At 46.9% G+C, this 119786-nt stretch overlaps 4 protein-coding genes, 2 long non-coding RNA genes and 1 pseudogene across 10 annotated transcripts; 5 read left to right on the forward strand and 2 right to left on the reverse strand.

Annotated features, from left to right (window-relative positions):
* Positions 1 to 8169: 8169 nt before the first annotated feature.
* SERPING1 (serpin family G member 1) lies at positions 8170 to 24168 on the forward strand. Of its 2 annotated transcripts, none has more exons than XM_003920115.4 (8): positions 8170 to 8257; positions 8808 to 8880; positions 10633 to 11104; positions 12442 to 12576; positions 15948 to 16151; positions 16347 to 16486; positions 21087 to 21306; positions 23648 to 24168. In XM_003920115.4, exons 2-8 carry the CDS (start codon positions 8830 to 8832, stop codon positions 23899 to 23901), a joined length of 1476 nt encoding a protein of 491 aa, XP_003920164.3. In that variant the 5' UTR covers positions 8170 to 8257; positions 8808 to 8829; the 3' UTR covers positions 23902 to 24168. The 2 variants fall into 2 exon arrangements, with proteins under 2 accessions (XP_003920164.3, XP_010333030.3); XM_010334728.3 differs by lacking the exon at positions 8170 to 8257 and adding an exon at positions 8261 to 8279.
* Positions 24169 to 30475: 6307 nt separating this feature from the next.
* LOC141584760 (uncharacterized) lies at positions 30476 to 46411 on the reverse strand. Its single transcript, XR_012517964.1, has 3 exons — positions 45846 to 46411; positions 40644 to 40708; positions 30476 to 30986 (listed from the first exon to the last, which is right to left on the reverse strand). It is a non-coding gene; the product is annotated as an uncharacterized LOC141584760 (long non-coding RNA).
* On the forward strand, positions 40173 to 40263 carry LOC120364889 (small nucleolar RNA U3; annotated as a pseudogene).
* Positions 46412 to 53966: 7555 nt separating the features above from the next.
* Positions 53967 to 68781, forward strand: LOC141584891 (uncharacterized). Of its 3 annotated transcripts, none has more exons than XR_012518171.1 (2): positions 53967 to 54057; positions 66639 to 68781. It is a non-coding gene; the product is annotated as an uncharacterized LOC141584891 (long non-coding RNA). The 3 variants fall into 3 exon arrangements; XR_012518169.1 differs by lacking the exon at positions 53967 to 54057 and adding an exon at positions 63619 to 65580; XR_012518170.1 differs by lacking the exon at positions 53967 to 54057 and adding an exon at positions 63619 to 65160.
* Positions 61422 to 63435, reverse strand: YPEL4 (yippee like 4). The gene is made up of 4 exons (XM_003920118.3): positions 63295 to 63435; positions 63079 to 63122; positions 62633 to 62741; positions 61422 to 62411 (listed from the first exon to the last, which is right to left on the reverse strand). Exons 1-4 carry the CDS (start codon positions 63433 to 63435, stop codon positions 62322 to 62324), a joined length of 384 nt encoding a protein of 127 aa, XP_003920167.1. The 3' UTR covers positions 61422 to 62321.
* A 4162-nt stretch (positions 68782 to 72943) lies between the features above and the next one.
* CLP1 (cleavage factor polyribonucleotide kinase subunit 1) lies at positions 72944 to 76924 on the forward strand. Its single transcript, XM_010334746.3, has 3 exons — positions 72944 to 73057; positions 74500 to 75127; positions 75822 to 76924. Exons 2-3 carry the CDS (start codon positions 74522 to 74524, stop codon positions 76491 to 76493), a joined length of 1278 nt encoding a protein of 425 aa, XP_010333048.1. The 5' UTR covers positions 72944 to 73057; positions 74500 to 74521; the 3' UTR covers positions 76494 to 76924.
* Positions 76925 to 82556: 5632 nt separating this feature from the next.
* On the forward strand, positions 82557 to 117900 carry ZDHHC5 (zDHHC palmitoyltransferase 5). Of its 2 annotated transcripts, XM_074401487.1 has the most exons (13): positions 82557 to 82905; positions 85753 to 85870; positions 88305 to 89483; positions 99397 to 99518; positions 106172 to 106329; positions 107841 to 108013; positions 108145 to 108247; positions 109220 to 109311; positions 110702 to 110834; positions 113295 to 113418; positions 114450 to 114562; positions 115317 to 116176; positions 116581 to 117900. In XM_074401487.1, exons 3-13 carry the CDS (start codon positions 89380 to 89382, stop codon positions 116744 to 116746), a joined length of 2148 nt encoding a protein of 715 aa, XP_074257588.1. In that variant the 5' UTR covers positions 82557 to 82905; positions 85753 to 85870; positions 88305 to 89379; the 3' UTR covers positions 116747 to 117900. The 2 variants fall into 2 exon arrangements, with proteins under 2 accessions (XP_074257588.1, XP_003920183.1); XM_003920134.4 differs by lacking the exon at positions 85753 to 85870.
* Positions 117901 to 119786: the final 1886 nt, after the last annotated feature.

Consider the following 119786-nt stretch of genomic DNA (forward strand, 5'->3'; position numbering starts at 1 on the left):
TCTAATTCCAACACTTTGGGAGGCCAAGGCAGGAGGAAAGTTTGAGCTCCAGAGTTTGGGCAACATAGTGAGATCTCATCTCTACAAAAAAATTTTTTAAAACATTGTCAGACATGACAGTGTGCACCTGTAGTCTCAGCTACTTGAGTCCTGAGGCAGAAGAGTGGCTTGAGCCCAGGACTTCAAGGTTGCAGTGAGCTATGATCACATCACTGTACTCCAGCCTGGGCAACAGAGTGATATGCTCTGAAGGAAAGAAAAAGGAGGAAAGGAAAGAGAAAAGGAAAACGAGGAGGGTCATATGGTTTGGCTGTGTCCCCACCCAAAAATCACCTTGAGTTGTAATAATCCCTATGTCTCAAGGGTGGGGCCAGGTGAAGATAATTGAATCATGGGGGCAATTTCCCCCACGCTGTTCTTGTGATAGCGAGTAAGTCTCATGAGATCTGATGGTTCCCCCGCACAAGCTCTCTTGCCTGCCACTATGTGAGACATGACTTTGCTTCTCATTTGCCTTCCACCATGATTGTGAGACATCACAGCCATATGGAGCTATGAGTCAATTAAACCTCTTTCCTTTATAAATTACCCAGTCTTGTGAATCACCTGAGGTCTGGATTGCAAGACCAATCTGGCCAATATGGTGAAACTCCATCTTTACCAAAAATACAAAAGTTAGACAGGCGTAGTGGCACACACCTGTAGTTCCAGTTACTAGGGAGGCTGAGGCAGAAGAATCGCTTGAACCCAGGAGACAGAGGTTATAGTGAGGCAGTGAGCCGTGATCATGCCACTGCACTTAAGCCTAGGTGACAGAACAAGATTCAATCTCAAAAAAAAAAAAAAAAAAAAAAAAATTACCCAGTCTCAGATACACAGTAGCAGCACAATAATGAACTAATACAAGGGGGGAGGGAGGAGGAAAAGAAGGAGGGAAAGAGAGAGGAGGACAAGAATTCCTAAATCAGCTGGGTGCAGTGGCTCACGCCTGTAATCCCAGCACTTTGGGAGGCCAAAGAAGGCAGATCATTTAAAGTCAGGACTATGAGACCAACATGGTGAAACCCCATTGCTACTAAAAATACAAAAAAAATTAGCTGGGCGTGGTGGCAGGCACCTGTGATCCCACCTATTTGGGAGGCTGAGGCAGGAGAATCACTTGAGCCTGGGAGGCAGAGATGGCAGTGAGTCAAAACTGTGTCACTGCACTCCAGCCTGGGCGACAGCGTGAGACTCTGTCTCAAAAAATAAAAATAAATAAAACAAAAATAAAAAGACACACACCCTTTCCCCTTTTTGCACTGCATCTAATCACATATAATGCTACGGGTGGAGACGGGGAATACAGCCACTCTTCTGTCTGAAAATGTTACCATTTGAGGCACAGAAATATTTAGATAATGTGGTACATACATAGTTTGTAAGGCAAGGGTGGTTGCATTTTATAGGTTGAAGCAAAGAAATGTCTGTAACTGGAGAAGTGACCATGGGTGCTTCATGTTTAAATTGAGCAGAGCAAGGAGGGTGCTCCCTGTTCCCCGGTAGGCACTGAGGAGTGCAGGGTGAATTTTGGCCTTCCTGGAAGGGGGGCAGGCATTTTCACCCTCAGAAGAGGGGCATGGAAGCAGAAGCCGCAGGTCAAAGCAAGAGACCACAATCCGAAAGGAGCCAAATTCACAGCTGAGTAAATAGTCCAATCCTGACGTTTCTATCTACAGAGGTGGCAATGGAGAATCGGAAACAAAGGTCAGAAACAGAAAGAGGGCAGAGAAAGCAGGTAAGCTGCTGCGCAAAAAAGTGGAAAAGGTAGTAAGCGAGTGGGAAACTTCTGGAACCAGCATGCAGTTAAGGGGGTTGGTTTGGGAGTCAATCCAAATGTCTCTCTCAGGCTGAGATCAAAGAAATAGTTTATAATACATCCACACAGTGGAATACTGTGCAGCTGTGAGAAAGAAGGATCTAGAGCTGGCTGTAATGACATAAAACAATGCTCATGCTACTTTAATAAGAAATTGTGGAAGAGTAACTATTACGTGTATGGGGAGACGTGAAGTATATATGATTTATAAATAGAGAGGCAAATCTGGAAGCAAACACTCAGAATTATTAACAGCAGTTTGTCTGTGGTAACTTTTAATTTTATAAGTGTCCAAATTGATAGGAAAGTTTTCTTTGTTTTGTTTTGTTTTTTGAGATGGAGTTTTGCTCTTGTTGCCCAGGCTAGAATGCAATGGCACCATCTAAGCTCACTGCAACCTTCGCCTCCTGGGTTCAAGTGATTCTCCTGCCTCAGTCTCCTCCTCAGCTGGGATTACAGGGGCTCACCACCACGCCCAGCTAACTTTTGTATTTTTATTAAAGACAGGGTTTCACCATGTTGGCCAGGCTAGTCTCGAACTCCTGACCTCAGTGACCTTCACCACACGGAGGAAAAGAATAATTTTCAAAATATCCTTAGAAAAATGATTAAATGAGAGCTGGGTGTAGTGGCTCACACCTGTAATCCCAGCACTTTGGGAGGCCGAGGTGGGCAGATCACCTAAGGTCGGGAGTTGGAGACCAGCCTGACCAACATGGAGAAACCTCATCTCTGCTAAAAATACAGAATTAGCCAGGTGCGGTGGCGCAAGCCTGTGATCCCAGCTACTTGGGAGACGGAGGCAGGGGGAGGTTGCAGTGTAACCAAGATTGCACCATTGCACTCCAGCCTAGGCAACAAAAGCAAAACTCTCTCACAAAAAAGAAAAAAAAAAAGAAAAATGATTAAATGAACCAAATTAGAACATCTGTTAGGACTCATCACACGTTTCTGCTCTACTCTGAAAAGCTTTTTATTCCTAGGCCCTCCAGGGTCTGCAAATAGGGTGTATAAGTCTGGGGTTTGGGGTGTTTGTATCTCAACACTTATTTCTATCTCAGCCCTGTCTTCATCTCTAATCCCCATCCACCTCCTCATACCAGTTAAAGACTGAAGGGAAGAGGAAGAGAAGAGAGTCGCTAGCAGAAGGGTACTGTGCGTGAGGACTCTCTAGTGAGGTTCCCAGGAAGGTCCAGTCCCTGGAGAGTTGGGCAGGCAACAGCTCAGGTGAATGAGTCAGGGCTGGCGAGAAAGGGAATCGGTGGAGAGGTTGGGGATACAGTGGGAGCAGGAACTCACTTGTGGCTGCGAAACCTGTGCCCTTCCCCAGAGAGGACTACGGTATTTGTAGGAAATAAGGGACAAACTTCAGTCTTGGGTCCGTTGTTACTTACAAAGCATCAATAGCCCCACGAAAGGGTGTGCCGCAACGTAATTCCCGAAATGCTAGAAACGTCATTCTCTCACCAATACACAGTGAGAACCTTCACAAGATCACCAGCAGGAAGACAAAGTTGCCTCAAAGAATGATTGGAGAAACTGGTGTGTGCGTGTGTGTGCGTCTGTGTGTGTGTGTGTGTGTGTGTGTGTGTGTGTTCAGTGAAAAAGAGAATGCTGGAATAACACAGATAACTTAGCTACAAAACTGGCAGTTGCCCTGTAGGACAACAAGACTGAGATAGGAGGTAGGACTCGACTTGAGGGGTGCGGCTCAGATACCGACCGAATTGAGGACTAGCCAAAACAAGGCCGGGGCGGAAGCAGTTTTCCGTAAGATTTGTCGGCCCGTGTGCCAAGTCAGTTTACCATTGTCATGGAAGCACCTGGGAGTCACTGCCCCTTTCCACTGCAAAGACCTCATGACCCGAAATTTCCTTTCCCTGCCCTAGAAATTTCTGCATAAACTGCTTCTTTTTTTTGAGATGGAGTTTCACTCTTGTCGCCCTGGCTGGAGTGCAATGCAATGGCACCATCGCACTCACTGCAACCTCCGCCTCACTGCTTCAGCCTCCTGATTAGCTGGGTTTACAGACACCCGCCACCACGCCTGGCTAACTTTTTGTATTTTTAGTAGAGACGGGGTTTCACCATGTTGGCCAGGCCAGTCTGGAGCTCCGGACCTCAGGTGATTCACTCGCCTAAGCTTCCCAAAGTGCTGGGATTACAGGCGTGAGCCACCGCGCCAGACCCCAAACTGCTTTTTAATCTGCATATAGTGAAAAGTGGGTATAAATACGGCTGCAGAAGTGCCCTGAGCTGCTGCTATCTCTGCCTACAGAGTAGCCTTGCTTTGCAGGAGCAGTTACAGAGTTATGACACTGCCTCTTCAATAAAACTGTTTTCTTCTACCTCGGGCTTGCCCTTGAATTCTTTCCTGCGCAAAGCTAAGAACCCTCACCAGCTAATCCTCACTCTGGGGCTTACCTGTCCGGCATCAAGACCATTACCTTTGGGGTTATCATTATCATCTCATTCACATCTCTACCAGACAAAAACCATTTGCGTCTTACCCATTTGTGATAGGTCAGCATCTGACATTACAGACTCTTGGCCCTAATCTAGAAAAATAAGAAATGAGAGAAAATTCTATTCCTCTAGAATGGCATTTCTCAACGAAGAAACCAAAGAACAGACTAAGCCCTAATGCCCAGTGCATTCTTTGTTGATAATCAACTTCTCTCCTCTGCAACTAGAGTGGGGCAAGTTGTGTAGTATCTGTGGGAGAATTGAGAAAATACTCCCTCCAACCATTTTCTGTGTTCCAAGAATCAAGTGACCCTGATTTTTCAGAAGTGTTTTGCCCTGTTTCCAAGTTTTGAATAATTTTCTTTTCTTTCTTTTCTTTCTTTCTTTTTTTCTTTTCTTTTTTTTTTTTTTGAGACAGTCTCACACCTTGGCCCAGGCTGGAGTGCAGTGGCACGATCTCAGCTCACCACAACCTCTGCCTCCTGAGTTCAAGCAATCCTCCCACTTCAGCCTCCCAAGTAGCTGGAATCATAGGCATGTGGCACCACGCCTGGCTCATTTTTGTATTTTTAGTAGAGACTGGGTTTTGCTATATTGGCTAGGCTGGTCTTGAACTCCTGACCTCATGTGATCCACCCACCTCCCAAAGTGCTGGAATTACAAGCATGAGCCACAGTGCCCACCGAAAAATTTTCTTAAGAAGAAATACTAACCAGCACTTTGGGAGGCTGAGGCAGGCAGCTCACAAGGTCAGGATATCAAGACCAGCCTGGCCAACCTGATGAAACCCCATCTCTACTAAAAATACAAAAATTAGCCAGGCGTGGTGGCATACCCAGCTACTCGGGAGGCTGAGGGCAGAGAATCACTTGAACTCGGGAGGCATAGGTTGCAGTGAGCCACTGCACTCCAGCCCAGGTGACAGAGTAAGACTCTGTCTAAAAAAAAAAAAAAGAAAGAAAGAAAAGAAAAACTAAAGGTGTTTAGTTTTTCACACTCTAAAATGTGAGAAAGAGTTCAGCCACAGCAACTTGTACTTTCAGTATTAGAGGTCTCACCTGGTAGAAAAACCTGATAAAAATGCTCTGAGTACAGGAAGAGCTTTAGTGAGAATTTGAACCTCATCCAATATCAGGAAATTCACGGTGGGGAGAAGCCATGTGCACCTACAACATGCGGGAAGAGGGTTTCTGTGGGCTCAACACTCCTCAGTCACTAGAAGGAAAGGTCCTTGTTGCAGAGAAATCCTAGACCTGCTCCCAGTGGTAAGAAGACTGAATTCACAACCTTACACTGATTGAATATCTCAACACCCACACTAGGAAGAAATTCTGCAAACATCCTGATTAAGTCAGTTTCAGCTCCAGTTTCAGCAGTCAGGGGACACTTCACAAAGCAGACATCCTTTAAATGTCCAGAAGGCAGGGATGGCGCTGGCCAGAGGGCTACTATAGATGGCTGAAGGAGGTAGACCCACAAGCCGGGAAAATCTCTCCATTGGGACGTTTTCATCCTGGAACTTTGGCCCTCAAAGCATCAGATTCTTACAGCTGGACCCAGATTATTCCCTTTGCTGTCTGCTTCAGGTTAGCCCCTGGTGTGTGTCAATTATCTGTAAGGTTTAATAAAGAATTTCAGGGTCAAACAGACTTGGTTGGCATCCTGGCTCTGTTGCCTACTGGGTTTGTGATATTAGGTGGAGCAATTAATTTTCCTGAGCCTCATTTTGTTAACTTGCTTAAGATGGAATTCATATAGCACCCACTTCATAGGTGATGAGAATTAATGAGCTGATGAATGCAAGCACATGGTGAGCATTCAGTGAATGAGGTTGCTTTCCGACCTTCTTTTCCTTTGGCTGACCCATTTCCCAGAATCCACAAGCTCATGGTCCCTTTGAGGCCACCAGCGTGCGCACTACAGATGGAGAAGTGTTGTTTTGTGTGCAGCTGTTCAAACGGTGGCTCTCATATTATATAACTTTCCCATGGTTTCAGAGGCTACAGAGAATAAAGCACAAAGGTGGGGAAGACTCTTTCTGGGTCTTGTCCAAGGACCCCCGAGAAGACACACAAATATTCTCCTGTTTCTGTCCTTGGTCAGTCCCTTTGAGTAGTAGTTCTCATGCTAGCAGTTCTGGTGCTAGCCTGAAGTGAGACAGTGATGGAACATTATAGCCATATTAGGTCATCAGAGACAACTCCTTTGTTTCACAGAGGAGGCAGGGTTATCAGGTTTAACAAAAATACAGAATGCCAATTATATTTGAATTTCGAATACACAACAACAACAAAACGTTTTTACCATAAGTGTATCCCAATGTGAGCTTTTTTTTTTTTTTTTTTTAGAGACAGCAAGCATCTCACTCTGTTGCCGAGGCTGGAGTGCAGTGGCGTGATCAACGCTAACTGCAGCCTCAAACTTGTAGGCTCAAGCGATCCTCCGGCCTCAGCCTCCCAAAGGACTCGTAACATGGCTAGCCTAAAAGTTAGAACCTGAGAAATGCCATTTTGTAAAAGACAAAACTGTTCTTAAAATAAGTTGTAATGGCTTCCCCATTCTCTTTGCAATAACTGCTGACCTTGGCTTCTATGAAAAGTGCTTGCTTCTGCTTATCAATAAGTGCTGAAAATTTGCTTGCCCTGCGTCCCCCCACCCTGAAACCTGGATGTGTTTTTCAGCTTAAAAACCCCGCTCCCCCTGAACTTGGGACCACGGGTTGGAGAGACGCGAGTCCTCCGTGGTCGCCGGCAATAAATGACCCTGCAATTTGACATACTTTTGTCTTGGTGTTGACTTTTTATGCTCGGTCCAATACAACAGTATTACAGGTATGAACCACCAAGCCTGCCTACTTCCTGATTTTATCTGACAGCCCTGAGAGGACAACTAGATGTCAAGCGGGAAAGTAACTTGCTCGCTCACACGGCCAGCTAGGTCTACTGTGGTGCCCTAGTCACAAACACATACACCCCAGCTTTTAGGTTTTTAAATATTTATTTGTTTTTTGAGACATCTTGCCCTGTCACCCAGGCTGGAGTGCAGTGGCGCAATCTCAGCTCACTGCAACCTCTGCCTCTCGAGTAGCTGGGACTGCATGTGTGTGCCAGCACTGCCCAGCTAATTTTTGCATTTTTAGTAGAGACAGGGTTTCCCCATGTTGGCCAGGCTGGTCTCAACCTCCTGGCCTCAAGTGATCCCCCGACCTTGGCCTCCCAAAGTGCTGGGATTACAGGCATAAGCCACCACAACCGGCCAGTTTTTAATTTTTAATTAAGGTGAATGCTTTCTGAGCCGGGTGCCTCTCATCCCTTGTCTATTATACAAGGCAGAACTACAGATTGTGGGTCTCTTAAGAGCAAAGACTGGCAGAACACCTGCAGCGCACAGAAGAGATGGAAGCAGGGATTCAGCTTCGGGATGCTTCTCCAAATGAGGGTGACCAGGGCGGGACATTTCACTGCTCTAAGGCTCAGTTTCTGAACTATCAAATGGGCACAACGGGGCCTATTTCCAAAGGGTCACTTTGAGGATCAACGGAGATGAGCAATTTCCAAAATGCTCATTCCCTAAAAAATTGCGGAGCACATTTTGTGTACGTGCTGTTTTTACTGTTACCCATGAAGACCCCGGGGAAGCTTTGGATGCGGAGAGCTGAGAGCTGCACCAAGCTTTCCCATTAACCCCACCCACCAGGGGATTTCGGCTAAATTCCTGGCCTGAGGCACAAAGAGGACCAACCACTCAGCCCCATCCCGTCCCATCCTGATTTACAGGAAATCACACCAGCGATCAATCATCCTTAATTTGTAACTGGGCAGTGTCCTGGGCCAGCCAATAGCTAAGACTGCCCCCCCATACCCCACCCTCCTTGACCCTGCTGGGCTCTTTAGTCAGTCTGCACTGGAGCTGCCTGGTGACCAGGAGTTTGGAGTAGGTTTGGTGCTGGGCAAAGGTGGGGAGTAGGGTGGAAAGCGTGGGGTGAAGAGGTCCAGGAGGGGGTCTCCTCACCCCCGCCTTCCTGTCCCTTTGGATCTTGGTGGTCTCTATAGGTTTGCTTCCACTTGGGACTTCTGCCTCCTCCTCCTCCCCCAACCCCTCCCGCCTCAGGCCTGCTGTGCTCAGCCCCTCTGGACTTCCCCTCCCCCACGCCTCTGGCCTCATTGTTTGGTTAAAGCAGGACCCCCCGCCCCTCCGCCCCGCCAAACCTCCCCTCCGACTGAACAGATGGACGGAGACCCGGGCCCGCGGGGAGAGGAAGGGCCAGCCGGTGCCGGGAAAGGGAAGCGGTTTGGGGAAAACAAAACAGAGGGAGGAGCCAGGGAGGAGGTGGCCCCGAGAGGGAGGAGGAGGGAATTCGCTGAGAGGGGCTGGGGCTTGGGATGGAATGGGGGCGGGCCTCGGTGGGGTCGGAGTGGGGGCCCCTCCGGGCTCCCTGGGCTCCCCGGCTCGGAGCCGGCTCCGATGCTGGCTGGCTCCGCAGGTCCGCTGACGTCGCCGCCCAGATGGCCTCCAGGCTGACCCTGCTGACCCTCCTGCTGCTGCTGCTGGCTGGGGTATGTGGTCCCTTGTGGGATAGGGGATGGGGGTGGAGACAGGGTGGGGGGGGGCGGTGGCTGAGGATTAACCCTTCAGGCTCCGGAGAATGAGGAGCCCTCCTCTTGGGATCAGCGAGTGTGATCCTTGCACCCGCACTCGTAGATGGTGGAAAGAGCTCAGGACTCAGACAGATGCAGGTTCTAATCTTGGCGGTCCACGCAGGAGCTGCGCTGCGTGGTCTTGAGCAAGTCACTTTTCCCAGCCTGCTCCTCCTGATTTGTAAAATGTTGAATAAACAGATCCCACTCTGATCCACTCTGATCCCAAGCGGGCTTGGCAGGAGGATCACACAGGGCAAAGAGATGGGGAGCATTTTGTGATATCAAAGCAAGAGTTTGCTGTAGAAAAGAGCTGTGGGAGGTTTCGCTGTTGTGACACAGGCTGAGGTCCCAGGCCAGGGCCTGTGAAGACAGGGAGAAATGGTAGCAAAGGTACCTCGGTCTGGGTGGGCGTCAATAGCAGTGAGAGGTCCCAGTGGTCTGGGAGGTCGTGGACTAGAAATAAGGCTAAGAAGTACGGGACGTGTGCAAGCTGGCATCACATACTCAGCAGATGATGTAGCTATGAGCAGAGAGTTTGAAATCAGACACCTCATTTTGACCCCTAGCTGTTTCTCCCATTTCTGTGAGACCCTGGACTAGTTAGTGACTCACACCTGTAATCCCAGCACTTTGGGAGGCCGAGGTGGGCAGATCACAAGGTCAGAGTTCGAGAGCATCCTGGCCAACATGGTGAAACCCCGTCTCTACTAAAAATACAAAAATTGGCTGGGCGCAGTGGCATGTACCTGTAGTCCCAGCTACTTGGGAGGCTGAGGCAGGACAATCGCTTGAACCCGGGAGGCGAAGGTTGCAGAGAGCTGAGATCGCACCACTGCATTCCAGCCTGGGCAACAGAGCAAAACTCTGTCTCAAAAAAAAAAAAAAAAAAAAAAAAAAAAAAAAAAAGTGTCAGCATCGGTTTCTCTGCCTCTGAAATGGGGCTAATGCATGGTTTCTGAGCTGAGGATCTGTTGACATTGGGGACGGATAATTCACTGCTGATGGGCTACCCTTTGCATCTTAGGATATTTTGTAGTATGCTAGATTCTGGTAGCATTTTCCCTACTGTCTCCCTATGACAATCAAGAATGCCTCCAGACATTGCTAAATACCCCTGGGAGTCAAAATTGTTTCAGAGCCGCTGGCCTATGCTACTTCTCTCTCCCTCCCTTCCTTCTTTCCCTTTCTAATGTGTATTGTTTTTCCACACCCACCAGTGGGTTACAACCCACAATTCGAAAATTTACTGTTCTAAAGCAAGGGCTGCAAGTTCTAATGTCTGTATTAGCCAAGCAAGTGAGTCGAACAGGTAGATATTTACAGGAAATTGCAAGAACATAGATAAATGGCAACTGACACTCAGCTTCACTGCCTTGGAAAACAACTTCCTACAGGTCAGTAATTGGTCAGAGATTACAGAGTCCCTGACTGTCCCTCCTCTTCTACAGAGCACATTCCTGTGCACCCCCCACTGTCACCACGGATTGCCCCTTCTCTGAGGAATTAGTGGTGGTGGTTCTAAGATAGGCTCCTCACCCACCACACTGTCTCAGAAATTACTCTCTGGTACAGGATATTTTCCACATCCCCTTCTCTTCTTGCTTTGAGTATTTTAGGGGACTGTGGCTCATAGAAAGAAAAAATGAAACTCAGTTTCTTGAACCACAGGATACAGCCTCCTCAAATCAAACTGCTGCCAGCTCCAGCTCCAGGGATCCAGAGAGTTCACAAGAGAGAAGGGAAGGGAAGAAAACAATGGCAGATATCTCCGAGGGTCTATTAATTGAACCCATCCTGGCGACTTCCAGCCCGTCAACAACCAACTCAACAACCAATTCAGCCACCAACATAACAGCTAATACCACTGATGAACCCACCACCACAACCCAACCCCCCACCCTATCAACTACCCAGCTTCCCACAGATTCTCCTATCCAGCCCACTACTGGGCCCCTCTGCCCAGGACCTGTTACTCTCTGCTCTGATGTGGAGAGTCATTCAGCAGAGGCCATGTTGGGGGATGCTTTGATAGATTTCTCCCTGAAGCTCTACCACGCCTTCTCAGCAATGAAGAAGGCAGAGACCAACATGGTTTTCTCCCCATTCAGCATCGCCAGCCTCCTCACCCAGGTCCTGCTCGGTAAGACCCTGACTGAATTCTTTCCACGTCATTTGTTCGATACTCCCAAGATGGTCACCAACCCAGACACTTATAAAACCATGCCTCTGGGAAGAGCTGTAAAAATGGGTTATATATAGTGGTGGGGTAGAGGGATGTATCCTTTGATTCTTGAACATTCCATCATTTAACAAAGATTTAATAGGCACGATTGCTTGTAAAACCCTATGACTGTACAAGAACATATAAAATAAGGTCCCAGCGACTAACCATGTTTCACAGCAAGGAGAGGTGATAAGAAAGATGAAATCGGGTGCTGTAGCTCATGCCTGTAATCTCAGCACTGGGAGGCCAAGGTGGGTGGATCACCTGAGGTCAAGAGTTTGAGACCAGCCTGGTCAACATGGTGAAACCCCATCTCTACTAAAAATACAAAAATCAGTGGGGTGTGCTGGTGCATACCTGTAATCCCAGCTACTTGGGCAGCTGAGGCAGGAGAATTGTTTGAACCCAGGAGGTGGAGGTTGCCATGAGCTGAGATCACATCACTGCAATCCAGCCTGGGCAACAGAGTGAGACTGTCTCAAAAAAAAAGAAAAAAAAATACAAAGATGAAATAATCAGCGATAGACCTAGAATAGATTGTGGTACTACGGCTTTCTAGCTCTGTGACCTTAGGCAGATCACTGTAAGCACGCTGAGCCTTGACTCCTCTTGTGTGAAATAGTGATGATGCTATCTACCTCAAAAGATTAAGAAGCAGATAGCCTAGTGCCTGACTTAGTGGGAGGTCAAAAAAATGTGGATCCTCTGCCATCCTGAGGGATTACTGTCAAGTCCCATTGGGTAATTACCCTAGGAATGGCACAAACAAATTACTACAAGCAGTGGAGAGTGAGCTATGACTCCCCAGGGGGAATCCTAAGAAAGCTACAGAATCTTTCTTGGCCAGGCACGGTGACTCACACCTGTAATGCTGGCACTTTGGGAGGCCAAGGCAGGAGTTTAAGACCAGCCTGGCCAACGCGTTGAAACCCTGTCTCTACTAAAAATACAAAAATTAGCCAGGCATGGTGGTGTATGCCTGTAGTCTCAGCTACTTGGGAGGCAGAGGTGGGAGGATCCTTTGAACCTGGAAGATAGAGGTTGCAGTGAGCTGAGATTGCACCACTGCACTCCAGCCTGGGCAACAGAGCAAGACTGTCTAAAAAAAAAAGAAACCCTTCCAGCTCAGATGATCTGTGATTCCCTCTAAAGCATGGAACACCCTCCATTCCAGCCTGGTCCCCAAACCTCATTCCCAAGAAACGTCCCCAACTCATCCTGCAGTTCCCCTTAATCTCTGCCCTTTATTACAGGGGCTGGGGACAACACCAGAACAAACCTGGAGAACGTCCTCTCCTACCCCAAGGACTTCACCTGTGTCCACCAGGCCCTGAAGGCCTTTACAACCAAAGGAGTCACCTCAGTCTCTCAGATCTTCCACAGCCCAGGTGAGTGCCCAGGAAGGGGCAGTGTCTGCAGAGAAAGGTCCTGAGAGGACTCTGAAGGGGGTCCCAGCACTGGGGAAAGGACAGAGGGAATGTTAGAGCTCGAGTATCAGGGATGGACTGCAGAGCAGGTGAAGACCTTGGCAGGAGCATCAGGTGACTCCAGGAACTGGATTGTTCTTCTAGTGAGACCTTGGGCAAGTCCCTTGCATTCATCAACTCCTTTCGAATAAAAATAACTGGGCAGGTGCGGTGGTTCACGTCTGTAATGCTAAGCACTTTGGGAGACCAAGGCCTTCAAGATCAGCCTGGGCAACATGGCAAAACCCAGTCTCTATTTAAAAATAAAAAAAGTTGGGTACAGGGTGGGGCTGGGCATGGTGGCACTTTGGGAGGCTGAGGTGAGCAGATTACTTGAGGTCAGGAGTTTGAGACCACTCTGGCCAACACAAGGAAAACCTGTCTCTGCTAAAAATACACAAATTAGCCAAGTGTGATGGCATGTGCCTATAGTCCCAGCTATTTAGGAAGCTGAGGCAGGAGAATTGCTTGAACCTGGCAGAGGTTGCAGTGAGCCAAGATTGCACCACTGCACTCCGGCCTGGGTGACAGACTGAGACTATGTCTCAAAAAAAAAAAATAAAAAGATTACCCATATGCATTCATTAATAGATAGGGCTAAAGGGCTAGAGAGCTATAGACATAAACAAAAAATTTTTTTGCTAATTTTTGGGTCAAAGGAGTCTTGGGACTCTATTTTTGTGTTATGTGAACTTGTTATCATTTACATGTATTATGTTATTAAGTAGGTAAGAGTGGTAATAAATAGTAATAATAAACTTACAAAACCATCTAGTGTAGTTGTGTTCAGACGTGGTTCCTTAGAGCCCTAGGGCTCTGCAGAGCTGTTTCTGGAGTCATGGTGGAAGTGGAGTGTGGGGAGCCTAAGTGGTGGGGAGGGGTGCACCACTTCTGTGAGAGGGAGACGGACCAGCTGGGCTCTGAGCTCCCACTCAGCCTCAGCCAGAGCCCATTTTATAGTATGGCCCTCGGACATGCCCTTGTTTAAACACTGTTCTGGCCAGGTGTGGTGGCTCAAGCCTGTAATCCCAGCACTTTGGGAGTCAGAAGCGGGCAGATCACCTAAGGTCAGGAGTTCGAGACCAGCATGGCCAACATAATGAAACCCTGTCTCTACTAAAAATACAAAAATTAGCCAGCTGTGGTAGCATGTGCCTGTAATCCTAGCTACCCAGGAGGCTAAGGCAGAAGAATTGCTTGAACCTGGGAGACCAAGGCTGCAGTGAGCTGAGATCTCACCACTGCACTCCAGCCCAGGTGACAGAGCAAGACTCCATCTCAAAAAAAAAAACCAAAACCAAAACAAAACAAAAAATCCCCCACACATCTCCTACTTTAAAATGTTTGATAACCATTGAACTAATCTACCTACCTCCCTTTTTAAATAAAGGAAAACATCTTTTAATATGCGGCTTTTGTTGTTTTTTAAAGCTACAAAAGCCATACTCAGGTCTGGTGCAGTGGCTCGTGCCTGTAATTCCAACACTGAGAGGCTGCAGTAGGAGGATTGCTTGAGGCTAGAATTTTGAGACTAGCCTCTGGGCAACATAGAGAGACCTCATGTCTGCAAAAAATGTTCAAAATTACCTGGATGTGGTGGTGGTGCATGCCTGTAGTTCCAGCTACTAAGGACTGAGGCAGAAGGATTGCTTGAGCCAAGGAATTCGAAGTTAGAGTGAGCTATGTTTATGCCACTGTACTCCAGCCTGGGTGACAGAGTAAGACCCTGTCTCTTAAAAAATAAAAATAAATAACAAAAATAAAATTTAAAAATTCACCTCTCACTCCATCATCTAAAAAATACCCTCTTCTAGATGTGGGAAAAATATGACTCAGAGGTGTTCAAGCAATGGCACACTTATTATTACTTACAAAGCTATAAGTCAGCTTTATCTGCTGTCTGGCTAGGTTGGTGAAAAAGGTAACAGCATTCAATATGTTATGGCATCTATCCCCGTCTAGCTGCACCCTGGAGCTGTGCCAAGGAGGGCTCTTGGTCTTATGTTGAACTTAGGCATCAGCAAAGCCTGAGAAAATATCTTTTTTGTTTGTTTGTTTGAGACGGAAACTCTCTCTGTCACCCAGGGTTGGAATGCGGTGGCACAATCTCAGCTCACTGCAACCTCAGCCTCCCAGGTTCAAGTGATTCTCCTGCCTCAGCCTCCCAAATAGCTGGGATTACAAGTGCTGGGATTATTATAGCTGGGATTACCTGCCAGCACACCCAGCCAATTTCTCTGTTTTTAGAAGAGATGGGGTTTCACTATGTTGGCCAGGCTGGTCTTGAACTCCTGGCCTCAAATGATCCCCCACCATGGCCTCCCAAAATGCTGAGATTACAGGTGTGAGCCACCATGCCCAGCTGGGAATATATCTTTAATCTATTTAGTCCTGGAAAAATTATCTTTTGAATGCTTTTTTTTTTTAAAGATGGGGTTTCGCCATGTTGGTCAGGCTGGTCTTGAACTCCCAACCTCAGGTGATTTGCCCACCTTGGCCTCCAAAGTGCTGAGTTTATAGGCGTGAGCCACCTCGCCCGGCCGAATGCTTTTTTTTTTTCAGTGGACCAAAGGTTTTTGGAGAGCAAAAGTCAGGAAGTTTTGTCACAAATTTCTACGAAGGTCAGGAAACAGAGTCTATCCCATGCTGAATTAAGGACAAAAAGAGGGAACAGTGAGGCAAATGGAAGTTAATATCGCTCTCTCTCTCTCTTTTTTTTTTTTTTTGAGATGGTCTCTTGCTCTTCTTGCCCAGGCTAGAACTGCAATGGCACAATCTGGCTTACTGCAACCTCTGTCTCCCAGATTCAAGCGATTCTCCTGCCTCAGTCTCCCAAGTAGCTGGGTTTACTGGCATGCACCACTATGCCTGGCTAATTTTTGTATTTCTAGTAGAGATGGGGTTTCATTACGTTGGTCAGGCTGGTCTGGAACTCCTGACCTCATGATCTGCCTACCTTGGCCTCCCAAAGTGTTGGGATTACAGGCGTGAGCCACCGTGCCCAGCCAGAAGTTAATATCTCAAAAAGATTATCTTGCTGAGCCATAGTCACATAGCAAGCAGAGGCAGCAGGGGCCTAGGGCTACTTCTCCTGTTCTTGATTCCGGGTTTGCCTTCTTTGGGCTTCATTGCCACATCTGTAAGAGGAGTGGACAGGACCCTGCTCCGCCATGCTGTGTTCACTAGTGTGAGCAGACAGAACCATGGGGGGCACGCTCACTCTCAAATCTTGCTCCTGGGAGGGAACGACATGTTCAGGAGACTCATGCCTCCCTTTCTTAACATACCCCCAGACCTGGCCATAAGGGACACCTTTGTGAATGCCTCTCAGAGCCTGTACAGCAGCAGCCCCAGAGTCCTGGGCAACAACAGTGATGCCAACTTGGAGCTCATCAACACCTGGGTGGCCCAGAATACCAACAACAAGATCAGCCAGCTGCTAGACAGCCTGCCCGTCGACACCCGCCTTGTCCTCCTCAATGCTGTCTACCTGAGTGGTAAGGGGGCCCTTGGCCAGTTGGTCTTCCCATTTTGGGTCCTTCTTCCCTCCTGGCTTCAAAGCCCCGCCTAACCCCAAGTTCTACAATCTGATCGCAATGTCCCTGCCCCACACTTTGCTAACAAGGCTTTTAGCTCCTCTTCATCCTTCTCCTACCTGCATTAGAGCAACCCTCCCCACCTCTTCCCTCTAGCCAAGTGGAAGACAACATTTGATCCCACCAAAACCAGGATGGAACCCTTTCACTTCAAAAACTCAATTATAAAAGTGCTCACGATGAACAGCAAGAAGTACCCTGTGGCCCATTTCATTGACCAAACTTTGAAGGCCAACGTAAGTTCTTAACCTTTCCTTCTCCTGTGTGAAACCCACTTGAGTCTCCTGACTTTTTTTTTTTTTTTTGCTGTGGACCCATCATTTTGGGGCACACGCTTACAAAATCATCATTTCTACCCCTTCCATCTGTATTTTCACTCTATCTTTTCTCCTTCTCCTTTCTCTAGCCTTGGCCAAGGCAGGCATTGTATATTTTAGGCTGGAAACAGGATTCTCAAGTTTCTTCATGTACCTCTCCTACATTAAATGGCAAAATGTGAGTCGTGTTCCTATTCTACACATCTGTTTCTTTTTCCAGTCAACTCTTCAGAAGACCCTGATGGTTTAACAAGTCCTGTGTGTATGCGTGTACCTTGTATAGCACAATATACATATGTACACATGTATAAGTATATCCTTGTACACGCATATATGTGGTAAGTGCGTGTGGGCACATGTGTTAAATGGCTTAAGTGCCTTAGCAGAAATAGAACAATAGAAATTGATGAGTGGGGAGGGAGAGAAGATGGAATATGGAACCCAGCGGATTCCAATTAGTAGTTTACCTCATGCCCAGTTTCCAGCTGTTTCCACCTTGTTAGGATGACAAAACACAGACCTATGAGGTAGAAAACAATGAGAGACAATGTCTCAGGACCTGGCCAAGAAACAAGGGATCTGTTCTTGGAACGTGCCAGGTTGGTTCCACGCTGGGAGCTTTCCTTAGCTTTCCTCTCTGCCTGGATCCCTCTTGACTCAGATCTTCACGTAGCTTGTTCCTTGTGATCATTTTGGTGTCAGCTCAGAGGTCACCTTCGTGGAAAAGTCTTTTCACCTTTAAAGTAGCCTCCTCCTCACCCTGTGATATCAGTGCTGTTTTATTATATTCATGATACCCATCACCATCTGAAATTATATCATTTATTTTCTTATTTGCTTAGGATATTGTGTGTCTCACTAAGATATTATCTCTCTACTTGAATACAGGGACCTGTCTTGTTTCTTTCTGTATCTGGAGTGCCTAGAACAATGCCACCTGTAATAGGTGCTCATTCAGTGTTTGCTGAATCAATGAATGGATGAAATAGAGGGTGCCAAAGGGAGCTACTCACTTAGTAAAAGTGGCTGGAAGACTTCATAGAGGGTTTTTTTTTTCGAGACAGGGTCTCTAACTCAGGCTGGAGTGCAGTGGCACGATCTCAGCTTACTGCAACCTCTGCCTCCCAGGTTTAAACAATTCTCATGTCTCAGCTTCCCAAGTAGCTGGGACTACAGGCACCTGCCACCACACTTAGCTAATTTTTGTATTTTTAGTAGAGATGGGGTTTCACCATGTTAGCCAAGCTGGTCTCTAACTCCTGACATCAAGTGATCCACACCCTCGGCCTACCAAAGTGCTGGGATTACAGGCGTGAACCACAGTGCCCGGCCAAGGAGTTTATTTTTGACCATTCTTTGCTCACTTATTTATTCACTCATGTATTTATCTACCCATCCATCTATCCCTATCTAATGTATTTGTTCATTCATGACTCATTTAGCAGAACCAGAATAGCGTGAATAAGGCACAGAAGAGTGAATATATGTGACAGGTCCAGAGCATTGTTCAAATTCGAGATATGTGGGGGTAGGTATAAATAGGAGTTTTAAAAATCAATTGGAGGGCCAGGCGCAGTGGCTCAAGCCTGTAATCCTAGCACTTTGGGAGGCCGAGGCGGGTGGATCACGAGGTCAAGGGATCAAGACCATCCTGGTCAACAAGGTGAAACCCCGTCTCTACTAAAAATACAAAAAATTAGCTGGGTGTGGTGGCGCATGCCTGTAATCCCAGCTACTCAGGAGGCTGAGGCAGGAGAATTGCCTGAACCCAGGAGGCGGAGGTTACGGTGAGCCGAGATCGCGCCATTGCACTCCAGCCTGGGTAACAAGAGCAAAACTCCATCTCAAAAAAAAAAAAAAAAAATCAATTGGAATAGTTAGTTAATTAAAGCCATATATGTTAGGTAGAAAGTAGGAATCTTAAGTGGACTGGGCGAGGTGGCTCACGCCTATAATCTCAGTACTTTGGGAGGCTAAGGCGGGTGGATCACCTGAGGTTGGAAGTTCAAGACCAGCCTGACCAACATGGAGAAACCCCATCTCTGCTATAAAAATAAAATAAAATAAAAAGATAATTAAAAAATTTAAAAAAGAATTTAACAAGTTAGGTTTAAATGTAACTATTTGAATTTATAAGAACAAGTGTTTCCCCTCTAAAAATATGTTTAAAGTCTCACACAAAACTCTAAACCAAAAATCATTGTAAAAGTTCCTTGGGAATAGATTGTCGTAGCCATTGAGGTGAGGTAACAGGTTGAGGTGAGCATTCTGGACATATAATATAGATAATAAATATTCAAAGCACAAAGGAGGTATCATATTAAGAGTAATTTCCATCTCCCTAAGCCAATTTTGAGTTTTGTTTGTTTTTCTTTTGAAACAGAGTCTCATTCTGTCACCCAGGCTGTAGTGCAGTGGCACAATCCCAGCTCACTGCAGCCTCTGTCTCACAGGTTCATGTGATTCTCCTGCCTTAGCCTCCCAGGTAGCTGGGATTACAGGCGCCCGCCATCACGCTCAGCTAATTTTTGTATTTTTAGTGGAGACAGGGTTTAGCCATGTTGGCCAGGCAGGTCTCGAACTCCTGACCTCAAATGATCCACCCACCTCGGCCTCCCAAAGTGCTGGGATTACAGGCATGAGTCACTGTGCCCAGCTTGAGGTTGTTTTTTTTTAAAGCCGAAGTAAGAAGAGTAGTTTTGTGCACAAAAGCTACTATTTAGAGTTCCTTGAGGTTTAAACAGATAATTAATTTAATGTGCTGACATGCAAAATTAAAAATTTACTTATGCCTTTTAATTTTTTTTGACTTCTAGCCAACATTCCAATGTCATTCTCATACTTATTGAAATTATCCTACAACTTTGCTTAAAAGCATAAAACTAGTATATTAGATTCTCTTAAAAATTACAGTCACTATTTTAAATAACAAACATATAAGTTACCCTGAACTTAACACCTGGTTTTAACATGATGAAGTTGGTTTCCTTTGTCATTCTCATACTAAATTCTAAATCTTCCTGGTACTTAAGAATATTTACCCAAGAAAGGGGGTGAGGTTTACCAGCTCAGGTACCCTGAGGTTACTGGCTTGCAAATCAAGACCACAGCATGGTACATTTTTGGTCAGAGATTCAATGTTCATACATAGGACTTGAAAGGCATATGCTACTCAAATGAGTAAATCCAACTTGAGTCCTATGTCAACAGGGAGCCCATGTCCATCCTCTTCAGTCAAAACTGGCTTACAACTTACTTCTTCTGGGCCATTTTTCAGGTTCCAACAATTGATTGCTTTCAGTTAATTTCTTTCTCTCTTTTTTTTTTTTTTTTTTTTTTTGAGATGGAGTCTCTCTGTCACCCAGGCTGGAGTGTAGCGGTGCAATCTCAGCTCACTGCAGCCTCGGCCTCCCAGGTCAAGTGACTATTCTGCCTCAGCCTCCCAAGTTCCTGGTATTACAGGCGCCTGCCGTAACCGTGCCTGGCTAATTTTTATAGTTTTTAGTAGAGGTGGGGTTTCACCATGTTGGCCAGGCTGGTCTTGAACTCCTGACCTCGTGATTCACCCACCTCAGCCTCCCAAAGTGGCTAGTATTGTAGGCGTGAGCCACCGTGCCTGGCCTCAGTTAATTTCTTTATTGCCCAGTTGAATTCTACATTCTTCTAGGTTCGTTTTGTTCTTTCAGCCTTAATTATAATACCATTTCATGACAGTCTCCTATCCTATTAGACTAGGGTTTCTGAGCCTTGGCACTATTGATGTATTGGGTCAGATAATTCTTTCTTGTAGGGGGCTGCCTCATGTGTTGTAGAATTTAGCACCATCCTTAGTTCTACCTACTAGAAGCCAGTAGCACTGGCTTTGTGCACATCCTCCCTGCCCCCTGCCAGCTGTGACAACCAAAATGTCTCCGGACATTACCAAATGTCTACTGAGAGGCAAATTCACTCTGAGTTGACAATCCCTGTATTAAACCCATGGGTCCTGTACTTCTTACATACTTTTGTCTGGCCACCAGTTGAAAGTCTTTCTAATGGCAAAGCAGAAAGGTAGACTAAGATCATCCTGTGAATTATCTTGAATGCCATGCTAAGATTTGTACTTAATATCATAGGCCGTGAAGAGCCACGGATAGTTTTTAAAGGGGCTGACCTGCTAACTCTGGCAGTTCATTATGCATGCTCTATACTACGTGCACAACGCATTTGGGAGGAAGGGAACAGGGCTCAGAGAAGTCACATCACTTGCCCATATTACATAGCTTATCAGTGGTAGAGTCAGGGTATGATCAGAAACTCATGCTCCTTCTTCTGCTTCTCCCCAGCACAGAGTTAGAGCAGCACTGTTCACCCAGCTGGCATCCCCATTTCGTGGCAAAGCCTGGAAGCCTCGGTCTGACTGCTGCTTGTTGAAATACAGACTGTGGCAGCAGACTGCAGGATGGCTTTGTAACACAGAGGGTGGAGGCCGAAAGAGCTGCAGTAGGAAGACTGTTAAGGTGCATCTCTTATTTTCTAGGTGGGGCAACTGCAGCTCTCCCACAATATGAGTTTGGTGATCCTGGTACCCCAGAACCTGAAACATCGTCTTGAAGATGTGGAACAGGCTCTCAGCCCCTCTGTTTTCAAGGCCATCATGAAGAAGCTGGAGATGTCCAAGTTCCAGCCAACTCTCCTATCTCTGCCCCGCATCAAAGTGACGACCAGCCAGGATATGCTGTCAATCATGGAGAAATTGGGTGAGCTCTGGTAGCTTAGGATTATACCCAGGCAATCAGAGGAGAAAGCAGGGATCCCTCAGATGCAGTTAGCATTCTCTAGAGTATTTTTTACATTCATAATCTCAGTTTGTCCTGAAATCCTGCAAGTTAGAGGGGTAGGTACTATTATCCCATTGGATCATCGTGGAAATGGAGGCTCAAAAGCTTTATGTGACTTACTCAAAGATTCCATGATTTATCCTTGAGCTAGTCAGAGGCAAACCAGAACACCGGTGCAGGTCTCCAGCTCTCCTGAGTATTTTCTTTTTTTTTTTTTTTTACACTCTGTTGCCCAGGCTGGAGTGCAGGGGCGTGATCACTGCAACCTCCACCTCCCGGGTTCAAGTGATTCTCCTGCCCCAGCCTCCCGAGTAGCTGGGATTACAGGTGCCTGTACCACACCCAGCAAATTTCTGTATTTTTAGTAGAGACAGGGTTTCATTGTGTTGGTCAGGCCGGTCTCGAACTCCTGACTCATGATCCGCCCACCTCGGCCTCCCAAAGTGCTGGGATTATAAGTGTAAACCACCATGCTCAGCCTCTCCTGAGTTTTTTCAGTGGTTCCTTGTGACATAAGCAGTGGGACAGTGGGACAGGTAACCAAGGTGAATCATGGATACTCTTTCCCCAGAGACGTTTCATGACAGTCAACTACGCCATGGCATATGCAAGAAGCTGTTAGGAAGTACAGGTCTGGAGGCTTCTGAGTTTACGAGAGGCAAGAGAGACTCCATTTTCTAAACTTTGTTTTTGTTTTTTTGGCTTTTTTCTTTGTTTTTGAGACAGAGTCTCACTCTGTCACCCAGGCAGGTGTCCAATGGCATGATCTTGGCTCACTGCAGCCTCCACCTCCCAGGTTCAAGCAATCCTCCTGCCTCAGCCTCCCAAGTAACAGGGATTACAGGCACCCACCACCATGCCCAGCTAATTTTTTTGTTTTTTTAGTAGAGACAGGGTTTCACTAATTGGCCAGGCTGGTCTTGAACTCCTGGCCTCAAGTGATCTGCCCACCTCACCTTCCCAAATTGCTGGGATTACAGGCATGAGCTACCGTGCCCAGCCTCATTTTTTAACCTTTTATCTCATGTTCAGCCCTGTCACTTCACTTCCTGTTAGAGATGTCATTTCCTTGTATATGCCATCTGTATAGGAAAAAAAAACCCTCTTTTTTATTTTCATTCAACACTTCTGGCCACCAAATAGGTGTGGGAGTGTTTTCCAAGCAATTCTGTAGTTCTCGGGGGACGCAAACTGCGTGTCCTACAATTGAATCCAATTCTAACGTTCTCTACCTGGAAATAACATCAGATCCCACAGTTTAAGGGCTCAAGCCCGCCAGATTTCCTCCCATTTTCGATGTCAGTTACAAGACAGGGTTGTCACTTGTGCGTCAGACCAACCATTTATAATTTGGAGATTCCCACTCCCTGCTAGGGTTTCATCATTTGCTAGAATAGCTGACAAAACTCAGGAGACCCTTATGTTTACCAGTTTATTATATAAAGGATTAAGTAAAGGATACAGATGAACAGCCAGGTGAAGAGATACATAGGGCAAAATCTGGAAGGGTCCTAGGCGCAGGAGCATCTATCCTGTGGAGTTTGGTTTGCTGCCTTCCTGGTGCAAGTACGTGTTCACCAACTGGAAACTCTCAGAACCCTGTACTTTAGGAGGCTCATCATGTAGGCTTGATTGATTATTACTCAGTCTCCAGCTCCTCTCCTATCCCCAGAGGATGGAGAGTGGGTCTGAAAGTCTGAAGCTTCTAATCCTGGCTTGGTCTTCCTGGTGACCAGTCCCCATCTGGAAGCCAGCAGGAGTAGCCTCATTAGCACAAAAGGCATTCTTATGACCCAAGAAATTCCAGGGGATCTAGTAGCTCTGTATCAGGAACTGGGATCCAAGACCAAATATTAAATGGTCTAATATTTGGAGCTAAAGATGCTCCTGGCGTATTTTCCCATTTTTCACAGCATCATAGCATTGCATATAATCTCATTTTTTAACATATGACCTATCTCTGATACATTACTTCACTTCCAAGGTCCTGGGAGACAAGGAAGCAATGGCATCATTTTTCAGGGTTGTTTTGAGGCGGGGGGACAAGGCCCCTCACCTCTTGAGACAGAGTGGCAGTGTAGGACCCACTAATAGAGGATCCCACGAACTGGGCAGAGGGTACAGTATGTAATCTGGCAAACAAGGGAGGAGGAGGAAGAGAGCATCGGGATTCAGGATGAACCCAGAGAATTCAGGACCCTCCATCCGCTGAGGGTTTCATGCTGGCCTCTGATTCTGTTTTTCTCTGGTTTTGCCCTAGAATTCTTCGACTTTTCTTATGACCTCAACCTGTGTGGGCTGACAGAGGACCCAGATCTTCAGGTTTCTGCGATGCAGCACCAGACAGTGCTGGAACTGACGGAGACTGGGGTGGAGGCGGCTGCAGCCTCTGCCATCTCTGTGGCCCGCACCTTGCTGATCTTTGAAGTGCAGCAGCCCTTCCTCTTTGTGCTCTGGGACCAGCAGCACAAATTCCCCATCTTCATGGGACGAGTTTATGATCCCAGGGCCTGAAATCTGCAGGGTCAGGTTAGGGCGAGCGCTACCTCTCCAGCCTCAGCTCTCAGTTGCAGCCCTGCTGCTGTCTTCCTGGACTTGGCCCCAGCCACCTCCTGCCTCAGGTGTCCGCTCTCCACCAAAAGGGCTCCCTCAGGGTCTGGCCGACGGACCTACTTCTGTTAGCTCTTCTCCATGGCCCTGCCATGCTCTCCAAGCCACTTTTTGCAGCTTTCTCTAGTTCAAGTTCACCAGACTCTACAAATAAAACCTGGCAGACCACGACTTTCTCTGCTTTGCCTTTGTTGTTGGTTTTTATTTTTTTTTAGGCAGGGTCTCACTCTGTCACCCAGACTGGAGTACAGTGTTGAGATCAAGGCTCACTGCAGCCTTAACCTCCTGAGCTCAAGCGATCCTCCCACCCCAGCCTCCTAAGTAGGTGGGACTGCATGTGCTTGGCACCATGCCCAGCTAATTTTTAAATTTTTTATAGAGACAATCTTACTATGTTGCCTAGACTGGTCTCTAACTCCTGGGCTCAAGCAGTCCTCCTAACACAGCCTCCCAAAGTGCTGGGATTGTAGACATGAGCCACCATACCAAACTTTTCCTTTGCTTTTGAATATCAGCTGCTTCATTATTAAAGGACAGGAACTCCGTGGCTCCTGTATCAGCCAACTATTGCTGTATAACAGGTCACATTAAACTCAGCAGCTTCAAAAGCAACCCTTTGTTATTTCATGTAAAGTTTCAGAGTTGGCTAGGTGGATTTGCTGATCTGGGCTGGACCTGGCTGATCTTCTCCTGGGTGCATTCATACCTCTGTAAGGTATAGTTGGGTTGGTTAGGGGATGACTGGTCTTTTGTGGCCTCAGCCAGGACACCAAGACAACTTGGTTCTTCTACATGTCTTGTATGTCCATCTAGCAGGCTAACCTGTAATGGAAAAGGGTCAAACGGGCAGTCTCTTTCTCACACCTCTGCTTGCATCAAGTTTACCATTGTCCTAGCAGCCAAAGCAAATCACAGGACCAAACCTAGAGTTAGACTGGAAAAGCACTACAAAGTTATAGGGCAAAGAGCCATTAACTGGGGACTATTCGTGCAATCCATGTATCACCCAGCGAACCCTGAAACTTACATGAAATAACAAAGGGTTGCTGTTTGAAGCTGCTAAGTTTAACGTCACTTATACAGCAATAGCTGGCTGATACAGGAGCCATGGGAGCTCTTGTCCCTTAATATTGAAGCAACTGGTATTCAAAGCCTCTATCTTGCTTTTTTGTCTGCAACAACTCTGACAACAATAATGACAGTAGCTAACATAATTGGGAACATAGGCAGTCTGCTAAGAGTTTTGCAGGCATTTAATTCTCACAGTAACTGTATATGGTAAACTCAGGCTAAGTCTTGTTCAAAGGCAATGTAGTTAGGTAATGATGAAACTGAGATTTAATAGCACCTCTTATGACTCTTGAGACTATGGTTGGCCAGGCATGGTGGCTCATGCCTGTAATCCCAGCACTTTGGGAGGCTAAGGCAGGCAGATCATGAGGTCAGGAGTTTGAGACCAGCCTGGCCAATATGGTGAAACCCTGTCTCTACTAAAAGTACAAAAATTAGCTGGGTGTGGTCGTACAAATCTGTAGTCCCAGCTACTCGGGAGCCTGAGGCAGAAGAATGGCTTAAACCCAGGAGGTGGAGGTTGCAGTGAGCCAAGATCACACCATTGCACTTCAGCCTGGTGGACAAGAGCAAGACTGAGTCTTAAAAAAAAAAAAAAAAGACTGAGCATGGTGGCTCATGCCTGTAATCCCAGCACTTTGGGTGGCTAAGGCAGGCAAATTGCCTGAGATCGGGAGTTCGAGACCAGCCCGATCAACATGGAGAAACCCCATCTTTACTAAAAATACAAAATTAGTTGGGTATGGTGGCACATGCCTATAATCCCAGCTACTCATGAGGCTGAGGCAGGAGAATCACTTGAAGCCGGGAGGTGGAGGTTGTGATAAGCCAAGATCGTGCCATTGCACTTCAGCTTGGGCAACGAGAGCGAAACTCTATCTCAAAAAAAAAAAAAAAAAAAAAAAGACTATGCTCATAGCCACTATCTTCTGTGTTTTTGACCTTCTGTCTTAAAAGTCTGCCTGTCTTAATATATTATTTGTTTGAAAATCGTTTATTGAGGCCGGGTGCGGTGGCTCAAGCCTGTAATCCCAGCACTTTGGGAGGCCGAGGCGGGTGGATCACGAGGTCAAGAGATCGAGACCATCCTGGTCAACATGGTGAAACCCCGTCTCTACTAAAAAATGCAAAAAACTAGCTGGGCGTGGTGGCGCGTGCCTGTAATCCCAGCTACTTAGGAGGCTGAGGCAGGAGAATTGCCTGAGCCCAGGAGGCAGAGGTTGCAGTGAGCTGAGATCGCGCCATTGCACTCCAGCCTGGGTAACAAGAGTGAAACTCCGTCTCAAAAAAAAAAAAAAAAGAAAGAAAGAAAATCGTTTATTGAATGTCTAGCATTTAGACACTATGCTAAGCTCTGAGAATGTAAACGTGACTTATACCTAGTGCCTGCCTTCAAAATCTACAGTCTGATGAGAGAGACAGATAGAAGACAGACTCTAACCAAAGAATTCATTTCATCTCTGAAGATGTCTCTGCATTTCTCTCATTTCTAGGTTAGACTCACTGATACTCTAGCTCTTACATCTTCCTTAACTCTCCCTTTCTTCCTTTCTCTTTCCTTCCCATCCCATGTCTTTGTCTCTGTCCCCCTCCCCTGTTTCTCTGCCTCTGTGTCTCTCCATCTCCCCTCCCTTCCTTTCCTTCTCTCCTCGTCACAGCATTGTCCACCCAAACACACTGACTGTGGTTTCTGGCCTTAGCCCCTTGGCTTCTCAGGCTGATAAGGAAACAGATCCAGACCCTCCAGCCTGTCATCCTCACCCCCTCTCCAGCTCTTTCATCCACATTTCTTTCTTTCTTTTTTTTCTTTTTTTTTTTTTATTGCATTTTAGGTTTTGGGGTACATGTGATGAACATGCAAGATTGTTGCATAGGTACACACTTGGCAGTGTGGTTTGCTGCCTTCCGTCCCCTCACCTGTATCTGTCATTTCTCCCCATGCTATCTCTTCCCACCTCCCCACCGCCCCGCCCCTCCCCCATTTCCCCCCAACGGACCCCAGTGTGTAGTGCTCCCCTCCCTGTGTCCATGTGTTCTCATTGTTCAACACCCGCCTATGAGTGAGAATATACGGTGTTTGATTTTCTGCTCTTGTGTCAGTTTGCTGAGAATGATGGTTTCCAGGTTCATCCATGTCCCTACAAAGGACGTGAACTCATCGTTTTTGATGGCTGCGTAATATTCCATTTCTGACATTCAGGTTCCCAACCCCAAACAGCCCAGAGATGTGTGCTTTCCCACAGCTACACGTGGAGATTCAGCTGTCGGTCCACAGACATTTATCAAGTGTCTGCCTGATCTGGTGAAGATTTTATTTTCACATAGGATCTCAGGTCAAGCTAGTCTTTCCTCAGGTATTTCTGTAGGGTGAGTGTCTTCCTTAAGGCCGTGAAAGCCACCAGCATGTATGCTCACATCACTGCTGCCCCATACTCTGGGAACTTCTGCCGCGGGCAAAATCTAGCTTCCTCATCTCTCTCTCACAGAATAGCCTGATGATAAGGAGAAACAGGGATGGGAGGCAGTGTGGTAACTGGCTGAACTGGGTACCACAGCCAGGCTTGCAACTCTCAGCCCTTTGAGCTGGTTCTCTTCTCAGTGGCCCTCGGCTAGGGGTGCCAAACTCAGGGCTGAATGCAAGATGTGAGGCCACCCAGGCTTCCAGTAAGACTTGGTAAGGCAAGTGCATCATAGACACTGATTACCAAGGACGTTCATTCCCCAAAGTCTAAACTTGGGTCCTTACGCTCTTCCTGTTTCATGCATGTTCTCTTTGGGGTCGAGGGTTCTGAGGGAGGAAGAAAGATGACATGGTGGATGTTTATGGTTCATCCCTTGTCATGCAATGACTGTTGCTTATTTCTGATTTTCAGACTGTACTTCAGCCCATGTCTTGCTGTGTGAACTGTTTCTGGCGCAGGCTAGCTAGGCCAAACCTCAGGATGCTACAACCTCTGCCTCCCAGGTTCAAGCAGTTCTGCCTCAGCCTCCTGAGTAGCTGGGACTATAAGCACGTGCCACTATGCCCGGCTAATGTTTTGTATTTTTAGTAGAGACGGGGTTTCACCATGTTGGCCAGGCTGATCTCGAACTTCTGACTTCACGTGATCTGCCCACCTCGGCCTCCCAAAGTGCTGGGATTACAGGTGTGAGCCACTGCACCTGGCCTAGTGAGAACAATCTTCTTTACTCAGGCCACCAACTCAAATGCCAGTCTTTTCAGGAAACAATCTCACTGAGAACACCCAGAAATGATATTTTATTAGTTTTCTGGGTATCCCTTATCCCAATAAAGTTCACACATACATTCAACCACACCATATCTTCCTTTCTCAGTTTCCCAAAGTCAATCTCTTAGGATGCTGGGAAGACCCCGCATTCCTGTCTGGGTGAGTCATGCTTTGATTCTTATGTGAGGAGCTGTTAAAAGCAAAGGCACCAGGGCCGGGCACGGTGGCTCAAGCCTGTAATCCCAGCACTTTGGGGGGGCCGAGGCGGGTGGATCACGAGGTCAAGAGATCGAGACCATCCTGGTCACCATGGTGAAACCCCGTCTCTACTAAAAATACAAAGAATTAGCTGGGCATGGTGGCGCGTGCCTGTAATCCCAGCTACTCAGGAGGCTGAGGCAGGAGAATTGCTTGAGCCCAGGAGGCGGAGGTTGTGGTGAGCCAAGATCGTGCCATTGCACTCCAGCCTGGGTAACAAGAGTGAAACTCCGTCTCAAAAAAAAAAAAAAAAAAAACAAAGACACCGCCCAAATACAGGAACACTCCCCTCTTCTTGGGGAGATCCTGACGTGATGAAGGTGGTGCTTAGTACCAATCTGAAATGTGAACCCACAAAGTCAGGAAGTGGAAGATGATTCTGGGGGCACAGGACCTTGCAAATTCCTTTGACCCTTCCAATCATGCTGAGCCAAGTAATCTTCCCATTTGTGAAATTAAGAAGCCAAAACTCAGAGAGGTTAAGTAACTATCCAAAGGTCAGACTGCTGCAAATCGATCCCACATTGTCCAAATTCAAGTGTGGTAGGTTACTTATTTAGGCAGTCTTATTTCCTTTTTGCCCAAACTCGACTGTAACTTAAATCTCTATCTTCTTACTCCCTGCACCATGTGACCCCACAGTGCCCATCAAAGTATCTTGCACTAAAAAGAAAAGCAAAAACAAAAAAACTGTGGAGGCCCGGGTGTGATGGCTCATGCCTGTAATGCCAGCACTTTGGGAGGCCAAGGTGGGTGGATCACTTGAGGCCAGGGGTTCGAGACCAGCCTGGGCAACATGGCAAAATCCTGTCTCTACTAAAAAATACAAAAATGAGCCGGGCATTGTGGCATATGCCTGTAATCCCAGCTACTGAGGAGACTGAGGCATGAAAATCACTTGAACCCAGGAGGCAGAGGTTGTAGTGAGCCAAGATTGTGCCACTATACTCCTGGGTGACAGTGAGATTCTGTCTCAAAAAAAAAAAAAAAAAATCTATGTAATGAATGATTAAATGAATGAGTCATCATATCCAGAGCAGGAAAGAGGAGATTCTTACTCATCTGGAAAGCACAGAAAAATCTGGAAATGAAGAAAATTTATTTATTTATTTTATTTTATTTTATTTTTTGAGACAGGGTCTTGCTCTATCGCCCAGGCGGGAGTGAAGCAGCTCGAACATGGCTCACGGCAGCCTTCACTCCTGGGCTCAGGTGATCCTTTCACTTCAGCCTTCTGAGTAGCGGGAAGCAGAATCCGTCAGCTGATTGATCCTGCTTTTTAAAAAGACAGGGTCTTGGCTGGGCACGGTGGCTCATGCCTGTAATCCCAACACTTTGGGGTAAGGAGTTGGAGACCAACCTAGACAACATAGTGAAACCCCGTCTCTATTAAAAATACAAAAATTAACAAGGCATGGTGGCAGACACCTGTAATTCCAGCTACTTGCAGGCTGAGGAAAGAGAATTGTTTGAACCTGAGAGACGGAGATTTCAGTGAGCTGAGATTACACCACTGAATGCCAACCTAGAGGATAGAGCAAGACTCTGTCTCAAATAAAAAAAAAAAAAAAAAAAAAAAAAAAAGGGACTCACCCTCACCATGTTGCCAAGCTGGTCTGGAACTCCTGGGCTCAAGCAATCCTCTAGCCTTGGCCTCCCGAAATGTTGGGATTACTGGTATGAGCCACCACACCCAAGATAATTGAAATATTTTCTTTTCTGAGGCTTTTCTTATAAGAGGGGATGTGTCACTTTTTTTGTTTAAAACAATGAACATTTATTTTGGTTTGTTTTTGTTTTGTTTTGTTTTTGTTTTTGTTTTTGTTTTTTCGAGATGGAGTTTCTCTCTGTCTTGCCCAGGCTGGAGTGCAGTGGCATGATCTTGGCTCACTGCAGTCTCTGTCTCCTGGGTTCAAGCGATTCTCCTGTCTCAGCTTCCTGAGTAGCTGGGACTACAAGTGTGTGCCACCGTGCCTGGCTAATTTTTGTATCTTTAGTAGAGATGGAGTTTCACTATGTTGGCCAGGCTGATCTCGAACTCCTGACCTCAGGTGATCCACTCACCTCAGCCTCCCAAAATGCTGGGATGATAGACATGAGCCACTGCGCCTGGCCTGAACATTTATTTTGCTAATGAGTCATTGAGTCAGTGTGGGGTTGGCAGATCAGATCTAGGGTAGCCTCGGCTATGGTTACATACCTGCTGCAGTCAGCTGGGGGTTAACTGAAGGTTTGATGAGGTTTGATTTCTCTGAGCTTGCATAGTCTCTTTCACATGTTTTGGACTTTGGCTGGGATCAATTAGCTGACCGCCCGATTCTGGTCCAAGTGATCTCTGGTCTTCCAGGAGGGTAGTCTGGCGTATTCATATGGAGGTTGCAAAAGTCCAAGAAAGCAAGCAGATGCATGCAAGGCCTCTTGAATCTGAAACTATGAAGTAATAGAACATCACTTATGTCTCATTCTAACAGCCAAAGCAAGTCACCAGATCAGTTCAGATTCAAAGTAAGGAAAGAATCGCTACCTGTTAAAGAAAAGACCTGGAAAGTCGTTCTGCTAAGGGCATTAATATAAGGAAATGTGAATAATTCTGGCCACTTTTCCAGTATACCATACGTGGTCTTACAGACAACTATTAGTTGCAGACAACTATTAGCAACTTTCCCCAGCAACCTGCTGCTCTGTTTTTCCCTAAAGAATCCAGAACTTTGGGCCGGGCGCGGTGGCTCAAGCCTGTAATCCCAGCACTTTGGGAGGCCGAGGTGGGTGGATCACGAGGTCGAGAGATCGAGACCAACCTGGTCAACATGGTGAAACCCCGTCTCTACTAAAAATACAAAACATTAGCTGGGCATGGTGGCGCCTGCCTGTAATCCCAGCTACTCAGGAGGCTGAGGCAGGAGAATTGCCCGAACCCAGGAGGCGGAGGTTGCGGTGAGCCGAGATCGCGCCATTGCACTCCAGCCTGGGTAACAAGAGCGAAACTCCATCTCAAAAAAAAAAAAAAAAAAAAGGAATCCAGAGCTTGGGCCGGACGCGGTGGCTCACGCCTGTAATCCCAGCACTTTGGGAGGCCGAGGGGGGTGGATCACGAGGTCAAGAGATCGAGACCATCTTGGCCAACATGGTGAAACCCCGTCTCTACTAAAAATGCAAAAAATTAGCCAGACGTGGTGGCACATGCCTGTAATCCCAGCTACTTGGGAGGCTGATACAGGAGAATTGCTTGAACCCAGGAGGCGGAGGTTGCGGTGAGCCGAGATCGTGCCATTGCACTCCAGCCTGGGCAACAAGATTGAAACTCTTGTTTCAATTGAAATAAAATAAAAAATATTGAAATAAAAATATTGAATAAAATAAAATAAAATAAAATATTGAAAAAATATTGAATAAAAAATATTGAAATAAAAATAAAAAATAAAAAGAATCAAGAGCTTTTGTCGAGATCATTATAATATTAGAAGTTTATAATATTATAATATTATCATAATATTATCATTATAATATTATGAAGTTTCAAGTTGCTTGCACATAAATTGAATCTTCTGTTGCTATGCCTTAATATATAATACATTATTATAAATACACAGCTGTGCTGGGCATGGTATCTTGCGCCTGTAATCCCAGCACTTTGGAAGGCCAAGGCAGGCGGATCAAGGAGTTTGAGACCAGCCTGGCCAACATGGTAAAACCCCATCTCCACTAAAAACACAAAAATTAGCTGGGCGTGCTGGTGTGCACCTGTAGTCCCAGATACACTCGGGAGGCTGAGGGAGGAGAAATGCTTGAACCTGGGAGGCAGAGGTTGCAGTGAGGCAAGTTTGTGCCATTGTATGCCAGCCTAGCGACAGAGTGAGACTGTTTCAAAAAATAAAAAGTAAATAAATAAATAAATAAATAAATAAAAATATACAGCTACCTGTGTATTCATAATAATAAATAAATATATTATCTTCATTTCCATTTCCCTTGAGAAAAATGGACAAAGGGCTATGCACTCATAGACACACACACACACACACACACACCCCTACAACTGCTACCTTTCTGCCCTGCCCTGCAATTGTACTCTGGGATAGACAAAGGCCTGTCTGTCCGCAGATTCATTTTCAGTGATTTGTTTCCCATCCCCAACTGTAGACTCCTCCACACGTGGATAGGCTTGGGGCAGTTCTAGGAAGCACCTTGACATGGGATTAGGGTTCCATTGCAATGAGTCCTTGCCGCCACTCGATGTCACTGTTGAAGCCTTGTCCTGCATAGCTCCATGGACACTGCCTTTTCAGGGAGGTGTTTTTGCTGTTACAGATTCTTTTTTTTTATTTTGAGACAGAATCTCTCTCTGTTGCCCAGGCTGGAGTGCAATGGTATGATCTTGGCTCACTGCAGCCTCCGTTTCCAGAGTTCAAGGGATTCTCCTGCCTCAGCTTCCTGAGTGGCAGGGATTATAGGCACCTACCACCCATCCAGTTACTATTTGTATTTTTAGTACAGATGGGGTTTCACCATGTTGGCCAGGCTGGTCTCAAACTCCTGACCTCAAGTGATCCCCTCTCCTTAGCCTCCTAAAGTGTTTGGGATTACAGGCATGAGCCACTGCACCTGGCCAATTCCAGATTTCTTAAACAGCTGATGTGGGGATTTAAACTTTGATTCCAAAGTTTACAGTTAATACTTGTTCAGCCACCTTTCCTCAAAGATCAATACCTGCAGGTTCTGTCTGGATTCTGGAAGGCTTCTGACATGAGCTATATGTCAGAATCAGCCTCATCCCTATTATCCCTTAGGACATTGTTTTGACCCATGGTTGACAACTACATCAGCTGCATGTCTACCTTACACGCATTAACCATTTGCCATGCTGTCAGGCACTGCGCTAAGAATTTTACATAGATGACGTTATTTCATTTACGAGAGATCACACCTTAGGAAAAGGACGTGTTATTGAATATGTTAGATAGTTCAAAATTTAGGTAATTTGACACTCAGTTTTCCAGAAAAATGACTGTAAAAGGTAGGGAGAAAATATTCAACCATATGTAGAATGTCTTGTCTTCATACTATTGTTTATTTTCTAAATACGAAATCTCTAATATTTTTCAGAGTGGGCACTCTTAAATTAACTGCTTGGCATGTCATGACAGCTATTTGGGCTTTTTTGAGTGTTTTATCATATCTAACTTCCATTACAAAGTTATTGATTTTGGAGAGTGTTTTTAGCACTAATGCCATCACTTAATAAATGAACTCTGAGATAACATCACTGTAGAATACAGGAAATATTTTAAATGATAATGCTGAATGTTAAAATAACAGCACATTAGTCATAAATGTCACTCTCAGAATTTACGATGTACATAAGCAACAACTGATTCACACAACATGAGCGTGGATGCCTGTTATTTACTTTTGCCAGCTCAAGTGTCGCTATCATGCCAATAGTTATGAGTACAGTTGACAATCCACTCAGCCCACCAATTGTGAAATTATACAACCCTTGATTTTTTTTTTAATTTAGGGAGATTTTCAGTTTTTCAAGCTTGTGTAATTCAAATTTATATAACACATAGTAGCACCACATCATTATTATCCCCTTTTATAGATTAAATAATTAAACCTTAGAGTGCAATTGATCTACTCATTCAAGATCTCAGAAGGCCAGGAGAGGTGGCTCACACTTGTAATCTCAGCACTTTGGGAGGCTGAGGTGCGCAGATCGCTTGAGTTCAGGAGTGTGACACCAGCCTGGCCAACATGGTGAAACCACTTCTCTACCAAAGATGAAAATTAGCCGGGCGTGGTGGTGGGCACCTGTAATCCCAGTTACTTGGGAGGCTGAGGCAAGAGAATCGCTAAAACCCAGGAGGCAAAGGTTGCAGTGAACTGAGAAGCACCACTGCACTCCAGCCTGGGTGATGGAGTGAGATTCTGTCTCAAAAAAAAGATCTCAGAGGCCACGCGCAGTGGCTCATGCCTGTAATCCCAGCACTTTGAGAGGCTGAGGCAGGCAGATCACGAGGTCAGGAGATCAAGACTATCCTGGCTAACACAGTGAAATCCCATCTCTACTAAAAATACAAAAAATTAGCCAGGCGTGGTGGTGGGTGTCTGTAGTCCCAGCCACCTGGGAGGTTAAGGCAGGAGAATTGCTTGAACCCAGGAAGCAGAGGTTGCAGTGAGCCAAGATCGCGCCACTGCACTCCAGCCTGGGTGACAAAGCGAGACTCTGTCTCAAAAAAAAAAAAAAAAAATCTCAAAAATGATAAATACTGGAAGTAGGAGTAGACCCCAGTGTCTGACTCTAGAACTTATGCTCGGTAACCAAGCTTTCATTGCTCAAAAGATGATTTCATGTTAGAGAATTCAGTGATGTTCCTTTTCCTAAGCTTTTGTTGACATTGTATCTATCCAACCCAAATGCTCTCCACAATTTTGAATCTTAGGAAGAAATGTTGGTGAAATATGGATTCCCCGTTATAAAAACAAACAAAAAAACAAAACAAAACCTTTTGCAAATTGGGACACCTCCTCTCCCCTGACCTGCTTTGGCTACCAGGGATAGTGGCAAGTGGCAGCTTCCAGAGAAGCACAGAAGCTTCTATTATTTCCTCCACTGGAACAGGGTCTGCCTACCATTTGCGTATTGACACGGGCTAGTCATAGCCAAGTAACTTCTCTGAAACTGAGAGTCTCCTTCACGTGACCCAGACAAAAGTGTAGATTTTAAGCATTCTTCTCATTTCTGACTCTATTTAATGTTTCTCTTGGGCCAGGCAGGGTGGCTCATGCCTGTAATCCCAGCACTTTGGGAGGCCAAGGTGGGTGGATCACTTGATGTCAGGAGTTTGAGACCAGCCTGGCTAACATAGCGAAACCCTGTCTCTACTTAAAATACAAAAATTAGCCAAGTGTGGTGGTGGGTGCCTGTAATCCCACCTACTCAGGAGGCTGAGGTAGGAGAATCACTTGAACCTGGGAGGTGGAGGCTACAGTGAGCCTAGATCATGTCACTGCACTCCAGCCTGGGCAACAGAGTGAGAGTCCATCTCAAAAAAAAAAACAAAACCTAAAAACTTTATCTTGACCAGCAATTTAGCACATATGTGCACTCACGTACATGTAAATACATACTACACACAACACACATGTACATACATGTACACATACACTGATAGAAGTATCAAAAATATACATGTACTTGTATTCATGCACATGTACAAAAGCACCATCCTCTGGAAGTCTGTGCCAGAGTTTGGGGGCAAACTTTATACCCCAGTCCCAGACCCAATCCCTGAGGAGGGCCTCCTGGGCACAGAGGAGCAAGGAATACGTCTTCATGGGAAGGATCTTAGAGCTAGTCATCACTAATTACAAGCCTTGAAATGGGCCCATCCATCATCCTGGAGCAACAGTCTGGCCATGCAGCCTGCCTCTTGGCCCCCAGCCCCCTCCCCATTCCAACCCATTTCTCCTTGAGTGGCCGCAGATCTGAAAAGCATTTTGGCCAAGTATTCAATCCACTCCAAAAACATAAATATAGGCTTGCCCAGGCTCAGCTGGATGTCTTCTGCTCATCGCTCTACACACCCTGAGAGCCCCTGTGAAGCTCCCCAGTATCCCCCACCTGCGCGTGAGCCCACTTTCAGTTGGCTTTTTTTTTATTGCATTTTAGGTTTGGGGGTACATGTGAAGAACATGCAAGATTGTTGCATAGGTACACACATGGCAGTGTGATTTCCTGCCTTTCTCCCCTTCACCTATATCTGGCATTTCTCCCCATGCTATGCTTTTATGTGTGCCCCACACTAGCCTTTATTTTCAGTATTTTGCTGAAACTTTTCAATAATCCCATTATTGGTATTGTTTTGCCAGATTTGTAAATGAAGAAAAGGAGCGTGTAAGAAATAATTTGGGCTGGGCACAGTGGCTCATGCCTGTAATCCCAGCATTTTGAGAGGCCAAGGCAGAAGGATCACTTGAGCCCAGGAGTTTGAGATCAGCCTGGGCAACATGGCAAAATCCTGCCTCTACCAAAATAATACAAAAATTAGCTGGGTGTGGTGGCACACACTTGTGGTCCCAAGTACTAAGGAGGCTCAGTTGGGAGGGTCACCAGAGCCTGGGAGGTCAAGGCTGCAGTGAGCTGTGTTCACACTACTGCACTCTATCTAACCTGGGTGACAAAGAAAGATCCTGTCTCAAAAAAAGAAGGAAGGAAGGAAGGAAGAAAAAGAAGAGAGGGAGGGAGGGAAGGAGGAAGGAAGGAAGGAAGAAAAAGAAGGGAGGGAGCCAGGGAGGGAAGGAGGAAGGAAAGAAGGAAACAAAGGGAGGGAGGAAGGAAGGGAGGAAGAAAAAAGAAAGAAATGAAGAAAGAGAAAGGAAGAAACTAAGAAAGAAAGAAAGAAAGAAAGAGAAAAAGAAAGAAAGGGAAAGAAATTGCCCAGGGTGTCCCAGCTGGGAAGGGCAGAGGCAACATTCAAACCAAGGTCTGCTATTTGCATACTCCACCCCTGGGTCTTCTCCAGTCCTTCTCCTACCCCAGGACACCCCAATTCACTGTCTTAGGGATTCACTGTTTCAGGTTTAAAGGGCCTGCTCTGCAACTGGGCATTTCCTCTTGGAAGTCCCATAGGTACTCTTTCTCATCTTCTCTCCTAAGTCAACTTAAAAGTCAAAGTCTTTCAAAACCTTCTCGCTGATCAGTCGGAGGATTGTGCCTATGAATAGCTACTGCCCTCCAGCGTGGGCAACAAAGGCAGAATGTGTCTCTTATAATAATAATTTTTTTAAAAGTCAAAGTTAGCCAGGTGTGGTGGCTCACACGTATAATCCCAGCACTTTAAGAGGCTGAGGTGGGCAGATTGCTTGAGCCTAGGAGTTTGAGGCCAGCCTGGGCCACATGGCAAAAACCCATCTCTACAAAAAGTATAAAAATTAGATGGGTGTGGTGGTGCACACCTGTGGTCCCAGGTACTCAGGAGGCTGAGGTGGGAAGATCACCTGAGCCTCAAGGGGTGGAGATTGCAGTGAGCCGAGATCACACCACTGCACTCCAGCCTGGATAACAGAGTGAGATCTTGTCTCAAAACATAAATAAATAAAGAGAACCAATCTATATTAGTCCCAGGGTAGACTAATATAGTAGATCAAATACCATTCCCAAGGGCTATGGTTCAGGGACTGAGCAGAAAATGCATGGCAACAGGACCACCAGGGCGAGGATGATTCCTACCCATGAACCACAATGGTGTGGTCATGGTCCAAGGGCGCTGTCTGCCGGCCGGCTCTGGGGTGCAGCATCAGAGCCAATTCCTACTCTGCGGCTACAGCCAGATTGTCCAGCCTGGAGCCCCCGTCCCTGGCCATCTAGCTCTGCTTCATCAGAACTGAGTTTCCTGGAGATTCCTCTGGGGCCCAGAGTGAACCTCACTAGAAAACTTGCCCTCATGCTGAAATAATTTTGAAAATCTCCTGGAAGGCAGGGACCATATCTTTGTGTCATTGTCCTCCACTCTGAGGATGGAGCCTGGAACCTACAGAGTTGGCACTCAGTATGCATTGGCTAAAACAAAACAAAACAAAAATGCATTTTCAGATCCTATTTATTATTATTATTATTTGAGATGGAGTTTTGCTCTGTTGCCCAAGCTGGAGTGCAGCGGCACGATCTTAGCGCCGGGCGCGGTGGCTCACACCTGCAATCCCATCACTTTGGGAGGCCGAGGCAGGCGGATCACGAGGTCAAGAGATCAAGACCATCCTGGTCAACATGGTGAAACCCCGTCTCTACTAAAAATACAAAAAATTAGCTGGGCATGGTAGCGGGTGCCTGTAATCCCAGCTACTCAGGAGGCTGAGGCAGGAGAATTGCCTGAACCCGGGAGGTGGAGGTTGCAGTGAGCCAAGATCGCGCCATTGCACTCCAGCCTGGGCAACAGGAGCGGAACTCCATCTCAAAAAAAAAAAAAAACGATCTTAGCTCACTACAACCTCTGCCTCCTGGGTTCAAGTAATTCTAACTCAGCCTCCCAAATAGCTGGTATTAGAGACACACACCACCTTGCCCGGCTAATTTTTGCATTTTTAGTGGAGGTGGGGTTTCACCACATTGGCCAGGCTGGTCTCAAACTCCTGACATCAAGTGATCTGCCTGCCTTGGTCTCCCAAAATGCTGGGATTACAGGCGTGAGCCACCAGCTGGGTCTGTATAGATTCTGTTCATTTAAATGCTGCCATTCTTCCAAGTCCAGTGCAAATTCCTATTTTCCAATAGTGTTTTCTGTTTTTCCCAGCCAAGAGCACCTCCTCCATCTTTAGACACAGTGCTGAACTTAAACCACCATATAAAATCAGTAGCATATACACGAATATTTGGCTTTTCACTCCAACCACTAGGGAACTCCTTGTGAATCTGATTCAGGACACGCTTCTCTGGTCCCACCTATGCCTAGAAATGGTCACACTTTTGATTCAAAGAGTGCAATGTCTATATTTGAGCAAAGTTTTGTTTTGTTTTGAGACACAGTCTTTTTCCCAGGCTGGAATTGGCACCATCTCAGCTCACGGCAACCTCCGCCTCCCGGGTTTAAGCAATTCTCCTGCCTTAGTCTCCTGAGTAGCTGGGATTACAGGAGCACGCCACCACGCTCAGCTAGTTTTTGTATTTTTAGTAGAGACGGATTTTCACCATATTGGCCAGGCTGGTCTTGAACTCCTGACCTCAGGTGATCCACCCACCTCAGCCTCCCAAAGTATTGGGATTATGGGCGTGAGCCTCCATGCCTGACTTCATCAATGTTGTTCTTCTTTCGTGTATTTTGTCCAGAGAAGGGTAAAGGACAGAATATGAAAGCACAGCTTCTCATAGTCATTATCAGCTAGGGTTTTGCCTTACCAGTTATCTTTCAACTAGAGGAAGTATATCTCTGGGTCTGGATGGTCTTTCCTCCTCCCTGCTGCCCCATATCTTTGATTCTTCGGATCAGGAGTTAGGACTCCATGGCTTTAGTCAGAAGAGATGAAGATGATTCTTACCTTTTAAGTAAGTAAGCACCTGGAGTCTAGAATTGCTGTAGGATTAAACAATGCCACAGCCGGCTGGGCACAGTGGCTCATGCCTGTAATCCCAGCACTTGATCCACAAGATAGGCGGATCACAAAGTCAGGAGATCGAAACCATCCTGGCTAACATAGTGAAACCCTGTCCCTACTAAAAATACAAAAAATCAGCCAGGCGTGGTGGCACACGCCTGTAGTCCCAGCTACTCGGGAGGGTGAGGAAGGAGAATCGCCTGAACGTAGGAGTGGAGGTTGCAGTGAGCTGAGATCATGCCACTGCACTCCAGGCTGGGTGACAAGAATGAGACTCCATCTCAAAAAAAAAAATTGGTAGTAAAAAGAAGAGGATTTTCCTATCACAGCTGAAGTGTTTTTGTTTGATTTAGTTCTAGGAAGTCCTTAGGTTCTCTGCCTCCAGGTCCTATTATCCTACCTCAATCACAGATCGCTGCAGCCTTGAGGTCCTGGGCTCAAGCTCAGGTCCCACCTCAGCTTCCTGAGTAGCTGGGATCATAGGCCCACACCACCATGCCCAGCTATTTTTTAAAAAATCTTTTGAAGACTGTACTTTCAGGGATAATTTCTATAGTTTGTTACTAGAGACATTTCTCTGAACGTGTAGAGCACCGAGCCAAAATAGACAAATGGGATCTAATTAAACTCCAGAGCTTCTGCACAGCAAAAGAAACAATTATTAGAGTGAACCAGCAACCAACGGAATGGGAAAAAATTTTTGCAAGCTACCCATCTGACAAAAGGCTAATATCCAGAATCTACAAAGAACTAAAACAGATTTACAAGAAAAAAACAACCCCATCAAAAAGCGGTTGAAGGATATGAACAGGCACTTTTCAAAAGAAGACATTTATGTGGCCAACATATGAAAAAATGCTCATCATCACTGGTCATTAGAGAAATGCAAATTAAAACTACATTGAGATACCATCTCACGCCAATTAGAATGGTGATTATTAAAAAATCTGGAGACAACAGATGCTGGAGAAGATGTGGAGAAATAGGAACACTTACATTGTTGGTGGGAGTGTAAATTAATCCAACCATCGTGAAAGACAGTGTGGCAATTCCTCAAGGATCTAGAAATAGAAATTCCATTTGACTTAGCAATCCTGTTACTGAGTATATATCCAAAGGATTATAAATAATTCTATTATAAAGACATGCACACGTATTTTCATTGTGACACTGTTTACAATAGCAAAGACTTGGAACCAACCCAAATGCCCATCAAGGATAGACTGGATAAAGAAAATGTGGCACATATATATCATGCAATACTATGCAGTCATAAAAAAGGATGAGTTCATGTCCTTTGCAGGGACATGGATGAAGCTGGAAACTATCATTCTCAGCAAACTGACACAACAACAGAAAATCAAACACCACATGTTCTTACTCGTAAGTGAGTGTTGAACAATGAGAACACATGAACACAGGGAGGGGAACATCACACACTGGGGTCTGCTGGTGAGTGGGGGGTTGGGGAGTGATAGCAGGGGGTGGGGAGGTTGGGGAGGGATAACATTAGGAGAATTATCTAACGCAGGTGAAGGGAGGATGGAGGCAGCAAACCATTGTGGCATGTGTATACCTATGTAACAATCCTACAAGATCTGCACATGTACCCCAGAACTTAAAGTATAATTTTTTTTTTTTTTTTTTGAGACGGAGTTTTGCTCTTGTTACCCAGGCTGGAGTGCAATGGCGCGATCTCGGCTCACCGCAACCTCCGCTTCCTGGGTTCAGGCAATTCTCCTGCCTCAGCCTCCTGAGTAGCTGGGATTACAGGCACATGCCACCATGCCCAGCTAATTTTTTGTATTTTTAGTAGAGACGGGGTTTCACCATGTTGACCAGGATGGTCTCGATTTCTTGACCTCGTGATCCACCCACCTCGGCCTCCTAAAGTGCTGGGATTACAGGCATGAGCCACTGCACCCGGTCTATAATTTTAAAAAATTATTTTTTTGGCCAGGTGTGGTGGCTCACACCTGTAATCCTAGCACTTTTTGAGGCTGAGGTGGGCGGATCACGAGGTCAGGAGATAGAGACCATCCTGGCCAACATCCTGGCCAACATGGTGAAACCTCATCTCTACTAAAAATATAAAACTCAGCTGTGTGTGCTGGCGCATGCCTGTAATTCCAGCTATTCGGGAGGCTGAGGCTGGAGAATCGCTTGAACCAGGGAATCAGAGGTTGCAGTGAGCCAAGATCGTGCCACTGCACTCCAGCCTGGTGAGAGAGCGAGACTCTGTCTCAGAAAAAAAAATTTTTTTTTTTTTAGAGGCCAGGCGCAGTGGCTCAGGCCTGTAATCCCAGCACTCTGGGAGGTCGAGGCAGGTGGATCACCTGAAGTCAGGACTTCTCCCATTTTCCCATTCATTTATTCAAGTTTTTTTTTTTTTGTTTTTTGTTTTTTGTTTTTTGTTTTTGAGACGGAGTTTCGCTCTTGTTATCCAGGCTGGAGTACAATGGCGCGATCTCGGCTCACCACAACCTCCGCCTCCTGGGTTCAGGCAATTCTCCTGCCTCAGCCTCCTGAGGAGCTGGGATTACAGGCAGGCGCCACCATGCCCAGCTAATTTTTTGTATTTTTTTTAGTAGAGACGGGGTTTCACCATGTTGACCAGGTTGGTCTCGATCTCTTGACCTCGTGATCCACCCGCCTCGGCCTCCCAAAGTGCTGGGATTACAGGCTTGAGCCACCGCACCCGGCCCATTTATTCAAGTTTTTTTTGTTTTTTTGTTTGTTTGTTTGTTTGTTTGTTTGTTTGTTTTTGAGACGGAGTTTCGCTCTTGTTACCCAGGCTGGAGTGCAATGGCGCGATCTCGGCTCACCGCAACCTCCGCCTCCCGGGTTCAGGCAATTCTCCTGCCTCAGCCTCCTGAGTAGCTGGGATTACAGGCACGCGCCACCACGCCCAGCTATTTTTTTTGTATTCTTAGTAGAGACGGGGTTTCACCATGTTGACCAGGGTGGTCTCGATCTCTTGACCTCGTGATCCACCCGCCTCGGCCTCCCAAAGTGCTGGGATTACAGGCTTGAGCCACCGTGCCCGGCTTATTCAAGTTTTAATTGAGTACTTACTTGTGCTAGGCACTGTTGTGACAGTGGACAAGTTCAACAAGACAGGCGGAGCTCTTGCTCTCCAAACCGTAATGGACTGGTAATGTCTTCCTTCCCTTCTCTCCATGTGATATGAAGTGTCCCAGTGTGTGTGGGGGATGTGGAAAAAACACTGAAATGTGGAGAAATGTGTGAAATGTGGCCATGGAAGAATGATTTTCTCTTGCCTAAGATTTCCCTAGGACCTCCATTTGGGAGTAATGTGGGAGACAGTCCTGCCCTGGCTTGTCTTGGGGTTTGGGGTTAAGTCAGGGCTACGTTATGAAATCAGTAAACTCTCCTAAGAATCCACCAACCAGACTAGATCTTTCGGTTTCTCCAGGGTCCAAAGAGCCTTAGCCACCAAAAAGATTCCTAGCACTAATTAACTGGCAAATGTGGTAAGTTCACCACTGAGGACCTGTATTTTCTAAACAAAAATCATGGCACAAGGTCTGAGAAGTCCCCATATTTATGGAATCCACTGAAACTGAGAAGTTTGAATCAAAGCTCTCTCCAAATATATTTGGAGAATAGAACATTGTAGTTATATTCAGTAGGCTCATGACCCTAAAACCCTTTTGCTGCCTGGAAATTAGTAATATCTAGCAGTCAATCAACAGTTTCTCTAGCGAGGCCATGGGTTCGCATCACTGCTCCTGAAAAACTTTCATTCCATCTGGGGAGATGTGAGAAGGAAACATGAGGTTGGGTGCTGTGGCTCAGGCCTATAATCCCAGCACTCTGGGAGGCTGAGGTGGGCGGATCACCTGAGGTCAGGAATTTGAGACCAGCTTGCCCAACATGGTGAAACCCCGTCTCTACTAAAAATTCAAAAATTTAGCCGGGCCTGGTGGCAGGTGCCTGTAATCCCAGCTACTCTTGAGGCTGAGGCAAGAGAATCGCTTGAACCTCAGAGGCAGAGGTCACAGTGAGCCGAGATCTTGACATTGCACTCCAGCCTGGGTGACAAGAGTGAAACTTCGTTCAAAGAAGAAGGAGAAGAAGAAGAGGAAGAAGAAGAAGAAGAGGAAGAAGGAGAAGAAGAAATGAAAGGGCACAATCTCTGTTCTCATGGAGCCCCTTGGTCTGATGAGGAATTAGACATAAACTAACAGCATAGGTAGTAGGAGCAGCTAGACAGGCAACTCGGAATAAGTTTGGAAGGCCTTGAGTGCCATGCTAAGAAGTTTGGAATGTATCCTCTTGAAGAAGTTCTGATCTGGAGGAGATTAGAAGGTGTGTTGTGGGGAGTGGTACGTGAATGAACTCCAGAGGGTTCCTGATCCCCTTGACATGTATACCTGTATTAGTCCATTCTCATGCTGCCATAAGGAACTACCTAAGACTTGGTAATTTATGAAGGAAAGAGGTTTAATTGACTCACAGTTCCACAGGCTTAATAGCAAGAATGACTGGGAGGCCTCAGTTAACCTACAATGATGGTGGAAGGTGAAGGGGAAGCAAGCTCCTTCTTCACATGGTGGCAGGAGAGGGAGAGAGCGAGGCGGGAGATGCTACACACTTTTAAACCATCAGATCTTTCAAGAACTCACTATCACCAGAACAGCAAGGGGGAATTCTGCCCCTATAATCCAATCACTTCCCACCAGGTCCCTCCCCCAACAATGGGAATTACAATTCAACATGAGATTTGGGTGGGGACACAGAGCCAAACCATATCAATACCACAGTACAAAAAAACAGATTTTTCTAGAAAGAGTCACCTATAGCTTTCATCAGTTTTTTTTTTTTTTTAAGTGTCTGTGATCCAATAATGTTTAGGAAGCATTATCTAAATACTAAGGGCCAGGCGTTTGGCTCATGCCTGTAATCCCAGCACTTTGGAGGCCAAGGCGGGTAGATTGCCTGAGGTCAGGATTTCAGCCTGGCCAACATGGTGAAGCCCTGTCTTTACTAAAAATATACAAAAATTAGGCAGGGTGCAGTCGCTCACACTTGCAATCCCAGCACTTTGGGAGGCCAAGGCGGGCAGATCACTTGAGGCCAGGAGTTGGAGACCAGCCTGGCCAACCTGGTGAAACTCCGGCTCTATAAAAATACAAAAATTAGCTGGGCATGGTGCCAGGCTCCTGTAGTCCCAGCTACTCCAGAGGGTGAGGCAGGAAAATCACTTGAACTCAGGAGGCAGAAGTTGCAGTGAGCCAAGATTGCATCACTGCACTCCAGCCTGGGCACCAGAGTGAGACTCTGTCTCAAAATATAAAATAAATTAAAATAATAAATATTAGGGAACCATCATAATTCGGGATGCACGAATGATCTCAGGTTTGTGTTGTAGACTCCCATTCTGATGGAATGGGGGTTGAAAGGAAAATTATTCAGAGGATGATACAAACCCCCAAGGGGCAGGGGAATGGAGAGAAAAGGACTTGTCTAAGAAGCAGAATGCATAGGATTTAGGGCAATTTGGGTGAAGGTGGCAGAGAATAAGAAAGATAAGGATTAGAATTATGATTGCAACCCTAAGATAAAAGATGTAAAAGAAATTATGATTGACTTTCAAACTACACCAATTCTTTTAATCTGCCTGGAGATAGAATAGTTTCACAAATCGAACCCAGGTGTCTTCTGATCCACAAGCTCACCAGGCAGTTTGTCAGAATTTCATTTTAGTCCATGGCGTGTTCAGATAAGAGAGTCAGATACATTATCATCCTCTAAATCATGTGGCTCACAACCAGAAATTCCGTAAGATTCTAATGGCTTAGAGTAACCTGTTTACCTGTATTTAAGATCATGTTTCATGGGCCACTCCAATTTGCAATCCAGGTTGCATGGGCTACTCCTCCTTATTGGCACAACCAGTGAAGAAGGGTAAAGATGACTCTGTGACGGTTTTCAGCCTAAACAACTGTGTTACCCTTTTAACTGTGAAATAGAACCTAAGAAGAAAAGCAGGTTTGTGGGGAGGGTGAAGGTAAGACAATGAAACTGGGTTCGTGCAAACTGCATCCAAGACATCACTGTGACATTTTATCAGGTGGAACTGTTTTGGTTATGGGTGACAGACGCCAACTGAAACTAACAAAAGGAGAAGAGGAAATGTTGTGGCTTACATCATTAAAAACTCAAGAGGTTCACCTGTAGACATGGCTGTATCCGGTTCCCAGGCACCTGTCTCTCTCCATCTCTTGTTGCTGCTTTGCTCTGTTATGTTCTCATTTTCAGCGGATCTTCCCCCATTTGGCAGCAGTTATGGCCATCAGCAGTTTCAAGCTTTGTCTATCAGCATAACAGTGCTGGCAATATCACTTTCCCAAAGATTACAGCCAACACCTTAGGCCTAATTGTGATTGACTCTGATTGGATACCCATCCTTGATCCAATTATTATGACTTAATTGGCTAAGTCTGGTGTGGGTGACAGCCTCTAAGACAGCTCCCAGTCATCTTACCTCCTAGTAATCATGCCTTTGTGTAATCCTCTCCTCTTGAGTAACTTACTTTTTTTTTTTTGAGACAGAGTCTTGCTCTATCACCCAGACTGGAGTGCAGTGGTGCAATCTCGGCTCACTGCAACTTCTGCCTCCCAGATTCAAGTGATTCTCCTGCCTCAGCCTCCCAAGCAGCTGGGACTAAAGGCACACGCCACCACACCCAGCTAATTTTTGTATTTTTAGTAGAGACGGGGTTTCACCATATTGGCCAGGCTGGTCTTGAACTCCTGATCTTGTGATCTGCCCACCTCGGCCTCCCAAAGTGCTGGGATTACAGGCGTGAGCCACCGTGCCCTGTGGTAACTTACTTCTAACCAGTAGAATATGGCAAATGTGGAGAGGTTGTCACTTCTGTCATTAGGTAACAAAAGACTGGATTTCATCTTGCTAGCAGACTCTCTCTTTTGCTGGCTTTTACCATGTAAGCTTTTATGTTGGAGAGGCCCACATGGCAAGTAACCTAGCATGGCCTCCAGCCAACAGTGAAAAAAGAACTGAGGTCCACAGTCCAACAGCCCTCGAGGAACTGGATCTTCCCAAAACCTGTGAGAGTGAGCTTGGAAGCAGATCTATTCCCCATCGAACCTTCAGATTAGACTGAACCCCTGGATGACATAATCAGGGGACCCAGCTAAGCTCTGCTCAGATTCCTGATCCACAAAAACAGAGAAAACAAATATGTGGGGTTTTTTGTTTTGTTTTTTGAGATGGAGTTTCACTCTGTTGCCCAGGCTGGAGTGTAGCGGCATGATCTCAGCTCACTGCAACCTCTGCCTCCTGGGTTCAAGAGATTCTCCTGCCTCAGCCTCCTGAGTAGCTGGGATTACAGGCACCTGCCAACATGCCCTGCTTATTTTTGTATGTTTGGTAGAGACGGGGTTTCACTATGTTGGTCAGGCTGGTCTCGAACTCCTGACCTCATGATCCACCCGCCTCAGCCTCCAGCTGTTCCTTCTCAGCTCCCTTCCTGTGAGTCCTCTTAACTCCCTTGTTGCCTAAATATACAGATTCCATGTGGATTAGTCCTTGGTCTTCTTTTCCATCTCTACTCGCTTGGTAAACAAAGTCATCCACATGCCTGATTTCCACAGTTATTCACATAGACCCAGATTTCTAATAGGAGGCTGCGATTCCGCTGATGTGTGTCTTACCAGCCAACAAGTTGAATTTGGGCAACATCAAGCACATGCCTTCCTACACCTCTGCCTTAATCTAATCACCTTTGTCTCTTCTTCCATCTGCTCCTTAATTGTTGCTATTCTCGAGAGATCTGCCCTTGACTCTCATCTCTTTAGGGGAAATTTCATCCATTCTGATAGTTTTAACAATCACCTGTACATGAATCACTGACAAATCTGTATCTCTAGTTGCCAGCTCCTTACATTCCCAAAGAGATATGTGAGGTGGGCAGCCGGTGTTCTGCCTGCCCAGATATTCCATCCCCCTTCTGGCAACGACACCTTAGTTTTCCTTTGGAGAGACACCTCTTCTCTGACCTCAGTCCACGTGGTTCACATGAGACTGACTTCATCTGCCCCTTCAGGGACAGTCACACAATCCAGATGTATTAGTTGTCTATTGCTGCATAACAAATTAGTCCAAAACATGGTGGCTTAAAACAACACATGTTTAGGCTGGGAGCGGTAGCTCACGCCTGTAATCCAGCACTTTGGGAGGCTGAGGCAGGCAGATCACAAGGCGAGGAGATGGAGACCATCCTGGCTAACACAGCGAAACCCCGTGTCTACTAAAAATACAAAAAATTAGCTGGGCATGGAAGCACACACCTGTAATCCCAGCTACTCGGGAGGCTGAGGCAGGAGAATCGCTTGAACCCAGGAGGCAGAGCTTGCAGTGAGCCAAGATCACGCCACTGCACTCCAGCCTGGGTAACAGAGCAAGACTCTGTCTCAAAACAAACAAACAAAAAAAAAATGAGTGACCCGTGAAGGAGAGATAATAAAGCCAACTAGCATTTCGTGACAGGTTGAGGGAAGACTTGAGTATACGTATAGGCTCGGATGAGAGGTCTGGGCTGTGGCCTTCCACTCCCATCTCGGAGTAATTGCTGTTGCCTTTCTTGAGTTCTGTTACATCTTTCTGAGATGACAAGGTCCAAAACTGCCCATAAATATAGGAGTTGGCAAACTTCTGTTGTAAAGAGTTGGACAGTAAATGTGCCCGGCTTTTGTTGCTCACATGGTTTCTGTTGCAACCACTCAACTCTGCCATTGTCCTGGTTGTGGGAAGCAGCCATAGACAATGTGTAAACAAGCGAGCACAGCTGTGTTCCAGTGAACTTTCTTTACCAAAAAACAGGCAGAAGCAGGATTTAGCCCCGTGGGCTGTAGTTGGCTGACCCTTTCCCTAGGCTTACGGAAAGAGATTGGAGATGCAATAAACGGGGCAACTGATGGCATACAAGATGAGAGCAAGACGTCAAGGAAAGGGGCTTACCTCAGAAAGAAGATTCTTGTATCTATCTGGGCCCCTGCCACAGTATGACTTCCTTTTTTTTTTTTTTTTTTTTATGAGACGGAGTTTTGCTCTTGTTACCCAGCAATGGCATGATCTCGGCTCACTGCAACCTCTACCTCCCAGGTTCAAGCGATTCTCCTACCTCAGCCTTCTGAGTAGCTGGGATTACAGGCATGCACCACCACTCCTGGATAATATATATATATATTTTTTTGAGATGGAGTCTCTCTCTGTTGCCCAGATTGGAGTGCAGTGATGTGGTATTGGCTCACTGCAACCTCTGCCTCCTGGGTTCAAGTGAGTCTCTGCTTCAGCCTCCTGAGTAGATGGGATTATGGGCATGCATCACCAAGCCTGGATAATTTTTTGTATTTTTAGTAGAGACGGGGTTTCTCCATGTTGGTCAGGCTGGTCTCGAACTCCTGACCTCGTGATCCACTGGTCTTGGCCTCCCAAAGTGCTGGGATTACAGGCGTGAGCCACTGCGCCCTGCAGAGGCAACTCTTTCTCCAGCGTTTCAGATTCTGTCCTTCCAAGAGGGAGAGGCACAGGGTAGATGGTCTCCCTGTCTCACATTTATAGTATTCTATGTTAGGTACTCAAATAGGCATGGAGGGACCCATACCTGTATAGGACCATGGAGGTTAGGGAGGAAGGCAAAGGAGGCAACTCCAGAATAGTCTTAGATTGCTGTGGGGATGGTGGGAAAGGGAGGCTCCTGCAAAGCCCAGGTGCATTCTGAAACTCCCATAAGAGGAGTGAAGAATGTGGAGGTGGGGTAGGGTGGCTAGGAGCCAAGTCGCTCCTGGGTGCATTTTTCACACTCCTGTAACAGGTTGGACCATGTCTAGCTGTTCCTGGCCTCCATGTTTGACTCTCCTGAGAAGGGGTGGGGCCAGGCAGGGGTTTGGAAGATGGCGAGTGAAGAAGGAAGGCCCCTCAGGCAGCTCATACCTACACACTGGACATCCAGAGACAGGAGACTAAATGAGAGGCACCAGCGAGGTTCCATTCTCTATCAGGCTATTGGAACCCATTTTGCCCAGGGAAAGATGTTTGTGGAACACAGGCAGGGACCGGTAGACTAAGGCAGAAGCAGCAGGGAGCTGAACGTGGAGGCCCTGGGGCAGCTGAATGAGTAGCTGAGGCGTGTGTCTTGGTGAGGAAAAGGATAAGAGCATGTTCGAGGAACTTGATGTCTTTGAAGCAGAGTAGCAGCTGGAGAGATGCGTCAAGACTTCCATGATCTGTCCCAGCTGCCTCTTCTTCCTTTCTAGTTCCGGTCATACACCCTAGGTTCCCACTGAACGTCCCAGCAATCCTGAATACATCCCACCATTTCCCCATCTCTCAGCCTTTGTGGTGTTCTCTCTCCTCGGCATTTGTCTTCCTTCCTCCCATCTTCTTGTGTCTAAATACTTTCTATCCTTCAAGACTCGGATGCTGCTTCCTCCAGGAAGCCTTCTTGGATTCCATTCCCCATTGGGAACAATTCTTCTTTTCTCTGAACTCCTTATCTGTCTCAACCACAGCAGTCATTTAGCAATGTCTCCTAGTCATAAGGAAATGTCGAAGACAGGAGACATTTCCCAAGAAGCTCTGTGTTTCCCCTCATGCACATTACCCAAGCAAAGGCTCTCTAGAAGCAAGACTGGACAAACACTGTCCAAGGTCAGGCCAGCGCAGACATCTCCTTTGTCAGCTCCCTGCAGCGGTGATCTCTCTGCTAGATTAGGGGTCCATATGCACAAGTCATAGCCTGTAGCTACCAAAACCCTGGGCACCTTGCCCTCCTCATCCTCCAGAAGCCCCAGCTCATTCTATTTCTCGGTCAGTCCAAGGATAAACTCAGAGTCATTCTTCTACCGCCCCTCAGCTTCCTCTTCTCATGGTGGCAACGCCACAGGGGGGTCCCTCAACCATATTCAGGGAGTGGGCTCTGGGCCGTCCATCTTCTTGTAACCCCGGCATACCCAGGAGCTCTGGAGTTCCACATGGCAGTTGGAGGACCCATGTAGCCCTCTCATGGAGCTGACTATCTCTTAGTATCAGCCACACTGGCTGATTTAAATCTCAGCTCTCATTTGGCCAAGGTCAGAGAAGCACATTTGTTGAATGAACTTAATGATGTAGGCGTATGTGTGTGCTCCCACAAGAGCCACAAAGAGATGGACTAAGCTTACAGGTGCATGTTAACTCATGAGCGAACACATCAACCCAATGCCCTGACTGCCCTTGGGCAAGTGACAGCCCTACCCCACCCCCGTTAACGTCTTGGTTGCCGTTTTTGAAAAAACAAGAAGGTTGGGCGAACCTGCACATTCCCTTTTAGTCACAATCTTCCGTTGTGTAGTGGGGTGGGTGTATCTCAGCTCCCTTGTCAGAAAAGTGGCTGACATTCATAAGGAAAGGGTTCCTGACAAAGGTGACAGGAATTTGAACCTCATTTCCAGGGAACTGACGCCTTTTATGATTTGCGATTTGGATCTGGAGGAGTTCATGCCTAAGGATGAAGAGAAAGGATTTTTTTCTTCCGACAAGAATCGTAGAATGGGCCAGTAGGTGTGTTGGCACATGTCTGTAATCCCAGCACTTTTGGAGGCCAAGATGGGAGGATTGCTTGAGTCCAGGAGTTCAAGACCAGTCTGGGTAACAGCAAGAGTTTCTAAAAAAAAGAAAGAAAAAAATTAGTTGGGTGTGGTGGCACGTACCTATAGTCTCAGCTACTTGTGAGACTGAGGCAGGAAAATCACTTGAGCCCGAGAGGTCTAGACTGCAGTGAGCTGCGATGGTGCCACTGAACTCCAGCCTGGGCAACACATCAAGACCCTGTCTCCAAAAAAAAAAAAAAGATCACAGAATCATCGAGTATTATTCTCATTAGCAATACCACAAAGATTCTAGACTGTATACAGTAGCCTCTTGCCTCATGTGGCTGTATAAAAGTAATTAAAATGAAATAAAATTTAAAAGCCACTTCCTCAGTCACTGTAGCACGTGTAAGTGCTCAATAGTCACATGTAGCTAGTGGCTACCATATTGTTTGATGATTGTGAGAAACATGCTCACCCATCTAAACCCAAAGAATGGACTTAGAGGCATGAGGAACAGCAAAAGTGAGATTTTTAATGACAGTCTTGCAAGATCAGGTGTCTGGTAGCCAGGCACACCCAGGACAGTTACAACAAGCAATTTACCCCTCATGCACAAGTCCCTCCCCTGTTCCTCATAGGTCGAGTACTATGGGCTCACAATCTTCCCCGACATCGCCTATTGGTTGTTTTCTTTAGGGTTGTCCTGCTGCATTTTGCTGTAGCCCATAATGCACTGCAGTCATCTTGGGGTACATCTTCAAGTATCTGACTTATGAATCAATAGTAGTTAAGCAAGCTGATAAAGTTAGCTATCTTTCAAGCTAAACTAAACTCTTTGGTTTGGGCGAGGTCAACTAAGGGGCTCCAACCAGCAGACGCCAGATATTAAGGCAGGGGCTTACTAGATCTTGTTCTCCTGTGGTTTGCGGGGTCAAGCCTATCTGAGATATTTTATGAGATATTTTATTTTGGAAATGGACCACCATATATGTCATTTTCTATGATGACATAGATATAGAACATTTTCATTTTCTCACAGAAACTTCTATCAGGACTGTGCTGTTCTAGACCAATGCTTTGCTAACGAGGAAACTGAAGCTAGAGAAGGAACATGACCTCATCAAGTTTTCTGGTTTTTTTTTTTTTTTTTTTTTTTTTTGAGATCGAGTTTTGCCCGTATCACACAGGCTTGAGTGCAATGATGTGATCTCGGTTCACTGCAACCTCTGCCTCCTGGGTTTAAGCAATTCTCCTGCCTCCGCCTCCCAAGTAGCTGGAATTACAGGTGATCGCCAGCATGCCCGGTTAACTTTTGCGTTTTAGTAGAAACGCACAGGGTTTCACCATGTTGGCCAGGCTGGTCTGGAACTGCTGCCCTCAGGAGATCCACCTGCCTCGGCCTCCCAAAGCACTGTGATTACTGGTGTGAGCCAACGTGAGAGATCATTAGCTCACTGCAATCCGGAACTCCTAGGCTGAAGCAATCCTCCCATCTCAGCCTTTCTTGTAGCTGGGACCGCAGGCCACACCACGACGCCTTGCTGTTTTTTAAATTTTTTTGTAGAGATGGTGTCTCATTGCGTTGCTCAGGCTGGTCTGGAACTCCTGGGCTCAAGCAGTTCTCCCACCCAAGCCTCCCAAAGTACTGGGATTACAGGCGTCTGCCACCTCGCGCAGCCTCGACATGCATTTTAAAGGCAGATCTAGGCCTAAAACCCCCGACCTTACTCCAAGGCCTGACTTATCGCCCTTCTCCTTGCCGCCGCCGCCTTCCTCTCTGGGCTGCCCCACCTCAGAGCCCCTTTGTGGGCGCACAGCACGTTGGCCCAGGCCGGGCAGGGCTGGTCTGAGGGGATGTTTTTGACCGAGCCGAGCTCCAGATGCTGCACATTCCTGATCGGGTCAGGCCTGCCCTGCGGCACTCGGGGAATTAGCTCCCGTGAAGAGCCCCAGATCTTCTTTCCAGAGCTGCCCTCTTCCTGCCCAGCCCAGGGGGCGCGGGCGTTAGGAAGCGCGCTCCCATCGCCCTGGGCGAGGCTGAAAGGCTGAGTGGATCCCTGTTGGCGAAGTACTTCTGGCCCAGGAGGGGCTGGAGACGGGCAGGAAATTGCACCCCTGGTATCTTCCAAGGTCTCCAAATCCAGCACAGGGGGCATCTGGGAACAGGGTTTCTGCCAGCCCCACCTTGGGGCTGCATTTGGCGGGAACTGGATCTGCCGTCACCTGCAGCCCTGTTGGGGGCGTGACGGAAAGAGCGGGGAGAGGGGCGTTCTGGAGCGGGGGTTGTGGGGGTGAGAGGCCAGGGGAGGGGGCGCCGGGAGCGCCCTGACCTCGCGGGCTGTTGGGAGGCGGAGGGGATGGGGGTTGGGGGAGAAGAGGGGAGCCTGGCAGCCAATGGGAGGGAGGATCTCGTTTCAAAAGGGTTAACCCACAGCCAATGGGAGCCTGGGGGAGCGGATCCTGCTCACTCCATTCAAGAATCCCAAGTATTCAAGATGGACGGCAGGGAGTGTGGAAGGAGAAAGGGGGCGAGGGGGGAAGAGCGAGATCAGCAGAGGCGAGGGGCTCCGCGGCCGGCCGGCTTCGCAACCTCGGTCCCGGCCAGCGGGTGGCGGGGCGGCCGCGGGGGATCCGAACCCGGCCCGGGAGAGGGGCTGGCGGGGTGCGAGAGGGCGTGAGCGAGGGGGAGCGAGGCCAGGGAGGGGAGCCAAGAGGGAGGGAAGGGCAGAGAAAGAGCCCGGGAAGAAGGAGGTGGCAGGCAGAGGATCCTAACGAAGAGCAATGTGTAGGTATCGAGAGCTCCCCGAAGGGTAACGCCACCGATTTTCGGTTTTATTCTCTCTTGGGGAGGGGAGGGGGCGGTCTGGACTCTTCTTTCGTCTTCCTTTTTCCCTCCTCGTTCTCAACTCGTGGGCATCTTTTCTATTTTTTCCTTTCAAAATACTGTAACTGGGAAGCACCAGGCGTGTCTTTCGGAGGTGGCCTCACTGTCATTTTCCAGTGGGGGGCGTGGTGGGGAAGGGATGGGGGGCTCCGCTGGGCACGGCCGAGCTGGGCCATCTGTCTCCACCTGGGCTGTGTGCGAGGGCGTGGGGGTGTTCCGAGGGGAACCGGGGACCGAAGGGCTGGAGCAGGGCAGGGAGTTCTGCACCTCCAGAAGTTGCAGGGTGAGCCAGGGGCGCTGCGGGGGTGTGAGGCCGGCTTACGAACTGATAGTTGTGGGGTGTTGAGGGGTGCGGGGAGGTGGGTGTGGGGGGGCGTGCGCTCACACTCCTGTTCTTGTTGTTTGGGTGTGTAGTGAGGGCTGAGTTGTGCAGCAAGTATGGCTGAGAGTTTGTGTGTGTGTGTGTGTGTGTGTGTGTGTGTGTGTGTGTGTGTGTTTGTGCGGTGTGTACGCGCGCCTGTGTGGTCCAGCCCCGAGATGTGTGTGTTGTGGGGGGAGCACAGTCGGGTGTTGAAGGAGAGCGCCCCTCACCCCCCACTTCCCAGCTGCCTCTCTCATCCCATTCACAGAACATGGCTTTCGGGACCCTCCTGGTCTCCTCCTCCCGTCGCCATGGCTGCGGGGAGGGGGTGGGAGGAGACAGTTGGGGCCAGCCCCCTGCCCCTGCTGCTCCAGCTAACCCCCCACCTGCCCTTTCTCTCCCTTCCACAGGCTGGGCCCCATCCCCTGCTGCTCTGGGGGGCGGGGGCCGGAAGATGGTGGCCAATGAGGAGGGGGAGAGGAGAGAACTGGAGCCGGGGCCTCCCCTCCCCCATTTCCTCCTCGGTCTCTACAGCGCTTCTGGAAGGAGCTGGGGGCTGGCTCCAGGGCCCAAGGTGGGGGAGGGGTCCTGCTGGCTGCCGAGGCGCAGGGCCTGCTCCTGTGGAATGAGTTGGGTGTGTGGGAGCAGAGGGGCTCTTGGCCACAGCCCCCTCTCCCTGCACTCCCTAAGGAGAGACCTGGGAACTTCTTGGGGAACCGTCTTCCCCCCGCCTCCCTGAAGCTCGCTGCGCAGCCTTATCTTTGCCCTTCTGCCCCCTGTTGGTGTCATCCACCTCCCAGCTGGACCTGGTTTGCCCAACCCCAGAACCGAGAGGCCTGGCGACTGACCCTCGAGGGGTCTTGGTTCCCGTCCATTAAAACTACAAACTGTGGGGCAGGGCCCCACGGTTTGCAGATTACGGGAACAACCTCCGCCTGGGAGGGGGGAGGGATCCTCTCTCCTGCTTCCTGAGGGGATGGGAGGAGGCTGGAGGGGAAGCCCAGAGGAAGCGCTCCCAACTGGAATTCTGTCCTCTATCCCCGTGGTGGCTGTGGAGCAGGGAAGAAGGCATCTCCCAGAGGCCGCACCGTCGCCTAGGAGGCCTTTGTTGATCAGGGCACTGCAGGAATCATCCTCCAGCCTCTGTTTCTCTGGGCTGCACAGAGTTTACTGGGTCAGACCTGGAGCTGGGCTGTGGCCCCAGCTGGAATGTGCCACACTAGAGCCTGCCTGGGTCTGAGGCTTCAGCTCTCCAGGTGTCCTTCCAGGGCAGCCTTCTGGCTTTGGGTGTTCATCCTCCTGGGACTATTTGTCCTGGATTTAAGCCCCCTTAGGCTGGGATTGGTTGGGGAAATGCTGGGATGCACTTGAAGACTCCCCAACCAAGGGCCACTGGATAAGACCGGAAATAACTCAGATTCGAATCCCACTGCCAGTGAAAGCCTATCCCTAACCCCGCAGCTGAGAGGGAATCGCCCTCACCCTTTTAATGCTGAATCTGCCTAGTGCCTTCGGGACCTCCAGAACGAGATGCCGGGGTGGGGCTTCACCAGCAGCTTCCACCTCCCCACCTGGGAGCTTCTCTCTACTGCCTGGGGAGCTGTGACTACAGGCTCCCACCTTTCTGGTCCTGAAAGGTCATCTTGAGAGTATTGCCTTGAGGCCTAGAGCACCCATTTATCTAAATTAAAAAGGAGATAGAATCTTAGAGAAGAGTCTTGGGCAGCAGGCTCCTCTCTAGAAGGGAAGCTGGCAGAAGTGCAAACCCAGATGAACACAGCCTCAAGTGAGTGACCTCCAGACTCTGGGGCTTGCTAATACTCATCTTCCTAGAGGACTGAGCATCAAGCTTGAAGCATCCCTGCAGCTGCCTTAGTGGGCCCTGTTCACAATCCCAAAACCTCCAAGAAAAAGGTGGTCTCTGTGCTGGGGAGGGGGTGAGGAAGAAGGCAAAAGGAAGAGTTGGGGGGGGGGAATAGAATTAACAGTTAAGAATAGAATAAAAGGGGGAAAGAGCTGTACTGAAGTAAAGAAGGGGCAGAGGGAGTCCGTGAGCTGAGTGGGCCAGGGACTGGGAGAAGGTGAGGAGGCAGGGCCGGCGTGCCTCTGCTGCTGGCCAGAGCTCTTTTCACATTGTGCTACTGTCTGCACCTGTCACTAGCAGTGCAATGTTAAAAGGGCATTGGCCGGGTAGTGCTACCCAGCGCTGGCTGCCTCCTCAGCATTGCAGTTCCCTCTCCTATCTGGACACCAATCAGCTACCCTGGTGGGAATCTGGGAAGCCTCACTTAGTAGTTCTACTAATAGCTCACATTTATGGAGCTACTTCTGTGTGCAGTGCTTGTGATACACACCGCCTCTGTGACTGTGAGCCCTAATAACTTCTTAGGAGGTAACAGCCCCATTCTATGGATGAAAAAACTGAGGGTCAGAAAGGTTTAAACGGTTTGGCTAAGATGGTGTAGCTCTTAGGGTTGCAAAGCCAAGACACAACCCTGTCTTCAGTGTTGACGGCTCACATATCTTTTTGTAGACCCATCTGGAGAGATCTGAGTAGGTTCTTTAGGAGAGTTCCTGAGCTGAGGGGGTGGAAGGTTTTGATGCCATCTACTGGTTGTATGAGGGTATCTTCCAGAGCCTAAAGCTTTTAAGGACTCAAAGTGGTGGCAGCGCCTAGGCTAAGAAGGCTGAGGGTTCCCAGACTCAGCCTGGGATGGAAAGTGAGTGGGAAAAGATTAGGAGAATCACTATTAGTACAGAGTAGGCCTCCTTGAGAGAGAAATAAAGGAATGTACCAGAAAAGAAAAGGGGTTAACTTGAAAGGATTGCACCCCAAAGAAAACCTGTGTGCTCCTGGCATCCCACCATACCTGCAGCTCCTTCCCTCAATCTTCTTGCCTTTCTCAGCACCACTCCCTCTTGGTCACGGGGTGTTTGGTAATAATGCTGCTTGAGGCCAGGGGTGGTGGCTCACACCTGTAATCCCAGCACTTTGAAAGGCCAAGGCAGGTGGATCACCTGAGGTCAGGAGTTCAAGACCAGCTGACCAACATGGAGAAACCCTGTCTGTACTAAAAATACAAAAAATTGGCCTGGTGTGGTGGCACATGCCTATAATCCCAGCTACTCGGGAGGCGGAGTTGCAGTGAGCTGAGATTGCACCATTGCACTCCAACCTGGGCAACAAGAGCAAAACTCTGTCTCAAAAATAATAATAATAATAAAATAACTTTAAAAAATAATGCTGCTTGAGGGCACACCTGTCTGGGCATCCAAGATTTGGACAGCATTGCGCATGACTTAATCTTAGAGACTAACAGCATTCATCGAATCAACCCACAGAATGATTCTTCCAGGACTGATTACAAAGAATTTGAGGCCGGTCGCAGTGGCTCACTCCTGTAATCCCAACACTTTGGGAGGCTGAGGCCGACTGATCACCTGAGGTCAAGCATTCAAGACCAGCCTGGCCAACATGGTGAAGGCCCACCTCTACTAAAAAATTAGCTGGTGCACCTGTAATCCCAGCTACTTGGGAGGCTGAGGCAGGAGAAGCACTTGAATGAATCTGTGAGGCAGAGGTTGCAGTGAGCTGAGATTGTACCACTGTACTCCAGCCTGGGCAACAGAGCTATACTCTCTCTCTCTCAATTAAAAAAAAAAAAAGAATTTGAGAACAACAACTCTGCCATTTACTTCTCTGTATCCCACAGCACCTAGTAGCCTTAATGAGAACTTGTTAAAATAAATTGAACGAGAGGAATATTTGGGGAGCTTCTCTAAGAAGGCAGCTAATTTGTTCCTGATTTTCAAGAGCAGAGTTTGGGAATGGAGAAATCTTCCTAAACTTTGGTGCAAGAAATGGGTCGGGTTTTGGAGTCCTCTGCTGGACCCCAAGAGGGATCTTGGCATCACTAGGTATGCAGAAACTGAATGTTGGGTCACACTCCCCTGACGCCTCGATTGGCGGATGCTGGAAGTCATTTCTCCATGGCTTGCCTTTTTCCCTTGTCCATTGACCTCTGTGCCTTCCAGTTCTGAAAGTCATCCTTTCTCCTACCCAGACAGCCTCTGTGTTCTGATCACAATAGTATTTGAATTGGTACAATTAGCTTTATGTCTTCTTTTTTTTTTTTTTTTTTTTTTTTGAGGCGGAGTTCCACTCCTGTTACCCAGGCTGGAATGCAATGGCGCGCCCTCGGCTCACCGCAACCTCCGCCTCCTGGGTTCAGGCAGTTCTCCTGCCTCAGCCTCCTGAGTAGCTGGGATTACAGGCTATGCCCAGCAAATTTTTAGTATTTTTAGTAGAGACGGGGTTTCACCATGTTGACCAGGATGGTCTCGATCTCTTGACCTCGTGATCCACCCACCTTGGCCTCCCAAAGTGCTGGGATTACAGGCTTGAGCCACCGCGCCCGGCTAGCTTTATGTCTTTTACTTTTTTTTTTTTAAGACACAGTCTCTCACCCAAGCTGGAGTGCAGTGGTGCGATCTCGGCTCACTTCAACCTCAGCCTCCCTAGTTCAAGTGATTTTCCTGCCTCGGCCTACTGAGCAGGTGGGATTACAGGTGTGCACCACCACGCCTGGCTAATTTTTTTTGCCCAACTTAGTCTCAAACTCTTGGCCTCAAGTGATCCACCCCCAGCCTCCCAAAGTGCTGGGATTACAGGCATGAGCCACTGCACCTGGCTGTATGTTCCTTACTTTCTCCGGTCTATTAAAATTTCTATTTGAGCCTCTTGTCTGGGCACAAATAGCCATTCGATAATGCCACTCCATTCTAAAAAACAATTTTTCCATATTTCCCTAGTACTATTGGGATGAAATCTAGATTCCCTAAATAGTTTATGGCTCCTACTTGTCTTTCCTTTCATCTCCTTTCATCTACTTAATGCCTATACTCCAGCCACAGGAAACTTTTTTTTTTTTTTTGAGACGGGACTGGTTTTACTTGCCCAGGCTGGAGTGCAATGGTGCAATCTCAGCTCACTGCAACTTCCACCTCCCAGATTCAAGCGGTTCTCCTGCCTCAGCCTCCCAAGTAGCTGGGATTATAGGCACCCACCACCACGGCCAGCTAGTTTTTGTACTTTTTTTTTTTTTTTTAGTAGAGATAGGGTTTCACCATGTTGGTCAGGCTGGTCTCAAACTCCTGACCTCAGGTAATCCACCTGCCTCGGCCTCCCAAAGTGCTGGGATTACAGGTGTGAGCCACCACACCCAGTCAAGAAACATTCTTTTAAGAAGACAAGGTTTTGCTCTGTCACCCAGGCTGGAGTGCAGTGGCGTGATCATGGCTCACTGCAACCTCAGCCTCCTGAGCTCAAGTGATCCTCCTGCTCAGTCACCTGAGTAGCTGGGACTACAGGTGCAGGTATGGCTTTTTTTTTTTTTTTTTTCTTTCAGACAAGATCTTGCTATGTTGCCCAGGCTAGCCTCAAACTTTGGCCTCAAGCAAGCTCCAGCCTCAGCTTCCTAAAGTGCTACAGGCGTGAGTCACTGCTTTCAGCCCACAAGAAACTTTTATTTCCTCCAACTAACTAAACTTCAGTTACTTGACACATACAGTTCCCTCTGAAATACCTCCATTACTTTTGTCCTTTGCCTACCCGACTTCTCATCTTTCAGATGCCATCATAGTCATCAATTCTGTGAAGCCTTCCTTGACTCCTCAATTCTAGGCTGAGTTCCTTTCCTATGAGCTCCCAAGTTTCCTCTACATCCCTGCTCAGAGCCCTTATTATCATCTTCTACTGGGATTGCCTGGTTATTTCATCCCTTCCTACTAGACAGAAAGCCTCAGCCCACAGCTGCCTCATCTTCACCCTGTGCTTAACATCCAGTACTTCACACAACGTCTGGCAAGTAATAGGTGCTTTATAAATATTTGGAATATTAATGAATGGATTTGGAAATAATATAGTTTACCAAAACAATGATGTTTATGATGTATATGGTCTCCCCTGTAACTGTTAGGCACCTGACAACAGTAGGCATTTCATATCACTGCCAATTAAATGCCCCTTGGCTCACAGGTAGCATTGATGCTGCAATTTTGAGATGCTTTCTTCTTTCTTTCTTTTTTTTTTTTTTTTTTTGAGATGGAGTTTCACTGTTGTTGCCCAGACTGGAGTACAATGGTGCGATCTCAGCTCACTGCAACCTCCATGCCCCAGGTTCAAGCGACTCTCCTGTCTCAGCCTCCAGAGTAGGTGGGATTACAGGCACCCACTATCCTGTCCAGCTAATTTTTGTATATTTAGTAGAGACGGGGATTACAGGCACCCACTATCATGTCCAGCTTGCCATGTTGGCCAAGCTGGTCTGAAACTCCTGACCTCAGGTGATCCACCAGCCTTGGCCTCCCAAAGTGTTGGAATTACAGGCGTGAGCCACTGCGCCCGGCCTAATTTTTGATCTACTTTGTTTCACTTCCCGTCAACTGCCAGGGCAGCCCTTTGGCTGATTGGTTTTCCTTTCAGCCTTAAGTGTATCCATGAGCTGACCAGAACATTACAAAACCAGGCTGAAAAAACCGTTGGGACTCGAGAAAATCCTTATTCTGACATGAGCCCCTTTCAGTTGCCTAATCCTGGATCCAGGCAAAAATGGACTTACTGTCAGGGATGCCAACAGACACAAGTGGTTTGGGATGCTCTAGCTGGAAGAGCCCGCAAAACCCATCCCTCTTACTAGGCGAAACTTCACTTGAAGGCTTATCCCCTGGTCAAGGCTCAAGTGGCAGCCTTGCCATGGACGAGGCAACTGCTGCCCCCTTGTGGTCTGAAGGGACAGGCCCGGGTGAGTGGGTGGGGTGGGTGGGTGGATGTGTGTGTGTGTGTGTGTGACGGGGGTAGCTTATGGCACATGCACCGGGAAAGAAAGTCAGAGGACAGGTGGCCTCCAGTTGCTTTTTCCCTTTTTATTAAAAATAGACCCAAGCACTTTATGTATCATACAAAAGTTTCATTCGCTGGTGGCAGCCACGGGAAAGACTGGCCCCGTAGCACTGATTTTCCACCTCCCCTCCAGGGGACTGGGTCCCAGGAGCAGTGACTGGGCCTCAGAAAGCCCATAAAGACTGCTTGCTCTGGAAGCAGCCGAATGTGGGTGGGGGCTATTCCGGGTGCAGCTGTCCTCACCCCACCCAATGGCAAAAGTTAGATACTCGAAAGTGCCTCTTCAGTGCCAAGATAAACTAACAAGTAGAGTGAAATGGAAACCCCTTTGATTCTTGTACTATTTCCCAGGGCCTGGGATTTGAGATTTCCCTGTACCCCTGAGCCCTTTCCCCTATAAATAGGGGTGGGAAACTTCATCCTCAGAGACTCTGGTCTCTCCTGGTGTCTAAGACCAAAATTTCACTCTAACCCAAGCCTTTTCTCCTCTGCTATTCTGTGGCCCACGGTCTACTAGCCCTATGACCCAAGGTTGTCCTCTGCTCACTCAAAAAGAGGTGGGGCAAAAATGGATTCCTCCACAATCCTTTCTGCCGGAATCTACACCCTGCCTTCGCCTTGACCTTCAGGATCTTGGGAACAGAAGGACCCACAACTATCCCTTTCCCCCAGTTTTGTCTCTCCCTGACTGCTGCCCACTCCTGAGCCTTAACACCCCTGGGGTACCCCCAGACCCCTGTTCCAAAGGGTGCCTGGTAGTGGATATGGTGGAGGCAGGGGAGGGGTTGGTTGGAGCCAGGTTTCCCCCAGGGGTGGGGCAGTACTCATGCTGGTATGGACTGCTTGGCAGGGCCATGGGGAGGGAGGGGCATGCGGAGGAAGGGCACACCCTGCCTGAGCCCCTCAGTCCCAGCCGTTGTCCTTCACCATGTGTGACATTTCAATGATGTATTTCCCTTCCTTGTACTTCTGGCTCGTCTCAAAAGCTTGTTCCTGGGGCAGGAGAAAGCAGCGATTGTAGGACAAGGCAGTGTCGTTCCAGGCCCCACCACCACCTCACAGGTCCCCACCTCAAGGGTCCTCCACTAGCCCAACCCAGTGACTAGTTCTTACTTTCTTCTTTGGACCGTCCAAGGACCTGATGTGGTCACTGGGGCTTGGAGGGCCCCGGGAACTGCCACTTTAGAGGGTGACCCTCTTCCAGAGGTACTCACATATTTCCAGCCCAGTGTGGTTTTGCAGCTCTCACAGAAAATGTCAGCTACCGAGTGGAGCCCCGTGAGCAAGAGGCGCTGTTCAGCCGGCCCACAGCCCACGTTGACCCTGTCTCAGGAAACAGGAAGGACCCAGCACCCAGTGGGGTTGCCCTGTCAGTCCGGTCCCCAGACAGCCCAAAGGAACTTCCATCTGTAGAGAACTGGACAGCCCCTGCCTTCCATAATCCACCCCTTTAAGACTAGAACCTGGACCTTCTTTTTCCAGTGTTAGGATTTCAATGCTTCCCAGGCTCCCCATAAGAGAACTTCAGACTGAACCCCTTTGCCAAAGGGGAGGCAAAGACTGAAGGCACAAGATCCCCTGATGGACTCCCCCCTTTCTCTGCAGAGGGAAATTACTCACTCACACATAAGCACACGCACAAGGAAAGGGGTAGACTCACACGGAGTTAAACAGGTAGGCGCGGCCATGGCTCCCTTGGAACGACTGTGGAGACACGGGACAGACAGTGACTACCAAGCAGCCCTCAGCCCCACTGCCTGAATCCCAGCAGGGGCGTGAGGGAGAGAGGAAGAGCTTTGCTGCCCCACCCCTGGGTGACTATCAGGTTAGCTTGGTGCTCAAGAAGAGGGGAATGGCAGGCCCCCACTTAGCGTACCTTGGAAATAAGCTCATCGTGTTTGGCCAGGTGTGCGCGGCAGTGGACACAGCTGTAAGTTCGGTGACAGCGGGGCAGGTAGCTGCGGAAAGTCTTGGTGGGGAGGCAGGCAGGGCCCGGACCGGGGTCACAGCTGGGCATGACGGGCTGGAGGACAATGCCCTGGCGGGCTGGAGGGGCTGGCGCTGTGCAGCCCCCGCAGAGACGGTCGCAGGTGAAGCAGCGGAGCAGGTTGGCTAGAGCCGTGTTTCAGGGCAGGAGAAATGTTGGGGGGCTGCCCGGCCAGGGCCCCCCCAGACGAGAACCAGATAGAAATAGAAATCACCTGGGAAGAGGGAAAGGTACATCAGGGGAGCTGTGACCTCATGAGGACCCCTCCTGAGGGACTGGAGGAAAAGGGGCTCAACTCCCCCATACCTCTACGTCCCCCATTGCCATCAACCCCCCTCGGCATCCAGTTGCATTGTCGCCCTGTCCCCTGGATCCCCATTCTGCTCTGGCAAACCTGGCAGCCAGTTCAGGCTTCTGGCGCCAAAGCCAGGGAATCGGTGTTTTTCCCTCCAGGGGCAGAAGCAGCCTCCACCATTTTCCACAGAGAGCAGCCCACGGGCATAAACGCTGCCATGGGAGCAACGTCATCTGCCAGTGGCCTCTCCTTGCTTTTCAGTTCTTCGTGAGGCTCTGCGTCGCACCGGCATCAGTAGGCACCGCGTCTTGGGATCAGAGCCTTTTAAGAGTTGGGGATGCCTGAAGGTCTTTCTTTTCCTTGGGCTTCGTTTACAGTACAGTGGGTCCTTTATACATTGTGTGTGGGAGGCTGGGGTAAGTTGAGGGAGGGGGAGCATGCAGGCAGGTATACAAACCCTAATTCAGCTCTCTCCCAAGGTCAGGGTCCTGCACTCTGGGACTCTTCACTAGAACTTTATAGATGTTTCCAAAAGTCCCAAAGACCTCACATGTGGCCGCCCATTCCCACACCTTAGTTCATTCATTCTGGCCCAGAATGAGCACTTGGCCATCTTCCCAGCCTCTGGACCCCTAGGTCTTTCTCCTATTCTTTATTAACTTGTGGCCTTCGCCCTTGGTTAAAGACTTAGGCAGAAAATACATTTCCTTCGGGCAGTCTGACAGCTGGAACCAATGGGAAACGAGTAGCGTGTGGGAGAAGCCTGATTCCTGGGCTGGGCAGGGCTGCATGGTAGTGAGAGAGCAACAGCCACAACCCACGGCAGAAGGGGGGCCCTTAAACAGCTGCGCTTTGGAGTGTGAGGCAGAAAATGTTTCTTTCTACCTTCTCCTCGACCGAGGCAGGGACAAACAGCAGTGACTCTGGGTGACTGAAGATGAAGTAATTGCTGGGTTCTGATTAGGAATCTTGAGGAAGATTGCGTTCTGCCCACGCACCAGCCTCCGAGTGGCTGAGGGTGCTGGAGGCAGAGGATAAGGAGGGAGGTGGCCCCTGTCGGCTCTGATAAGCAGGTGAGCTGCTGCTTTCTCCATGGGGCTTCCCAGCCCGCTGTGGCTGGTTAGGTTAAGTCTGGTTCAGAGATGCCAGCTGGGCACTCTGGCAATGCCAGGGCACCAAGCAGAAAAGAGGCAGCGTTGGCTCCGGTTAGCCAGGGCATACAGGCTCTCCTCGCCCTGTCCTCTGCAGTGGCCACAAGCACCCAGCTGTTCCTCTCTCTCTGAAGGCCGCCAGGCAGTCTCTCCGCAAAACCTCCATAGAGACTATCTTCAGTTCCGGGTCCTCTCCTCCTGGCTGGGCCCCAGGAAGACACCTTGGGCTGAGTTCGGGGTGACATTGGGCTCCAGCTGCAGCAAACGGGCTCTCCTCGCCAGGAGACCATCCTTCAGTCTGCTTCACAGGTCTGCCTCCAACTTTGCCTGCGGGTTCCCCTCTGACATGCACCACCTTGAAATACCTTCTTCAAGGGGCATGGGGAACGGGGCAGCGCGAGTCCCCAAGCTTGGACTCCTCCAGCCTCCGGCCGTCACGCCTCCCTCCCTCTCCCCTACTTCCCAGTCGAGCCAAGGAGAGGCTGCGCGGAAGGCCAGAAAATCACAGAAAGGGGAGTAGGGGTCATTTTCTCGCCCGTCTCAGATCACAGGGAGAAGCAAGTTGGGCAAATGACTGGAGAAAAAACAAAGGCAAGCCGAGGGCTGGGGAGAGGATGTTCCCCTGAAATGAGACGGGGCTGGACCGTGGGAGGAAGGGGAGAGGGAGGGCTGGCGGGGGCAACTGACAGCTGACAGCAGAGGCACCGAGGCGGAGGCTGGAGGAACCAGGTGCGAATCTCGTGCCTCTCGGAAGGGCGGGGGATGGGGAAGGGAGGGGGACACCTGCTCACAATGGATTTTCTCATCTGCTCTGAGGTTTTGGCACCCCCCAGGCTGGTATTCTCAGTATGGTATGTTCCAAATAATTAGCAGCACCGCCAGCTCCCAGGGCGGGCTTTGGGGGTCTGCACCAGCAGCAAAACAATAAACAGTGATGCCTGATGGTGCAGACAGAGTTGCCGGGAAATAAGTGCGGGAATCGTCAGAGCTTGGAGAGGGCTTGGAGAGGGATGGAGGAACCGACAGAGAGGAGCGGAGGCAGCGGGGAGGGGGAAGGGAGGACAAAGGGTGGATGAATAATGCTTTTGCAAAGGGGAGAAAGCAACACGCAGCAGGAGGAGGAAATTTGCAAAAGGAAAAAAAATTCATTTGGAGAAGGGCTGCCCCCTCACCTTGAGGTCTGCTCCAGAGATCTCCGTCTATCTCTCTCTCTCTCTCAATCTCTCAATCTCTCTGCTCACTCTTCTCTCTTCTCTTTCCGCTCCTTCAATTGGGAAGGGGATGGGGGCAGGTAGGGGGAGGGTAGTTGGGGGCTCAAGACTGGGGCTGCAAAGCTGGCCAGCTGCTGGGGGGGGCAGAGGTTGTCTCTCGTTCTGTACCTCGGTCTGTGGGTGAATGTGGCTGTGTGTTGTGGAACTGCATCATAACACTGTGAGTCATCCATCCCCCCACCCCCCCTCACCTCCCACGTCAGAGCAGGGCTGGGAGACACAGGAGGCGGGTCGGAAGGAAGGGAGGGAGGGGGCAGGCTTCGAGGGACGGGGCTAGAGGAGTGGGGACAGAGGGATGTGGCTTCAATGGTGGGAAAGGGGAGAGGCAGGTTGTTAGGGAGGAAGGCAGTGTGGCCAAGGAGATAGGAAGAACCTGGGAAAAGGACAGGGCTGGGCAAGGATGCAGGGAGGGAGGCAGGGCTGGAGGAAAGGAGGTGGCAAGGCTGGCGAAGCAAGAGATGGATGCAGAGGGAGGCAGCACACACACATTTAAGATGATACACTTTCCCATTTCAGCTTGGACACCAGCCCTGAAGCAGGGAAAAGACAGATGTACTAATTGTCATGGATGGCAAACTGTGCCCCCAAACTTGTACCAAGCCTCAAAGCTTCGGTTTTAATACTCTTAAAGGAGTCATAGACCCAATGTGACATTTTGCATGCAGGAACCTCTTATTAGCTACCTCCAAATTGTGAGTGCTTCATGAATGGAGACACCTACGTTATATGAAGTTCTCTTCTGGGCTGTAAACTTTCTAAGACAGGTCTTCCGGGAAATCACTCTCTGCATTCCAGGACTGCAATGCCTACTACAGACCCTTGCATATAGATGTTTCCAAAATAGCAGTTCTTCCCACGACATTATTTTCTGCTGGCCTAGAGGTCTTAGTTCCAGAGGGAGGAATGCTGCCACCAGGAGACACAACAACGATTCCATTAAACTGGAAGGTAAGATTGCCATCTGGACACTGTGAGCTCTTCTTACCTTTAAGTCAACAGGCTAGTAAGGGAATTACAGTGTTGGTTGAAGTGACTGACCCAGACTATCAAGATGAAATCAGTCTACTACTCCACAATGGAGGGAAGCACGAGCATGCGTGGAATACAGGAGATCCATTAGGACGTCTCTTAATATTACCATGCCCTGTGAGTAAGGTCAATGGAAACTACAACAGCCCAATCCAGGCAGGACTACAAACGATCCAGACCCTTCAGGAATGAAGGTTTGGGTCACTCTACCAGGAAAAAACCCCACAACCTGCTGAGGTGCTTGCGGAAGGCAAAGGGAATACAGAATGGGTTGTCAAAGGAAGTAGTCATCGATACCAGCTACGACCGTGTGACCAGTTGCAGAACCGAGGACTGTAATTGTCATGAATATTTCCTCCTCCTTGTGTTAAGAACATGTTTGTGCATATATACACTTGTACTAAGAAAATATCTTCATTTTATTGCCTTTCTTTTTTGCCTTTATCATGATAGGACTTACTGACTTCATATCAACATTTAAGTGTTGTTATCTCTATGTAATAGTATTTGGGTTGGGGACTGGTATGTTTCCGGTTGTATGAAGGATAGCTGTATTATGTTAAGTGAATTATGACCTTATTTATTGTCTTTATTTGAAGATTATCTACGATTTCAGGAGACGTGTATGAGTTTAAGTTGTCAAGAGGCGGACTTGTGCTGGTTAATACTGTCGACTGGGTTGTTGTATTGTTCCAGGGTGCGTCTAGGAGGGTACTGCCAAAGGAGACTAACATTTTAATGGACTGGGAAAGGCAGACCCATCCTCAATTTGCATGGGCACAACCTAATCAACTGCCAGCTTGGCTAGAATAAAAGCAGAGAGAAGAACGTGGAAAGACTAGACTGACTTAGCCTCCGAGCCTACATCTTTCTCCCGTGCTGGAAACTTCCTGCCCTCGAACATCGGACTCCAAGTTCTTGGGCTTTGGGATTCAGACTGGCTTCCTTGCTCCTCAGCTTCCAGGCGGACTGTTGTGGAACCCCACCTTGTGATCATATGAGTCAATATTCCTTAATAACTCACATTTATATATACATCTATCCTATTAGTTCTGTCCCTCTGGAGAACCCTGATTAATACAGCAGTTGAGTTGCATCTTCAGACATGAACCAAGTGTCTGGCTTTGGTCTCAAAGAGACTGAATTGGGATCTTAGCTCTGCTAATTACTCAGCAGGAACCACTAGGCAAATTACTGATAATCTTTGTGCCTCAGTCTTCCTCTTCTCCTAAATGAAGCTAATAATATTTACCTCATGGAGATGCCACCTAAAGTGAGATAACATTTAAATGCCTGAAAAGCCTCTGGCGCATGATAGGCAGTAAACAGTAGTGTCATTTCAAAACAGTAGTGTCATTTCAAACAGCGTTCTTGGGTGGCTTACGACTGTAATCCCAGCACTTTGGGAGGCTGAATCGGGCAGATTGCCTGAGGTCAGGAGTTCAAGACCAGCCTGGCTAACATGGTGAAACCCTCCCCGCCTCTACTAAAAATACAAAAAAATTAGCCAGGTGTGATGGCATGTGCCTATAATCCTAGCTACTCAGGAGGCTGAAGCAGCAGAATCACTTGAACCCAGGAGGCAGAGGTTGCAACAAAGAGAGACTCCCTCAAAAACAAAAACAAAAACTGGCTGGGTGCATCCTGGTTAACATGGTAAAACCCCGTCTCTACTAAAAATACAAACATCAGCCGGGTGTGGTGGCGTGCACCTGTGGTCCCAGCTACTACTACTTGGGAGGCTGAGGCAGGAGAATCTCTTGAACCTGGGAGGCTGAGGTTGCAGTGAGCCGAGATTGTGCCACTGCACTCCAGCCAGATGACACAAAAGAAAGAAAGAAACCAAACAGCATTCTCAATGTATGACCCCCAAAACTCAGGGAGGATTTATTATTAAATTCTGATATCTCAAGAGACGCATGCCAAATTTTTGTCTTATGAAGAAATGACATCTTTTGTTGCTATTTTTCTGGTCGCTTCCAGTTAAATTTCATTTGACTCAGAATTCATTTCTCATGGGGTGCTGTCCTGTGCATGTTACTAAAGTATGTGAACACAGAACACATCCCCTAAGACAAAATCCCTGATTTCTAACAGAGGCTAGCATTTAGCAAGTGAAATGAGACAAAGATAGGGACTTGTAGAAAGCAGTGCTTGTGGGTGGTTTTTCTTCTGACATGTAAGGCAGGGAAATGTGGGTAATGGGAGACATTGCTGGTTGAGCATGAAAATAAAAAGGAATTCTAAACATTTAATCACGGAAGATTCTAGGGTTTAAAGTAAATTCTGAAAAGACAACGTGGGTATCTTGAGGGATAGCACCAGAGGTGTGAAACTGAGAGAAAAAGCTAGGTAAAGAAAGCAGAGAGAAGTGCTCTCTTGTCTGGGCAGCAGAAGAGAAGGGAAATAAAAGTAGAAATTTGAAGAGTCATTGTTGAAGAGAACAATGAGAAATGGGAAAAGGCAGATGATTAGTTTTCAGGGCATAGATTGAAAGTTCTCTCTCTCTCTCTTTTTTTTTTCTTGAAATGGAGTCTCCCTCTGTTGCCCAGGCTGGAGTGCAATGGCGGGATCTCAAATCACTGCAACGTCTCCCAGGTTTAAGCGAGTCTCCCGCCTCAGCCTCCCAAGTAGCTGGGATTACAAGCATGCACCATCACGCCCTGGTAATTTTTGTATTTTTAGTAGAGATGGGGTTTCAACATGTTGGTCAGGCCAGTCTCAAATTCCTGACCTCAAGTGACCCACCTGCCTTGGCTTCCCCATGTGCTGGGATTATAGGTGGAGCCACAGGGCCCAGCTGGGATTGAAAGTTTGGAAGCAGGCTGGGTGCGGTAGCTCAGGCCTGTAATCCCAGCACTTTGGGAGGCTGAGGCAGGCAGATCACCTGAGGTAAGGAGTTCCAGACAGGCCCAGCTAACATGAAAAAACCCCGTCTCTACTAAAATACAAAAATTATCTGGGCCTGGTGGCAGGCACCTGTAATCCCAGCTACTCAGGAGGCTGAGGCTGGAGAATTGCTTGAACCTGGGAGGCACAGCCTGTAGTGAGCCGAGATTGAGCCACTTCACTCCAGCCCGGGCAACAAGAGCAAAACTATGTCTTAAAAAATAAAATCTGAGGCCGGGCACGGTGGCTCAAGCTTGTAATCCCAGCACTTTGGGAGGCCAAGACAGGTGGATCATGAGGTCAAGAGATCGAGACCATCCTGGTCTACATGGTGAAACCCCGTCTCTACTAAAAATACAAAAAAATTAGCTGGGCATGGTGGCGCGTGCCTGTAGTCCCAGCTACTCAGGAGGCTGAGGCAGGAGAATTGCCTGAACCCAGGAGGTGGAGGTTGTGGTGAGCCGAGATCGTGCCATTGCACTCCAGCCTGGGTAGCAAGAGCGAAACTCTATCTAAAAAAAAAAAAAAAAAAAAAAAAGTGAAAAAAAGAGCTGGATGCGGAGGCTCACGCCTGTAATCCCAGCACTTTGGGATGCCAAGGTGGGTGGATCACTTGAGGTCAGGAGTTTGAGGTCAGCCTGGCCAATATGGTGAAACCTCGTCTCTACTAAAAATACAAAAATTAGCCAGGCATGGTGATGCACACCTATCATCCCGCTACTCGGGAGGCGGAGGCAGGAGAATCGCTTGAACCCTGGAGGCGGAATTGCAGTGAGCCGAGATGGTGCCACAGCACTCTAGGCTGGGCAACAGAGCAAAACTCCATCTCAAACAACAACAACAACAACAACAACAAAACCTAATGCATACATGTTGAACGAATGAAATAATTAAAGCAAACCATCAAAGAAAACTCAGAAGTGACGTGAGGATAGCACTGCTTGGGGAGTGCCGCTAAGTAGGGCCAGCAGAAGAAAATCTTCCTGGCGAACCAGAAAAATCTTCCCAGTCTCCTCAATATCAATTAACTACATGAGACGGACTGAAAAAAGTACTCACCTGTAAAGTGGAGATGACAATTGCAGTACCTACTGCATAGGATTCTGGTGATGATTAAATGAATTTACACCCGAAAAAGGTCTAACAATAATAAATGTGTGTGTGTGTTTTTGTGAGACAGAGTCTCACTCTAGGATTACAGGTGTGAGCCACCATGCCCAGCCTAAATGTTTACTATTCTTTTCCTTTTTTTTTTTTTTTTTTGTTTGCTATTATTATAACTGGACTCAGACTCAGAAACTCTGGGTTTGAGTCCTAGCTCTACTAATGACTGAATGTTTGGCCAATCCCTGCACCTATCTTAGTCTCCTCCCCCGTCTGAAATTGTATACAAGAAAGCTGACTTTACAGGGTGGCTGTGAAAGAAGATACCTGAAAGGGTTTGAAAACCCTTAAGTATTGCACCAATGAATGGTATTATAGCCCCTTCCCCCTAGCCTATAAAAAATAACGTAAAAGGCCGGGCTCGGTGGCTCAAGCCTGTAATCCCATCACTTTGGGAGGCCGAGACGGGTGGATCACGAGGTCAAGAGATCGAGACCATCCTGGTCAACATGGTGAAACCCCGTCTCTACTAAAAATACAAAAAAAAATTAGCTGGGCATGGTGGCACATGCCTGTAATCCCAGCTACTCAGGAGGCTGAGGCAGGAGAATTGCCTGAACCCAGGAGGTGGAGGTTGCAGTGAGCCGAGATCGCACCATTGCACTCCAGCCTGGGTAACAAGAGCGAAACTCCGTCTCAAAAAATAATAATAATAATAATATAATAAAATAAAATAAAATAAAAATAACGTAAAAGCCAAGATCGCATTTTTTTCTGTATTACAGGCATTATAGTTGGTACTTTACAGGCACAATCCTGCAATGGTCAAAACAACTTTAAGAGGTTGGGCACTGTTGTTATCCCCACTTTGCAGACAAAAAACGATGTCAGGCTTGAGCCCAGGAGGTCGAGGCTGCAGTGAGCCATGTTCGTCGCACTGTACTCCAGCCTGGGCGAGAGAGCGAGGCCCTGTCTCTAAAACAAAAAGAAAACAACGATCTCAGTGAGATGAAGCCTGTAATTTGCTCAAAGTCACACAGTGATGTAAGCAGTATAGAAAATAATACAAGATTCCAAAGCCTAGTTTAGTAAAAAGAGGATTATAGACGTGGTGGAACCTGTTGGCTGCGGAGTAAATGACTGACCTTCTGTAACCGTCAGGGATTTATGGAGGCAAATGAGTCTCCAACGAAAATCCTCGTTTTGTGGGAGAGAGATTGTTGGGTAATGACTGACTTGCAGCTGGAAGAAATCATCGGATTCTTATTTATTAAAGAAAAAAATGTTTAAATGCCTTCCATGTGACAAGCGCTGTGTCAGGTGGGAAATGCCAGCCCCGTGCAGCCTCTGTCCGGCTGTTTTCCTCCGCTTTCCCCACCCCTAGGTTTCCCCGTGCCCAAACAAGACTTTGTGCTTCGTGGCTTGTCCAGGCAAGCAGGCCTTCGCGGGACCCAGATGGTGAGTGCCCCTCTCTTCCGGGCCGCCCTTCCCTGTCCTGGGCTGCAGGGGAGCAGGAACTCTGGGGCGAGATCCCGCCGCTTGACGCTCACTGCCGAAGCCGGCTCCCCGGCTCTGTCTCCGCCCAACGCGGGGGCGCAACCGTCACGCCCCCTCACCCCTCCCGCCGGCTTCACGAACAAAGTCGGCCGCCGCCCCTCCCACCTTTGGCGTCACATTCAAAACAATCCTTTGACTGCAACTCCCGGAAGGCCGAGCGGCCGAGAGAGCGCCCCCGCGCTCCCGGTTGTTCCGGAAAACTACACGTCCCAAGGGGCAGCGCGCTATCGCGTGTCGTTTCACAGCGCGAGTGCGGAACTGCGTTTGTTTCCGGCGTGGGTACGGAGAAGAACCGCTTGTAGTTTGGTTTAAGTTCTGCACGGCAGGACGTTCTGGGTTTGCCTGTTGGGCTCCTGGTGAGTTAAAAAAGGGCAGGAACGCAACTGTCGCCTTCTTGGGGTCTAAGGAGGTTTTGGTGTCTGGGGAGGTTGGGACAAATGCTGAACCTAGAGCTGCGGTCCAGAATCAGAAATAATTCGTATCATTTCCTTGGCGTTTTCTAGTTTACGAAGTGCTTTTTTTTTCCTCCCACAATTCCTATAAACCCCAATAACCCTGTACTTGAGGAAGTGTAAGTGCTTCCAGTCTATAGCTTCAGAGGTTCAGAGAAGTTAAGTGATTCTCTAAAGATATACCACTAGTAGTTGCAGAGTCGAGGCTTATGCTGTTTTCTGCGTTCAAACCTGATGTCCTCTGCTTTGCATCCGTATTGCAGACACCCTTTCCTGTTGACTAAGATGGCTGGAGTGTGGACATCTGTTACATTTTCAAGTCAGGAGTTTACCAATAGAGTGATGGAGGGGGTAAAGTCTTACATTCTGGGGTGGGGCTGGGGGAAAACACAATATATAGTGAGACAGATGGTGATAAGAAATATGGAGAGAATTAAAGCAAGGTAAGGGGAAATATTCATTGCATGGTTTCGTTTTTTTGGTTTGTTTCCCTTTTTTTTTTTTTTTTTTTTTTATTATTTTGAGACAGAGTCCCGCTCTGTTGCCCAGGCGGGAGTGCAGTGGTGGGATACCGGGTGACTACAACCCTGTAACCTCCGCCTCCTGGGTTCAAGCGATTCTCCTGCCTCAGCCTCCCAAGTAGCCGGGACTACAGGTGCTTGCCACCATGCCTGGCTAACTTTTCTATTATTTAGTAAAAACGAGATTTCACCATGTTGGCCAAGCTCCTGGTCTCGAACTCCTGACCTCAGGTGATCCACCCGCTTTGGCCTCCCAAAGTGCTGGGATTACAGGTGTGAGCCACCAGGCCTGGCCATTTTTTGCCTTTTTTGTAGAGACGGGGTTTCACCATATTGCCCAGGCTGGTCTTGTACTGCTGATCTCAAGGAATCCACCCAACTCAGCCTCCCAAAGTGCTAGGATTACAGGCCTGAGACACTGTGCCCTGCCCATTGCATGATTTATTTATTTATTTATTTATTTTTGAGAGAGAGTCTTGCTCTGTTGCCCAGGCTGCAGTGCAGTGGCACAGTCTCGGCTCACTGCAACCTTTGCCTCCTGGGTTCAAGTGATTCTTCTGCCTTGGCTTCCTAAAGAGCTGGGATTACAGGCACCCACCACCATGCCTGGCTAATTAAGAATTTTTTTTTTTTAATTTTTAGTAGAGATGGGGTTTCACCATGTTGGCCAGGCTAGTCTGGAACTCCCGACCTTAAGTGATCCAGCCACCTTGGCTTCCCAAAGTGCTGTGAATACAGGTGTGAGCCACTACACCTGGCCACATTGGATGATTTTTAACAGAGGACTCACTTATAATTAGGTCTGATACTTAATTTGTGTTCTAGGTGCAGCAGCTACACGGAAGAGATGGGGGAAGAGGCTAATGATGATAAGAAGCCAACCACTAAATTCGAACTAGAGCGAGAAACAGAACTTCGCTTTGAGGTGGAGGCATCTCAGTCAGTTCAGTTGGAGTTGTTGACTGGCATGGCAGAGATCTTTGGCACAGAGCTGACCCGAAACAAGAAATTCACCTTTGATGCTGGCGCCAAGGTGGCTGTTTTCACTTGGCATGGCTGTTCTGTGCAACTGAGCGGCCGCACTGAGGTGGCTTATGTCTCCAAAGACACTCCTATGCTGCTTTACCTTAACACTCACACAGCCTTGGAACAGATGCGGAGGCAAGCAGAAAAGGAAGAAGAGAGAGGCCCCCGAGTGATGGTAGTGGGCCCCACTGATGTGGGCAAGTCTACAGTGTGTCGCCTTCTGCTCAACTATGCAGTGCGTTTGGGCCGCCGTCCCACTTACGTGGAGCTGGATGTGGGCCAGGGTTCCGTGTCCATCCCTGGTACCATGGGGGCCCTCTACATTGAGCGGCCTGCAGATGTGGAAGAGGGTTTCTCTATACAGGCTCCTCTCGTGTATCATTTTGGTTCCACCACTCCTGGCACCAACATCAAGCTTTATAATAAGGTCAGAGCCAGAGAAAGATTGGGTGGAGGGAAGGGTTGCTGTCAGTGTAGGAAACTGTGGGGAAGCTTACTAGTTAAAGCTGCATTTTCTCAGCTGTTGTTTCTGCTGCATTATTTCAGAAAAGGCAGTTCCAAATATAAGTCAGTCTCAGATTGTTAAACATTTCTGTGGATCTATTCTTTGTAATTTGTTAGATTTCCACCTAGGGTGTAAAACAGGAAGCAGAAGTAGCAACATAAAAATTAAATCCATATTATGGGGTCAAAACTACAAACATTGAAAATGTCATTTTTTAAGCTGGGTGCAGTGACTCATGCCTGTAATCCCAGCACTTTGGGAGGCCGAGCCTAGTGGATTACCTGAGGTCAGGAGTTCGAGATCAGCCTGGCCAACATGTGGAACCCTCATCTCTACTAAAAATACAAAAATAGCTGGGTGTGGTGGCAGGCGCCTGTAATCCCGGCTACTCAGGAGGCTAAGGTAGGAGAATCATTTGAACCCAGGAGGCGGAGTTTGCGTGAGCTGAGATTGTGCCACTGCACTCCAGCCTGGGCGACAGAGTGAGACTTCTCAAAAAAAAAAAAAAAAAGAAAAAAGTCATTTTTCTTAAATCTAATAGCACTTATTCTAAAGAGGAACAAAGTAGCCATGGGTTTGGGTGGTTTTGTTCTTACCTGGATCTTCTCTTTTGCAGATTACATCTCGTTTAGCAGATGTGTTCAACCAAAGGTGTGAAGTGAACAGAAGGGCATCTGTGAGTGGCTGTGTCATTAACACCTGTGGCTGGGTCAAGGGCTCTGGTTACCAGGCTCTGGTGCATGCAGCCTCAGCTTTTGAGGTGGATGTCGTTGTGGTTCTGGATCAAGAACGACTGTACAATGAACTGAAACGGGACCTCCCCCACTTTGTACGCACTGTGCTGCTCCCTAAATCTGGGGGTGTGGTGGAGCGCTCCAAGGACTTCCGGCGGGAATGCAGAGATGAGCGTATCCGTGAGTATTTTTATGGATTCCGAGGCTGTTTCTATCCCCATGCCTTCAATGTGAAATTTTCAGATGTGAAAATCTACAAAGTTGGGGCACCCACCATCCCAGACTCCTGTTTACCTTTGGGCATGTCTCAGGAGGATAATCAGCTCAAGCTAGTACCTGTCACTCCTGGCCGAGATATGGTGCACCACCTACTGAGTGTCAGCACTGCCGAGGGGACGGAGGAGAACCTGTCCGAGACAAGTGTAGCTGGCTTCATTGTGGTAACCAGTGTGGACCTGGAGCATCAGGTGTTTACTGTTCTGTCTCCAGCCCCCCGCCCACTGCCTAAGAACTTCCTTCTCATCATGGACATCCGCTTCATGGATCTGAAGTAGAGATCCACAGGAAGCCTTGCTGCCTGGGACTTAGAGATATGGCCATCCTAAAGGCAGATGAGCTGAGAGACTCCTGGGGCCACCTGACCAGTAAACTGTGGACTAGTAGAAAGTATATATTCTACCTCTAAAAACAGGTAGTGGTAAACTGACTCTTCTAATCTTGAACCAAAAGGAAAACCGTGAGACTGTAATTGGTTTCTTAGATCACCTCAGATACCACTTTGAATTCTTCAAGACCCTGGAGAATTACATTTCTTTACTGTGTTACTATGTGGTTTTTAAACATCACTGCTTTCTACTCCACATATGGTACTTACTCATTTATATAAAATGAAAGTGTGAATTAGAGGGACTCTTTCCGATAAAGTTCAAACTTAGAAAAATTAATAAATATTTTTGCCATATCATAGAAGTTGGTGTAATTAATTTTTTCCCCCTAAGCACTATAGAAACATTGTTGAAATGATTTATTGCTAAAATGCTTAGAGGAGGGCAAAACCAAGAAACCTACCTGTGAGCCAAGTGAGTTCTTATGATAGTTGCCCTTGCCTTGGCACTTAGGTACATGGTAAATCTGCTGTCAGTGCTGGATTTACCGTGGGGAGTTAGAGGCTGTTGATAATCTTGGAATAAGATTTCATATCTAATTATTTTCCAGAAATAGCTCATTTTCTCTCCAGTACAGCTATCCTTCTTGTCTATTTGATTAAAACTAGGCCCTAAGTCAAAGTGTAACTTGAGCTTTCAGGTGGTACGAAGCTGGGAAAGCCCATTCTTTTTGATCTCTTGCAAATAATTGTTTGGTGTCCCTGGTTCAGACTTGGATTACTTAGTAAGTATCTGATGCTATCCATCCATTCCTTCTTTCCATAAATATTTGCTGAGCACCTACTGTTTGTCAGGAAAAAAGTTTTATGGAGCTTACATTATAGAATTAAAAAGGCAAGTGCTCTACAGAGGCTTCAATTTGGGGGATATGAGACAGAGTGAATGGAGGCTACTTTAGATTGAGTGGTTAGGAAATGCCCTTCCTGAGCACACATTTTGGGCTAAGACTTGAATGGCTGTGTGAAGTCTGGGGCAAAACCTTCCTGGTGAAAAAAACCCTGCAAAACCCTAATAAAGGAACAAGCTTGATGAGTTTGGTGAAGAGAAAATCCAATGTGGTTGAAGCATAGTGAACTAAGGGAGACTGTAAAACAGGCTGGAGCGGGCAGCAAGGACCAGATAATGTAGGGCTTTTGTAAATCAGGGTGAAGAATGGAATTTTTGGCCCAGGCGCAGTGCGTGGTGACCACACCTGTAACCCCAGCCACTCAGGAGGCCAAGAGTCGCTTGACCCTGAGAGATGGAGATTGCAGTAAGCTGAGATTGCATCACTGCACTCCATCCTGGGTGACAGAACGACACTGTGTCTCAAAAAGGATTTTGTTTTTTCTTTTTTAAGAGATGGGGGTCTCAGCCAGGTGTGGTGGCTCATGTCTGTGATCCCAGCATTTTGGGAGGCTTAGATGGGTGGATCACTTGAGATCAGGAGTTCAAGACCAGCCTGATGAACACGGTGAAACCCCATCTCTACTAAAAATACAAAAATTAGCTGGGTGTGGTGGCATGCACCTGTGGTCCCAGCTACTCAGGAGGCTGAGGTACGAGAATTGTTTGAACCTGGGAGGTGGAGGTTGCAATGAGCTGCGATCGCACCACTGCATAGCCAGCCTGGGCGACAAAGCAAGCCTCCATCTCAAAAAAAAAAAAAAAAAAAAGTCGAGTGGGGTGGTTCATGCTTATAATCCCAGCACTTTTGGAGGCTGAGAGGGGCAGATCACTTGAGGTCAGGAGTTCAAGACCAGCATGGCCAACGTGGTAAAACCCCATCTCTGCTAAAAATACAAAAATTAGCCAGGCGTGGTGGCTGGAACCTTTAATCCCAGCTACTCCAGAGGCTGAGGCAGAAGAATTGCTTGAACCCAGGAGGCAGAGGTTGCAGTGATCCTAGGTTGTGCCACTGCACTCCAGCCTGGGTGACAAGAATGAACCCCTGTCTCAACAAAAACAAGCATACATAACAAGGTTGTTGGTTTGTTTGTTGCTGAAAGGCAGGACATTCCTCTCTGATTGCTTCTAAACAAACCCCAGCCAGCATTTTGTTCTTGTTTGCATGTTTACTAGTGAGTTGAACTAAAAATGACACAGTGGTTTGCCATCTATAGGTGTGAGAAAATGCAAGTGAAGACAATTTGAAGAAGTGTAGATAAGCTACACTAGAAGAACTATAAAGGGCCAGGTGCAGTGGCTCATGCCTGTAATCCTAGCACTTTGGAAGACTGAGGTAAGAGGATTGCTTTAACCTAGCAGTTCGAAACCAGCCTGGGCAATATATAGTGAGACCTCATCTAAACAAAAATTTTTAAAAATTAGCAAACCATGGTGGCACACACCTGTAGTCCTAGCTACTCACAAAGCTGAGGTCGAGGCCATTCTTTTTTCTGGAAAGTAACTCTGGCTATTACATAATGGCCAGAGGATTGCTTGAGAATGGAAGTGGGAGGTTGCAGTCAGCTGAGATAGCTCCACTGCACTCCAGCCTGGATGACAGAGCCAGACTCTGTCTCAAAAAAGAAAAACAAGCCAGGCGCGGTGGCTCACGCCTGTAATCCCAGCACTTTGGGAGGTTGAGGCGGGTGGATTGCGAGGTGAAGAGATCGAGACCATCCTGGTCAACATGGTGAAACCCCGTCTCTACTAAAAATACAAAAAATTAGCTGGGCATGGTGGCGTGTGCCTGTAATCCCAGCTACTGAGGAGGCCGAGGCAGGAGAATTGCCTGAACCCAGGAGGCGGAGGTTGCAGTGAGCTGAGATCGCGCCATTGCACTCGAGCCTGGGTAACAAGAGCGAAACTCCTCCTCAAAAAAAAAAAAGAAAAAAGAAAAACAAAACAGGCCAGGTGTGGTGGCTCATGCCAGTAATTCCAGCACTTCAGGAGACCAAAGCAGGTGGATCACCTGAGCTCAGGAGTTCGAGACCAGCCTGGCCAACATGACGAAACCCTGTCTCTACTAAAAATAAAAAAATTAGCTGTGTGTGGTGATGCATGCCTATAATCCCAGCTACTCAGGAGGCTGAGGAAGGAGAGTCACTTGAGCCCAGGTTGCAGTGAGCCAAGATCACACCACTGCACTCCAGCCTGGATGACACAGGGAGACTCTGTCACCAAAACAAAAAGCCACCAACAAAAACAAAACAAAAAACCTCTAAGGTATTAATCGATAAACATATTAAAGTAATTCGAACTTTGGGTTGTCTGGATATCTCGCTGTTTTAGCCTAGATTTTACTCTGGATACTTTTCAGAAGTAGCTGGCACTTTAAACCTTATGTTCTATTAAATGTTCTTTCCAAGAAATACTTTGAGTGATCCCAAGGAAAACTGGACCAGTGGAATCTTTCTCTCTCAACTTTGGGATAGTGATTATACCTCTATTAGTGTTTGTCCACCTAAGAAAGAGCTTGGCAATCAGGCTAGTATCCCAGGAGAGGATAGTCTGCTTGGTTGGATGGTGGAAGACTGATTTTTTTTTCCCCCATTTAGCACTGTTTAGCTAAGAGACACCACTGTTTACAAGTTATTAGACAGCTGAAAGGAAAATAAAAATGCCTAATTTGTGAAGTGGAGGAAATCAGGAAGTCCTAAAATCAAAGAAAAATATGCAACAGAAAAATGAAATCTGACTTCATCTTAAAGAAACATGATTTACAGACAGAAAATACCAGTATCAGGATGGGCACCGTGGCTCATGCCTGTAATCCCAGCACTTCGGGAGGTTGAGGCAGGAGGATCATTTGAGGTTAGGAGTTCCAGACCACTCTGGCCAACATGGCGAAACCCCATCTCTACTAAAAATACAAAAATTAGCCAGATGCAATGGTGCATGCCTGTGATCTCAACTACGTGGGAGGCTGAGGCGTGAGAATCGCTTGAACCTGTGAGAAGGAGGTTGCCTGAGCTGATATCCGGCTGCTGTACTCCAGCATGGGTAACAGAGCAAGACTCCCTCTCAAAAAATAAAATCCCAATATTGTATCATCAACAATGCCTTGGATTTGCCTTTCTTATGGTCTAAAGAGGTGTTCTTTTTTTGACGGAGTCTTTTTCTGTTGCCCAGGCCAGAGTGCAGTGGCACAATTTCGGATCACTGCAACCTCTGCCTCCTGGGTTCAAGCAATTCTCCCACCTCAGCCTCCCAAGTAGCTACAATTACAGGCGCCCGCCATCACGCCCTGCTAATTTTTGTATTTTTAGTAGACATGGGTTTTCACCATGTTGGCCAAGCTGGTCTCGAACTCCCAACCTCGTGATCTGCTCGCCTTGGTCTCCCAAAGTGCTAAGATTACAGGCGTGAGCCACCGCACCCGGCCAAATCTAAAGAGTTTTAAAAATACAAAGTTGTGCCGGGTGTGGTGGCGCCTGGCTGTAGTCCGAGTTACTTGGGAGGCTGAGGTAGGAGGATCGCTTGAGCCCAAGAGTTTTGGGTTTGTAGTGTGCTATGCCGATTGGGTGTCTGCATTAAGTTTGGCATCAATATGGTGACCTCCCGGGAGCGAGGGACCACCAGGTTGCCTAAGGAGGTTAGAATCAGAGCAGGTCAAAACTCCCCTTCTGATCAGTAGTGGGCCTGTGCCTGTGAATAGCCACTGCACTCCAGCCTGGGCAACATAGCGAGATCCCGTCTCTTAAAAAAAAAAAAAATACAAAGTCGTTAGAAAGAACTCTCAAGAGTGTTGCAATAAATGCTGGATTGATGCCGCTAACAAGAATTAACTAGGACTGATAATATATGCTGTGTCAAAGAAGGAACTAGACTAGACTCCAGAAAACAGGCGAAGGTAGTTCTTTACCTTGCTGTCTAATGCTAAAGTGCCAGAACCACAGTAAAGCCGGCAACATTTGAGACCAAACCCGAGGACAAGCCTCAGGATTTTAGAGGTGAAAGGCTTCAGCTTCAGGGAAGTGGCTCCCGAGACACCTTTTTGAGGGGCCATTATGTAATAGCCAGAGTTACTTTCCAAAAAAGAAATGGCCTCGAGCTGAATGGGGAGAGAACACGTGGCATTGCTATTGCGTTCACAGCTGTCTTGGGCTAAGTAGGGCAAAGTGTAGCACAGTGACCTATGCAGAGTTAGCTCGCTGGGGACAGGAGCTATTCTAGAGAACCTTTTACTTTTAACTTTGTACTCTCGGATTGGGTGAAGTGAGGGATACGGGCGCCCATCCCAGGTATGGGAGTGGGAAACTAAAGGAATGAAGGGAATCCACTTCCCAGCTCTTCCCAGCTCGCACTCCGGGGGTGGAGGGGTCGCCACCGCCTCAGGTCGCGCGTTCCTAAGGCTTCCCTCTCACGGTCAGGGCTACGGCTCTTCTTCCTGTCCCTCCCCGGCACTTGGCAGGAGCCTCGCCCCACACTGGCTCTTCAAGTCCAGGCGTCTCCTTCCGTGGGAGCCACAGCCCAGACCATTCCATCACCCAGTATTCTGCCGGGACCAGCGACCTCGCCAGACTGAACATTTCTCCAGCGAAATTGTTTAAATAAAGTTTTCGCCATTTAAAAAAAAACAAAAAAAAAGGAGGTGGGAAAGGAGGACTAGTCACCAAACGGTTGGCCAATCCGCGAAGGGGCTGAAGCAGGAAGCGGCGAGATTCGTCGGTAATTGGCTGCGCTGGAAGCCTGTCTGGACTGTACCACCTCATGGCGAAAGGGGTTGCTGAATTCGAGAGGGTACCTGCTTGCTTTTGAGTACTTCCAGTACATACACATAATTCTTTTCTTATTTCCGAGAGTTTTTGCTTGAATCAGAAGGAAAACACCAGGACACAGGAGAAGGGAAGACTCGCCTGGCCATTTCCTCATTCCTGACTCCTGCGCAGTAGGCCAATCCGCCTCTCCTCGTCGTCTCCGCCACCCCACGGCCTTACGTGCGCGCTCTGGTCTTCTCGCGTGCGTACCACGCTGTGTTGGTACAGCCAATCAGACCGCGAGGTCGTCGCGGTCGCGGGGGGTTCGCGCGCACGCCCGAGATCGGCATGGGGGTGGGGGCTATGGGTGAATGGGAGAGTGAGCGGGGGTGGGCGCGGCGGCGCGAGCCGCATGAATGAGAGAAACGTGCACCGCGCGAGACGTCGCGCGAGCCCGGACCAGGGAGCCAATGGGAACGCTGGAAGGGTTCGAGACCCGACACTGAGGGCAACGGCCGCGCTCCGGCTCCAAGACGAGCGTCGCCTGCCGGGGGCGCGCGGCAGCGGAGCGGGCGTGGAGCGTGCGGGGGCCGCGCGCTTCTTCCCAGAGGCCGGACGGCGCTGCCGGGAGGCGGCGGTGAGAACGACGGCTGTGGTGACGGGCACGGAGCTCTGGGGTGAGTGCCGAGGACGCCGGTCCCTGCGGAACCGGAAGTGCTGGACCAGTGAGGTGGGAGGGGAGGGTGACCTCTAGGGAAGGGGGACCGACGACGGGGAGGGGGTTAAGGCCCCGTTTCTCCTCCGGGCCGAGTTTTTCAACTGCGGCGGGATCCGTGGGCCCCGGAAACGGACGACGAGTAGAGGCCGAGTATCCACGACCGCCAGGGTTCGGAATGGGTTGGAGCCGGCCACTCAGCTCCAGACCAAGGTCTTCGGCGACTGGCGCCCAGCCGCCGCCCCTTCCGCCCCCGGCCCTGCGCCCCCCGGTTCTGCGGTCCCTGCAGCCCGCTCCCTCAACCTCGGTGGGCCTGGCCGCCGTGGATTCCTTCTTCTCGGTTTCAGCGGTCGTCAGCCCTGCCCCAGCGGGAGATCTCCTTGCCCCTGCCCGGTGGTGGGGACCGGGTGCTGTTTCCCTTTTGCCGCTCTGCGGTTCGAGTCCCTCGCTCCACTCTGCCGATACTTAACTTTGGCTCAAGCTTCATCCTGTTACCTGTACTCTCCCACCCGTCCGCTTCCTCCTCCTACCGCCACCAGCCGAGTGCTCCATGCTTTTAGTACTTTGTACTTTTTAAAAAAGTGGAGCTCGAATGCGTTTGCCAGTATTTTACCTATGTAAATTTCTTTTGGGGGCAGGGAGGTGGAAAGTGTTTTACCCACTTGGCCGAATGAAACACTGAAATAAGTAAGAAAGTTGCTAAAAGTTGTTAAGGCAGTTGTAGGATCACAAATATGTTATACTCTGGACTATTTTTCTGCCTTGGATTCTTCACTTCCTGGTTAATGCCATCTTGACCAAGTTGATCTTACATTTGCCTATCATCTTTTTATTTCAGTATCCCTCTGTCCTGGATCCAGTATCTGCAGAATGCTCATTATCACCCATTCTATAAACTTAAATAATGTTTACTAAATTATGTTGCCGTGTATTTTGCTACCTTGGTATATAATGATAAACACCCACGTTAAACTTCTTGGCTTTTTCTCCCATACCTTGACGTGTGGATTATTCCATTATTGTGTATATTTAGATTTACTTTATTGTACTATTACACCACTTACTTCAACAAAAAATAGTTGTGTTGTCCTTGGTACTGCTGATGTCCACCTATTTAAGGAGATACCTGTGTTAAACCTTATTAAAGCCTTCAAAACATATATCCTGTATTGTTTGGTTTACATATACATATTTCCATTTGCCTCACTATGGCATACATATTCTTTATTTTTTATTTATTTATTTATTTATTTTTATGAGACCGAGTTTCGCTCTTGTTACCCAGGCTGGAGTGCAATGGCATGATCTTGGCTCACTGCAACCTCCGCCTCCTGTTCAGGCAATTCTCCTGCCTCAGCCTCCTGAGTAGCTGGGATTACAGGCACGCGCCACCATGCCCAGCTAATTTTTTGTATTTTTAGTAGAGACAGGGTTTCACCATGTTGACCAGGATGGTCTCGATCTCTTGACCTTGTGATCCACCCACCTCGGCCTCCCAAAGTGCTGGGATTACAGGCTTGAGCCACCGCACCCGGCCCATATTCTTTATTTTTATTTTACTTTATTTTTATTTTTGAGTTGGAATCTGGCTCTGTTGCCCAGGTTGCTGTGATCTTGGCTCACTGCAACCTCTGCCTCCCGGGTTCAAGCTAGTCTCATGCCTCATCCTGCTGAGTAGCTGGAATTACAGGCGAGTGTGACTGCGTCCTGCTCATTTGTTTGTATTTTTAGTAGAGACAGGGTTTTGCCTTGTTGGCCAGGCTGGTCTCGAACTCCTGACCTCAAATGATCCGCCTGCCTCGGCCTCCCAAAGTTCTGGAATTACAGGCATGAGCCACCACGCCTGGCTGGCATACATATTCTTATATACTTTTGTGACACTAGTGTAGATTCCGACTGTTGACTCTGATGAACCACACTCATCCTTGTGGTTTCATCTTACTATATGTGGCACATCCTTCTGGTTAGAAATTCTTAGGTCTTACGTTGTCCCTCTATTGTGTAGCCCCCAAGCATCTCAGACGGTGATCTCTTGTGTATTCCCAGTTTTGTACTCCCCAAATTGCATAGCCTTTCATGACTCTGCGTTACTATGGCAATATTAGTCTATGTGACATTTTCCTGTGGAAAATATGATCTGAAATAATATATGGTATCTAAATGATATCCTACTATAGATAAAATTTAAGTAGCATAATTTTCCATCTTCTCTAGTCTTTGGAATTTTGAGGGAAAAGTTTGGTTTAATAGTACATATTGGCCAGGAGTCGTGGCTCACACCTATAATCCCAGCACTTTGGGAGGGCAAGGTGGGTGGATCACCAGGAGGTCAGGAGTTAGAGACTAATCTGGTCAACATGGTGAAACCCCATCTCTACTAAAAATACAAAATTAGCTGGGTGTGGTGCTGCACTCCTGTAATCCCAGCTGCTCGGGAGGCTGAGGCAGGAGAATTGCTTGAATCTGGGAGGTGTAGGTTGCAGAGAGCCGAGATCACACCATGCACTTCAGCCTGGGTGACAGAAGGAAACTGTTTCCACACACAGAAAAGGTACATATTGTCTACAAACCAAGAATTTGCTTTTGTTAACAAAATTACTGAGGCCTAAATTCCAAATGTTAGGCTTTGATACCTGTAGGAAACTGACAGTTAAATAATCATTGAATCAGAGACTAGAGAGGATTTATGTTTTCTAGGACCGTAACAATTTCTTAGACTCTCTGGGCGATCACTTTATTCTAATACTGCTGTTTGGCTTTCTGAAACCCTAATTTTATTTATTTATTTATTTATTTTTTTTTGAGACAGAGTCTCACTCTGTTGCCCAGGCTGGAGTTCAGTGATGTGATCTCGGCTCACCACAACCTCCTCCTCCCGGGTTCAAGCAATTCTTCTGCCTCGGCCTCCGGAGTACCTGGGCCTACAGGTGCGCACCATCATGCCTGGCTAATTTTTGTATTTTTAGTAGAGACGGGGTTTCACTGTGTTGGCTAGGCTATTCTCAAAACTCCTGACCTTGTGATCCTCCTGTCTCAGCCTCCCAAAGTGCTGGGATTACAGGCGTGAGCCACCATGCCTGGTCTGAAACCCTAATTTTAAGAAGAGAAATGAATCATAATGGAAGGCATCTTTGCCTTCCATGCCACAGGTAAGAGAGGAAGTGGTAAATTTCATTTATATTTTGTTATCTGAATTTTCTGATTTTTTTTTTTCCCTCCTCTGCCTTTCTGATTTTTTTTGAGACGGAGTCTTGCTCCTGTTGCCTAGCCTGGAGTGCAGTGGCACAATATTGACTCACTGCAACCTCTACCTCCCTGGTTCAAGTGATTCGCCTGCCTTAGCCTCCCAAATAGCTGAGACTTCAGGCGCCTGCCACCACACCTGGCTAATTTTTGTATTTTTAGAGAGAAGGGAATAAAACTACTTTCTTTTAAAATTCTAACTTAAGTAGAATTTTTGGCCTGCAGATTCCAAGTTATCTCTGGACAGGTAGTGGAAGAAAAGGTAGAAAGGGTTCGTGTCAGCTGGGTGTGGTGGCTCACACCTGTAATCCCAGTATTTTGGGAGGCTGAGGCGGGCGGATCACAAGGTCAGAAGATTGAGACTATCCTGGCTAACACAGTGAAACCCTGTCTCTACTAAGAATGCAAAAAATTAGCCGGGCGTGGTGGCGTGTGCCTGTCATCTCAGCTACTCGGGAGGCTGAGGCAGGAGAATCGCTTGAACCTGGGAGTCGGGGGTTGCAGTGAGCCAGATCATGCCACTGCACTCCAGCTTGGGTGACAGAGCAAGACTCCATCTTTTTTTTTTTTTTTTTTTTTTTGAGATGGAGTTTCGCTCTTGTTACCCAGGCTGGAGTGCAATGGTGCGATCTCGGCTCACCGCAACCTCCGCCTCCTGGGTTCAGGCAATTCTCCTGTCTCAGCTTCCTGAGTAGCTGGGATTACAGGCACGCGCCACCATGCCCAGCTAATTTTTTGTATTTTTAGTAGAGACGGGGTTTCACCATGTTGACCAGGTTGGTCTCGATCTCTCGACCTTGTGATCCACCCGCCTCGGCCTCCCAAAGTGCTGGGATTACAGGCTTGAGCCACCGCACCCGGCAAGACTCCATCTTAAAAAAAAAAAAGGGTTTGTGTCACCAAAGGGTCATGTGAACTCTTGGGTTCTGAACCTCAAGTGATTCAGTAGAATGTCCTCAGGCTTTCTGTAGCCTTCAATTTTAAAGAGTGGGATAAGGGACGGTGTCACCAGATAATGTGAGTAAAGTGCTTTGAGATCACCAGATGAAAAGCATCCTATAAAACCCCAAGGTGCTGGTGTTAGTTTGCTGCTGTCATCAACAGAAATAATTGTTACTCTTAGTCATATTGGAGCAGGCGGGGCTCAGTTACCTTAGGCCAGTATAGGAATAATAAACTGCTGAATTGGGAAGAAAGGACCAACCCCATGCTAGGTTCAGTTTCTCATAGAGGGCATCATGCCTTTCTGTGCAAGAACATTTCTTACCCAATGTTCTAATGGGTGATTCCAGAAGACCAAAAATTCAGCTTCTGCCTCTTGTAACTAAAAGTAGCATAGAGGATCAAGAGAGAGAAACATACAGAGAAAAAAAAAAGAGACTTGCTGTCCTAATTTTGAGGTTAATTTTTTTTCTTTTTTCATTGTAGCAATAAACATTCTCTTTGTTCAAAGAGTAATCTTTGTTCTAGGACTGCCCTTCACTGCTGTGCCCTTGTTTGTGATTTTTATATTCTTGGTATTTGTTACTTCCATCTGTGTCAGGTGAGATGGGCCCTTTACAAGAGCTAGTCCTTTGATGACCTTAGGCCAGGTATAGCCATGTTCTCCTTCCAAACTAAACATGGTGAAGGATTTTGAATCAGTTTTCCTCCCATTTCAGAGTCCTTTCCTATCCACATACATGTAAGTGAAAGGGAAAACAGTCTTTCTTTCAGATAGTACCTTTTTTTTTTTTTTGAGACGGAGTTTTGCTCTTGTTACCCAGGCTAGAGTGCAATGGCACGATCTCGGCTCACCGCAACCTCCGCCTCCTGGGTTCAGGCAATTCTCCTGCCTCAGCTTCCTGAGTAGCTGGGATTACAGGCATGCGCCACCATGCCCAGCTAATTTTTGTATTTTTAGTAGAGACGGGGTTTCATCATATTGACCAGGATGGTCTCGATCTCTTGACCTCGTGATCCACCCGCTTCGGCCTCCCAAAGTGCTGGGATTACAGGCTTGAGCCACCGCGCCCGGCTCAGATAGTACTTTTTAACAGCAGCCTGTGGAATTTTAGCCTTGGTGTCTAAGAAGTACCCTGAAAGAATTATCTGATAAAGATACTTGTTTTTCTCCAGGTGAGGCACCATAACCCGGTTGAACTCTGCATCTGGAAAGCTGAAGATTGAAGAAAGATAAGAGACATTGACTAGTCTGGAAACAGGGACATCTTTGGAAACTTCATGTCATCCACAGTAAATTTTTAAAGTGTCATCAAGTGGAATTGATTTCTTCATTTTTATTCTGCTTTATTGGGAAGAACATGGCTTCAAGGATTTTAAGTTTCCCTTTAGTTTTACATGAACTCGGTAGGAAACAGAGCCCTTGAAGGGCTTGGGAATAACAAGAAGAGATTGAAGACAGACAAGCTTTCCCTCTTTTCTCTGTTTTCCTGTCCCTTCAAAGAAAAGGATTTACAACTCAAACTTACAACAGCTGTTGTCCGGCTTTAACCATCAAGAGAGAAATAAATTAAACCACCATTGCCAGACTACATTCCCTGGTGAAGTCAGGGTGTGGGAGTGGTGGCATTGAGAAGACTGCTGAACAGAGACAAAGACTGCAGTAAACACAGCTTCTCTTTAAAGTTGGAAGGGGCCTTAGTTTCCTTCTGGGATTAAATTAGAAACACAAGGCACACCTCTTTTAGGTGCAGCTCACATTTTGGGGAAGTGTAGTCGTGGAGGTACTGTAGTATCTCCTCAGAAGAATTTTTTTTGCCCAAAGTTTGCTGCCATACCCTGATAGTCTCCCCTTCTTTTGAAGACCTGCCTCCATCCATGAGCTATATCTTGATCTGTATGACTGTCCATGTTTTCCGCCTGCAACCATTTGCATGTGTACAGCCTACTGTTGGTCTCCAGTTTTTAAACTGTACAAGTTGTGTTTCTTAATCTCCCCTTCTGCCTTGTCCTGGGGAGGTGGTTATTCATCGTTTGGAGTCACCTTTCCCCCTCCCATGTGCTTTTCTTCATTTGAGATCTTTTGACCTTTGGCTTTGTTTTGGGAGGGGGAAGGGTGATAAGTTTTCTGTTTTCCTGGTTTTCTTCTGTACTTCTCTCTGTTGCTTCCCTCCTCCCATTTTCTTGTCTGTTCTGCCGCTGTGTGGGCCTGGGCTATGCGGCAGGGCAGATTTCCCATCAGAGCTGCAACATGCCCGCAGAGTCTGGAAAGAGATTCAAACCCAGCAAGTATGTCCCGGTCTCTGCAGCCGCCATCTTCCTAGTGGGAGCTACAACACTCTTCTTCGCCTTTACGTGAGTTTTCTCCCAGCAGGGGTGTTTGGGTGGGTGGATACTCCATGGGAAGTGAGGAGGTATGCTTTCTCTTGAGTTTTGCAAAGCCAGGTGACTGAGAGGGCTCAGTGTCTGGTACAGGTAAATCCAAATTCCAGAGATATTTAAGAAAAGTGAGAAAAAGCCTGTCCTTTCAGCCTTGTTGTAAGTTTTACTTCACTGAATCTTCTACCTTCCCTTTCCTCTTTTATTTTGGAATCATAGATGTCTTCGTATTTTTCTACCCAGCTCCATCATTAGATGATCCTAAACTAGGAAGGAAGTGGGAGGAAACCACCAGAGAGGCATGAAGCAGTTTAAGCAGTCAGTTCTATGAGAGAAAGAGAACTAGACTAAAGGCATTTTTACTTTTATTTATTTATTTTTTTGAGACGGAGTCTCTCTCTGTCACTCAGGCTAGAATGCAATGGCACAGTCCCAGCTCACTGCAACCTCTGCCTCCCGAGTTCAAGTGATTCTCTTGCCTCAGCCTCCCAAGTAGCTGGGATTACAAGCGCCCACCACCACGCCTGGCTAAATTTTGTATTTTCAGTAGAGATGGGGTTTCACCGTATTGGCTAGGTAGGTCTCAAACTCCTGACCTCAAGTGATTCCCCTGCCTCAGCCTTCCAAAGTGCTGGAATTACAGGCATAAGCCTCCGTGCCCGCCAACTAAAGGCTTTTTAAATGCTAATGGCTTTTTCCCAGGATGTCTGAAGCTTAGGTTTGAGATTGTGCAAAGTGAGAGTACTGGAAAATACCTGATTTATAGGATATACCAGTGAGGCAGTTTTGGCTTTTAGTGTTACCCAGATGGTTTTCTTTGTAGTCTTAAGAGCAGAAGCCTGGAGAAGTGAAGGCTGCTGAGAAAGGAAAGGTTAAGTTGTATTTGGGAAGAGAGTCCTAAAAGGTCCTTTTATGATAGTTTCTGCTGAGAGAATGACAGTAATCCTCCCATTACTTGGTTCCGTTGAGAAAAGCAGTTGATCTGAAAAAATTTCCCATTTAGGATCTAGGATCATCATCATTCTCACTTTGATCTTCAGACTTTGTTCATTTACTTGTTATTGAAGGAGACTGAGTGATTTACCCTTCCCTTTTTCCTTAGTTTTTTTTTTTTAAGCTCTTGACCATCTGAAATGCATCCTTGCTGTTACTTGTTTATAAATTAACATGTACCAGGCTTCTGAGCCTTATACTGTTGAGTCATTGATTTAGCGCTCTAGTTGCAGCACTTGGAATCATCAGAGCACGTTGGATCTTCTGGGAAGTTACTTTGTCATGGTTCAGGCTCAAACCTAATTGTGAAGTGCTATTCAGAGCAACATGAGGTTGCTGGAAAGAGGAAGAAAGTGAATTGAAGTGGTTGAAAGTAAAAGCACTTGGACTCATTGAAGTAGAGATCATTGGGGTTGAGGCAGTTACACATGGAAGTTAAATCTGAGGTAGGAGGGAAGGAAAAACCCCCATATAGCGCTTTAGAAGCCAAAAGAAATTCTGAAAAATGTGGGTCACATTGTCTAAAGAGTCAGCAAAGTAATACTGATGTATTTCTCTCTAGTTTTTGAACAAAGAGGTAAAGAATCACTATCTAAGGCATGAACACCATCCTACTTCTCACCTCCTTCTCTGAAGTGGAGAAGTCATAGATTTTTTGGCCCCTAGCTCTGAGTCTGAACATACCTGCTGGAGTCCCTCAAGGATCTAGAGACAGTCCTGCTCTTCTCTGACTTAATCTTTTCTTCATAATCTTTTTCTCTTGCTTAAACTCAACATGTTCAGTGTTCTATCCTTCTTCATGCATTTACTACCAGAAAGGGGTGAGTTTTTGGTCTCAAGAGCTTGTGTTGGTTCTTGCAAATATGGCCGGTGAGTAGATTCAAAATTTTAACCAAGGGACATTTATGTTTTAGTATCTTTATAGCAGTTTTTGTTCTGGGTCAAGAGGGGTATGTACAAGACCAGTTTTATATCCTTAGCTCTGCTCAATTAGGGAGGGTCTGTTTTCCTTTAAGAGGCAAAGCCTTTGGAGCAGGAAATAGAGGGGACTAAGATTTCTGTCTTTCAGGCTACCTGTTCTTGAGAAAGGAGAAGCAGAATCCTTGTTTTTAATTTGCTAATCTGGAACCATTGAAGTGTTTGGCTGGTTATACCAGTTTGCCTACAAAGAGTTGTCCTGACATAGGCATTTTCTCAACTGATAGTTGAAGCTGTTTAACCTACTTTCTCATTCCCTGGTGCAGGTAAAGTAGGATCCCTCCTTATTCCATGGTCTCTTAGTCCTAGGAGAAACAATTTTGGTGGACAATATTGACCCTATTTGGAATTATTGCCTATCATCCAAAGTTAGAAGAGCTCTGAATCATAGCTGGAGTTCCCCCTGGTATTAGTTTCCACAGGACCAATTTCTGGGCTCCCTCTTTTCCTCAGTGTCTCCCATGTTCACCTTGTGGGGGCATAAACACCTTGTTTATCTTACTGTAGCACCTAGCTCTGGTAATTCTGAAATTGTCATCTCCTCTTCTCCATCTGACTAGAGTATTTCCTTTATAAGCATACAGCTGGGCTGAGGCACCAGTGTTCTTAAAAACTGTCCTCTCATGTATTCTGCCTCTTTCGAGGTTCAGTTCCTTGGAGAATCCCCTGTTTAAAACATATACAACCTAAAAAAGAGTTTATGGTTTCAAATGGAGAGGCAAGAGGAAAGCTCTCTGAACTAGCACCTATGTGGGGCTGTAAATCTATAACTACTCTATCATCCTCCTATTCTGTTTACTAGACTACAACTAGGTACATTACTAGAAGCCCCAGGTGAGAATTACTTTGGGATCTAGAGGACTGTGAGTAGAAGGGAGAGTCCCTTTCAGGTAACACACATAATTAGTGGAGGCACGTAGGCTTCAACTAATTAGGAACGATTTACATTCCATGTTTCTTTGTTAAGTAGGGAAAGCTATGAGCAGAAATTACCAGTTGGGTTTGCATCAAAGAAATAGTGATGTTGTGCCCCAGAGAACCTTCAACAGAGCAGTTGAGGCCTTTCTCCCAGAACCCTAATCGCTCTCATTCCCTGAATTTGTTCAGCACCGAAACTAAGCAGAAATGATGGGGATCCTATGTTAATTCTTTTTCCTTTTCACTATTTGGGAGGGAGATTGCTGAAATAATCCTCCACCTCCCAGTTAGGGACTAGACTTCATTTAGGATAACTACCTGGATGCTTATCTATCTTAGTTTAATCTCCTTTTTTGACTGTCGGAGTGGCAGTGCTAGGTAAGTGGGATAAGCACTGTTTTGGGGAGGTCAGGAGATTGATTTTGCTAAAGTCTGTTAACCTTTGTGGACCTAAGTCCTTCCTCTCTATAATTAGAAAGTTGACCTAGAGCAGTATGCTTAAGCAACATGACCCTTTTTCAAATGAAATCTTATGTATAAAAAAACATAAAAAGTAGGGCTGCTCTGGTTCAAATGAGGCTGGTATTTAGAGGCCTAGCCCCTTGGTATTGCCTCTTTACCTGTTAGGGTCCCCTGAGACCTAGTGCTCCTGGTAACACCATTTGGAATCACTTTGAATTGTATTTTGCTTAAAGTCCAGTTAAGGTCTTATTTTGTCCCGTTTCTGGAGGGGGCAGGGGCAAGATCGCTGCTTCACGTGACTTTTTTTTTTTTTTTTTTTTTGAGATGAAGTCTTACCCTGTTGCCCAGGCTGGAGTGCAGTGACACAATCTTGGCTCACTGCAACCTCAGCCTCCCAAGTTCTAGTGATTCTTCTGCCCCAGTCTCCCAAGTAGCTGGAATTACAGGTGCCCGCCACTATGCCCAACTAATTTTTCTATTTTAAGCAGAGACAGGGTTTTACCGTAATGACCAGGCTGGTCTCAAACTCCTGGTATCAGGTGATCTGCCCACCTCAGCCTCCCAAAGTGCTGGGATTACAAGAGTGAGCCACCTTGCCCGGCCACTTCACATAGTCTTCTAAGGGAAGAATGAAAGTCAGAGTTGCCTGGAAATCCTTGATGGTCTTTTCATTTCAGGCTCCCATGCATGATACAGCTTGCTGTTTTTTAGTTTCTGCCTCTATCCTCTCCCAACGCTTTTACCCACAGGAAGTTAGGCAAACTCCATGAACTTCTCTATGGTCTTTTTTCCCCCATAACTGCAAAGGTACTAGGACCTGATTTGAGTGGGAGCAGCCTGGTGATTTAGCACATTAATGGAGCAGTGGTTGTTGCTTTTCCTTCCCACATTGTTTTCTTATCCAGGAATAAGACCTGTTTTCTTACCCGGGTCCTACATCTAACATTCAGCTGGTTGAAAGTCTGGGTTACAGAGATACCACAAATCAGGTGTTTTCAGAGAAACTAGGTTACCCACCTGTAAAGGGAGAAATTGTTTTCTCATGGAATCTTGAGGAAAGCATTTCTAAATGAGGATCCCTAGGGGCAGGAAGTGGAACATTCATTTCAGCCTCCTCTCATCAACAAGGAATACTAGTCATATGCTCACACAATATGCTAAGCATGGGTGGAATGCATAGATCTGTTCTTTAGGAGCTTATTGCTTCTGTTGTAAACGTGCTCTTGAATCCCTAGTATTTCAGATAGAGGAAGGTAGAGCTGGAATAATTGATGAGATGATGATGGTGATAGTTAATAATCTTTCCTTTTGTCTTCTGTCCAGTGAATGCTCAGTATCAATCCAGCTAGTTTAAAAAGAATTCTGAGGCTGGGCGCAGTGGCTCACGCCTGTAATCCCAGCACTTTGGGAGGCCGAGGCAGGCGGATCACTTTGAGGTCGGGAGTTTCAGACCAGCCTGACCAACATGGAGAAACCCAATCTCTACTAAAAAATACAAAATTAGCTGGGTGTGGTGGCATATGCCCGTAGTCCCAGCTACTTAGGAGGCTGAGGCAGGCAATTACTTGAACCCAGGAGGTGGAGGTTGTGGTGAGCTGAGATCACACCATTGCACTCTAGCCTGGACAACAAGAGCAAAACTCTGTTTCAAAAAAGAATTCTAGAGGCTAGGAGCAGTGGCTCACACCTGTAATCCCAGTACTTTGGAGGGTAAGGTGGGAGGATCGCTGAACACAGGAGTTCGAGACCAGCCTGGCCAACATAGTGAGACCTGTCTCTACAAAAAAAATAAACAGAATTAGATGGTCATGGTGGTGTGCACCTGTAGTCCTAGCTACTTGGGAGGCTGAGGCTGGAGGGTTGCTTGAGTCTGGGAGGCGATTTCAGTGAGGCAAGGTCACACCATTGGACTCCAGCATGGGTAACAGAGCGAGACCCTGTCTCAAAAAAAGAAAAATTCTTAGTCTTTTGAATGAAGATCTTTCTCCTTCATTCTCATATTTGTATTATGTAGCTGAAGTAACAAGGTTGGAGAGTTTCATGTGGATTACCTAAGGCCTTGCATAGCAAAGTATTTATTGAGGCAGGATTAAAATTCAAAGATTCTTTTTTTTTTTGAGATGGAGTCTTGCTCTGTTGCCTAGGCTGGAGTGCAGTGGTGTAATCTTGGCTGACTGCAACTCCCATGTCCTGGGTTCAAGCGATTCTCCTGCCTCAGCCTCCCCAGTAGCTGAGACTACAGGTGTGTGCCACTACACCCAGCTAATTTTTTGTATTTTTAGCAGAGATAGGGTTTCATAATGTTAGTCAGGATGGTCCCGACGTCCTGACCTCGTGATCTGCCTTCCTCAGCCTCCTGAAGTGCTGGGATTACAGGTGTGAGCCACCATGCCCAGCCTAATCCAAGGATCCTTTACTCCTACTTTGTGCTTCTTTCTGAGAACTTAACCATTTTTTTTTTAAATAGGAATTGTTAGGGAGTGCTAGGCAACAGGGTTGCAGGAGTGTTGATATTGGAACCCATTCTCCCAGTTTTATTTGTTTTTTTATTTTTTATCTAGTTTCTTTTTTTTTTTCTGAGACGAAGTTTCACTTTTACACCCATGCTAGAGTGAGGTGGCGTAATCTCAGCTCACTGCAACCTCCACCCCCTGGGTTCAAGTGATTCTCCTGCCTCAGCCTCCCCAGTAGCTGGGATTACAGGCTTCCACCACCTTGCTCTGCTAATTTTTGTATTTTTAGTAGTGATGGGGTTTTGCCATGTTGGCCAGGCTGGTCTTGAATTCCTGACCTCGGGCGATACACCCACCTTGGGCTCTTAAAGTGCTGGGATTATAGGCGTGAGCCACCGCGCCTGGCCCCATTCTCCCAGTTTTGTTTGGTTTTGAAAACAGGAGTGCTGAATGGGTGGGCAGAAGAACCTGTTCTGCCTGGGATGGGTTAGATCTGGTAGTCCTGCAATGAGTCAGCCAGCCTTCTGGGCTGTGGCCACTCCGTAAGCTTCTGGAGCTTTATGATTATTGCCATAGTCTGAGGACGAGCCCTGACAACTCCTATTCTAAGCTCCGGCCTCATCTGCCATCAAAGGCAACAGATTCAGACAGGCCACTTGGGGTGGTCACCTAGGAATCTGGCAAAGTACCATAGCAACGGAAAGCCTCTCCTTAAATCAAGCAGAATTTGGGATATGTCAAGAACAGGCTCTGTTCACACATGCCTCTCCTTTGTGGGGTGTTCCCTTACAGTGCTAAGATTGGAAGCAATGGTTCTCTGAATCTAGGAGCAAATATTGCCCATAAAGTTGAGTTATTTGCATCATTTCTAGATTGTGGCACTGTGGGGGCAGACTTTATTTTGGCAACAGATACTGGAATTCCATTCCAGGATTACCCACCTTATCTGGAACAGGTTGATATCCAGAAGGTTATAGGGGTAAAGTTTATTATCCAGGGGTAGGTTGGCAGGATCCCCAAGAAACTGAGTTGAGTTGTGTTGCTTAAAAATGAAACTGACTGGGCATGGCGGCTCATGTCTGTAATCTCAGCATTTTGGGAGGCCGAGGTGGGCAAATCGTTCTGAGCTGAGGAGTTGAGACCAGCCCAGGCAACATGGTGAAGCCCCATCTCTACAAAAAATTAGTAGGGCATGGTGGTGCTCGTTTGTAGTCCCAGCTACTCAGGAGGGTAGGGTGGGAGGATCACTTGAGCTCAGGAGTTCGAGCTTGCAGTGAGCTGTGATCTCACCACTGCACTCCAGCTTGGGCAAGAGAGCGAGACCCTGTCTCAAAAAACAAAACTGAAGAAAGAGTGGAGTCAGAAAGATTGACATGGGCCTGCAAGAGGTTTCATGTCTTGTTCTTATTCTCATTATAGTGTTTCCCTCAGGGATGGAAACTAGGGTGAATATTTCTTTCAGAAGCTCAAGAGGCCACAGTGGCCAGTTGTAGGAATGAGACTTTTAAATCATGGACACCTCTCAGTGTTCTAAAGATGTAATTTCTTTTTCCCTTCTAATTTTCTTCCCAGGCTGTAGGAGTCAAGTGAGTCACCCTTTCTCTTCTTCCCCAGGCGGAAATTGAAGTGACAGCTTAGCACTAGGGAGGGGCTCTGACCTGGATGACTGGTTTTCAGTTTCTCTCCCTCCCTCTTAAGGAACATAGGAGGTCAGGTTTTGGGGTGAGGCGGTGCAGAAACTCTCCTTTTTACTTATATTCCTCTCCAGACTGCCAAGGTATGGGGACATCTTTTCTGAACCAAAGAACTCAGAGGAAGAAGTTTCCATGGGGGCTTTCTTTGAGGATAGTACAGAACTGTGACTAAACGTCTGTTTTGTTCCTAAAATTGATGTCCTCACTCCAACATCATCATTTTGTCTTCCAATTATGTACTGACCTATCAAGAAAAGCAAACAGCTAATTGATATTTACTAAGAAGTTTGGCATATAATATTAAAAGCTTTTTTAAATGAATGGCTGAATGGAATTTGAATAAATAGATGGTAATGGTAAAGATTTGTGAGATGCTGGCCGGGCAAGGTGGCTCATGCCTATAATCCTAGCACGTTGGGAGGCTGAGGCCAGTGGATCACCTGAGGTCAGGAGTTTGAGACCAGCCTGGCCAACATGGTGAAACCCTGTCTCTACCAAAAATAGCAAAAATTGAAACCCCGTCTCTACCAAATAAGAGAAACCCCAAAATACCAAATACAAAATACCAAAAAAGAGAAACCCTGTCTCTACCAAAAATTAGCTGGGCACTGTGGCGCATGCCTGTAATCCCCACTACTTGGGAGGCTGAGGCAGGAAAATCACATGAGGTAGAGGTTTCAATGAGTGGAGATCGCGCCATTTGACTCTAGCCTGGGCGTCAAGAGTCAAACTCTGTCTCAAAAAAATTATAAGATGCTTTGTGACAGTTTTGTCTCTTATCTTTGGTTTACTTATATCTAGTTAAGGAGCTCAGTTTCTCCAAACAGCTCTGAGTTATTCTCAGGGCTGTGCTTTTTCTTTTGGTGGGTGCAGGTATCTTTTCTTCACAGAATCCAAGACTGCTGTGGATTAATTTTTCAGAATCATATGCTGTCTTGTTCTCCTGTCTCCTTCTTCCTTTCCTCCAGTGAGTTCTTCCTTTCCTTTGACTGGTCCACATAAAGGGGACAAGGACAGATGCTGTCCTCATTCTGGAGATTAAGTTCTCAGCCACAAAGTAGATTAGAGTATTTAGCCACTGTCTTGGTAGTGGGAAGTTCTCCCTGAGCTGGGATGAGAGAGTGTGTTTGACACTACTGACAAAGCAAGCAGCACATCGTGTTCTTCCAAAACTTCTAGCTCCCAGGAAATCAGCAGAGAAAGGAAGAGCTCTTGAAGCATTCCTACATAGATTCATATCCTGAAAGAAACTGAGTTTAGTCCTGGACTAGAGAATTGTTTTTTGGTCAAGAAATGTTACCTTAAAGCATGTTTCTTGAGTTGAATGCTGTGGAATACTGGGTATGTTTGGCTAGTTTCTTTTTCCTACAAAATCGAGGACTTTGATCTGATATTCTCTTTCCTCCCCAATTCCTGCTTCTTTTTTAGACATAAAAGGGTTTAGTTCTGTGTCTTGATATCCATTCTCATCTGTGTGTGTTTTTTGTTTTTTGTTTTTGTTTTTTTTGAGACGGAGTTTCACTCTTGTTACCCAGGCTGGAGTGCAATGGCGCGATCTCGGCTCACTGCATCTTCCGCCTCCTGGGTTCAGGCAATTCTCCTGCCTCAGCCTCCTGAGTAGCTGGGATTACAGGCATGCGCCACCATGCCCAGCTAATTTTTTGTATTTTTTTTAGTAGAGACGGGATTTCACCATGTTGACCAGGATGGTCTCGATCTCTTGACCTCATGATCCACCCACCTCGGCCTCCCACAGTGCTGGGATTACAGGCTTGAGCCACCGCGCCCGGCGCTCATCTGTGTGTTTTTAAAGAATTTCCAACTTCAGAACTGGCCTCTAATTGAATAAACTCTCAGGTGTATCCAATGCAAAGAGGAAACTTTTGGCACTTGAGTGGTTCAAAATCAGCTGGCAAAGGGGAGGTGGGGCTAGAGAGATAGGTGGTATCCCATGTTTTGGGCCAACGTGCAGGTCAGTGGGACATGGCTGGGATCCAGAAACCTCAGGCTGCTCCAGAGAAGGGAATGTAGCTGGTATCAGTTACATAGTCAGTATCTAGTTCTCATGTCTGGTTAGAAAGGAGATAATGACAGATCTCAAAACATGTGGCAAGATCCACAGGGTAATGAATCGGAACAACACAGACCTTAGTGCAAGGGGTTAAAATAGGAGAGATTCTGAGTCTTACACTTTTATCTAAAGTGAGCAGTTCCATTAGGAAGCTAGACTCACTTGGTGGGAAAGATAAAGATAATTATTAAGGATGGCAAAGGTAAACCACACAAGATTTATCTGTAGGCAGGGGGGCTAAATCTTTATAGATTTTTGTATGTATGGTTTATGTGTAAAATGTTAGAGGTAACCCCTCATTTTGTTTATTGTCTATGCAGGTGTCCAGGACTAAGCCTGTATGTGTCACCTGCAGTGCCCATCTACAATGCAATTATGTTTCTCTTTGTGTTGGCCAACTTCAGCATGGCCACCTTCATGGACCCAGGGATTTTCCCTCGAGGTAAGATCCGCTTCTCTCTTAGAAGCACCTTACGCTGTCTTTGAAGAATAATGATTTGGGCATACGCAGGTGATCTTGGGCCTTAACAGTCCTGAGATGTTGGGATACTTCTGTCATTTTCTGATGATGAAAATCAGGTCAGGGTCTTCAGGAATATATGTTATAACTTCTAGTCCTGTGATTCACTTTGGGTCAAATCTTTGAGTTTTGGTTATTCATTCAGCAGAAATTTATTTAAAGCATTTGGGTTGGATGCTATTTCTAGGTACAGTAATACCCACAGTGAATTACGACAGTTATAACAGTTGATGTAGACTGTAATGGAGGCATGAGCAAGCAAGGTTCTGTGAGAATACAAAAAATTGAAAACAAATATGAGAACATATTTTGCCCAAATAAATTGGGGGAAGTGCTGCTGAAAATAGGTGGGAAGGACTTTAACAAGTAGAATATAGGAGGGAAGGGCATTTTTAGGCCGAGGAAGCAGCACATGCAGAAGCTTGTAGCCAGGAAATGGCAAACCTAGTGGGGCTACATGATGCTACACATGGTGTGACCAGAGGGATGGGGGGTAAACCCAGAGCCAAATTGTGAAGGACTTTATATACTAAGTTAAATAGATCATACTTTTTCCTTTGGTTAGGAAGAGGTCTTTAATTGGAGGACTCAACACTGGAATTCCTTTTAGAAAAATAATTCTTATAAGAATTACAGCTACCTTTTGGGAGGCTATGATAATAAAATAAACCAGATGAGAACTTGAATTCAAGGCTGGATTTACAGATTTTTTAGTAGTAGACTCAACAATTTTTTTTTTTTTTTTTTTGAGATGAAGTCTTACTCTGTCGCCAGGCTGGAGTGCAGTGGTACAATCTCAGTTCACTGCAACCTCCGACTCCCTGGTTCAAGCGATTATCCTTCCTCAGCCTCCTGAGTAGCTGGGATTACAGGCATGCACCACCACGCCCAACTGAGTTTTATATTTTTAGTAGAAATGGGGTTTCATGATGTTGGCCAAGATGGTCTCGATCTCTTGACCTTGTGATCTGTCTGCCTTGGCCTCCCAAAGTGCTGGAATTACAGACGTTAGCCACTGCATTCAACCGAGTCAACAATTTTTCATGATTTTTTAAATGATTTTATTTGGTGAAAGAGAGAGATTGGAGGAATTGTCTAGAGTAATGTCAAAGTTCATAACTGGGAGATAAGTTGATACAAGAATGTCAAACAGGTCTGGAGGGAAGACAGAATAAATACTTTTTTTTTTTTGAGACGGAGTTTCGCTCTTGTTACCCAGGCTGGAGTGCAATGGCGCGATCTCGGCTCACCGCAACCTCCGCCTCCTGGGCTCAGGCAATTCTCCTGCCTAAGCCTCCCGAGTAGCTGAGATTACAGGCACGCGCCACCATGCCCAGCTAATTTTTTGTATTTTTAGTAGAGACGGGGTTTCACCATGTTGACCAGGTTGGTCTCGATCTCTCGACCTTGTGATCCACCCACCTTGGCCTCCCAAAGTGCTGGGATTACAGGCTTGAGCCACCGCGCCCGGCCAATATTCTTAAACATATTGAACTTGATATACTTGGATTAGCCAGGTAGAGTTACACAGTGGGCAATTGAATAGTGAGTATTGAATACCTTGCTTATTTAATAATCTTCATTCTTGTGGTATTTGAAGCAACAGGAGTAAGATTGTCCAGAGAAAGTACTGTGAGATTATGAAAGAACTGAGGTTCGACCTGATCAGCACTGACATTTTTGTAATGATCAGAGGAGGAGAAAGAGCCATAGAAGAGAGATTGAGTAAGAGTTAGTAGGAGGAGAAATGGGACAAGTGGGAACTAAGGAAAGGAATCAAGTAGCTGATGGTTGGCAGTATTAGAAATTAGAGAGCTCCAATAGTATGGAAACTCAAATTTCTTATTTTTTTGGTAACTAAGAAATAATTGATTTTTTTTTTTTTTTTTTTAAAGTCTCTCTCTGTTGCCTAGGCTGGAATGCAGTGGCGCAATCACGGCTCACTGCAGCCTTGACCCCCTGGGCTCAGGTGATCCTCCCACCTTAGCCTCTGGAATTGCTGTGACTACAGGTGCAAGCCACCAAACCGGGCTGATTTTTCGATACATATTTTTGGAAGAGATGGGGTTTCACCATGTTGCCCAGGCTGGTCTCAAACTCCCAGCCTCAAACGATCCACTCGAATCAGCCTCCCAAAGTGCTAGGATTGCAGGCATGAGCAACCATGCCCGGTGTGAAATAAATTATAATAACAGTTTTATGTGTGTATGAGGAAGAGATACTGCTAAATTACTAAACTGTAAGGTTTTGGAAGGCAGGGAATGAGAAATGAGGAAACAGGCAATGAGTATCAAAATCACTCTTTTAAGAAGTAAGCCGGGAAGGCAGAAGTTGGAGTAATATCTTATGGGAGGAGAGAGTTTTTTTTTAGAATTTTGGTTGTTGGTAGCATGAAGAGATGGAACTAGAGAGGAGAGAAGCTGAGGTTGAAGAAAGGTGATAATTGAAATTGGACTTTTAGAGGAAGGAGATGCTTTCCAGTGCCTATCTGAAGGTTATGCTTGTAGTAGTAGGCTCTTTATGGAATAGGAGGAGAGAGAACCATCATCGGTAGACTAAAAGGTGGAAAGAAGGTAAGTTAATGAAGTTTGTTACTGATGACATGTAGTTTTCCTCTCAAATGTGAAGTTATTTTTCAAGAGTCAGGCAGGTAGTTTCGGGCTAGCAACTCTGGTGAGATGAAGTTTTTCTGAAATTTATTGGAGGCCAGGTGCAGTGGCTCAGACCCGTAATCCCAGCACTTTGGGAGGGTAAGGCATGTGGATCACCTGAGGTCAGGATTTCCAGACCAGCCTGACCAACATGGTGAAACTTTGTCTACTAAAAAATGCAAAAATTAGCTGGACATGGTGGCAGGCACCTGTGATCCCAGCTATTTGGGAGGCTGAGGCAGGAGAATTGCTTGAACTTGGGAGGTAGAAGTTGCAGTAAGCTGAGATTGCACCATTGCACTCCAGTCTGGGTGACAGAGGAAGACTCCATCTCAAAAAAAAAAAAAAAAAAAAAATTCACTGTGCTCCCAAAGCCTACATCATTGTTCTTCATTTGTGAACTTCTCTTACAAAGATTAAGTGAGGGAAAGGAACTTTGTGTCCCTAAAGCCAAGGAAGGCTATTTCAATGAGCCTTTAATGTTCATTCATCAAATATTTATTGATGTAATATGGAAGGCACTATGATGGTCTTTTGAGGTGATGCTTTTGAAAAGGTCATTGCTGGCTGGATGCAGTGGCTTATGCCTGTAATCCCAGCACTTTGGGAGGCCGGGACAGATCACTCGAGGTCAGGAGTTCAAGATCAGCCTGGCCAACATGGTGAAACCCCATCTCTACTAAAAATACAAAAATTAGCCAGGCATGGTGGTGCACTTGCCTGTAATCCCAGTTACTCACGGGGCTGAGGCAGGAGAATTGCTTGAACCCAGGAGGTGGAGGTTGCAGTGAGCCAAGATCGTGCCCTTGCACTCCAGCCTGGGCGACAAGAGTGAAACTCCATCTTAAAAAATAAAAGGCCATTCCTTTCAAATAGCTCAGTCTAGAAAGGAAGGTAGGGAAGGCACCTCTATAAATAAATACACTGTGATAAGTTGTGAAAGTAATAAAAGAGATCACTTCTGGTAGATATGATGATGTGGAAGGATCAGACATTTCAAAATAAGGAACATTACAACTGGGCATGCTGGCGCCCCCCCTGCAATTCTAGCTACTTGGGAGGCTGAGGTTGGAGAATCAATCGAGCCCAGGAGTTCAAGGCTGCAGGGAGCTGTGGTTGCAGCACTGCACTCCAGCCTGGGTGATAGAGCAAGACCCTCTTAAATAAAAAAAAATAGCATTTGAATTTTTTCTTCTTTTTAAAAGAAAAAGAAATATATTTTTGGAGATGGATTCTCTGTTGCCCAGGCCAGAGTTAGGAGGGTTTGGAAGGCAGCCATCTTGTCTCACTGTAGCCTCTGCTTTTCAGGTTCAAGCGATTCTTCTACCTCAGCCTCCTATTACAGGAGCTCACCACCACACCCGGCTAATTTTTATATTTTTAGTAGAGACAGGGTCTCACCATGTTGGCCAAGCTATTCTGTAGCTCCTTACCTCAAGTGATCCACCTGCCTCGACCTCTCAAAGAGCTGGGATTACAGGCATGAGATCCTGCGCCCAGCCAAAAGAAAAAATCTTTTATTTAAAGATTTTAATAAGTAGTGCACATTCGTTATGTACAAAGTATATAAAAGATAAAACATTACCTATAATTTCACAAACGAGAGCTAACTACTGTTATATTGTGGTATATATCCTTGCAATATTTTGAAGACTTAAAAAAATGTATATATTTATGTATACCATGTATCTGCAGTATATATTTGTGTGTGTATGGTTTTGTTTGTTTGTTTGTTTTGTGAGATGGGGTCTCACTCTGTCACCCAGGATGGAGTGCAGTGGCATAAACCTCGGCTCACTGCAACCTCTGCCTCCTGGGTTCAAGCTATTTTCCTGTTTCAGCCTCCCAAGTAGCTGGAATTACAGGCGTGTGCCACCACCCCTGGTTAATTTTTGTATTTTTTGTAGAGACAGGGTTTAGCCATTTTGGGCAGGCTGGTCTTGAACTCCTGGCCTCAAGTGATCTGTTCTCCTTGGTCTTCCAAAGTGCTAGAATTACAGGCACGAGCCACTGCACCCAGCTGTATAGTTAACATTTCTTGCAGTGTAAATATGAAAAAATGCTAGGTAAAGAAATCAGTAAAATTTGAGAATTTAATTATTATTATTATTTTTTGAGATAGAGTTTTGCTCTTGTTGCCCAGGCTGGAGTGCAGTAGCGTGATCTTGATTTACTGTAACCTCCTCCTCCCAGTTTCACGTGTTTCTCCTGCTTCAGCGTCCTGAGTAGCTGAGGTTAGAGGTGCCTACCACCGCGCCTAGCTAATTTTTTTGTATTTTTAGTTTCACCACGTTGGCCAGGCTGGTTTCGAACTCCTGACCTCAGGTGATTTGCCCTCCTCGGCTTCCCAAAGTGCTGGGATTACAGGTGTGAGCCATTGTGCCTGGCCTGAAAATATTTAATCCCATAGTATAATTTATTTTAATTTTTCCTTCCCACATGTATTTTTTGTCTCTAGGTTAATTGAAAATAAAAATTGTACCGGGTGTGGTGGCTCATGCCTGTAATCCCGTGCACTTTGGGAGGCCAAGGCACTGAGCTCAAGAGTTCGAGACCAGCCTGAGAAATATGGTGAAACCCCATGTCTACTAAAAATGTACAAAATCAGTCGGGCATGCTGGTGGTCCTGGCTACTCAGGAGGCTGAGACAGGAGAGTCGCTTGAACCTGGGAGGCAGAGGTTGCAGGGAGCCAAGATTGCGCCATTGCACTCCAGCCTGGATGACAGAATGAGACTCCATCTCAAAAAAAAAAAAAAAAAAATTGCTAACTGTAGATGAGAAGGCAAATAATGTCTTTATCAGTGGGTTTCTGATAGCTGAAAGTTGAGAGAAAGGGCATTCATTTATGCTTGTGCAACAAATAATACTAAAATATGTATATATATAGAAAATTGATTTAAAATCAATCAAATTGATTTAAAATCATACTAAAATATGTGTGTATATATATAGAAAAAATTTTCTATCTATATATATATTAGTAGTATTTGTTGCACAAGCATAAATGTCCTTTTATGCTTGTGCAACAAGAGAAGACATTTTAGAGAAAGGTTTTTTTCTTTTTTTAAGATGGGGTTTCACCATTATGGCCAGGCTGGTCTTAAAACTCCTGACCTCAGGTAATCCACCTACCTCGGCCTCCCAAAGTGCTAGGATTATAGGTGTGAACCACCGCGCCTGGCCTGGATTTTTTTTTTTTTAAGATGGAAGTCTCACTCTGTTGCAGTGGCATGATCTTGGAGTGCAGTGGCATGATTTCAGCTCACTGCAGCCTCTGCCTTCTGGTTTCATGCAATTCTCTTGCCTCAGCCTCCTGAGTAGCTGGGACTGTAGGCACGTGCCACCACGGCTGTCCAATTTTTGTATTTTTAGTAGAGATGAGATTTTACCATGTTGTCCAGGCTGATTTTGAACTCCTGAGCTAAGGCAATCTATCCTCCTTGGCCTCCCAAAGTGCTGGGATTATAGGCATGAGCCACCATGCCTGGCTGGGCAAAGGATTTGTGCCTGGAAAAAAGGTTGGTGTTAGTTTCTCTCCTGGATTGCCATAGTTCACTCATATAAACGTAGATGCTGAACTCAGGCAAACTCATTATGTATGTGCTTTGATATATAAACTATTTCTTTAAAATTTATTCATAATATTTAAACCAGATACACCAGCACATGCATGAGGGCTACCTCCTGAGTCATTTTATCTTGAACCTCACTTCCTAATGCAGAATAAATTGCTTCCTCATCAGTGTTCCCATAGTGTTGTATAAAGACCTGACCTCACAGTGTTACACTTCCTTGTTCCTAGTCTGTCACTCATTAGACTGTGAATTCCTCAAAGGCAGAAGCTATCTTTTAAACATCACTGCATCTCTAGCACTTAATACCGTTTTGGCTACTTGTTTTTAATTGACCTTTCCTCTCTACAGCTGAGGAGGATGAGGACAAGGAAGACGATTTCCGAGCTCCTCTTTACAAAACAGTGGAGATCAAGGGCATCCAGGTGCGCATGAAATGGTGTGCCACCTGCCGCTTCTACCGTCCCCCTCGATGTTCCCACTGCAGTGTCTGTGACAACTGTGTGGAGGTAAGCGCCCTGGGTGGGATAAGACTTCATCCTTAACCTTCGTTGTATTCATCCTAACCATATAATAGATTCTTGGCTTTGGATGTAGCATAGTCTTTTTTTTTTTTTTTTTTTTTTTCTTTGAGACGGAGTTTCACTCTTCCTGTTACCCAGGCTGGAGTGCAATGGCATGATCTCGGCTCACTGCAACCTCCGCCTCCTGGGTTCAGGCAATTCTCCTGCCTCAGCCTCCTGAGTAGCTGGGATTACAGGCACGCGCCACCGTGCCTAGCTAATTTTTGTATTTTTAGTAGAGATGGGGTTTCACCATGTTTACCAGGATGGTCTCGATCTCTTGACCTCGTGATCCACCCGCTTCGGCCTCCCAAAGTGCTGGGATTACAGGCGTGAGCCACCACGCCCGGCCACTTGGACGTAGCATAGTCTTATCTACTATGTTGGCCGCATGGTCCAGCTCTGTCAACTGGTGTTAGTAATGACATGAAAGGCAGAGCATAAATATTACTGTAGGAGAGAAGCTTTAATTCCATGTGGGCATAGGCTTTTTTATTTTTATTTTTTGTAGTGACGAGGTCTCACTGTGTTGCTTGGGTTAGTCTCAAATTCCTGGCTTCCAGTCATCCTCATGCCCTGGCCTTCCAGAGTACTAGGATTACAGGCATGAACCATTGCACCGGCAGGGCATAGGCTCTCTCGACACCAATATTTATAGTTCTAGCCTTCTGTCCATTGGCTCATTTTTGGTTGGTTGTCCTAGCTTTGTGTTTTCTCTTCCACAAAATCATGCTCTTGTGTCTGTTGTAATTCTCTTCCTTCCTGTCCTTCTGCATCCCTTGTCCTTTTTCCATTCCATTAGCTGTAAGCAGTTACCTGCCAAATCTTCCTTCCAGTGCTCTTTTCTCATCAATCTTGATGTTTTGCAAACCCTCTGACATTTGTCACTTTTAGAGTTCCTTGGTCACATAGGATACACTTTGAGAGCTGGCCTTGGCCTTTTCCTTTTTTTTTTTTTTTTTTTTTGGAGACAGGGTTTCACCATGTTGGCCAGTCTGGTCTTGAACTCCTTACCTTGTGATCTGCCCACCTTGGCCTCCCAAAGTGCTGGCATTATAGGAATGAGCCACTGCTCCCGGCCGACCTTTTCATTTTTTTAGAGATGGGTCTTGCTATGTTGCCCAGTGCAGTGGCTGGCTATTAACAGGCACAATCATCATAATCATAGTTCACTCGAGCCTTGAACTCCTGGGCTGAAGCCTCAGCCTCCCAAGTAGCTGGGACTACAAGTGTGTACCACTATGCCTGGTTTGACCTTAGCCTTTGACCAGCCTCTGGAAGGTCTCCCTTGCAGATTTATGGAACAAAATAAACTAGATTTAGTTTTTAACTAATTGTTGAGCATGATCATAAATTACTAAAAGGAAAACTTAGCTGCCATTTGCTTTTCTTCTTGTCCAAAGTAATCTAATGCTACAGTCCAGGGATGGCTCTCATCTGTCTCTTTTTGTCCCTAGGAATTTGATCATCACTGCCCGTGGGTGAACAACTGTATTGGTCGCCGGAACTACCGTTATTTCTTCCTCTTCCTCCTTTCCCTGACAGCCCATATTATGGGTGTGTTTGGCTTTGGCCTCCTTTATGTCCTCTACCACATAGAGGAACTCTCAGGGGTCCGCACGGCTGTCACGTATCCTTCAAGGCCTTTTAAGTTGTGGGATTGGAAGGGGGAGGAATGATGGCCAAAGGGAAAATGGCTGCAATAGGGGCTGGGGAAAGTGAGCTCATGTCACTCTGTTCTCCTTGATTGTTTGGCATCAGAATGGCAGTAATGTGTGTGGCTGGCTTATTCTTCATCCCTGTAGCTGGCCTCACGGGATTTCACGTGGTGCTGGTGGCCAGGGGACGCACAACCAATGAACAGGTATGGGGAGAAGTGGCGAGAGACCCCTGAAGAGCAGGGCATGTCTCTTAAGCCTTTTGATTAGTGTACAGTGTAGTGCTTTCACAAATAGAAGCTTAATGAATACTTCTCATGATTATGTAGAGATAAATGGTAGGGAGTGAGGCAGTCTTAGTTGCTCATGTAAGCATAGATGCCATGTAAGAATTGAGACCATTTTTTAGTTAACAGGCATTTGCTATATGCCCACTGTATACTGGAGAATTTAGGCTCTGAGCTTATAGAAACAACAGAAGACTTGGGCTAGCCCTCAAGAAACTTCAGAGTGCTGCTTACAGGAAAACAGTGATTTCTGTGCATGTAATAGTAGCTAACCTTAATTGCTTTTTTTTTTTTTCTTTTTTGAGACAGAGTATTGCTCTGTCACCCAGGCTGGAGCGCAGTGGCACGATCTCAGCTCACTGCAACCTCCACCTCCTGGCTTCAAGCAATTCTCTTGCCTTAGCCACCCAAGTAGCTGGGATTGCAGGTGCCTGCCAATCACACCCGGCTAATTTTTATGTACTTTTTTTCTAGTAGAGATGGGGTTTTGCCATGTTGGTCAGGTTGGTCTTGAACTCCTGACCTCAGGTGATCCACCTGCCTCGGCCTCCCAAAGTGCTGGGATTATAGGTGTGAGCCATCATGCCCGGCCCTTAATTGCTTATTCTTATGTATATTATCTTAGTTTTCAATATTTGGAAAGCTGTTTATTCCATTTTACATGAGGAAACAGGTTTTGGATCAGCAGCCATGGGTAGACCTAGGATTTGAACTAAGGACCCTGACTGTAGATTCCCTGCTCTTAACCATCACATATATAAGCTGCTTGTGTTTTACTCATTTCTGTATGCCTCCGATGGTGAGTGCACAATAATTGGTAGTAGATTTGTATTTTGGCCTTTGGAAGTCAAGGTCTCATCTTCTAACCTGATATTTTCTTCCTCCCTCTAGGTTACGGGTAAATTCCGGGGAGGTGTGAACCCCTTCACCAATGGCTGCTGTAACAATGTCAGCCGTGTTCTCTGCAGTTCTCCAGCACCCAGGTACACCTATCTCTTTGGTCTAGTGTTTACCATTGGTCAGAACTTTTTTTATCTTCTTTGGGCCTGTTCTGGTAAAGGAGGGGCCCGGTGGGAGACAGCCTTTAGGAAGGATTCTCAGTCTTAGAATGGTAAGTACCTTCAAGGGAGAGACATGCCCATTCTTTAGTGCCATGGTCCCCAATCTTTTTGGCAGCAGGGACCGGTTTCATGGGAGACAGTTTTTCCACAGATGGAGGCTGGGGGGTGGGCTGGTTTCAGGATGAAACTGTTGCATCTCAGATCATCAGCCATTAGATTTTCATGGCTGGGCGCAGTGGCTCATGCCTGTAATCCCAGCACTTTGGGAGGCCGAGGTAGGTGGATCACTTGAGGTCAGAAGTTCGAGTCCACTCTTGCCAACATAGAGATGGTGAAACCCCGTCTCTACTAAAAATAGAAAAATTAGCCAGACATGTAATTACGCTGTTTTGTAAAGGGGAGCTCAGAAATCATCTTCCTCGTCCTCATCCTCCTCAGCTATAGAGAGTCAGTTAAAAACAACTATGCCAAAACGGTAGTAAGTGCTAGAGATGCAGTGATGTTTAAAAGATAGCTTCTGCCTTTGAGGAACTCACAGTCTAATGAGTGAGACTAGGAACTAGGAACTGTAACACAGTGAGGTCAGGTCTTTATACAACACTATGGGAACATGGATGAGGAAGCAATTTGTTCTGCATTGGGAAGTGAGGTTCAAATTAACCTGTAATCCCAGCTATTTGGGAGGCTGAGGCAGGAGAATTGCCTGAACCCAGGAGGCAGAGGTTGCAGTGAGCCAAGGTTGCACATACAACCTAGATCTCTTGCATGTGTAGTTTACAACAGAGTTCTAGGGTTTGCGTTCCTAAGAGAATCTAACGCCTCTGCTGATCTGACAGGAAGTAGAGCTTAGATGCCGCTGCTGATCTGACAGGAGGCGGAGCTTAGGTGGTAATGCTTGCTGGCCCGCTGCTCACCTCCTGCTGTGTGGCCCAGTTCCTAACAGACTACCAGCCGCATCTGTTCTGCATCTGTTCTGCAGCCCGTGGATTGGGGATCCCTGGTTTAGTGGACACTGAAATCCATTGATATTCTTCAGGTATTAAGGTTAATCTCCTTTGAGAATTGAGGATGAATAAGATATACTCTAAAGTACATTCCCTGAGCTAAGTACCTGCTCACAAAGGCCTGGTCTTGCTGCAGTCCTTCACAGAATCAAATAAATCTGTTTATTGCTAACCTTTACACTGGCCAGGTAGGACTGTTTTCTTGTATTTGTATTAGATTGGTGCAGTTATCTTTGCACCAACCTAATAAAAATGTTTTACAGAAACAGTAGATACTTTGAATGAAAGGTCTCTCTCTTGACACTTAGGTATTTGGGGAGACCAAAGAAAGAGAAGACAATTGTAATCAGACCTCCCTTCCTTCGACCAGAAGTTTCAGATGGGCAGGTAACTGTGAAGATCATGGATAATGGCATCCAGGGAGAGCTGAGGAGAACAAAGGTGAGGAATTCAGGGAAATCAAGCTAGGTAACAGAAGGTCTCACCCAAAGTAAAGAAATGGAAGCTTGCTTTAGTTTACATTTTATTTTATTTTATTTTTTTTGAGACAGAGTCTTGCTTTGTTGCCCAGGCTGGAATGCAGTGGGGCAATCTTGGCTCACCAGAACCTTCACCTCCTGGGTTCAAGCAATTCTACTGCCTCAGCCTTCCGAGTAGCTGGGATTACAGGTGCCTGCCACCTTGCCTGGCTAATTTTTAGTAGAGACGGGGTTTTGCCATGTTGGCTTGGCTGGTCTAAAACTCCTGACTGCAGGTGATCCTGCCCACCTCGGCCTCCCAAAGTGGTGGGATAACAGGCGTGAGCCACCATGCCTGGCACATTTCTTATAGTGCTTATTGCTTACTGCTTTGTGTTAAAACTACTTAAATACAAATCATGTTTTCTACATTAGATTTTTTTTGAGATGGAGTCTTGCTCTGTTGCCCAGGCCGGATGGCAGTGGTGCAATCTCAGCTTACTGCATGCAATCTCTGCCTCCCAGGTTCAAGCAATTCTTGTGCCTCAGCCACCTGAGTAGCTGGGACTACAGGCATGTGCCACCACGTCTGGCTAATTTTTGTATTTTTAGTAGAGGCAGGGTTTTCCCGTGTTGGCCAGGCTGGCCTCGAACTCCTGACCTCAAGTGATTCACCCGCCTCAGCCTTCCAAAGTGTTGGGATTACAGGCATAAGCCACTGTACCTGGCTCTACGTTAGATTTTAAGTTTAGATCTAATTAGATTTTAACAATAGAAAATGAATCCATTCATTTCCATATCTTCATAGGAGTTAACCTAGCAGCTTACAGATAGATGGGAGGAGCTCAACAAGTAGTTGTGGGTTGAAATGGGCAAATAAATGACAGAATTAAAGCTTTTTAAAAATCTCCTTCTGCCGGGTATGGTAGCTCATGGCTATAATCCCAGCACTTTGCGAGGCTGAGGTGGGAAGATTGCTTGAGTTCAGGAGTTCAAGACCAGCCTGGACAACATAGTGAGACTCCATCTCTAAAAAAGACTAAAATTTAAAAATGGAAAACTTTTTTGGCTGAGTGCAGTGGCTCATGCCTATCATCCCAGCACTTTGGGAGGTCAGGCGGATGGATCACTTGAGGTCAGGAGTTTGAGACCAGCCTGGCCAACATGGTGAAACCCCATCTCTACTAAAAATACAAAAAAAAGCCAGGCGCGGTGGCTCACACCTGTAATCCCAGCACTTTGGGAGGCCGAGGCAGGTGGATCATGAGGTCAAGAGATCGAGACCGTCCTGGTAAACATGGTGAAACCCCGTCTCTACTAAAAACACAAAAAATTCGCTGGGCATGGTGGCGCGTGCCTGTAATCCCAGCTACTCAGGAGGCTGAGGCAGGAGAATTGCCTGAACCCAGGAGGCAGAGAGCCGAGACCGCGCCATTGCACTCCAGCCTGGGTAACAAGAGCGAAACTCTGTCTCAAAAAAACAAAAAAAAAAAACCAAAAAAAATAATTAGCCAGCCATGGTGACACACCCCTGTAATCTCAACTGCTTGGGAGGCTGAGGCACAGGAATCGCTTGAACCTGGGAGGCAGAGGTTGCAATGAGCCGAGATCATGCCACTGTGCTGCAGCCTGGGTGACAAAGCTAGACTCCATTTAAAAAAAACAAAAAACAAAAAACTTTTTTTTTTTTTTTGAGACAGAGTTTCGCTCTTGTTACCCAGGCTGGAGTGCAATGGCCGCAATCTCGGCTCATCGCAACCTCCGCCTCCTGGGTTCAGGCAATTCTCCTGCCTCAGCCTCCTGAGTAGCTGGGATTACAGGCACGCGCCACCATGCCCAGCTAATTTTTTGTATTTTTAGTAGAGACGGGGTTTCACCGTGTTGACCAGAATGGTCTCGATCTCTTGACCTCATGATCCACCCGCCTCGGCCTCCCAAAGTGCTGGGATTACAGGCGTGAGCCACTGTGCCTGGCCAAAAACTTTTTTTCATCTAATACTGTACCCAAACTGATTCTTGTGTCTTGTCTTCTAGTCTCATTTAGAAATATAGGCAGTGACTCGTGTCCATAATCCCACACTTTGGATGGCCAAGGATGGGGGATTGTTTGAGGCCAGCTTGGACAACATGGCAAGACCCCCCATCTCTACAAAGTAAAATAAAATAACTGGGTGTGGTAGCATGTGCCTGTAATCCTAACTTTCTGAGGCTGAGGTGAGAGGAGCACTTGAGCTTAGGAGTCGCAGGCCTGCAGTGAGCCACTATCATGTGTACCACTGTACTCCAGCCTGGGCAACAGCTTGAGACCTTGTCTCAAAAAAAAAAAAAAAAAAGAAATACATGAGAATTGACTCCCAAATACCTCTCTTATACCAGTTTAATACTTTGAGTTGTCATAATGCTAAATTTCCAAATCTGATTTTTCTTACCCTCATCAATCCAGTCTAAGGGAAGCCTGGAGATAACAGAGAGCCAGTCTGCAGATGCTGAACCTCCACCTCCTCCTAAGCCAGACCTCAGCCGTTACACGGGGCTGCGAACACATCTCGGCCTGGCTGCTAATGAGGGTAAGGGCTGCCTTGATTTGCAAGATAATAGAACTAGAGGCAGGATTGAGGTTACTTATTAGCTGTAGAGGACATGCCTGGGCTGGCAGATAACACTCGTGTTGTGGTTTTAAACACCCAATAGTTGGTACTTGTGCCACTCTGCAGCTGGAAAATAAGAGATGCCATTTAGCTATTGGCAGTGAATGGGACTTTTGCTGGGTAAATGGTCAGCCTGTAGGCAGAGCAAGAATATCACAGGACATTTTTGGTGCATTTACCCACCCTGAGTTCTGGGTTGGTGTGTCTTTAGTCTTGATTTCAGCAAAGAGTATATCTGTGCCTGCCTTGTCTTCTCCCTGTACTTAAGGAACCCTAGGCAATAAAGTGAACAACTCATAGGCTAGATGCAGTGGTTCACACCTGTGATCTCAGCACTTTGGGAGGCCGACGCAAGAGGATCACTTGAGCCCAGGAGTTCAAGACCACCCCAGGCAATGTAGCAAGACCCTGTCTTTACCAAAAAAAAAAAAAAAAAAAAAGTACCGGGCGCGGTGGCTCGAGCCTGTAATCCCAGCACTTTGGGAGGCTGAGGCGGGTGGATCACGAGGTCGAGAGATCGAGACCATCCTGGTCAACATGGTGAAACCCCGTCTCTACTAAAAATACAAAAAAATTAGCTGGGCACGGTGGCGCGTGCCTATAATCCCAGCTACTCAGGAGGCTGAGGCAGGAGAATTGCCTGAACCCAGGAGGCGGAGGTTGCGGTGAGCCGAGATCGCGCCATTGCACTCCAGCCTGGGTAACAAGAGCGAAACTCCGTCTCAAAAAAACAAACAAACAAACAACAACAAAAAAAAATTAGCTGGGCATGGTGGCAGATGCCTGTAGTCCCAGCTACTCAGGAGGCTTAGGTAGGCTCCCAGGAGTTCAAGGCTCCATTGAGCTATAGTCATGCCACTGCACTCCAGCATTGGCAGCAGAGTGAGACCCTGTCTCTTAAACCAAAAACCTCTTGTAAAGTAGTGCCCCCTTGGCCTTTTTTCTTGCAGACAGCAGCTTATTGGGCAAGGACAGCCCCCCGACACCTACCATGTACAAGTATCGGCCGGGTTACAGTAGCAGCAGTACATCAGCTGCCATGCCGCATTCCTCCAGCGCCAAGGTAATGAGTAGTCTTAAAGAGGTGGGTAATATGACAACTGGCCAGGCACGATGGCTCACACCTGTAATCCCAGTACTTTGGGAGGCCGAGGCAGGAGAATCAAGAGGTCAAGAGATTGAGACCATCCTGGCCAACAAGGTGAAACCGCGTCTCTACTAAAAGTATAAAAATTAGCTGGGCGTGATGGCAGGTACCTGTAGTCCCAGCTACTTGGGAGGCTGAGGCAGGAGAATTGCTTCAATCTGGGAGGCAGAGGTTGCAGTGAGCTGAGATCACGCCACTGCCCTCCAGCCTGGCAGCAGAGCAAGACTCCATCTCAGAAAAAAAAAACAAAAATGTGCCAACTATTCTGGGGAAAAACAAGATTGGGGGAGGAAAAGGCAGAAGGGAAGAGAAGAAAACAAAGGACATTTGACTGTTGGCATTTGTGAAACTGAATCGCCTCGATAGTGTGTCCTTTATCAGATTGGGGTATATAGCATAATAGAGTCGTGTTTGATCTGAGTTTATAACTCAGTTCGGCCCACGAGCAAGACACTCAGCCTTTTTAAGCCTTGTTCTCTGCATCTGAAAATGAGATGGTATTTGTTTAAACTCAGTTTTTCTTTAGGGATTAACCTGGATAATGCATGTAAGAGTTCTAAGCATAGTATTGGCACAGAATAAATACTGTTTTTGACCAGCTCCTTGGACTCTGGGGTCTAGTTTCTGTCACAAGAGGAGCACTAAGAGCCTGCTTTACTTTCTTCCTCAGTTGAGTCGTGGGGACAGCTTGAAGGAGCCAACCTCAATTGCAGAGAGCAGCCGTCATCCCAGCTACCGCTCAGAGCCCAGCTTGGAACCAGAGAGCTTCCGTTCTCCTACCTTTGGCAAAAGTTTTCATTTCGATCCACTATCTAGTGGTTCACGCTCCTCCAGCCTCAAGTCAGCGCAGGGCACAGGCTTTGAGCTGGGCCAGCTGCAATCCATTCGTTCAGAGGGCACCACCTCCACTTCCTATAAGAGCCTGGCCAACCAGACACGGAATGGAAGCCTATCTTATGACAGCTTGCTCACACCTTCAGACAGCCCTGATTTTGAGTCAGTGCAGGCAGGGCCTGAGCCAGACCCACCTTTAGGCTATACCTCTCCCTTCCTGTCAGCCAGGCTGGCCCAGCAACGGGAAGCTGAGAGGCACCCACGGTTGGTGCCTACTGGCCCAGCACACCGAGAGCCCTCACCAGTTCGTTATGACAATCTGTCGCGCCACATTGTGGCCTCCCTCCAGGAACGAGAGAAGTTGCTGCGCCAGTCACCCCCACTCCCAGGCCGTGAGGAAGAACCAGGCTTGGGGGACTCAGGCATTCAGTCAACACCAGGCTCAGGCCATGCCCCTCGTACAAGTTCCTCCTCAGATGATTCAAAGAGATCACCTTTGGGCAAGACTCCACTGGGACGCCCAGCTGCCCCCCGTTTTGGCAAGCCAGATGGGCTAAGGGGCCGGGGAGTAGGGTCCCCTGAACCAGGCCCAGCGGCTCCATACCTGGGCCGATCGATGTCATACAGCAGCCAAAAAGCCCATCCTGGTGTCTCTGAGACAGAAGAAGTGGCCTTGCAGCCATTACTGACACCCAAGTAAGTATTAGTACCCTCCTGACCCTTAGCCAATTTAAAATTAGCATAGTGCTCTGCAAAAGGTATCAGGACTTCTGTTGTACATCCTAATGTAGGGGGACCTGCATTTTCACTTTGACTCCAGCCGCCTTCATGGGCAATTCCGGTTAAGAGACTGAAGATTAATACTTTTTCCTTAATTCTATCTTCCTAAAAGTATTTGCCTGGGTGTGTATGCGATAGCTGTTACTAGAGAGTAGTAGTAAATGGGAGAGATTGGGAATCAGGTTTATTTGAAACAGGGCAATAAAGGGGAACGTCTGGGTAAGGAAGTATGGATATAGAAAACATTTTCTCTGAACCCATCTCCCATTGCTATGTTTTGTATCCCATTTCCTGACACCCGTCTTGTCTCTTCTTTACAGAGATGAAGTACAGCTGAAGACCGCCTACAGCAAATCCAATGGGCAGCCCAAGAGCTTAGGCTCAGCCACCTCTGGCCCAGGCCAGCCACCTCTCAGTAGCCCCACGAGGGGAGGAGTCAAGAAGGTGTCAGGGGTTGGTGGTACCACCTATGAGATTTCGGTGTGAGCCTTCGGCGCTTCCCCTCCCCATCGCCTCTGCGCCTACACCAAAGGGCCCCAGGTGGCCACCTTCCTTCCCTCAAGGGGCTCCCCTCCCCTGCATGGACATTTTTTAAACCACCGATTCCAAGAGGATGAGGAGTGTTTTCTAAAATGCAGTGGGCTTGGGGAGTTGGAGAGTTGGGGCCCTGAGACTGGGGTAGCAACCCCCCTTTTATCTTTTAAGACCTTCCTTTCCTTGATCCCTGGACCAGACTCAGTGGACATTTGTGCAATTGCTCGCCCTGGAGGGAACCAGATCATTTTTAAACCAGAAATAATTTTTTTTATTATTGTTACGGATTCTATTTTTTTCCTCTTCTGCGTTACCAGGTGTGTGTGTACATATAATATATATATATATATATATATTATAAATATCAAAGAAATTATATATCTATCCTGGGATGGGAAAATGAGGGAGGGATACATATATGGAGGGGGATCTTATTCTTCCCATTCCTCAGACCAGCAGGAAAAGAGGGGAGACATCAGTCTTTTCCCTGTGGTTCCCTCTCATTTGTCCCAGTTACTAAGGAAATAGCATCCTCTGTTGGTGCTAAGTGTGATTAGGAAGAAGCCTGGGGAGAGGTGAGTCTGGGATTTTGGTCACAAGAGGGAAGGACTTGGAGAGGAGAATTAGTTTTCTAGGCTCACTGGCATTTAGTTTCCCTACGAAAGGGGTCAAAACTTCAAGACACTGGTGGTGGTCGGGGAAGATCAGGAAAATAACTTGGCCTAGCTCAAACAATATTGGATAATCCCCTCCTTGAGAGAGAGGGATTAGAGTGGGCTCCTTCTGCTAGCCCCTTGGAGCCTCCCCTAGCTTACACAGTTAACTTGATTTTAAAATCCAAGGCCAGGAGAGAAGAATCCAAAAAGCAATATTTTTCATCACATGCCAAAAATGGGATAGAGAGAAGGAGTGGCAGGCCTAGGCCCCTCCAATTGTCCCTTGGGGGTTACCCCTCAGCCCACCTCACTATGGTGCTGGGTAGAGGGGATACCTGGGTTCAAACCTCTAAATAGGGGAGATCCCAGCCTCCACAAAGAGGCCCTTTTAGTTTTTATTCTGATTAGCCATTTTAAACCAACAAGGAATAAAAAGAAATCCTGATCTAACCAGTGCCCCCTGAGTTGTGTTATTTTGTCTGGTTGAGACAAGGTGAACGATCTCTGGTGGAAAGTTAGCACAGTGACAACCTCATAAGCTTCCCTGGTCCCAGCCCATCTCTAGGCTATAATGAGAATAGCCACTTAAAACAATAACTAAAAAAATTTTAAAAAAAGAGACCTGGCACTGGGGGAGGCTGAGGCAGGAGAATCATTTTAGCCCAGCAGTCCCAGACCAGCCTGGGCAACACAGAGACTCTATCTCTAAAAACAAACAGGTCCTGATTTTATGTGGGTGATTTAATTCAAAAATTCCTGAAAAAAGTCTCTGGAAACCACCGAAGCTGCTTGTTATTTGAAAGCTTAGAGAACTCAAAGTTGTTTCTTCTTTTTTTTGTTAAGAGACGGCCTCACTCTGGTTGCCCAGGCTGGAGGGCAGTGGCACAATGAGCTCACTATACCCTCAAACTCCTGAGCTCAAGGGATCTTCCTGCCTCGGCCTTCTGAGAAGCTAGGACTACAGCTGCATGCCACCATGCTTAGCTAATTTTTTTTTTTTTTTTTTTTTTTTTGTAGAGAGAGGCTCTCTACCAATTTTACCTAGGCTGGTCTCAAACTCCTGGCCTTGAGCAATTCTCCTGCTTTGGCCTCCCAAAGTGTTGGGATTACAGGCATGAGCCACTGTATCCAGCAACAATTGTTTCTTAATATAGAATTTAGTCTCTGGAAAGTAAAGTTAATTTTGGAATCGGCCAAAGGTGAGAGAGTAACAGGTGTGAAAGCCTGTTGAAAGGTTAACTAAATATGGATGTCAGTTCAGTTAGATGTATTACCTTCTATTGGACAAAAGCTGTGTTCTAATTTTAAATAGGTACCCTTATACACTAAATTTCAAGCAGTTAACCAGAACTCTTTAATTACTCAAAATTTAAGAATACATACTCTTATTTGGGTGTGGTGGCTCATGCCTGTAATCCCATTACTTTGGGAGGCTGGGGTGGGCAGATCACCTGAGGTCATGAGTTTGCCAGTGGCCAACATGGTGAAACCCCACCTGTACTAAAAATACAAAAATTAGCTGGGCATTGGTCGTGGGCACCTGTAATCCCAGCTATTTGTGAGGCTGAGGCAGGAGAATCACTTGAACCCAAGAGGTGGAGGTTGCAGTGAGCTGAGATTGCACTACTGCACTCCTGTGTGGGTGACAGAGTGAGACACCATCTCCAAAATAAAGTTAGCTGGGTGTGGTGGCACAGACTTGTACCAGCTACTTGGGAGGCTGAGGCACGAGAATTACTTGAACCCAGGAGACAGAGGTTGCAGTGAGCTGAGATCACACCACTGTACTGGGTGACAGTGAGATTCCATCTCAAAAAAAAAAATAAATAAATAAACTCTTATTCTGAAATCCTGGATTAAAACTAACGGAATGAGTGGTTTTCCACCCACTGATTCAGGAACAACCTTGGCTTTCACAGCAACAGATTTTAAACTGTGTTAAATGTAAAGTCAGATTACATTAATTCAGGTATTCTCATGGATGTTTACAGTTACCTAACCAGCTGCAAAAACTCGTCTTTTTTTTGTTGTTGTTTTTACATTTTGATAGTTTAGGCTACCTTTTGTTACTGTTTTAGAAATGTTTTCACATTAGCTAAGTAACTTTAGTGTCTTAACTTAGGAATGAAGCAGGTCAAAAGTTCTTATAAAGAGAAGAGAAGCATTTACCTTTGCTTGCCAGAAGTTCATTTCAAAATATCACAGGCTTCTGACCTAAGAACCAATCCTGTTGAAATACACTGGTGACTGTCCATGTTTTTTCGGTTGGCTATTCTGTTTCAACACAAAATTGACCTAGAACACACTGTTGAGCCCCACCTGGATCAGCTCTTCAG

Source organism: Saimiri boliviensis, chromosome 6 (genome assembly GCF_048565385.1).
Source record: "Saimiri boliviensis isolate mSaiBol1 chromosome 6, mSaiBol1.pri, whole genome shotgun sequence".
Taxonomy (NCBI): Eukaryota; Metazoa; Chordata; class Mammalia; order Primates; family Cebidae; genus Saimiri; species Saimiri boliviensis.

What these genes read in the sequence shown, in the direction of transcription:
- ZDHHC5 (XM_074401487.1), top strand. Translation starts at nt 89,380, where the DNA reads ATGCCCGCAGAGTCTGGAAAGAGATTCAAACCCAGCAAGTATGTCCCG. An exon ending in TCTGTGACAACTGTGTGGAG is followed by an intron (nt 106,330 to 107,840) that starts GTAAGCGCCCTG and finishes TTTTGTCCCTAG; the next exon opens with GAATTTGATCATCACTGCCC. An exon ending in TGCAGTTCTCCAGCACCCAG is followed by an intron (nt 109,312 to 110,701) that starts GTACACCTATCT and finishes CTTGACACTTAG; the next exon opens with GTATTTGGGGAGACCAAAGA.
- CLP1 (XM_010334746.3), top strand. Translation starts at nt 74,522, where the DNA reads ATGGGGGAAGAGGCTAATGATGATAAGAAGCCAACCACTAAATTCGAA. An exon ending in ACATCAAGCTTTATAATAAG is followed by an intron (nt 75,128 to 75,821) that starts GTCAGAGCCAGA and finishes TCTCTTTTGCAG; the next exon opens with ATTACATCTCGTTTAGCAGA.
- YPEL4 (XM_003920118.3), bottom strand. Translation starts at nt 63,435, where the DNA reads ATGCCCAGCTGTGACCCCGGTCCGGGCCCTGCCTGCCTCCCCACCAAG. An exon ending in ACGATGAGCTTATTTCCAAG is followed by an intron (nt 63,123 to 63,294) that starts GTACGCTAAGTG and finishes GTGTCTCCACAG; the next exon opens with TCGTTCCAAGGGAGCCATGG. An exon ending in GCCTACCTGTTTAACTCCGT is followed by an intron (nt 62,742 to 63,078) that starts GTGAGTCTACCC and finishes TTCCTGAGACAG; the next exon opens with GGTCAACGTGGGCTGTGGGC.
- SERPING1 (XM_003920115.4), top strand. Translation starts at nt 8,830, where the DNA reads ATGGCCTCCAGGCTGACCCTGCTGACCCTCCTGCTGCTGCTGCTGGCT. An exon ending in CCTCACCCAGGTCCTGCTCG is followed by an intron (nt 11,105 to 12,441) that starts GTAAGACCCTGA and finishes CCTTTATTACAG; the next exon opens with GGGCTGGGGACAACACCAGA. An exon ending in GTCAATCATGGAGAAATTGG is followed by an intron (nt 21,307 to 23,647) that starts GTGAGCTCTGGT and finishes GTTTTGCCCTAG; the next exon opens with AATTCTTCGACTTTTCTTAT.